Source organism: Manis pentadactyla, chromosome 8, assembly GCF_030020395.1.
Source record: "Manis pentadactyla isolate mManPen7 chromosome 8, mManPen7.hap1, whole genome shotgun sequence".
Lineage (NCBI taxonomy): Eukaryota > Metazoa > Chordata > Mammalia > Pholidota > Manidae > Manis > Manis pentadactyla.
The window spans coordinates 93,763,255-93,897,117 of NC_080026.1; the positions used below are offsets into that span (position 1 = coordinate 93,763,255).

At 50.5% G+C, this 133,863-nt stretch overlaps 1 protein-coding gene across 2 annotated transcripts; it reads left to right on the forward strand.

The window, feature by feature from the left end:
• The first annotated feature begins 30,831 nt into the window (after positions 1-30,831).
• UNC5B (unc-5 netrin receptor B) lies at positions 30,832-112,678 on the forward strand. 2 transcript variants are annotated; one of them, XM_036928711.2, is made up of 17 exons: positions 30,832-31,372; positions 91,535-91,759; positions 95,802-95,945; positions 96,380-96,483; positions 97,662-97,842; positions 98,535-98,702; positions 99,433-99,597; positions 99,809-99,841; positions 101,554-101,748; positions 102,062-102,451; positions 103,061-103,148; positions 104,002-104,170; positions 104,331-104,564; positions 106,331-106,480; positions 107,056-107,220; positions 108,066-108,247; positions 109,054-112,678. In XM_036928711.2, the coding sequence occupies exons 1-17, from the start codon at positions 31,294-31,296 to the stop codon at positions 109,217-109,219; spliced, it is 2,838 nt and encodes a 945-aa protein (XP_036784606.2). In that variant the 5' UTR covers positions 30,832-31,293; the 3' UTR covers positions 109,220-112,678. The 2 variants fall into 2 exon arrangements, with proteins under 2 accessions (XP_036784606.2, XP_036784607.2); XM_036928712.2 differs by lacking the exon at positions 99,809-99,841.
• Positions 112,679-133,863: the final 21,185 nt, after the last annotated feature.

The window sequence follows — 133,863 nt, forward strand, 5'->3', positions numbered from 1 at the left end:
AGGCCAGAAGAGTTGAGACCCAGAAGAAGCAGGACTGTGTCATCAGAGAAAACACCTTGTTCTAACACAGCAATCCCTGGTTAACGCTAAGTTGCATATTCAGAAATCCATCTACTAGAATTACTTCCTGCCCCGGCACTTAAGACAGGGTGACAAAGCTCAACAGGCCTTTTGACATGGATCAAGGCAGGCTTTCCATAGTAAAGGCAATTAAGTCCTTTGAATCTTACAAATTACTTTGGATCTTGCAAAGAAGAGCTGGACCTGGTGGCACAGGTAAGGACTCACACCATGTTCCTGCCAGGTCTGCCCACTGGCCCAATATCTGTCATTGGCCAGTCTGTTTGGCAGTGAGGACACCAACGGTGGGTCTGAATGTCTTCACAACAACTAACACCAGTGACTTTGAAGACTGGGAAAAGCAAATACAGCAAGGAAGAGCCTGGTATCAGGGTCAAGAGCAGACAGCCTTACCAGAGAGGTGGGCAAAGCAAGGAAGACTTCCCAAGACATGGTTAAAAAGATAGAACAGAAAAGTATCAGGGACCTAGAATTTCACAATGGACTTCATAGTACATTTTGTTAAGTACGTGGCTTCTACTTGCCATGGCTACTAGGATCGGTACAGTCAAATTTGTAATCTACCAGTATCTCTTTATGGAACTCCTCTGGGAAATTAGGAGACTGGGTATAGTACCTGCTCTATATCAGTAAAAATAATGCTGATCACAATTGCTAGCTTCCTCCACCAGGATGAGGTCCCGAAAGACCAAGGGGAACTGGAGGGCAGCAGCCTCCAGATGGGGGCTGTTGTGACTTGGTGGGAGGTGGCTCTTCCAGGACAGGGGCAGCCTGGTCAGCTATGGAAGCAGAGTTCAGAAGCTAGGAGAAGCAAGAACAGAATTCACACTATAACTTTGGAACAGGGCCTGCCTCCTGCCTGTAGCAACTCCCACCTCTGGGCTAGGTGTCTTCAGGAATAAAATCAGGACCTAGCAGGATCCCTGAGCTAAGGTAGGGAGTTGCTTGGCAAGAAACCCTCCCCTTTCTGCCACCATCTCTCCCTGGCTAGCAACTTACCATCTGGCGCTGCTCTGCCCCTTCTGCGTGGCAGACAAGGGCAGGCCCTGTCCTGAGAAGGCCTCTTGTGGGGTGAAGAGTGATTTGTTGGTTTCCCCATACCTCAGGTACACCCTAGGGCTCTCTTCCCTCCCACCTCAACCCCATACTCAGCACTTCCTTTGAGGACTAGGGTCTGGCTTCCCCCTAGATGCATTGCTGGAAGTAGCCACCACCCCTAAGACACTAAGTCTCTTCCTCTTTCCCCAGCCAGCCACCCAAGGTCTTCCCAGCACAGGAACTCAGACAGGCCTAGACATCCTTAGAAAGTCATTCTGCCCCCAAGACCCAGAGTCCAGGGCTGACTGAAGGCTGCACCCCACAGCCACACCCCTCCATCTTTGGGGTTCTGTCCCAGCCACACACTCCATAGTCAATAGATTGCCCTCCAGACTAAGTCACAGGTGCAGACCCAAGCTCCAGCTCCCTTTCTCCTTCCTACTTGTCAGGTGGGAACCCTGCACAGCTGTGCCCCCAGGGTTTCTCATCCCCACAGCCCTTCCACCCTGGTTGACTGAGCATCATCTTTACCCCATCTCCCCCGAGCAGGCTGCCAGGCCCCATCCAACCAGAGCATCATGGGGTGGGGTTGGGGGGCAGAGCAAAGGCAGGACCCACATTCCCTCAGGACCTGTGCCCAGGCCAGCAGCCTCCCATACTGATCCCAGGGCTCTGGCAACATCACGCTGAGGACAAACTCGTCCTCAGAGTTCCCATGGTCCTCATCCCAAGCCCGAGGCAGAGAGGCACAGCCAGCCACCCGCTCCCAGCCTGGAGCAAGCACATTGCCTGGAAAGGCAGCTTGAGCCCCTGCTGTCAGGACACCAAGTCTCACGGTCTGAGCCTTCAACCAGAACTTCATCTTCAGGCACCAGTGCGCATATATCCCCTAGGTCGTGGCTCATCCTAGAATCAGGAGTCTCTTCCAAATCCGCCAGGTATGGCTGCCTCCCAGTCCTGCAGGAGGGCTCCTTGCCCCTGGCCATGGCCCAAAGGGCTTACTGGTTTCACTCACACGATGCAGTGGGTAGAAGCGTATCTCTCAAGGCCAAGGGTCCCGCTTGAGGCAGCACCCACCTCAATCCACCTAAGGCCCTGTGCAGAGGTTTTTATAGGGTGCTGCTGCTTCTAGAACAGTTTCTCAAACTCTTTAACATACGTTAGAATCGCCTGGCAGGCTTGTTAAAATAAGATTCCTGGACCCCATTCCCAGAGTTCCTGATTCAGTAGTTCTGGGTAAGACTGGAGAATTTGCATTTCAAACATGTTTCCAGGTGGTATCAATATCGCTAGTGTGAGGCCCACCCAGACACCCACTGTTCCAGAGTTTCCAGAGATATAAAGGGACTGTGTCTCCCCCTTTAATGAAGGCACAGGTGGAGCTGTGTATATAGGAGTAGTTTTAGTGTTTGGAGGTTGATTCCTCAGGATTGGATAAAGAGAGTGACCTACCTTGGTTTTGAAGGGCTTTGGGGCCCCTGACTTCAGCAAACCCCAGGGCATACTGAAATCTCTTGGGAATGGGAAGGCTGTGCTGGACACTTGTGTCTGTCCTATTCTGAGCTTCCTGGAGCAGAGCCAGGGCAGATGGGAAAAGACAGGCTGAATGGGATGTGGGGAGTGTGGGGAGCACATTCTGAAAATTAGAGTATTTGGGGCCCAGGCCCAGTTCCTTCAGGATGCCAGTAAGTCACTTGCTGGAGTTGGACCACATCTGTTGTTACTCCAGGCAACATCTATTTTTGTGTGGTGAGCAGTGGTGGGAGGTGATGAAGATGCAGCCCTTTGCAGGGAGGAATTTGCAGCCCAGCTAGGGGAGCAACAGGAAAACAGAGGCCAATGCAGGTAGCAGTGGGGAGACCCCCTGTGGGGAAGATGGAAGTTCCCATGGCCAGGATCCTCCCCTGACCCTAAACTACTTGATGATGTAATTGGCCTACTGCTAGGCTACTGCTTCCACACCCATAGGCAATGAGCCATTTTTGACTGATTCACTATGTAAAGAGCTCTGCCCAGTGCTCTGGGCCAGAGGTAAAGACAGAGGTGGATTCCGGGCCTGCAGACTGCTGGGTGCAGACATGATCCTCGTGCTCGACCTTCTGCCAGGAGAATAAAGCTGGGTATAAACCCTTTTACCCCAAGAATGTTCCATTGCCATTTCTTAGTCTCACTGAATCCATAGTGAACTTGCCCAGAGTGAAACCCTCCAGCAAGACACCCCTCATTACCCTCTATGCTCCTTCCACCTGAAGATGGGGAAAGGCAGCCTGGTTGATGGCTGGCCTAGTCATTTTGAAGCAAGCCGCCTCTCCAGCACTGGAAAATCAGAGCACGAGCTTTTAGGGGAAAGGATGGTGCTCAAATTGTAAAGTCTTGAAAATATCCTCCCGGACCCTGTGAGGCTCATTCTGGTGCAGATTGTGGGCAATGTATTTTATTATTTATACTGAGTTTATAGTTTGCCAAGTGTCACGTGGACTAAGGTACTGCTGCCCAAGCTCCATCCCCAGACCAATGGGAGCAGGCTCTCTGGGGGCAGGACCCTGGCAGCAGGAGGTTCTCTGTGAAGAATCCTGGGTCTGCTGGTTGGAGAATCACTTGTCTAAATTAGGAGGAAAGAGTTTTCCAAAGAGACCAGTAGAGACCTGGCCATTCCAGTGGGGGAAGGTAGTACAGCGATCCTGGAAAGATTAGGGTCCCAGTGTGACTACTGAAGAAGGTGGAAAGGTGTGTTGAGCCCTGTTTTGCAAAGGTCTTTCTCGCAAAACTGAGGGATTGAGCTTTTTCTTCATTTTTTTCTACAGTGAGGAGCCATTGACGATCTCTGAGGAGGGGCATGATGTGATCACAGGGGAGCACCAGCCATAGCAGCCTTGGCTGCCTCCTGCCTCTCCATGCCCTCCTAGATTTTGTTTCTATCATGTAATAAAAAAGGAAAGAGCTTGGGCCTCAGGAGCTCACTATTAGAGGATGCACCTTTGGGAGGATATTGGTAGAGAGGCAACCCCAACCAAGAGATCAGAGGACAACAAGTGTCAGAGCCAACTCCTGCCCCTTTGCAACCCTTAAAAATTTCCTGTTTGGCCTTGAGCGAGTAGGTCATTGTCTCTGAGCCCAGTGGTCAAAGATGGCTCCCCTGCCTGACAAGGAACCCAGGAACAGTATGCAAAAGCCTGCTTTGGAAAGGTGAAAGCCAGGCCCAGAAGCGAGGTACATTTAGTATCTTTTGTTGAGTGTAGTTGGGGTAGGAGGTGCTGAGGGACCAGGGAATTGGGTGACTGGGAGAACATTTGAGCAAGATATCACTTCCTGGTAAGTCTCCAACCTGGGAGAAAGCATAAGGGTAGGTGAAGTAAACGCATCTATTTTTCATGACCCCAAGCTCAAATGTGAGAAGATGGCAGCTGAGGTGATGTGGGATAGAAAGCAGATGAAACATTGATAAGAGTGGATTCATATTGCAGGAGGGGCCAGGCCACAGGTGTGGAGGCAGGACCCAAGGCTGCTCACCCTTCCCCCAAGACAAGGCTTACCTGGAAAAATGCAATTGTACACATGGCTTTAAGGGGAACTACCTGAGAATGAGGGCTGGAGCAGGAGGTTATGATGAGGAGTTTCCTCTCAGAATTAAAGCTTCAGTTTTGCTGTGCAACCTGAACACATGATGTCACCTCTCTGGGTCTCATTAGTGCTATAATTTACCTGTGTCCTCTAATTTGGCTAGAACTCAGTCCCTTGCTTTGGTTATTAACATTTCTCTGATCGAGTTGGCATCAATATAGGATCATGTCAAGTGGTAAGTCGGATGTAAAATGAGTGATGAGAAATGAAAAAGCAACTTGAATAACTAGAATCCTTCACAGTGATCCCCTTGGCTTCCAGCCCCACTTCAGCTGACACAGGCCCCACCCTGGGCAGCCGGCCCCAGGGCAGCCCAGCCGGGCCCCTGCCCAACCCACCTGATCCTAAGTCCTGGGGTGAGTCCTGTGAGCCCTCGCTCTAGGGACTGGCTGCCCCCAGATAAAAGTTTTGTGACTGTACAGCTCACAGGTGACTGTACAGCCAGAGAGCAAGCCAGCAGCCCCATGAGAAGGCTCCTCCCCTCTATGGCCTCAGCCTCCTCCTACCCTCTGCAGCCACCCTCAATTCTACTGCTGAAAGTCTGGGAAGCACAGCCCCACCTCGGTTTTCTTTTCTTTTTTAAAAAAGGTTGCCTTATTTTAACAACTGCCATGCCCCTGTCCCCAGCCAGGACATCAGGGAAATGGAGTGGTAATTTTGAAGTTTGTCTTCTCTATATTCTTGTTCACACGATGCTTACTAGGTACCTAATATGAGCCAGCACGCCTGCATATGCCATCAGAACTGTCACAACAGCCCAGGAGGAAGGACTGGGAGTCACAGAGCTGGCTGAGCGGGATCCCGCTCCAAGCAGACTATCCCCAGAGCTGTGCTCTCCCCTGCTGGTTCTGCCGTTATCAGGGCCAAGCTCCACTATGACCTCAACATTCCCCTCTGGACAATGGGTATGGTCTGCTCTGTCCTGCCCCCACCAGGGCAGCCAGAAGGAGCTCGTGAGGCGATGACCCTGAGAACCCCCACCTCTCTGTGACTTCAACCCAGCTTTGCAGATGGGGGGCAGGCTCCTCCCCGTGGCTCCCTGACTCCTCCCACCCACGGAAATGAGTCCCACTCTAGACAACATGGAAAGCCACACGTCAGAAATCTCAAACCTACTTTGGGGCAAAAGAATGTAATGAGGGGCTGAGACTTGGATTGGGTTTGAACTGACTCTCATATTCACGGTCTTTCACTGTCTGTGTAACCTTGGGTAAGTTGTTTAACTTCTCTGAGCCTTCGTGGTTTTTTTGCTTATGTCTTTCTTCTGTCTTAGTGGGAATCATGCTACCTCATGGGGTTTTGTGAGGCTTTGGCACGATAGTGAAATAATACACTCAGCAGGTGGAAGGCTCCCTGCTAATGATAGTGTTAGCAGCAACGGCTTGCCATAAACAGAATGTGGCCGTAGAGAGGTTGACTTATACTATACCTAGAAGGCCTAATTACCAAAGACCAGAAGATCCCTGAGTCCTGGTGGTCTCACCTGTGAGGGGCTGCCAAAGAGTAACCTAAGGGCTGTGGCTTGCAGACCCTGGTGAAGCCTGAGTGGGTAGTGCTACCCTCTCCTTTACTTCTAGGGGGCATCCCCAAGCCCTTTCCTCTGCTACCCACCTGACTTGTGACAACTGCTGAAGGCCAAGCCCTGAGACTCTGCCACCCCATCTGGAGCTGTGGAATATTTCTATACTCTTTGTAGCTCTGAGGAGCTTCATCAACCATCAAGCCCAGCATTCCTGTCGTATAGATGGGCTATGAGACTCAGAGAAGTCACATGATGCGCATAACCAGACAGGGCCGGGACCAGACCCAAGCTCCCTGACTCCCATTCCAAAGCTCCTTCAGTTGCTCTGCACTGGCTAGTGTTGACTTTTTCTTGGAAAAACACAGAGAAAGCAAGCCTTCTTTAGGCCAGACTAGTGGCTGGAGCCAGAATTAGCCCAAATGATGGATTTGTTTTGCCAGTATCCCTTCTGTCAATATTTTTAATTTTAACCCACATTTAAAAATCAGGATGTTTTTCATAAAATCCACATTCCCATTTCCCCTTGGTAGGTTAGTGAACATGATAACACTAGACCTTGTATCCACTTGGCATCATTTGCTGTTGCCAAGTAGTAGTCACCTATTTTAGAAAAAATGTGCATCTCCAATTCTCCACAATCCCTACCAGTCCCCACAGCCTAGCACCCAGCTAGCTGCGTTCACTGTGTATTACCTGCCTGTCCCCTACAGAAAGCCCTTTGAGAACAGGGTCTGTGTGTTCCTGTGTTATCACCCCCTTTCTAGCCAGCCCTCAAATTGGCCCAAGTGCTACCAGAATGGCAATAATGACCACCCTCAGACAAGCATCCTGTCCATCTTGGCTTATAAAATGCTTCGCCAGCTTTCCAAAGCAGTATCATATCTACTTCCCAAACCACCGTGAAGTGTGGTAGGAAGTGGGAGAGTGGTATCAGCAGCCCCACTCTACAGGCAAGGAAACCAGTGATCAAGTGGTGCAGCATTAGAACTAAATAAACTGGTAGCTGCTCCCTAGGGTGGGCTTTGGGGGTACCCCCTGTCTAATTGAATATTAGAATTTAGAGGTAGGTCTTGCCTAAAGGGGTCTGCGCCTGGCCTGGAAGTATGATTTGGAGGAGGCAGGTCTGTAAGGTGGGCAGAGCTGTCCTCCCAGCCTGACACCTTCCCTTCCCAGCCTGGCCAGCTTGGCTCTTCTCTTGAGCCACCAAGAAGTCCTGTTGAGGGAGGAATGGTGAGCAGGCTCAGGGCCAGGACCCAGCCCCGCATGCATTAGGAGTAGCACAATTGTGCAGAGAGCTGTAGGACATTATTGCCTGTGCATTATTGATAGTTATTGTACCCTGTACTGAGAGAATAGAGAGGCAGGGGCTGCAGCCTGGGCTGAGGGGAGGGGGCTGGGGCCAGAACATGCAAAGTGCCTGCCGGGGTGAGGTGAGATGGGTTTGGACAGAGGACACAGGTCTGGGGCAGGTAAACCTGTGTTCACCCCAGGCAGGAGAGTAAGGCAAGCGTTTCTCTCTTTCCCTTGCTACTCCTCAATTTTTCCTCAGCTTCCCCTTTCCTACGTGCCGTCCTCTCTTCCTACCTCCTACCTCCCCACCCCTTCTCCTCCTGTCCCTCCTTCTCCTCCTTCCCTCTGAGCTGAAAGAAGACCTCTGGTGGACTGGTGACATCCACAAGGGGCCACAAGGACCAGTTCCAAGTGCCAGATGCCCAAGGGCTGGGATCATGGTGTCCTGAGAGGGGAATGCTAGGAGACAGACCTTTGGATGGGGTGGAAATTTTAGTCCTGTTAAGCCAAGTTAAGTCTGAGAAAATTGTCAGTTACTGGTGGAGGTGGATAGGGGTTCATTATCATAACGAGGGCTAACACCTGGTGGGCACCTCTTCTGTGCCAGCAGCTGTAGGCAGGTTCACTTGTCCCACAGCACTGCTAGGAGGGAGGTACAGAGGGATTAAGGCACTTGTCCCAGGTCATACAGCTAGGGAGCGGCAGAACAGGTAGTTGGGACAAGCCTGCGTTCCTAACCATTGCCCTAGATATGAGTGGCTATCCTTCAATGGGGAGATTAGGAAGGGTTTTATTTGCATTCTGTGCTTATCTCTATTTTCCAAATTTTCCACAATGAATATGCATTGCTTTTGTAATCAGAAAAAGTACACAAGACAAATTACATTTTTAATAGCATTTTCCCTCCTCCCAAGGCCCTAGATCCCTTTAACCTATCTGCTCCCCACCCCTAGCAGCCCCTGCCTCCCTCTGCAAGCAGGAGGGACAAGGAGGAAGGCAGCCGACCCCACACAGGCTCCCTGCTGCAGACAGGAGGGCCTGTCAACGTGGTGCCGCCTCCTCCGTCGCCCTAGCCCAAGTCCAGAGCTGTGAGCACAGGCATTGGGTGTGCAGCTCCTTCTGACCTCTTGGCCAGGCCTGGCAGCTTCTCCTTTGGCTCCTCAAGGCCTGGGGGCCAGCTCCAAGCCACCCTCACCTCAGCTCTCTCAGCCCGCAGCAGCTGGCCCCAGGCCAGGCTGTGCAAGGGACTCGCCATTCCCAGCCCTTTGCATGCCTCCAGGAGCACCATCTCCCATCTCTTACACGAAGCTCCTGGGGCTAGTTAGTGTCCCCAGCCTCCGACTGCAGGGACCCTGCTTTACCTCCATCCTCACAGCTCCAGGTAAAAGATTCTCCTGTGCCTCAGCTCCTGGCTCTCCCCCTGGGAAAACTGGAAGGAGTCCAGGAGCGAGCCAGAGTCCAAAAAAGAGCTAAAGCACGTGATGAGGACAGCGCCTCAGGAGGAAGACTGGGGCTGCTGCCTCTCTGCACATGATGCCTACCCACCTTCCAAGCAGTGGACTGAAAGCCCTGTGCATCCACACTCCCATGCGGCCTCCAGCCGCCCCCAAAACTTACAACACCCAGTAATGAGGCTGGTGGCAGGATGGCAGGCTTACTGGCCTACATGGCCTTGAAGCCTCTCTTGTGTTTACACACACAAATATACACCCCACACCTGGAAACAACTCAAGTGTCCATTGATGGATGAACAAATTATGATGCATGCATTCTACAGAACACCATGTAGGTGCTGAAAAGAATGATGTAGATCTTTATGTGTTGCCCTTGAATAATGTCAATGTGATGATGTTAAGTGGAAAAGCAAGTTGCACCCCATATAAAGCATACACCCATTTTTGTTTTTAAAAATAGATATTTTCTATGTTGACATAAATGGACATGTCTGTATGATCTGAGGATTTGATTGAGACGTGTACCCTGAAACTGTTAACCGAGGTTAAGAGGTTACTCATCTGCAGTGGCTGGGTAAGGGCAGGTCAGGAGGAAATGAACACATCTTGTTTTACATAATCCCCACAAAAAAGAAGTGATGACATTATGGGGTATTTTTTCCTACCCAGAACAAATAAAATCTTAAAATGAACCAAATTTGGTGGGCACATTTGTGCCTCCAGACTCAAGCAACAACCGGCAATCCCAGTGGCTAGAGAATAACTGCCCTAGTGCCCTGCCCTGGAGCAGTGAGCTGTGCACACCCTTGGCAACTACTGGCCAGGTGTCTCTGGGCTCTGGGAAGGACTGTCCTGAGCCCTGGGAAGATTCAACCATTCATTCAACAATCATGTCATGTGCCCCTCCCACCCTGGATCTTTCCATCACATTTCTACCCTATGGCCTAAAGGATCCACAGTGAAGAGAGGAGCCTCTGGCCTACTCATAGGAGACTAAGTCCTTGCCTGCTTTCAAGTTTTCAAGCCCCTGATGTGTGCCAGGCATTATTCTAGGTGCCTCCATTGCTCCATCTTGGCATGGTTCTGTAACTGTTCTCTAGGAGGAAGGATAGGATGGCTATCGGAACAGCCAGGGATGTGGTAGACTTGTCCAGTTTGGAAATGCACTTGTAATGTATCTATTGTTTTTGCAATGCCTACTGCAGAAAGTTAGGTTGGAAGAGATCTGGGCTGGCAGGAGCCACAGAAGACAGAGGAGAGTGTGGGTGTCACTGAAAGGGCTGGAGACACTGATCCATTCAATGTCTGTTGCTCATAGGCCAGAATGAGGGAAAAAGTCTTCCAAGAGGAAGACACTGAGGGACAGAGGGAGCTGGTCCTTCTTTTGATGGGGAATTGACAGGAGAGGAGCTTTGGGGCCCGTATGATGCAAAGCACTGAAGGTAGCAAATCCCCTCTGGATTGCAGATGGCGTCTATATGGAATATGCCCCAGGGCATGGCTGAGCAAATGCTCCAGGTGTTATTGGAGGTAGCCACTGGTGTGTGCTGAATTTGGCAAGCCCACCCTGCTGTCCTCTCAGAGGTCACGATCTTTAAATAAAGAGGAGATCCCATTGGGCAGATGGAAAAATTGAGGCCCAGATATGTTGCTTTGTCCAGTTTAGTGTCAGGACAAGGACTGTCCTGGGGTAACTACCCTGTCCTCTCTAGGTGAGCCTCGGTGCTTCATTTGACCCTCCACTCTGAGTTACTCCTCTCCTGGCTCCTGAGTTCAGCCTTCTGAAGAAGGGGAGCAAGGCTGTGAGGTCCATCTCCCTCCCACAGGCTAGGCCTGGAAAGCCCCAGAGGAGGGGTCATGAGGGCACCAGCACTAGGCCTTAGAGCATCATGGCTGTATCTGCCTCCCTGCATGCCTGACCCAGCTCCAGGAGGACCAGAGAGAAGGGGGTTAGGAAGAGATCTGGGAAAAGGGAAGGACAAGTTTTGGTCCCAGCTCTGCTGCCAACTTCCCTGCTGTCAACGTGTTGACAGAGGGCCCTCACCAGCTGTAGGGACAGGAAATGACAGACCACAGTGAGTCCAGTCTGTCATGGTGGTGTGCTCTGACACCCCCTGCTGGTGGGGGTGAATGAGGTGGCGTCTGGGGAAGGGGGCAGGACTTAGAGGTGTGGACAGGAGGAGAGGGCATTTGGGGAGTGACTTTTGTGAAGGGACAGAAAGGCAGGTAACCGGGTGCCTTCAGGAGAGGCTGAAGGGAAGAGGAGCTTTGCCATAAACCTGGAGACAAAATTCACAATGGTAGTCGATGTCTGTGCTGTCCGGTGCAATAGCCACTGGCTACTGAGCACTTGAAATGCGGCTGGAGTGACTAAGGAACTGAAATTTCAGTTTTATTTTTTAATCTTGATTTGTTTAAAGCATTAAAGATTTTTCATTAGTTTATATTTAAAAACTGATTCTTGATTCACTTACTGGAAAACTTTTTAGCATGTTTAGAACAACATGGGTACTTTACTGCTGTAAATGTTATGAAATTTAAACTCTGATCAATTATTTCTGATGAAAATACAGCATCCAAATTGAGATGTGCTTTAAATGCAAAATACACACCAGATTTTGATGACTTAGTATTTTTTAAAATGTAATAATTATTAATAATTTTTGTTTTGATTACATGTTGAAATAATAATATGTTGGGTATATTGAGTTAAATAAAATATATCAAAATTAATTCCATTGATTTCTTCCTACTTTTCCTAACGTAGCTGCTAGAAAAATAAACTAATGTGTGACTTTTGTTCTATTTCAACTTGACAGAGCTGAAGGTCTTGAATGCTGGCCTAAATTTAGCATTAAAATATCCATTATCCAGTAAGTAGCTTAGATGTGAGTGGCCCTGGGAAGCCTTCCTTGGTCCCGTGGAGTGAGTAGGACCCCTTCTGTGTGCTTCCAGGGTGTTCATCTCAACATTTTTAAAAAGTACCATAATTCTAAGGCTTCCAAAGTGTATTTTTTCGAGATGTCTAGAGATTGTGACTGCAGTACGTGAGCTAGGGCTCTGTTTCTAGGCTCTGGTGCATGCCCCACCACCACCCTGAGCTGTCAACAGGCCCTGTGCCCTGAGAGTCCTAAATTCAGCCAGGCATGAAAAGTAGGTATCAACTACCCTACTGGCCTTCCTGCCTGTCACCTAATTGCAGTGCAGACAGGCGCAAGGCAGGTGTCATCAGCCCAGGCCTCTGCGGGTTTCCTGTGGCTGAGTGCTGGCAGGGGTTCCCGGGGGGAGTATATCATGATGCACGTCAGACCTGTCAGCTCTAATGCTATGATAGGGACATCCAGGCAGTGAAAGATGACCCCAGTTCCTGCCTGGAAATATCTGGGCTTGGGTCCCCAGTATGCAAGGCCCACCCAGGCGCCTGGCCGGCCAGACACTTGCTAGCTCAGCAGGGATTAGCCCGAAGGGAGAGGAGCCTGGGGCATGTCCTCCCCAGGCAAGGGAGGAACCAGGTCAACTTGCCTGTCCTGTTACGTTTCTTTCTGTCCCTCATTTCTCTGGATTCTTTTCATGGGGCAGGTTTTCATTCAGTCCTTGAAATCACCTTTTACCTGATCCTTGTCACAGGGAGAGAATCTAGAGACCAAATTCTGGACAAGGCAGTTTCTGCAAGGCTGCAGTGCTAGCCTGGAATTGCTGTGTGGGCCTGTGAGTCACTTTGCTTCAATGTGCCTATCTCAAGGGGGAAGATTCTCTCTAATCCCCTCCATGTCCCACAGCTGATTTCGATCAGACCTTTATGGAGGGAAGGCAAGCTGGGAAGAAGTCCTGCAGTGCAAGCACACAGAGGTGGGAGGGCCCAGCCTGGGCCCGGCTCCTTTGCAAATTGAGGTGCTAAGTGAAGGCTACAAATATCCTGCTCCCCATTTTTTCCCATTTCTTCAAAGACTCACTCTGAACACTTTAGCACCTTGCCTACATCTCTATACAGAAATAGGCCCATTTTATTCATTTATTTGGTCAACAAACATCGATTTCATACTTAATATGAAAAATGAATAAACATTTTTCCAAAGAAGACATAGAAATTGCCAACAGGTGCATGAAAAAGTGTTTAACATTACTAATCAACAGGGAGTGCAAATCACAACTATCCCCTGGTAGAATGGCTATTATCAAAGACAAGAGATAACAAGTGTTGAGGAGGATGTAAAGAAAAGGGAAATTTTGTACTGTTTGTGGCAATGTAAATTGGTACAGCCATATGGAAAGCAGTGTTGGAAAGTCCTCAAAAAATTAAAACTAGAATTACTGTATAATCCAGCAAAACCTCTGGGTATTTATCCAAAAGAAATGAAAACACTAACTTGTAAAGTTTTATGCACCCCTTTGTTCACTGCAGCCCTATGCATACTAGCCAAGATATGGAAACAACCTAAATGTGCATCAATGGATAAATGAATTTTAAAAATGTGATTCACATATGTGTGTGTGTGTGTGTGTGTATATATATACACAATGGAATGTTATTCAGTCACGAGAAAGAAATGCAAATCCTTCCATTTGTAGCAACTTGGATGAACCATAAGGGCATTATGCTAAGTGAAATAAGTTAGAGAAAGACATATACTACATGATATCACTTATATGGGGAGTCTAAAAAAGCTAAACTCATAGAAACAGAGTATAGTGGGGGTTACTAGGGGCTTTGGGGTGGGGGAAATGGGCAGATGTTAGTTAAAGGGAACAAACTTGCAGTTACAAGATTAATAATTTCTAGGGATCTAATGTACAGTTAATAACACTGTATTCTATGCTTGAAAGTTGCTAAGATAGTAGATTTTAATGTTCTCACCACAAGAAAAGAAATGGTAATTATGTGACATGATGGAGGTGGGAATCATTTTGCAACGCAGAAGTGTATCAAATCATCAGGTTGTACAACCTAAATTTACACAAAGTCATGTCATTAAGGTCTCAATAAAGCTGGAAAACAAAACTGTAGTTTCTAGCCAGTACAATTAGGCAAGTAAAAGAAACGAAAGGCAACCAAATTGGCAAGGAATAAATAAAACTGTCTTTATTTGTAAAAACATGATGGTCTATATAAAAAAATCTGAATGACTCTATTTAAAAAAACTGCAACAACTAATTGGTGAGTTTAGCAAGGTTGCAGGATATAAGATCAATATAATTTAAAAAATCAGTTGTATTTTTGTACACTGGCAATGAACAATTATAAACTGAAATTTTAAAAAATACCATGTACAACAGCATAAAAACATGAAATACTTAGGGATGAATCTAATAAAAGATATAAAACACATGAACATTGAAAACTACAAAATACTGCCAAGAGAAATTAAAGCTGTAATTAAATTAAGTTAAAGATGTAATATTGTTACAAGATATCAATCCCCACAAAATTAGTATGTAGATTCAATGCAATCCTAATCAAAATCCCAGCATGTTTTTTAATTGAAATTCACAAGCTGACTTAAAAATGTATACAGAAATACAAAGCACTTAGAAGAGTCAAAACTACTTTGAAAAAAAAGAACAAAGTTGGAGAGCTAACTACCTGATTTCAAGATTTATAATAAAGTTAGGGCAATCAAAACAGTGTGGTATTGATGTAAAGATAGACAAATAGCTTAAAATGGAACAGAATGAAGAATCCAGAAGTAAATCCACATATAGATGGAAAACTGATTTTTTTACTGGGGTGCAAAGGCAGTTCAGAGGACACAAGGTATGGTCCTAGAAAAATTGGGTACCCATGTACAAAAAAAGAAGAAAGAAAAATGATCTTGGATCCCTACCTTGTGCATGTACAAAAAAGTAACTCAAAATGAATCACAGACCTAAATGTAAATCTTAAACTATAAAAATTCTAGAAGAAAACATACAAAAAAGTCTTTGTAAAAATGGGTTTCTTAGATATACCACCAAAAAGTACAATCCATAAAAAAATTAGTAAGTTGGACTTCATCAAAATGAAAAACTACTGCTCTTTAATAGACAAGCCACACACTGGGAAAAATCTCTTCAAAGTATATATCTGATAAAAGACTCATATCTAGTATATATAATCTCAACAATAAGAAAATAAATAATCATCCCAGAAACTAACAGAAGATTTAAACAGATACTTCATTAAAGAAGGTATACAAATGGCAAGTGCATGAAAAGACATTCAACATCATTAGTTACTAGGGAAATGCAAATTAAAACTACAATGACGTATTACTACATACCTATTAAAATGGCTAAAATTAAGAAGACTAACCATACCAAATATTGGCAAGAATGTGGAAAAATGGGAACTCTCATGCAGTACTGGTGGGAATGTAAAATAGTACAAACACTTTGGGAAACAGTTTGTCAACATCTTTAAGTTCACAATGATTAATTTGACAGATTTGTTTGCCTTTTATTGCTCAAATGTAACTACATTTTCTACTCACAATATTGTGCTGTAACATGTAGACCAAGTATAACCATGTAAGAAAAACATTGTTGCTACATTAATATCAGGCAAAGTAGTCTTTGAAATGAAGTGTTACCAGCAATAAAGAGGGACTTTGCATCATGATAAATGGTCAATTCATCAAGAAGATACGATGTTCTTAAATGTCTATGTTCTTAATAATGGAGTTTCAAGATACATGAAGCAAATATTCACACAATTAAAGGAAGAAGTAGAAAAACTATATTGAAAATGTAAACATATATTCAACACCATTCTTTCAGTATTTGATAGAATAAGTCGATTTAAAAATGTGTAAGGGTATAGATTAGAACACAACTATCGATTTGAAACATATTACATTTAACAATTAGAGAATATACATTATTTACATATACACACAGAACATTCATCAAGATATTTTCTGTGATATATTGTTATTATTATTATAGATATTATATATATGTTCATCCAGAAAACAAATTCTAATAAATTTTAAAGGGTTGAAGTCATGAAAAGTTTGTTCTGAGACCACACTTGGATAAATTAAATATCAAGAACAGAAAGGTATCTGGAAAATACCGTATGTTTGGAAATTAAATAGCACACTTCTAAATAATTCATGGGTCAAACAATAATCCCATGGGAAATTAGACAATATTTTGAACCAAATGGAATTGATTTGAGATCTTTTCCTCATTTCCAGTAGGTATTCAGTGTTTCAAATTTCCCTCTCAGCACTGCTTAAGCTGCATCTCACAAATTTTGATATGTTGTATTTTCATTATAATTTAGTTCCAAGTGTTTTTTAAATTTCTTTTGAGACTTCCTGATTGACCTATGGTCAATTTATTTAATTTCCAAGTGTTAGGAAATTTTCCTTCTCTCTCTCTGTAGTTGATTTTCAGTTTGATTCCATTGCAGTCAGAGGACAGAATCTTTATGATTTCAATTCTCTTGATACGGTATATGTTTGTGGATTTTTCATGAGCTCTTGGAAGAATGCATATTCTACTGTTTTGGTTGGGGTATTTTATAAATACCTATTAGATCCTGTTGGTTTAATGGTATTGTTCAGTTCTTCTATATTTTTTCTGATTTTCTGTCTAGTCGTTCTACCAGTTGCTGAGAAAGGGGTGTTAAAGTCACAAACTATAATGGCAGATTCTATTGCTGTTTCTCCTTTCAGTTTTGTCAGTTTTGGATTCATATATTTCAAAGCTCTATTGTGTGGCCACACACACATTTAGGATTTCTGTATCTTCCTGGTGTACTTTACCTTTTATCCATATTTGATGTCCTCTTTGTCTATGGTAATTTCTTTGCTCTGAAGTCCACTTTACCTTATAGTATAACCACTCTATTTTCATAAAATTAAGGTTTGCACAGTCTATTTATCCGTTTTTACTTTCAAACTTCCTGTATTGCTATATGTGAAGTGAGTTCTTGTAGATACCATATAATTAGGCAATTTTATTTTATCCATTGTACCAATTTGTCTTTTAATGGATATTCTTAGATTATTTACATTTAAAGTAATCATTGATATATTATGGCTCCTATCTGCCATTTTGTTATCTCTTCATTCATTTTGTTTCCTGTTCCTTTGTTTCTCTGTTTAACTCCCTCTTTGTAGGTTACATGAATAAACTAAATGAAATTGAAAACAAAACTCAAAATTTATGTGATGCAACTAAAGTGCTGCTAAACAGAAAGTATAGCTTTAAATACTTACAGATAGGAATAAAAACTTAATGTGAAGGATCCAAGCATCCACATTAAAGAGTAAGAAAAAGAAGGGCAAATTCCATAGTAAGTAGAAGGAAAGAATTAACAGAGTGGAAAACAATAATATAGAACATAGCAGAAAAATTCATCAATGACAAATTTGGTCATTTGAAAAGATTGATGAAACTGGTAACTCCTTAGCTTGTTTGAACCAGAGAAAAAGAGAGAGCAAGAGAAACTCAAATTACCTATGTATGTCAAAAACAAAAGAGGACATCCTAAAACCACACACAAATAAATATGACAACTTAGAGGAAATGGATAAATTCCAACAAAGCACAACTTACAAAAACTGGCCCAAGGAGAAACGGAAAGTATTAATAGGATTAATATTATTCTTCTGTTAAAGAACTGAATGAATAATTAAAAACTTTCAACAAAGAAAACACTAGTTCCAAGTGGCTTCCTGTCAAACATGTGAAGAGGAAATAATACCAGTGTTTCACAAACTCTTTTCAAAACTAGAAAAGGAGGAAATATGTCTCTATTCCTTTCACAATACCAGCATGAACCTACACCAAAACCTCACAAAAATATTACCAAAATGTAAAGAATCCACTCCAAAACTACTAGATCTAATATCTGAATTCAGCAAAGTTGTGGGATACAAAATTAATACACAGAAATCTTTTGCATTCCTATACACTAACGATGAAGCAGCAGAAAGAGAAATCAGGAAAACAATTCCATTCACAATTGCATCAAAAAGAATAAAATACTTAGGAATAAACCTAACCAAGGAAGTGAGAGACCTATACCCTGAAAACTATGGGACACTCTTAAGAGAAATTAAAGAGGACATTAATAAATGGAAATTCATCCCATGCTCTTGGCAAGGAAGAATTAATATTGTCAAAATGGCCATCCTGCTTAAAGCAATCTACAGATTCAAAGCAATCCCTATTAAAATACCTACAGCATTTTTCAATGAACTAGAGGAAATAGTTCTAAAATTCACATGGAAGGACAAAAGACCCCAAATAGCCAGAGCAATCCTAAGAAGGAAGAATAAAGCAGGGGGAATTATGCTCCCTGACTTCAAGCTCTACTACAAAGCCACAGTAATCAAGACAATTTGGTACTGGCACAAGAACAGACCCATAGACCAGTGGAACAGAATAAAGAGCCCAGATATAAACCCAACCATGTATGGTCAATTAATATATGATAAAGGAACCATGGATATACAATGGGGAAATGACAGCCTCTTCAACAGCTGGTGTTGGCAAAACTGGACAGGTACATGTAAGAGAACGAAACTGGATTATTGTCTAACCCCATACACAAAAGTAAACTCAAAATGGATCAAAGACCTGAATGCAAGTCATGAAACCATAAAACTCTTAGAAAAAAATATAGGCAGAAAATGAGCAACTTCTTCATGAACACATCTCCCTGGGCAAGAGAAACAAAAGCAAAAATGAACAAGTGGGTCTATATCAAATTAAAAAGCTTCTGTACAGCAAAGGATATCATCAGGAGAACAAAAAGACATCCTACAGTATGGGAGAATATATTCATACATGACATATCCGATAAGGGGTTGACATCCAAATTATATCAAGAGCTCACACACATCAACAAACAAAAAGCAAATAAGCCAATTAAAAAATGGACAGAGGAGCTGAAACAGACACTTCTCCAAAGAAGAAATTCAGATGGCCAACAGGCACACAAAAAGATGCTCCACATTGCTAATCATCAGAGAAATGCAAATCAAAACCACAAAGAGATATCACCTCACACCAGTTAGTATGGCCAACATCCAAAAGACAAACAACAACAAATGTTGGCGAGCTTGTGGAGAAAGGGGAACCCTCCTACACTGCTGGTGGGAATGTAAAGTAGTTCAACTATTATGGAAAGCAGTATGGAGGTTCCTCAAAAAACTAAAAATAGAAATACCATTTGACCCAGGAATTCCACTCCTAGGAATTTATCCTAAGAATGCAGGAACCCAGTTTCAAAAAGACTTATGCACCCCTATATTTATCACAGCACTATTTACAATAGCCAAGAAATGGAAGCAACCTAAGTGTCCATCAGTAGATGAATGGATAAAGAAGATGTGGTACATATACACAATGGAATATTATTCAGCCATAAGAAGAAAACAAATCCTACCATTTGCAACAACATGGATGGAGCTAGAGAGTATTAAGCTCAGTGAAATAGGCTAGGAAGAGAAAGACAAGTATCAAATGATTTCACTCATCTGTGGAGTATAAGAACAAATAAAAAACTGAAGGAACAAAACAGCAGACTCACAGAACCCAAGAATGGACTAACAGTTACCAAAGGGAAAGGGACTGGGGAGGATGGGTGGGAAGGGAGGGATAAGGGGAAAAAAGGGCATTATGATTAGCACACATAATGTAGTGGGGGGTGGTACATGGGAAACGCAGTATATACAGAGAAGACAAGTAATGATTCTATAGCATCTTACTACACTGATGGACAGTGACTGTAATGGGGTATGTGGGGGGGGGACTTGATAATAGGGGGAGTCTAGTAACCATAATGTTGTTCAAGTAATTGTACATTAATGATACCAAAAAAAAAATTGCCGAAATGAAACCATAGACCAACATCCCTCTGAACATTGGTGTAAACATCCTTAATGAAAGATTAACAAATTGTATTCACAAGTATATTGAAAGGATAATACATCATGACTAAGTGTGGTTTATCCCAGGAATGAAAGGCTGGGTTCACACTTGAAAATGAATCAATGTCATGCATCACATTAACAGAAGAAAGAAGAAAATATTATGATCGTCTCCATAGGTGCAGAAAAGCATTTGACAAAATCCAATGTACATTCATGATACTTAAAAAAAAACACTCAGCAAAGTAGGAATAGAATAGAAAGGGATTCGCTCAATACAGTAACAGTTACAGTTAACATCAGATTAATGGTGAAATATGAATGCTTTGTACCTAAGATCCACAACATGTGGAGGATGTCCTTTCTCACCACTTCTATTCAACACTGTACTGGAGATTTTAGCCATTACAATAGGGCAAGAGAAATAAATACAATTCATAACAGTTGGAATGGAATGAGTAAAATGCTTTCATTCACAGATGATATGTTTGTGTATGTCCAGCGTCCAAAGGAATTGGGAATAAAACAACTAGAACTAATTAGTGAATTTAGTAAGTCACAGAATACAAGGTTGTTATACAAAATGAATTGTATTTTTATACAATTAGGAAATGAGATAAAAACATTTTAGTAGCATAAAAACCTAAAAGATATATCGGAATAAATTTAATAAAAATGTACAAAGCCTCTACATCAAAATTTATGAAATTATGCTAAAAGAAATTAAGAAAATGGAGACATCTGCGTATTTGTGGATTGGATAATTCACTATTAAGATTAATTCTCCTCAAATTGGTCTATACATTCAGTGCCATCTTATCAAAATCCCAACGGATTTTTTTTTTTATGGAAACTAACAAGCTGATTTGAAAGGTAATGGAAATGCTAATGATCTAGAAGAGCCAAAATAATGTTGAAGAAAATGAACAAGGTTGGAAGATTTACAGATTAACTATAAACCTATAGTAATAAAGATGGTATGGTATTGGGCAAGGATAGATAAATAGATCAATGAAACAGAACAGAGGATCCAGAGATAGATCCACACTGACACAGTCCATTGATTTTAATAATGGGGCCAAAGCAATTCAGTGGGGGAAAGGAAAATCATTCCAAAAAAATAGTGATGGAACAACTGAATAGCGATATGGGAGAAAAAAAATAAGCCTTGACCTCTACCTCACACTATGCATTAAAAGTAATTAGAAACGGATAATGGACTCAAACATAAAGATTAATCACAAAAAAACTTCTGGAAAGAAACAAGAGAATATCTTTATGACACAAAATGCAATAATCATAAAAACATTTAAAGAATTGAGCTTCTATCCAAATTTAAACTGTTGGCTCTTTGAAATACACTGTTAATAAAATGTAAATGCAAACTGCAGAGTGGGAGAAAATACAACACATATATCTGACAAAGGATGTGTATTCAGAATGTTTAACAAACTCCTACAAATCAATAATAAAAAGGCAAACATCCCAATCAAAATTGGGCAATAGGCTTGAACAAAACCTTCCCAAAAGAAGACAGACAAATGGCTAAAACACACATGAAAAGACAAACAGCTCACTAGTCATCAAGGAAGTGCCAGTCACAACTAAACTGAGATACTGCTTTACACCCCAGCTGACATGAAGAAGAATGACAATATCAAATGTTGGCAAGGATATGAAACAACTAGAACCCTCATACATTGAAAGTGGGAGTATAAAATGTTCAACAACTTGGGAAAGCAGTTCTCTATAAAATTAAACATATACTTACCTCATCACCCAGCAATTTCACTTCTATTTACTGCAGAGAAATGAAAACATATATCTACACACACACACAATTTTGTTCAAAAATATTTATATTGGAGTAAAATAGGGAAATAATCCACATGTCCATTGTAAAAGAATGGATAAACAAAGTACAGTGTGTTCAAATAATTTATACTATTCACTAATAACAAGAAAGGGACTTACATGCCCACAACAACCTGGAATGAGTCTCAGTCATTATGGAACTAAAGCAGCCAGCCACAGAAGACTATGTATTATTTGATTCCAAGTATGTGATATTCAGGAATTAACAAAACTAAATCTGTAGAGTGAGGACTGAAGGGAAGAAGCACAAGAGAATTTTCTGAGATGATGGAAATGTTCATATCTTGATTAGGATCCTGGTTACTAGATGTTTTCATTTGTCAAATGTCACGGAATTTACACTTAAGATCTCTGCATTTTGCTGTATGTAAATTTCACTTTAATCAGTTTTTTAAAAGAGAGAGAGAAGAGGAAGCACTGGGCAGGAATATGCATGTACTAGCTCTTGAACCTTCCTTTCCTCGACTTTGACATTGTCCACCCCTGGGCTCTCCTGGTTCTAGCAGGCAACACTAAATAGGTGACATCAGTCTAAATCCTAATTTCTGCATAGGTCCTTGGGTAACAATTTTCAGCACAGCAATCACTGGAATTTTTTATACTTGTCTTAGTTTGGAGCAGAAGTTTTCACGTGTTTGAAAATCTCTCACCATACAGTTTACCAAACTACTTGGAAGAAAAGGTATAATTCTTGAAAAATTTAGCCATGTTAACAGAGAACATGCAAACATATTCACACTGACAGCCTTGAGTCCTGTTTAAAAGCAATTATAGAGTCACCAGGCACAGCAGATCTAGACTCTCCCAGTGAAAGCTAAACAGGTCCAAATTCATAATTCAGGGTGGAAACAATTTTATAGCAAAAGAGTGGAACGAAGAGAAATCTAAATATTCAGAAGCAAATGAGTTGACTGCTGATTTACAAGAAAGAGCAGATTGCCCATAGGGCCCTTCATCACCCCCCCCCCCACACACACACACACTCTGCTTTGCTATTAGGTTTCCTTCCTCCTTTGCCTCTTCCTCCAATTAGGATCCTTGATGCTGATGCATTCAGTTCACAACCAGAGGACCTCCTTTTCTTCCTGCTCTTGTGGAAAGCATGTATGAACTGCCTCAAGAATACTGTCCACTGAAGGATTTCATTGGTGTTTATCCTGAAAATACTAGTGAGTTATCTTTAGTGTTGACTCAGTCTTCAAAAAACCCTGCTCCTGAAAATCCAGAACCACAACAAGAAACATGGTCATTGTTGTCTCTCTTCCAAATTAATTTTGAATCATCTCTCATTTCTAGTTTAAGGAATTGCTATAACATAAGTGATTATATGTTTGCCCAAATGAAAATTTTACGGAGTTTAATGATCAAGATAGCATTTTGTAAATAAGTTGATTTAAATATTAATATCAGTGAGTGAATTATTTACATTATCTTGTACTCTCTAGAGAGTATAAATATTGTGTTTAATCTGATTAACAGTTCATTATTACATGAGCAATGCTAGAAGCATCACATGAACAATTCTGAAATTGGACCTATTTGAAACAACAAAAGGCATTTTTATATGCCAAGTGCTGTATTATTATATTTTTAATAAAAATGTGAAGAGCCTTGATGTTTTTATCAGAAAAATAACTTGAAATATGGACCCTGACTATGTGTTTACTAACAGATAAAGCCAGATAGAATTCTGATGTTGCTTTAAGGCCATAAAATAGGGCCTTTGTTAAAGAACACTAAAGCTAGAGATCTAAAGTCAGAACAACTTCTTAAATGATATTTCCTATTATTTTAAGTATTAAAAAAAAAAACCCCTATGGAATTCATGATGAGGTGCTATTTATACTATATTTCTTATTAAACAATAACTGCCAGGATATCTAGTCTTTTTAGTCCTAAATCAATCAGTAAATCTCAACATTTCATCCAATAATTTTGCCATAGAAAAGTCATATTAAAAATTGAAATTCACAAGTAATTTCACAGATCTTCCAAGGCTTTTTTCCCTGATAAACCATATTTTCTTAAAGTAAAACCTATTTGCAATTCTGTTAAATCTAGTAATTATTTGTGTTTCACTATAGTATTTAGGATGTGAAATGCCATTTCTTCCACTGATTGTACTATATACCAGAGGCACATAAAACAGAGTAAGAAATTCTGTGTGCTGGGGGTGCTGCTGAGCCCAGTGGGGTAGAGCAGCTCTCCGTAGGAAGGTGGGTGATCTGGAGAGAGGGAGGTGTTGGCTAAATACAAGTTGTGTTCTCATGACATAATTGGAAAGTAACTTCTGAAAGTACAACTTTTGTGACAAAAAAAAATGAGCTGTTAAAAAAAGGAAATTGTAGATAATTTAATTGGGAAAATGGGTGATTGACGGAGACCATTTCCCTAACACACTACATCGTTTATGTGCTAGTACTTTGACTTTTTTAAAACTTTACTTCCACATTTTTTAATATGACGCGTGTTTATTTTTAATTTAGAATGCTATGTGTACAGAAAGTATGTAGCCAAATCAATCAGATCAAACCATTTTACCTGGAGTTTGGTACTGGTTTTTACTTCTCTGATTCTGTATAAGAAAAATAAATACAGTTGAATTTCCAAAAAAAAAAGAAGAAAAATAACTTGATGTTTTACCCGAATACATTTAAATTGGTATGTTTGAAACAATAGAGTACAAGGAAGTTTTAAAAGTCTATCTTGCTATTTTAATAGAGTCCCTGTTAAACTGTACTCTCTCCTCTTCCTCTTACCCCTACCTAGATAATTCCCCACTCACAATGCCCGACAGGATCTGGAAGAGGCTGGTAGTGTGGACTGGTCACAAGAGTGCAGGTATAAAGTTCAGAGTCAATACTTACTAGCTGTCTCTTCTCTCTGGGACCCTAAGTTTCCATGTCAATGGGTCCATGATTAACACTTACCTCCAAAAACAATAGGAATGAACAATGGGAAACTGAATTCAGAGAGGCAGTCCCTTGCATGTGGTAGATGTGCAGGCTCTGAAACCAGTGCCTGGGTTTGAATCTGGCCTCTGCCTCTAGCTAAGTGGGGAAACCTGAGTCACAGTTTTCCCATTTTTAAATAGGGGATAATCGCAGCATCCACTTCAGAGGTTATCATGGAGACTGAAGGAGCTAATCCACGCGGCACTCTTGGCACAGTGTTATTTTTTAAGTTGATGACCACGCCTATAAGCACTGGTCAATCTTGAATTCACAGCTGAGGGCTGGGAGGTCTACAGGCACGTCTAAGCCACCACATCCAAACCCAAACCTCCGCCTTCTCTCCACCTTCTCCTTCTTATTTTACTATTTCTCATGTTGCGATCCCACCTTCCCCTGCATGGCTCCCAGCCCCTCTTCTGTCCCCAGTCCCCAAGTACCCACTCTCAGTGAGGCACGAAGTCCTGAGATTCCTTTTCCCTCCCATAGTCCCCAGGCACGCACCTGCAGCCCTGGGCCAGAGTCTCCTTGCCTCCCTGGCTTCCTCCCCCTGGGCTGTCCTCCTCTGTCTGGCCGGACACCCCAGCCTGAAACACGCTCCCACGGCTCAGCTCCCATGAGGCTTTTCTCCAGTTCGGTCACCCGTGACTCCCCATTTCCTACAGTATCAGTCTCTCGCACAGCAGCCTGTGCCCTCACTGGGATATTGTGCCTCCTGCCTTCTTTGCCATTTTGTCTCCTGGTGGAAGAAGGAAAAGTTCTGCATACCCCCTGACCACACCATCCGTATTCCTGACCCTGTGCTCTTCTCACACTGTTCCCTCTGTCGGGTATGCGACCCTCTTCCTTGGTTATGGTTTCCTTCTCACCTGTGGGACTGGCCCCCAGCATCCCTCTTCAGAGCCCATAGGCCCCCTCAGGCAGGACCAAGGCGTGGCAGCCACAGTCAGGGCATGTCCCAGCCAGACAGCCCACCTGCCTGTTCTCTGTCCTGTAAGCAGGACAGCTACCTAATATGTGCAACCCAGTACATTATTTTGAATAGAACCCTTGTTAAAAAAAAAAATTAAGAATTTCAAGATGGACAAATCTCAGTTGAGGGATATTCTACAAAACACCTGACCAAGAATCCTTAAAAATGTCAGGATCATCAAATACAAAGAAAGTCTGAGAAACTGTCACAGCCAAGAGAAGCCTTTGGAGCATGATAGCTGTGTATAATGTGGTGTCCTGGGTGGGATCCTGAAACAGAGAAAGAATGTTAGGTAAAACTGAAGAATTCTGAGTGAACTCAAGTTCATACCAATATATCAATATTGGTTCATTAGTTGTAGCAAATATACCATGCTAATGTAAGATATTAATACTAGGGAAAACTGGGTAAGGGGTACATGGGAATTTTCTGTATATATTTACAATTTTTCTGGAAATCTAAAAAGCTGCTCTAAAGCAAAAGTTTATTTTTTAAAAAGTGAAAACAACAATAACAAAAGGATTTTGAGAAGGCAACAGCAGAGAAAATGAGCAAATTGTCCAAGACAGAGCCAGGATTTGAATCCCAATCTGCCTGACCTTGCGGATTTTGTGAGTAACTGTTTAGACTGTTTGAACACCAGAGAGAAGGTCCACTTCTGGGGGCAAGAAAAAGACGTGTGTGGGGTGGGGGGTGGGAGGACGAAGGTTGTCAACAAAGCTAGTAGAGCTTACGAGCCCAAGCTTGATGACCCAGGCCATACAATGCATGATTCTGTTTACAGGAAATGCCCAGGATAGAAAAATCCACAGAGACAAGAAAGTAGATTGGTGATTGCCGGGGACTGTGTGAGGGGAGAACTGGGAGTGACTGCTTAATGGTATGGGATTTCTTTTTGGGGTGATGAAAATGTTATTGAATTAAATAACGGTGATGGCTGCACAACATCATGAATGTACTGAAAAACAGTGAATTGTACACCTTAAATGGGTAATTTTATATTATATAAATTTTATTTCAATTGAAAAGAAAAGAGTACAAGCTTGAGATCCATTTTGTCTGTATTTAAATCTCCACTGCAGGGTTCACTAGCTGCTATGTGACCTTGGGCAAGTTACCTCTCTGTGCCTCAGTCCCCTCGTTTGATAAAATAGGGGGGTAATAGCACCTATCTCATATTGTCGGCATATGAAGTACTCAGGACAGTACCTGGCACAAAGAAAGCACCCAACATTAGCTGTAATAATATTACTACAAAGAGATGATAAACTATCAAGGACTTCAACCTTAGGTGCCTTCCTCCCCAGGGTCCAGGTATTTGGGGACCCATCCAGTCCAGGATTATAAAGACTTATGAATTTATCACCAAATCTCCCCACCCAAGATGCTGCAAGTTGAGTCATGGAGAGCCCCCCTCCACCTGACATTCCGGGGCTGAGACCCACTCCTGGTGGGGGCCGCCAAAACCCCGGGACGCTGCTCTCGCCCAGACACATCGCCTTAGGATGGAGACTGGAGCAGCCGCCTGGGTGGTGTGAGCTGCAGCGCGCCGCCTAGTGGCCCCTGAGAGCACATCGGTACTGCTTGCAATGGGAGGTGCCCACCCAACGCCACCAGCCACGCCTGCAGGGAACTCTTACTGCTGCTTTAAAATCATCATCATTGTAAAATTGGTAGCTTGTATTCAGCCAGGTTAGGGGCTTTCTATATTCTTTCTAGTCCTACCAGGTAGTTCCTGTTCCTATTTTACAATTGAGGAAACCAATGCTTGATTAAGTCTCAGCAGCCAGACTAAAGTTTCCCTGCAGGAAAGAGCAGTTCAAGCCTAGTCATCTATCAGCTCAATCCAGATTCCAGAATTCTGTCTCCAACACACTGTTCAGGTTTGGGAGAAATGCGGATAGCCTGTGAAAGCGATTGCAGCCCCTACTAAGGGTCAGAACTGGCTCTGGGAATGATTTCAAAGCAGCTCTGTCTCGCAAAGGCTGCCCCTCCTCCAGCCTCAGCACCCCCAGGCTCCCAGGAAATGGAGGGGAGGTAGAAACCTCCTTCAAGGGCTCCTTTGCAAGCCTGTAGGCCCTCTGCCCAGTAACTGCTCTTTCTGCAGCCTCATTGATATATCCACTCAGCCAATATTGATTGTAGGACTACTACATCCCGGACTCTGTGTTAGGTGGGAGATACATATAATGGTTAACAAGGAAGAGGGGTCCTGCCTCCAAGCAGCTCACAACCTCATCCTGTTTCTTTCTCAAAGGACCCCTTTGCTGTGAGTCCATTGGCACTGGGTTTGGGAACACCCTGGTAAATCTTAATCCAACTACTCTAGTAAGTCATCCCAGGGCCTGGGCCTTGCCCATTCTTCACCAACTGAGGGAAAGGTGTGGGCTCAGGGCAAAAGGACTTCCTTCGAAGCCCTATCACTATCCCTGCCAAGGGCCGGCCCTGGGAGATGTGCCCACCTCAGCAGTGGGTGGCTTAGCTGCAGGAGGCTGAGGCAGGGACACTGGACCAGCATGGGAGGGGATGCAGGGGAGTTCTGGAGGGATCCCCACTGCGGTTAGTCCTCCATCTTGATGCTGAAGTCCTGGAGGGAAGTCAGGGCCCAGGACCTTCCATGGGCACATTTCAAGAGTTGTAAGAGTTTTAGGCTGGAGTGGGAAGTGGGGCAGGGACCTGCAGGAGAGGGGAAAATAACCACTCTCCTTTCAATTGCCCCTGCCAATCCTCCTTTCCCTCCAGCCAGGGATTTAAAAAATCATGAAACCTGACACTTGGACTAGAAGTATCTGTCTAGTGTAACTAACTACTGCCTGAATAGCAAAGTCCTGAGGACTGGGAGTTTTGTTAAAAATCTCCATGATCCCACTGCCTTCTGACTGAGAGAGAGAGAGATGCATGTGGTCCCTGCATGCCATGTTTCTGCTGAGATCTCCGCTGTGATAAACAGCATAGTGTCCTTGATTATGTGCCCACAACCAGGGAATGACAGTCAGATGTGGGTCTTGGTACCTGTGTCCTATATATTTCTTGATGGTAGTTAAGAATCTAAATATCTATTTATCTTTAGTGTCACCTGCCTAAAAGTGTATCTGTGCGTTTAAATGTATGTGCCTGGGTATGTGTTTGTGTCTGTGCAAGGTAGATGTGTATGCTTCTTTCAGTCCTGTCTTAAGCATGCAGTTTTCCTTGCAGTTGGGTACCTATTTGTATGTGTTCCTAGGAGGGTCATTTTGCACCTGTTTGTCTTTGCTGTCTGTATACTTGTGTGTACCTTTGTAGGTGTGTATCAGTGAGGTGTGCCTGCAACTGTGTCTAGGTTGTGTGTATGTATGTGTGCCTGTAGCTATGTGGATGGGTGGAGCTGGCTGGGTGTGATCAACTACTGACTTTTTCACCCACTGACATTGCCTGAGCTGTCCTGAGCCAAGCTAAAAATAACTCACCTACCTTTGCTCGCAGAGACCTTGCCCATTTAGCCAAAGTTCTTCCTAGGGAGTCTCACTCAACCCATATCCTCCCACCTGATCCTCAGGGCAGAGCTAGAGAGTGTTGGGGAGGTGGACTACCTGCATGTTTCCCCAGGTGCTCCAGATGCCTACCTGTGGGGGGAGTATGTGTGGAGGAGGGAATTGGGCAGTCCTTGTTGCTTCTCTGCCCCTGCCAGGACCCCTTCCAGTCTACAAGTCTGGCCCCCAAGTCCTCTCTCCTCCAGTCAAGAAAGCATCCTTGGGGATACTTGGCCCTATACAAGACCAAACCCAGCTGGCTCCTGGGCCTGGCTGGACCAATGTCTGACTTCCTTCACCCCTTCCTGAAGTAGCCCACTGCATCTGTATTTAAGGAGTGATTCTAGAGACCAGCTCTGGAAAAATCCCAAGTAGTGAACCAACCAGGCCTAGGAAGAAGAGGCATTCCTGCTGACTGCCAACCCTTTCTCACCTGCCAGCCCACCCCAGAGTGGGTGTGGTGGATGCAGACTCTCAAGCTCAGAGGGTTTCTTTCCAATCCCATCTTCCCTGCCCCTTTCACTCATTCACTCAAAGCTATGTGATCTTAGGCAAATGACTGTACATCTCTGTGCTCCATTCCTTCGTCTATTAATGGGGATACAAATGGTACTTACCTTAGAACATTGTTGTAAGGATTAACTGAGGTGATGCCTATAAAGTGCTTAACCCTATTCCTGACACACAGGAGGTCTTTCCCAGTGTTAGCTGATCTACCCCTTCTGACATCTCTGGGTTCAATCTCAAGACACAGTCCATTCCCCAAACTTCACCCAGCCCCATATGCCCCTTGGCCCACCTTTTGGTAGCCAGGACTTTCCCCCAGGAATAAGACTGGCTGGGAGGGGAAATCTTGGGAAAATAAATTACTGACTTTGTGCTGTAGTGTCCATACATATTTTTTTATTTCAGTTCTACATTCCCTTATGAAATGGTTATTATCTTCTCCATTTTACAGATGATGATGAAGGGAGCATCAGAATGGTTAAGTAACTCAACCAAGGTCACAGAGCAGGTAAAAGGAAGAGCCTAAATTTACACTGAGCCAAAATGGCTGCTTTCTCCCCTCTACCTCATTGTGGCTGGGGTGGAGGCGCGGGGGCAGGACGGGCAGGGTTTTACATCCTAGGACTTGAATGCTGGAGGAGGTCAGAGGGTCTTGTAACAGACAAGTAGGGCCAACCAGGATGCTCCAAATCTATACCCAAGTTCACGTAGCTGTAAACCCCAGCTTAACCAGGACTTCAGCATTTAAGATTTGCTCATTAGGGAGCCTTTTTGGGAAAGACCCCCACATGCAGAAGACATAGAACAGTAATAAAGACCAGGGAGCCAAAAGTGAGAGTCCTGAGTTTCATCAGAGGAGAAAACTGACACAGCTAAGTCAAAGGAGAGAACAAAAATACGTTTCCTTAGTTTTTGGAACCGAATATTGGTTAGACTCCTCTTCCAGTTACGATCCAGCCGCCGGGTTTTCCAAAGCTCAGTGCCCGGCGTCTCTCGAGGTCTCCCCTGAAGGGCCCCTAGCTCGGTGAGGCCGCGCGGAGGTGGCTGTCGGTTCCCCCCCTCTGGGCCCCCCGTCGGCTCCGCCCTCGCCTGCGCAGGCCCCGCCTAGGCCGCGCGCTCCCCTTTACTCGTAGACTCACTAAGGCTAGAGAGCGGCGGCGCTCGGCAGTGTGCCTGGCGGCTGAGGCCGGCGAGGGTGCCGGACCCGCAGACAGCTGCGGGGCACAGAGAGGCGCACTCCTGGGTTGGGACTGAGCGGTGCAAGCCTCTGAGAGAGCCGCTGAGCGCACTCGCTTTCGGTCGCTCAACTTCGGAACCAGGGCGCGGGAGCCCGGGGAGCGCTCGGAACCGCGGAGCCGAAGTAGCGCGGAGAGGGGCGCGCCGGAGCCTGTCTCGAGAGCAGGCGCCGGACGCCCATCACGCTCCGAGTTCCGGGCAGCCCTCTGCGCAGCGTGGCTGCCGCTGCCCCCACGGAGGGCACGGGCTGGCGCGGTCGGGCACCAGTGAAGACGAAGAGGAGGCGGCGGCGGCGGCGTCGACGGCGGCGGCGAGGCTGGGGCCAGGGAGAGAGCCCCGGGGGAGAGGCGCCCGAGCCCGGCCGCGGGAGCATGTGGGCCAGGAGCGGAGCGCGGGGCGCGTTGCTGCTGGCACTGCTGCTCTGCTGGGACCCAATGCTGAGCCAAGCAGGTAGGGAGCTTTCGTGCTTGGGGGTGAGGGGAGGGGGTGCTGGCGAGGGGACTCCTGCGCCTCACTCTGATCTAAAGTTGAGGTGATCTGTCGCCGCGTCGGTGCGCGCAGTTAAAGCAGCAGGAGCGCCCAAGTTAGAAGGTAGATTTCCCTGCTCCACGAAGGTGGGCGATGGTGAAGCCACCTCGCTGTGGACCCAGGCCAGGAGGTTCTGAGTAAGCCGGAAGTCTCCTGCTCCCGCCTGGAAGAGTAGCTAATTTTTCTTGGAATGAGTGTCCAAGTCGGGATCTGCGCCTCTCGGAGGACCCGCCTCCAGGGTAACCCTGGCTCCCCGCGCGCCCGACGCGGGCGCCGAAAAACAAACCCTCGCTGCTCTTGCCAGGTATACCCTCGCTCTCTTGCAACTTCCCAGTCCGGTTCCGGCTCGCCCAGGCTCTTATGCGCTACACAGACCCGAATCCACAGACTATATTAGAAAGCGAGAGAGCCGCGGGGCTAGGGGAAGCGCGGATCTGCTCCACCAGCCGGAGGAAGCCGGCTTGAAGGGCTTTGGCTGTTGAAGGGGGAAGGGCTGAATCATGCACGTACTGCTTTCCCCGAGATCTTGAGATCCGCAGGTCTGGAACGATTTTCTTCCCCTGGGTGTTGGTGTGTGTGTTGGAGGAGAGTGGGAGAGTACGTACTGATTCTGCCGAGTTTCCTTTTAAATGGGTCACTGACATTCTCCATCGTCCGGGGAGCAGACAAGGTGCGCTCGCTTGGGTACAGCTCCTACTCTGGACCCAGAAAGATGTCTTAGAGGGGTTGGTGGGCTCCTAAAACAAAGTCCCTACACCCCCTCCTTGGCCGTGGATGTGTACACGTCTTTTTCGTATGTAGCTGGGCCCGGCGTCGCTGACCGGGCCGCATCTTCTCGGGAAGCCGGTGAACGCATGGGAGCCAACCTCTCTTTGGTGCCCAAGCAGGTGGGCTGGCCGCGGCCGCCGAGCGAATCCGCTCTTGAAGCTGGGAGAGGGTGGAGGGGGCTGGGTGGGGAACTTCCTGTACCGAATCCTCTGAGCTGAGGCTGAGTGGAGCAGGTAAACTGGTGCAGAAAGTGGACCAGATGACGTAGCCCTACCCCCTCCACCTTCCGCTGGGATGTTGGCATCCACCCCCCTCTAGGCCCCCACCCGCCTTGGCCAAAAATTTCTAACTCTGGAATTAATGGTTCCCACGGACCAGGAGTGAGGGCTTGGTTTTAGCACATCCTCCCCTTTTTTTTCCAGCCCTGTGTTGTAAAGTTACAACACAATCATTTGATCCAAGTTAATTATGATTTGGGCAGACTCTGGTATTTAAAGCAGCGTTTTGAAGTTGGAAGGTAATGATGGGGGAGGGGCAGGCTGCTGAATGATCAGCCTTGTTTTAAAGAGTTCGGTTGGTTGTGGGAGGTGTTGGCCTGTAGTGCTGGTTTCTGGTTTGAGGATGTTTGAGGGAAAGTGATTGAAGGGTGGATGAAGTCTCTGTAAATAGTACATGGGCAGGGTTGGGTCTTGGGAAGCTGTTTTTTTACAAGGGCAATGGGATTAGGAATATATCCTGAGGTTCCTGGGAGTGAGGGTCACTGGAGTGGGCAGGAGGAAGACAAGACCAGTTGGCCTAGAGAGCTCTCTGGAGCTGGGGAAGCTGGGGGTGGCCTGCCTTTCCTGCTTAACAAAGCATCCAGCCTCCACCTTCCCCAGAGGAAACCTCAGGCCTAGGGCTTTGATGGATTGGGCATGAATGGTACCCAGCCAGAAATGGCTTCTAATACTGGGCTTTGATTTCTCACTAGTGAGCAGAACCAGTGTTGAAATTGTGTTCATTTCTTAGCATGGCAGGGGCTGCCTGCCCACCAGCCTGGAGAGGGGCCAGTTGGTGAGGTCGGCTTGCAGACTTCCCTTTGCCCAGAATGCGCCGCCTTAGAAATCTTCTTTCAGGAGGGACAACATGCCCCTTCCTCCTACACACCCTTTTCCTCTACTGCCAGGAACGCAGAGCATCTTTCAGAGTGTTCTTTGGGTCTTCCCAGTGGATCCCACATGAGTCCCATTTCACTGGTGGGGAAAACCAAGGCCAGAGTGTTGGCTTCCCTCAAATCTTGCCTTCACTTGACTGTAGATTGCAAACTTGTTTGCAGGGCTCCTGCGCAATAGCCAGCCTGATTCAGGTCATGTTGAAGTTCTCCTTGGCCCCATCCATCCCTCTGCCATGAGGCTCATGTCAAGCTGAGGCAGAAAAGGCTGCCTCTACTGGTGTTGGGGGTGGGGGTTTTTCCTTGGGAATGTCCAAGCTCCCCTCAAGTGGCAGCACCTTCCTCCTTTCCTCTACTCCCATCCCCAGTGAATATGGGGATGAACTCCCTTTAGAGCACTGAGAATTTTTAAGCCGTGAAGTTTTCAAACCCAAAACCATAAAACCTCAGATCCTTAGATGTCAGCAAGTGACTGACCCAGAGAGACCACTTCAAAAGCCCAGGCTGGCCCTGGGAATCTCCTCCAACCCCACCTCTCAGCCTTTCCTGGAGCTTTTAATGAATCTTTCCTTGGCCTCTGGCTGGGATGGTTGAGAAGGAACCAAGGTGTCATGATAACACTTCTTTTTATGGTACAATTAAAATCCGTTTTCTTAGTGTCTCTGCTGTGAGTGTGTGTGTGTGGTGTGGTGGCCCATCCATGTCTTCCTCTGCACTATAACGAACACCATCTCACTTAAACAAATGGAAAATCAAGAGTGTCTTAATGGGTTTTCTCATTAAAGTGAAAATACCACTGCAGGGGAGGAATTTCATATGTAATTTCTCTCCTTCCTCTTCTCCCCTCTCCCATCCTAAACTGGGAATTCTGTAGGACAAAACAATTCTTCTCTTTCCCAGCCCACATTTAACTGCTGAAGCTTTGGTACAGGCCCTGGCTTGCCCGAGGTTACACTGGGACTCAAGGATAGAGCTGGGATTTGAACTCAGACCTCACAAACCTTAGTCTAGTAGTCATTCTGGTTCCTTCATGCTACCTGGGCTGCAAAACCTGCCAGCATGGGCCTGGGACTACGATTCTGAAATCAAGGTACCACTGAAGAGGGCAGGCAGCTAGAGGTAAAATTCGTTTGGTGGCTGGACTAGACAAGGACTTCTGGCAGCATAGGGAAAAGAAGTTGAGTTGGGAGCACAGGCCCAAGAGAAGTGGAACAGGGCTGAGCTAAAGGTCAGAGGTGAGAGCTCTTGAGCCCAGGTAAGTGCCCAAAGGTGACTCCACCTCTGGTGCCGATCTTCTCAGCCACTGCCCTGATCTGCCCCAGGTAAGATAAATCACAGGCCAAGTTCACTTGGGTTGCTCCACATTAGCGCCTGACTGCCCTGCACCCTTTATGTATTTGGGGTTGGGATGTGTTTATACTTTTTATTTTGAAGCTTTGGGGGCCTGTCTCCTCCTCCTAGTTCACTTTGTTGAGTTTCTCCTGGATAGAAGGTTCCGTGACCCTGTTTCTGGCGGTCGGGCCTAAGATGAGGTCTGCTTCTCACCTGCCTTTACTCTCCTTATCTGTGTCTTTTTCTAAAGGGGTGTGGGCTGCCTAGGACGTTGGGGATGATGCTGGAGGACCTGGACCCCTTGCATTCCAAGTGCTGATAGAGCAAGTTCAGTGATTCTGAATGGCCTGTTCTGGGGCCTCCCTTCCCCCGGGCCTGCTGGCTAAACGTGTGGTCTTTTGAGCCTGTGAGCTGGGGCTCGAGTGGAAAGGAGACACTTGGGAGCCCACTGAGGCCTGTGGGAAAGGGAGGAGAGGCAGGGTGAGAGGCTGGTACTGGGGCTTGCCCTGCTGGGGCAGGGGCTGGGGAGCCTGGGCAGGATGTGGCCCCCCTACACACACACTGGGGGGTTGTGGCCACTGGGCAGCTGGGGCCTGTGCTGTCGCTTCTGGCCGTCTCCCCGCCGCCTCCTCCTCCTCCTCCTCCTCCTCCTCCTCCTCCTCACCAGTTTCCTAAACAAATGGAGTCATTAAAGCTGTGAAGGCAAAATGAAACCAAATAAGTGCGTTCTGTGCTCTGCTTTTCCTTTTTTTAAAAGGAAAATTTAAATACTGTAATTAGAAAAATACAAGGGAGGGCAGTTTCAGGAGGGTCCAGGGAATCCGTGCACTCCACCCTTTTGATTTGCTTCCGAAGTTGGGGCTGAGGCACCCCCCCACCCCCAGCCCCCTGTGGGCCTCCTCCCGGTCGGGTGCCACAGGGACGCCTGGAGCCGGGTTTTTTGGGAGACGTCTGGTGGCCCTGGCTGGCCTTGGCTCCTCGCCGTGAGTCGGGCCGACTCGGACTCCCGCCCCAGCCGCCGCGCCCCCGCTGGGCAGGCCAGCCCCGGAGCGCCAAGCCACAGGTCCCCGCCGCGCCCCTTCCTCCCCTATCCTGGGCTTCGGCGATGCTCACCGCAGCGAAAACATTTGCTGAAGTGCAGGCATAAACCAGCCGCCTCCCCGCTCTCCGCGGCCCCCTACCCCTTTTGTTTCCTCTTGCTTCTCCCAAGCGCTGGGTTGCTGGAAGCTCCCGAGTTTACCCCTGCAGACCAAGCGGCCTGATTAGCATCCGCACAGCTCGCGGGTGGATTCGGCGCTGCCGCCCTGGCCGCGCGGTTACCTAGGGGCTGCGCGCACCTCTGTGCCGCCTGCTCCTCCCCGTGCCTCCCCTCCCGAGCTAAATCAGTCTGCGGGAGCCCCCGGAGCTCTAACGCCACCGCCTAGCCTCTCTCCTCACCTCCCAGAATGGGCTGCCTCCAGCGCCTCAACTTCCAAACCTCTGCACGCTCATTTCTCAAGGAAGGCAGGCTGTGGGTGTGAGTGTGTATAAGGATTTGGCGGGGGGTGATGGGGTGAGAATGCATATTGAGGAAGTAGGTGGAGGTGGTAGTGTGCAGTGGGAGGTGAGGTAGGCATGGTGTTGCATTGGGGTGTTAGGTGCGTGGAGGTGAAGTGTGCAGGAGGGATAGATGTGTGTGTGTTCTGTGTACAGACATGTGTGATGTGGGTGGCTATGTGTGTTTGTGTGTGTGTGCAATGTGCATATGGGCACAGCTGAACAGTGTTTGTGTATAAACAGGTATGTGTAGTGTGGGGACAGTGAGTCACCACCAGGCCTGGGAAGCTCTCTCAGTTGTATTCTGTTAGGGGTGCCTCTTCTGGATGGGACTCAGGCCATTTACCCTTTAGCACTAAGGAGACCTCATTTTGTGCTGTGCTGGGGGCTGTGAGCAGGATTTGATCCAAGTACCAGGTTCCAGAATTGGAAGGGCAGAGGCCAAGCGGCTTGCCTGAGGTTGGGTCCTGCTGCTCTAGAGGGAGGAAGGTTGGCCATAGATAGGCCCTAAAGCCAGCCCAGGAGCTTGGGGATTGCCCCCAGAAGGACAGAGGTCTGAGTCCTGGGGTCTCCCGCAGTCAACTCCCAGCTTACCCAGAGCCATGGGAGGGCCTGTGGCTTGGATCTGCTGTCTGATATGGGTCAGGCTTTGGCCATCCAGGGACAATGCGACCTCCTCTGGAATGTGCTGGAGGAGAGGCAGGCAGAGCTCAGGTGGAGTGTACCATAAGCAGGCATGGCTGGGCCTGGGGCTCTCAGGGGAAGCAACTGAAAGAGGGGACATGAGCACACACAGCCACACTCATGAGCCCTGGGCTCTGCTGTCCTTACTGTCTCCTTAGTCTCAAAGGGCCCTCTGCCTACTTCTGCCTGTACTGAGGACTGCCATCCTTAACTCTAGTATAAGATGTGCCATTGACAAGCAGGAAGACCTATAGGAAAATGATGGCCTCACCAATGTGCATATTGCTTTACAGCTTATAAAATCCTCCTGAAGGTGGGACCTCACTTGGTCCTTATAAGAACCCCCACTGGAGAAGAGGTGCCCCCTTAGAAGAAGCAGACTTGGGACCCAGGCCAGAGTAGCCCTGGCCCTAGCCCTCAAGATGGTCATTGTGCAGAATGCTGATGTCCACTCCAACTGTTAAATGACATTCAGAGAGTCTTGGATGCCAAGTGAAGGCAGTGACAGTGTAGCAGGGAAGAGCACAGCAGAGAATAAATGTTCTAAGCCTTGGGGCTTCCTGGAGGGGATGATGTGAGCCAGACATTGACTCTTTTTCAAGTCTTTCTGAGAGCATATTCTCAAGTGAAGGCAGAATGGGGGCTGGCTAGTGGGGGCCCATGGGCAGGGTTACTTGGCCCCAGACTTCTCCCACTCTCAGGAAATTGGCCCTGCCAGCATCTGCTTAGCTTCCATCTTGGGCGAGCCCAGTCCTTGGTGAGGCACCCCCTGGCCATATTTCCACCCCTAAGCCTCTCTGAAGGGGTGTGCCTTGGGTAGGCCAGGAACAGGGGTGGGGGCTTGAGAGGAAAAGATTTTGTATTCTTTGATTCTCTCTCCATGGCTCTTGAAGGTAGAGTGAGCCCAAAAAATACTTTTTAAGCACTGCTAGGGATTATGTTGGGGTTGGGTGCATGGGGAGGTGTACTTCTCTGCCTTCTGCCATGCCCCGCCAGATGACCCTGAGCAGGTTAGAAGGGAAGGACAGAGACTCAGGCCAGCCCCTCCCATGAGCCAGTCAGAGGGGTACGGGTACAGCTTATGTCATCCCCACTCCAGGAGGCCCCAACCCCTCCACACATCCCTCCTCACAGAGGCCCCTCCCCAGGGCCTCAGCAGCAGGTCCAGAGGGTGCAAGGCATGGCCAACTGGAATTTTAAAGAGGTTAACATAGCCTCCCAGCATTACCACTTAAAACTCTGTGGTCTTGGCAGCCCACCTAACTGCTGTGCCTCAGTTTCCTCATTTGTAAAACGGGGATAATATTGCCATCACAGGGTCATATGACTTGATGGATGATAAAGCACTTAGCACAGTGCCTGGCACACATTGGGCACTCAGGCACAGCCTCCTCAGGAGGGACCCCTGTGATGCCAGTGACGTCTTCCTTCAAGGGAGGGGCTGCAGAGGAGAAAGTGAGGAGGCTCAGGGCCTGAAGGCCCAGCAGCTCTGGGCCTGGGAGTCAGGACCCTCTAGTTTCTGCCCTTCCCCTGCTGTGTGACATTGGGCAACTGCCTTTCCTTTTCTGGGTTCTGGTTGTTCTCCCCATTTCTAAGTTTGGGGTAAGGGAAAGGTGGAAGGGTGATCTTTGAGGGCTGTATTTTTTGTCCAGTTCCATCTGAAAAGGCCCAGGAGCCAGCAAGAGATAGAGGTAACCAAGCCCCAGAAGCACTTGTGTTTACAGAGGCCCCTCCAGAAAGTCAATATATCGACTGGAATGCCCTTGTGAGCATTATGCAGCCCTGGGTCTCTCTCTCTCTCTCTCTCTCTCTGAAACCATAAATCACCCTCTGGGACCTTGGTCTCTTTTTCCTGTTCCGTAAGCATCTCCTGCCTCTGGGGCCAAGGGCCCCAGATGCCAATCAGGGCCCAGGAGGCAGCGAAGGACCTACCAACAGAAGCAGCCTGGGTGTGTGAGAGAAGAGGTGCTTGCTCCCCCTGCTCCCTGCCACCCTCACCAAGGTTCAAGGGAGTCCTGTGGAGGGCGTGATAGGAACAGACTGCCCCATCCTGGCCATCCCATTCACTGTCTCATTCCTGTAGAGTGGAGGGTGGCTAATCCCGGGGGGTGAGGAATGAGGAAGCCTATCCCCACATCGAGTGTTAGAACATTGGCCCAGCCCTAAAACTTGGTGCATTCACTCAACCTGAGCAAGTATTGGGCAGTGGAGTCAGAAGTGGGCAAAGGACAGGCCTGAGCTTGAATTGATTTGTGTGGCTTCTTAAAGCATGAACCATGCATCAGGCCTGTGATGCAAGGGTGCAAGATGGTATGACCAAGAGGAGCCCACTCAAAGAAGAGCCAGGATCTGTGTGTGCTGAGAGGGAATCTGGTACAGTGCTGTGCAGTCAGACTGCTTGGGTTCAAATCCTGGCTGGGGCACTGTCTGGCTGGGTATTTTAGAGCAAGTTCTATCCTCTCTGAACTTTAGTTTCTTTATCTGTGAAATGGGAGTGCTAATAGCACCAATTCTTCAGATTATTGTGGGGATGAGTGAGGTAATGCATACAAGTACTATGCACATTCTAAAGTGTTCCTAACATTCACTGTCATCATCAGCATCATTATTAGTGCCAGGTATTGGGTGGTATGACAGGAAATGCCTAAGTGGTGAAGAGAAGGCTCCAGTGGGCCTGGGTGGCTGGTCAGGGAAAGCTTCCTGGAGGAGGGAAGGATATTGCTTGCTCGGCCTTTGAAGGATGAGCAGAGTTGGGTAAATGGAGAGGACATTCCTGCTAGGGGATGCGTGTGTGAAGCTGTGGGGTGGGACTGTCTGGCACATTCACACAGGAAACAAATTCCAAATTCAGCCACTGACTTGTATCTGCTCATCTGGTAGAACAAGAATTCTGGGGTACAGGGGTTCCTTAGTCCAGTGGAAAGAGCCAAGACTTTAGAATTAAAAGGATTCAAATCTTACTGAGTGCCTGGGCCAGATGGCTCAGTCTCTCTGGACCTGAGCATCCCCACCTGTGAGTTGCCTTCACTGGGTGGAGACATGATGTGCGATAGTACACCCAGGTTCCACTGATCTCCATTGCCTCCTTCCTTTCGGCCTCTCCCCTACCCCCAACCTGGCTGACCCCTGACTGGGGCTGGGCCCTGCTTCTCTCCCTGTAATTTCTGGGCTGGAAAGCAAGGTACCCAATCCCTGGTAGCAGCCTCTAGGTTGACAGTGGAGCCAGGGAGAGGGGCAGGACAAGGGAAGCCACATTTTCTGGTGCCCACCTGGGCCTGGTGGATACCAGGAGGCATCACCAAGGCCTGGGAGGAACATCTTCTGCTGAGATCACCCAGGAACCTGCACCCCCCAGAGGCCCCAAGTGGCGTCTAGAGACATTACCAGAGTCAGGAGACAGAGCTGAAGGAAAGCAGCTCTGTAATGCGATCAGAAGCGCCTGCCTGGCCAGCCTGAGGCCTGAGCACCCATCCAAGATGCAGAGCTTACAAGAAATGGAGTCAGAAATTCCAGGAACGTTGTTCTGACCCCCTCCCCCATCCCACCTTTGGTCATTCTGTGACACAGCAGGGCAGAGTGACGTTTGGAGACAGGGAGCAGTGGCCTGGGGTGAGGTGTGTTGTATGGGGCCGCTCACCCCCTTCCCTTTCCTTGTCTCTGAGCCAGGGCCCTGGGGACAGGGAGGTAGGTCAGTGGGTGGATGTAGGATGGGGCTTAAACAACAGGAGAGCAGCTGTGACACTAGTGACTAGAGAGAATGGGTCTGAGTTTGCTTACTCGTGTCCCTGGCACCCAGCACAGTTGCTGGTACACAGAGCGTGCCAGATAAACACTTGTAGAATGGGTGAATGAACAACGCAGGGTCAGGCCTTACTTTTCCCAGTGGTTGTTGTGATTCAGTCCCTGCTGTGCTTTGGATTTGCTGCTGGGGATGAGTAACCAAAGAATTAGAAGATCCTCATCACTTTGCTTAGAGCCTCCCCTTCCTCTTTGCCCATCCCTTTCTCTCCTGCTTTCTGTCTTTGAGCATTTACTATGTACCAAGCACAGTGGAAGTCAGAGGCCCTAGGTAGGAAAGTGTATTCACTGAATCTAGTGGAGCCACAAAGAATTAACCAAGTACCACAGTCAAGTGTCCTCAGCCTTTTTTGTGTGGAAAAAATAGACTAGCAGACATTTCCTGGGCTGGTAAATTATGTACTTATCTGCAAGGTGGCCTTCACCAGGCATGGCGGCCTAAGCCCTTTTAAAATGTTTCTTTCCTACTTGCATTTCCAAACGCCTTAATTGTTCCCCTCAATCTTGCCTTCTAGTGGCTCAAGAGAATGTCTATTACATAGATGCCTTGCTCTGAGACCTGGGAGCAGGTATGGGCTGAGAGGGCATTTCTGAAGGCCCATCAGTGGGCAGACTGACTGCAGGCCTCAGAACTCCACAGCAGCTGCCACCAGCTTCTTGGTCGGAGCTTAGTTTGGCACAGGGGAGCAGTTTTGGTTGCAGGGTCTAGCTGAGCCACACTCTCCCTGGCACTGCAAACAGTACCAAAGTTCAGGGAGCATTCCTGGTCGATTAAGCACCCCCAGACCCTTAGCCAAGCCAGTAGTAGGCCTGGCCCAGCTACCACCCTTACAACTGGGCTCCCTGCCAGGAGCCCCTACCATAGGCTGATCTGGAGTTCCTGCCTGGCAGCCCAAGACAGCCAAGGCTGCTGGGTACAGTGACCTCTGGTGCAAATCTGATCTGGCCATATGTTTTCTTGCTAGTGCACCCCACTTATGTATATGTGTGCACACATGTACACACACATACACACACACATTTACAGAAGAAACCATAGCAGAAAGAGCCCTGAACTGAGGACTGGGAAAACAGGTTTCTAATCCCAGTTACACAGCTAATCTGCTGTGTGGCGTTGAGGTGGTAGTCCCTTACCCTCTCTGGGCTTCAATGCCCTCATCTGTCCAAATCGGAAACTATGTTCAACTCCTGGCTCTGGCACTAACTATATATAGTTCCTGGAGCCTGCATCTCCTCATTGTAAAATGGGCCCTGATTGGTTTTGGGGAGATACAGCATGGTCAGTAAAGGTGAGTTTTCTTTTCTTTACCCAGGAGGAAATCAGCCTGCAAATTGCTGCTTACACCCCTTGTTTCTTTCTGATACTCCCCTTGCGACATGGGAACTATAAGACGTAAGGTTCAGGATGGCCCACAGAGTAACTTGGGAATCCGTCGTGGGGTTACAGCAAGGAGAGAAGCCTGCATGCTCATACACATTAGGAAAGAACACTGGACTAGGGGTCTGGAAGCTTCAGCTCTAAGGCTGGCTCTGTCTTTGTGTGATGGGTAAATCACTCACCCTCTCTGAGCCTCAGTTTCCCCATCAGCAAAAGGAATAAGAGAAGCTGAGTGCCAGGTAGGCCCAAGGGAGCAAATACCTGGAGAGGTGCTTTGGAAACTGTTCTCCAAACCCCAGGAGCCACTGCTCTGAGGAGGCGGGCAGAGCAGGGTCTGGTGCAGGGACCATGCCTGCAGTTCAACCTGAGAACTGTTTACCGTGGGGCAGGGAGGGGAGGGTGCCTGGGCCCTTGTCCTGGGCTGGATCCTCCTGCTGGGGCAGAAGGGGGGCTGCTGCTCCTGGTGGCCTGGCTGGCCACAGCTATTGAGCTAGATGAAAGAGTTTGGGTGGCGTCCCATCCCTCGCCATGTTCCGTACCACAGAGCAGAGGAGGCTGGGGTGCCACGTCAGGGGAGTTTAGCATCAGTGCTGCCGGTGCATCCGAGCCAGCATACCATCTGCTGTGCCTACCAGGGTTACATAATCCCTCTGCTGGCCATCGCTTCTAGGAACACGGGACAGGCAGGACCCACAGAGAGTGCAGGTTAGGTTTTCTTCTCTGCACTTTATTCCCTCACAGCGCACACCTCCCTGAGCTAGTCTTCATTATCCAAGTTGCTCCTACACCATCTGGAGCCTGAGACATAGATGCCAAGACAGAGAAAGACTGAGGTTGGATAAAGATGTGGCAGGCCTTAGGAACTGCCTGCTGCCTGGCCTTGCAGACTTGGGGCGGCCCACAGACTGCTTGCTGACAGCGCACCTGGCTGGTGGCCCTCACCAGCCCCTCCCACCGTTCCTCTGCCGAGTTCTGATCAGGTGGGTTGAGGAGGGCAGCTTTAGCTTCTGGGAAGTAGGGACAGACTCTCCCCCAGTTCCTACAGAGATGGTTCCCGTCCAACAGCTTATCAAATAGTGAACATTTTTAATATGCCTAAATAATAGCCAAATAATGCTGGCTAATATATTAGTGAGATCCAGGATCAATGTATTGAGATCAATGAGTGAGAGCCAATGTATTAGTGAGATCCAGGATCAAATCCTGTCTCTTCTATTTGCTACCTGTGTCATGTTGGTCAGGCTACGTCAGCATTGTTAATCTCAGTTTTCTCATCTCTGAAATGGGAGTAATAAAGCCTGCTTCACATACCTATCTTGAGGATTAAATCAGATAATGCATGTAGAGGGCAGAGAAAGTGTTCAGTAAATGGTAGCTGTTATCATTGGTATCCAATTCCATTCTCTTTTTTTGTCATAAGGAAATAATAATGACCAAATCTAATTTTTTCTAGGAATGCAAGGTTGGTTTAAAATTAATCCATTAATAACATGCCAAATTAATATATATCATATAAATGAGTCTGTGGAAACAAAATCATGATTATGTCTTTAAACACTCAAAAACCTTGGTCAAAATGTAATACCCTTTCATGGTATAAACACTCAAGAAAATAGGAATTAAGGATACTTTTTATCATGATTAAATAAACATATACCCTAGTCCTAAAGCCAGTATCTTATCTTCTGGAAGCGCTGAAGTCCTTTCTATCATGATGAGTAATAAAGCATGGGTACCCACCATCTCCTGTACTATTCAACGCACTGCTAGAAGTATTAGCCAATGTGATTAAATAAGAGAAATCAATTAGAGGTGTAAGAATGGGTAAAGAAGAAATAAAACTCCCTACCAGATATTAAAACACACTATAACACCTCTATAATTAAAGCAGTGTGGTATGGATGCATGAGATGACAGACCAGGCAAAGATAATAGAAAGCCCCAAATTAGACCCAAATGCCTATGGAAGTATAATATATGGCAAAGATGGCATTTTGAATCACCTGGATAAAAACAGACTTTTAAATAAAGGGTTCTGGGACAACTGGGGAGCCATTCAGAAAAAGATAAAATTATATTCAGATTTTACACCATATAGAAAAATAACTCCAAATTGATTAGAGATCTAAGTGTAAACAGTGATACCATATGAGTACTAGATGAAAACTTGAGTGAATTCGTCTTTAATGTTGGGGTAGGGAATGGCTTTCTAACTGACTCAAAAATCTAGAGGCAATAAAATAAAAAATTGATCATTTTTATTACATAAGTATTTAAACATTTTTCGACAATAAAGCATCCTAAAGAAAGTCAAAAGACCAAATATCTGACAAACTGGGAGAAAATGTTCATGACATATACAAGGAAATAATAATAATAAATAAATTAGCATAAAGTGCTAATACCTAAGACACTTCTAAAATATTGAGGGACAAAGGGCCAAAAACCTGACTTTAAAAATGTGGAAAAAAAGGCATGAACAGTTCACAAAATGAGATTTAATAGTGACCCTGAAACACGAAAAAATGTTAAAACTCATTCATAATTAGAAAAATGCAAATTAAAACAACTCTGAGATATCACTTCTCATTTGTAAGACTGGACAAAATTAAAAACTATGACCACACATTCTGTTGGGAAGCTTGGGAAATACTTGTGGACAGAACTGGTGGAAATGTAAATTGGTACAATCCTTCAGATAGATAATTTGGCAATACTTAACAAAAGTATGTATACACTTTATTTTTTGGCCCAACAATCTTCTCCTGGAAATCTTCCTTTAAGAAACACCTTTATCAGTACAAAAAAACATATGCACACAGTGATTCAGTGTAGCATTGTTTGTAACTGCAAAATACTAGAAGCAACTTGAATGCTCTGAAAGAGATGTTGAATAAACTATGGTTCAGCCACACTCTGGAGTGTTAGGCAGCTATGAAAAAATGATGAGACTCTCCACAAACTGGTATGGAGTGATTCCCAGGATATACTGACAAGGAAAAGAAGTAAAGCACAGAATAGTATCTATAGGATGTGACTGTTCATGTAAGAAAGAAGTGGATATTAGGATCAGGCCAGGTGCAGACCTCTCTTCACATTCTCTTCTAAAGGCCTTTTGAATATGTTCTATTTCCTCCCTGGATGATCCACACTCCACTTACAGATCTACACACGGGGGGACAGGGTTCCTTGTGCTGCCCCCAGGGAACACGGAGAGGGCAGGACCCACAGGTGCCATCTCTGCCATGGCTTGAACGTTCGCTCCTGGTTCATGTGGTCCTGAGCACATGCCTTCAGCTCTCCTAGGGCTCAGTTTTCTCCTCCATAAAATGAGGAATAACAAGTCCTACACCATTCACCTCTCAGAGAGGAGGTGGGGTGGGGCCAGCATCACAATTAGTTCATGTGTATGCAAAGGGCTTTGTGGGATATGATGTTATTTTTTATTTACCTACAGGGTCTGCAGGCTGCTCCTTGGGCCTCATATCTTAAGTCTCAGATCCTCTTTTGCCAGTCCCTTGCCACACACACACACACACACACACAGGCCCCCCTCCATTTTACACAGAGCCGTGGAAGATGCTGAAGTGGCCTGTTGGTCTGCTGTCCCCTTGACCTGGGAGGGTCCCATCCATACACACTCCATTTGTATGCCAGGCATTTTACAGGCCCTCTGAGCCTCCCTCCCACTCAGCCTGCTCTGGTGGCCCATGTTGGCCAGTTTGCACACAGTGTCTCATTTAGTCCTGGTAATAACTCAAGGAGTTTGGTCTTTCCCAGGACCAAAATGTGGCTCAGAGAAATTCAGTGACCCATCCCAGTCTCTCAGCTTTTATGTCAGAGCCTACTGTAGATGTGACCCTAATCTCTGGACCCCAAATTCAGTGCTTCCTCCAGGAGCCCACTGTGTCCACTCTCCAGGGCCAGACCATGTCTGGTCCCCTGTGTACCTCCCTGGATTTCCCAGTGAATGCTGGCTGTTCAGCATTGGCTTGTGGAGTGGTTGCATGGTGAGTGAACAGAAGAAAAGAGCCTCCACCAGTGTGATTCTGGTCTCAGTAAGGAAATGCTGATAGAAGATGGTCAGAACTGGGCTTTTCCCAAAGGCCTGTCCCAGCCAGTTCACTCGGCTCTTCTCAGTCTGTGCCATTTTAAGAGTTGGTCTGAGCAGGTGTGAGTTCACGTGGGCACATGGGGAGGAATATTAGCAGCCCCATGGGCACCTCAGAGCCCTGCAGGGGCTTGTCTGCACACTGCTGGCTCCTGAAGTTGCAGTGGTCTCGGGGGAAGGGGCCCAGCCAGCCTCAACCTCCACAGAGAGGGAGGGGGCCCTGGGCAGGCAGTGGAGGGCATGATTGCTGGAAGGTCATGCTCCGAGCCCTGCCAACTCTGCTTACTAGCCAGTGAGTCGTTTATTACGCCCTTGACAGCATCCTCCTCTGCCCCCACCCTGATGAGCAAGAGCAAGCCAGTGGCCACTTTCAGTGTCCTGTCCACAGACTGACCCAGTGACCCAGCTTGCTTCTCCTGGGTGATTCAGATGCACACCTTTTATTAAAGACAGCTAGCTGCCTTATCTCAGTCCATTCTACCCTCTCTACCACACCAGGCCTCTGACCCTGGGTACCTGGGCCACCTGCCCTCTCCCCAGAATATGTCATACTCTTCCCATGGATGCTCACAATGGGTAGACAGCTAGGACCAGCCTTCCCCATAAGGGAAATTCCAAATCCCACTAAATTTAAAATTCCACTGCCTTATCTGGCACCATTCTGTCTGGCCTTTGATGGGCTTCCCATTGTGGGAGGAAGGACCTCCCTACCCTCAGATTATGGGGGGTACCCATTCTTTCCAACCACCCAAGCTCCCCTGGGTGTGTCACGGGCTTTTACCATGGCTGGTACACACAGGTTGTTTATACAGAGAACAACATGCAGTAGGGAATTTGCGGGAGGAGGAAGGGTGGACAGTGGGCCTGACAGCAGCAGGCAAGCTTCATAGTGGAGTCATTGTCCCATTTAACCCTTTCAGAGCCGAGATGCTACACCAAAGCAAATGACTACCTCTTCTGAGCCTCAGTTTTCCCATTTATTAACTGAGGGGGTTGGACTCGTGAATTCTGAGGTCCCTTGCAGCTTTTAGTTATACATTTTATAAAATCCCTTTAGCGCAGCAGCCTATAGAATTTCCTGAGGGCCAAAGAGGGCAATTGTTAACCCAACTGGCCTTTTCCCAGCATGTCCTGTCTAGCCAGGACTCCGTAAACAGAGAGGTTGACAAGAGTATGGGCTCTGCAGCTGACAGGTGTCTGCAGTCCTCATGGCAGGTGAGCATACCTTTATACGGAGTGCTCTGCCCACTGAACTTGACGTGGCTGGCTCCTTCTGTCATCCAGCTCTCTACCCAGTTGCCCCTTTCCTGATCGCCCTGCCCCTTTTACTTTTCTATCATGTGTTACTATCTGGAATTATTATTTGTGTATGTACTTACATGCTTGCTGGTCTATCTATTATCTGTCATCCCACAAGAATGTAAAGCCCATGAGGGCAGGCCATGTCACTCACCAGTTAGGTACCCCCAAAGCCTGGAACAGCGTCTGGCACAGAATGGGCCTTCAATAAATGTGTCCTTAGTGAATTAGTTATATATCAGAATCCCCTAGAGTTTTTCAAAATTTGCATGCCTGTCTTTCACCTGTAGCAGTTCTGGTTTAGGAAGCCTGGGCATATGAATTTTGACAAAGCATCCTGGGTGGCTCAGATGCACACCTTTTATAAAAAGGAGACACTCATGGTGGTTTTCAACCTTGGCTGAACAGTGGAATCACCTCTGCTTGGGTTGCACCCAAAGATTCTGACTTAATTGGTTTTAGCGTCTGGCCTGAGAATTGGGAGATTTAACAATAACCCAGGAGGTTCTGTTGTGCTGCTGAAGTAAAGGGCTCCAGGGGCCGATCATCTCCAAGACCTCTCTGGTCCAAAGTTCTGTCATTCTTGGAAAGCCCTGCAAGGTTAAGCCACTCTTTGTTCCATGTGGCAAAGCCTCTATGACCCTTGTACGTGATCAAGAGCATACCTAGGACCCTGTGGCCCCTCTCCAATAACTTCCCAGGAATGCCTGGTGGCTCTGCACACAGCTCAGAACCTCCTTTTCCTGGCAAGAGGGCTGAGCTGTGTTGGAACCTGTCTCTTCCCCTCCCCTGATAGCACACAGTTTTAAATAAGATCTTCATTTACCAGAAGTTCACACCACAGCTTATGTGTTATATGAGAAGCAGCAATCCTGTGCTCATGGGGGAAATGCTCTGAGACACGACCAGGGGGCTGGAGGAGAAGCGATTGCAGGGGGGTTGCAGGAGGAAGGAGGAACCGACGGAATCCGAGCTGGCGCCCTGCCCTAGCCCTGGCAGTGCCATGCTCCTCTTGGCTCGGCACGTGGTGTGTGGGGGCGGTGTCACCCTTCTGTGAGCTGATCTCACGGCTGCTGGAAGGTTTGGAACTGGGTGGGAAAGTGATGTCAATACCAGCTCTGCCGACAGCAGCCCAAGTGCTGCCCCAGGTCATTTCCATGTCTTCCATGCTGTTCTGTTGGTCTATTGGTGGCTTTGCGCCCTTGCTGGCTGGGATAAAGAAGGGATTTGGTGGCTGTGGACAGACATCCCTCCCCACTCCCACCATCCTGTGTTACTTATTACCATCTCTGCCCATGCAGCCTCTGAATCAATAAACAAATTCCAGTTGTATAGGGCTTTGCAGTTTTCATGCCGTCCTCCCAACCAGTCCATGTGGGGGGTATGATTCCTTTGCTTGTGTGGAGGAAGAAACTGAGGCTCGGGGGTTTTGAGTACCTTGTAAAAGACTCCCGTGGCAAAGCTTCGACCTTTGGTCGGGATTTCTGCCCGCTCTGCCTTCACCTGGCGTGGGCTGGAGGGCAGCCTGCTGTCGCATCTCTCAGTGTGGTCTGCGGTATTGGGTGGCCTGAAAGCTGGGATATCAGGGATCAAGGACCAGTGTCCTGTGACCTTGAGAAAGGCTGCTTCTCTCTCTGGGCCACAGTTTCCCCAAAGGTAAACCGAAAGAGTCGGATGAGGTGGCCTTTTGGGAAGGTACACCTTTAATGTTTTCAAGCGTGCCTGGCAGTGAGGAAACAGGGAGGAGGGGGTCCTATGGAAGCGTTGTCACAGCGTCCGTGGTACAAGGCCAATGTGCATGTAATAAATATTGAACCAACAGATGCTAAACCGCATCCCCAGCCTCTGAATAAATAAAAAGTTGCCCAGAATAACAGCCGGAAAATGCTGGGCTCCAGCCAGCTCTCACCTTCGCCCCTCCCACTGGCTATGCCTTTGTGCCGCCTCCTCCTGACCCCTCCCATCCCCCCTCCCGACCCTGTCTGTCCTTCACTCCAGCCTCAAAAACAGGCGCTGTCCCAGACTGGCTTTAGTTCCTGGCTCTGTAGACCACCCCCCACCCAGCTGCCACAGCCACTAATGAGGACCAGGCAGCCCCTGCAGATGACAGCTGGGGGACAGGCCGGCCAGACCCTCAGGGGTTGGGGGTGGGGCTCCGGAGAGCATGCCTTTAATCCCCAGTGCCAGCCATAAGTTTTTCCCTCTTTGTGGGATACTCACTGGCATTTCCAGTCCCTTTCCTGGAAGATGAACTAGTCCAATTCCAGCATGAGGTCACCCACTCTGATTGCTCCTGGCTGAGGCCACCAGGAAATGAGGACCAGGGTCTGATTAGGTGTTCCGGGGTGCTCCAGGACACATGGGTCACACTTAGTTTGGTGTTCTTTGATGTGTGTATGAGTGTGTGTTTTTTGTGTCTTGTTACAGTTCAAGTTTTTCAGGGGCAGAGACCCAACTGTTAGGTCAAGCGTGAAGTCACAGAATGTTAGAGCGGAAAAGACATCTCTCTCAATTTATAGGCAAGGAAACCGAGGCCCCAGGTAGGGGTGGGATAGTGAGGACACTTGCCCGGGGTCACATACACATAGCCAGAAAGTGGCAGAGCCTGGATTTGAACCCACTTCTGGGGCCTGTAACCCCCACTGACAGTGCCCTTCCCCAGAGGAGAAGTCTGGAAGAAGGTTCCTTACTCTTACCCTTGGCATATGGGCCACTCTGGGAAAACAGTGCCCCATTAGAACAACTGCTTTCTGATCTGTGAAATGGACCACTGCTGTATTGTGGGGTTTCCCTGGAAGTGTGGGGGCCAGTCCCAAGAAATGAGATCCCTTACGGCCTTCCTTTGGACTCCCAAGATGTGTGAGAACCAGCAGGGAGCCCTGTTGGAATGGGAGGCTCAGAGTACCAGGCAGAACACTCCCTCCCTTTCCATTTACACAAACAGTATCTCCGTGGAGGATCCCAGTAGTTTGGACAATAGGCAGTGAGGGTTTTAATCCCCATTCTACAGGTGAGGGTTCCAAGCAAGACTGGCCAAGGACTTGGCCAGGTCTCATGGCTGAGACAGTGGCCTTGCCAGTTCGGGTCTGGGCGCCCTGCTGCCTTGTTGGGAACTTGGTGGCCTCACCTCCACCCCTCCTCCCCTTTCTCTTGTGGGGGTCCCAGGGCCTGGCTGGACATGTGGGGCCGGAGAGCTGGGCTGGAGACGGGAAGATTCGGTATCTAGAGCCCCTCCTTCCCATTGGTCCTCAGGCTCCACTGGCCCAGAATAGACCATCCTGTCCCCCACCCTCCCCAGCGCCCTGGGCAGGTCCCCTCCTCCCCTCCCTGGCTGCAAATGCAGGGCCTGTGTTTCAGGCCATGCTGCCACTGCCTCTGACATTCCGTCCCAGAAGATAAGGATCCTGTCTGGCGCCTGAGTGCTTTTTTTCCTCCTTCTTTCCAAATCTGTTCCTTGATTATCTGCAGACAGCCCCTCACTAGGGGGGCCACTGAGGAGGGGACCCAGACCACAGAGAAAGACAGGAGGGGTGGCCACCAGAAGGCCTGTGCCTATCAATAGGCCCTTTGGGCCAGACCTCTCTCATGCCCCTCACCCATCTGGGGGCTTGATGATCCTTTACTAAGAGCCCCCACTGTAGCCTGAGCTCCTACGTTGGCACAGAGCTGAGGTTTCTCTGGGTGGACTGACCCACTTGAGGGGCAGACTGGGGGCTGTGCCAGAGTGGGCCAGCATGGGGACAGAGGGTGGGGGTCACTTCCGTGGTCAGCGTTCCTCAGCATTTGGGCCTGGACAGTGCCCAGAGGGGATGTGGTGGAGCTGCAGCCAGCCAGACAGCCACATCCTGTGGGAGATGCTGGCCCTTCCCAGGCCAGACAGGCCCGAGGATACTTGGGGACAGGGGAAGGAGGGTGCTAGAGGGCTCCCAGAGGGACTGACTGGTCTCAAAGGATGGCCAGGGATGGCATGGCCTCCTGACCTCAGCCTGACAAGGAGGGGCAGTTCCCCACCACATGGGCCTAGGACCTTGCACCATCAAAAAACCCAGCCTTAAGAGTGCCAGGGCTGCCCCTAGAGAGCAACAGGTCACATTCAGGAAGACGGGCTTAAATGTACAAACAGGGAAAAGGGTTTAAATGTACAGACAGGGAGACTGTTTTCAAGCAAAAAGGGATCATACCCATCTCACCCACTGCCAGCTCAGATACTCTTCCATCTTACTGGGTTAGGAGTCTGTGTCATGGGCCCCAGTGCCTTGGACCTGGGAGCATTAGATTTGGGACCATGCTTTACCGCTAACATGCTGTGTGATCGTGGGCCAGTTTCTTTCCCTCTCTGGTCCTTACACTCAAACTGTAAACTAGGGAGGCAGCCTGTATGGGATGAGGACGTACAGCCTTCTCTGGCTAGGAGGGAACAGGGGAGACTAGCCCAAAAACACCACCTTTCCAAGCCTTATCAAACTTCCCAGTGCAATCTTGAAGATTATATGAGATGTTGGAGTTGATACCCTGGCTTGGAATAGCTGCCCTATAAATATGAGTGTGTCTAGCTGTTAGTGGTTCAGACTAAAGACCCCAGGACTGCAAAGCCTGCAGCAAGAGCCCAGGCTGTGAAGTGTCAGAAGGCTGAGGCTCAGCTGGTTTCCTCCATGAGTATTTGCTTGTGAAAGCTTTGGAAAAGGTCTTATACCTTCCCTGCCCCCAGCCTCCGCTTGCCATCTCCTCCCCCACCCCCTAAAACCATCTAGGGGGAGGGAAGCAATGCAAGATCATTTTTTATGGCTTCCTGGCCCCGGAGCCAGAGGGCTGAGGATCGGGTAGTGTGGGCTGAATTCCTGAGCCTCCCGTCCGGAGCCTTCAGCTCATAAATATGAAGCCCGGGGCTGGGAGTTGCTGGCTGTTAAGCTGTCAGCACAGCGCCCACTTAGAAAGTCGTAAAGCATTTCTCGGAGCTCCTGGGAGCTGGGCCCAGGGCTGTCCCACCCCACCGGGAGGGCGATGGCCTCCTTGCTCTGCCCCTGCCCCTATTGAGACTCCAGTGCTTCCTCCCTGAGCCCACCATTAGCTGTGCCTTGGTTTCTGCTCTGTGCAAAGGGGGTCTGCTGTGCTCCTCCTGGCAGGGGGTAGATCGGGAAGCCCGGGCTCCAGGGCCCCCGGAGTTCTTTGAGGAGGCCTCCTGAGTCCGTAGAGGGCTCCTGCTCCTGGGTCTCTCCTCCTGAGATCAGTGAAGCCCCATCATTTCTAATTCCCTTTTCTCTGCCTAGCCCAGGGATACCCAGAACCTGCCCCAAGGAGCTTCCAGAGTTGTGAGGGAGAGGAAATGGATGCCTGTGAAGAAAGAGCTCATGGTTTCTCTAGCTCAGAGGAGGAGGGGTCTCCGTGGCATGGAGGAAGGTGGGGATGGGTGGGCAATGGGCCTGCCTCGGGTAGAGGACAGCTAGGAGCCCAGGGGAGGTGGGGAGTGGCAGGGGCCAAGGAGCCAGGACCTGGACTGTGAAAAACACTGAGCTTTGTCCCCAAGGACCCCTCTTTCCTGGCCGCCAAGTCTCATGCTTATATAGACAAGCTTTGGCAACAGAAAGGCTTCGAATGCCACCTTTCCCACTCCTTAGCCATGTGACCCTAGACAAGTTACTTATCCCATCTGAGACTCATCTTCTGCCCCATCACATCCATCTTCATCAAATTTAAGTGAGATTTTTGCAGAGAGGGGAATAATGCTCAGTGGTGTGGGGCCTTTGGAGGCTGAAAGCCTGGATTCAAAACTCAGTTTTTGTATCTTTCAGACAATGTGACTTTGGGTGATTATTTCCCCTCCCAAGGCCTCAGTTCTGCCATCTGTAAAATGGGGGTGAGAGTAGTGAGGGTTTTTACGTAGTTAGCTATTCTTACATAAAGTGCATGTATATCGCCTGCTATTATTATGTGAAGTGCGCATACAGGCCTGGCGCAGAGTAGCCGCCAGTAAAATTTGCACTGGGAGCCTCCCGCTTCCATCCTCATCCTGTCACCTTTATAGGGTTGGGAAGGGACAGCTTGATTGGGAGCAGGAATGGCCTTTACCCGGCCTCCTTAATCTTTTTTCTGTCTTGAGAAACGTTTTAATGCATACCTTAAGGCAAGTAAAAACAATAAAACACCATCCAGTCCATTTTCCTCATTTGTGCAGTTGGTTGGGTGGAGGGAGGAGGGGTGGTAACCTGAGCTGGGAAGGATGAGTAAGGTGGGGAGAGGCCCCAGTCAGGCAGGTAAGTGGGGGACGTGGGGCCTCCTCCGTCCTCCCACTGCTGGGTAGAAAGGGAGGCGGCTGCCACTGCACACCTTCCTCTGCTTCACCACAAGGAACCTGCCACAGGCAGAAATCGGGAGCCCGTGGGAAACTAAATAGATGGGAGTGTGATCATTAAAAGTCAGCTCTGGTGGCCCACACCCCAGGTGGAAAGCCTGCTTCCTGTTTGAAATAACCAGTCTCCTGGTGATTTGGAGCCCCAAGGAGGGCCTGCTCACAGGACTCAGGGGTTAAATTGTTCTGGAGAGTGCCTGCTACAACTGAAGGGGTTGTGGAAGCTGACCAGGCTTGGTCATGGTCTAGGGAGGCAGCACTGCTCGTGAGCCACTTCCCCAGAGTTGTTCTTGTCTTCCCTGGGCTCCTAGTGACCCCAGGCTTTGTGGTCCACACTCAGTCTTGTCCTCTATCCTCCCCACTTGCCTTGACCTTGCTGGGCACAGGAGGCCTCTGTTCCATGCTGCCCATTCCCCTCCCCATTGCCTCTCCAGCCTCCTGCTGGGCCTCCTTCAGCTCAGACTCAGAAACTGAGGCCTCATGTCTCCTTGCTTAATTCCCTGTCCTTGGTGGAGGTGGGGGAGAGGGTGAGTTCAGATTTGAGTGGCCTGTCTTCCAGCTACCCTAAACCCACCCTCTGTCCCCTGGGGTGCTTGTGATCCAGGAGAGGTTGATTTATCACCCCCCTCACCTTGTAAACACCTAGGAGTCCTGGGTTTACAAGGCAGTGGATGACTGGGGGTAGTGGGTTGGGTTTTAGAAGCAGCCCTGGGAAGGGGAAACAGCTTCCATATTGTAAGGTCATCAGCGGCACCCCCTTCTCCCCCAGCCTAGAAATGGAGAAGTTTCTGGGCTAGCAGGAGGCCCAGGCACAGGGAAGGAGTGAGGCTGAAAGGAGCCGTCTCATTTGCAGGGCCGGTAGAACCAGGGACGGCTGGGCAGCAGGCGGTGTGCTCGCCGTCCTCCCGAGCAGTTAGGAGCTCTAAATGTGCGTCTGGGCAGATCGCTTCACCTTATGGCCCCTTGTCATCCTTACCCACAGTTCCTACCTCATGGAGGCTGTGAGGGTCAGTTGGCAGATCCCTGAGAAGTACTCAGCCCAGGGCTGGTTCCTCAGAGGTGCTCAGAAGAGCCGTCCCTCTCCCAGTGCTGTTAGTATCTGGTGCTAAGATGGACCGGGCCTTGCTGAGATAGCCAACAACCCCACTTCCACCCTGCTGCAGAGCGTTCCCTGGCTGGGCAGCAGGCAGCAGGCTCCTGGGCCCTGGTAACAGCCAGTAGTAGAGGGTTCCTGGGTGAGCCAGATTTCTCCGGGTCTGCTTTACAGAGTTCTCTCCTGTTCCTTCATGTGCGCTCTATTCGTGTAAACCCCCAGGCCTGCCCTCAGGGAGCTGCTCACTCCCTGACAGAGACCAGCTTTGGACCCCTGGACCAATAAACAGGTATCCTATGTGGGATGCTTGGAGGTAGGAAAGGCTGGACTCTGGGGGCCTCAGACAGGTGCAAGAGGGGTCTGAGCCAGCCTCTCCTACCTGTCCCCACCTACTGTCCCCCTAGAAGCTCTACCCCCAAAAGATCCCCAGAGATTATGAACCACACTTCTCATGTGTCAACCTCAGCTCCTCACTAAAAAGTGGCACTGTTACTCTCCTGCCGTGCGGTCTGCCCTACTTTTGAAAGACTTGGATAGCTGTTGGTCAAGCCTAAATCTGCCTCCTCTGGCTTCCACCGGCTGGCCCTGGGCCAGCCCCTTGCCACTAAGGACATAACAGTTCCTCTGCTGACGTAACCTCCTGAGCTTTATTTCCCCTTCCCCCCAGGACCCCAATATCCCTAGGAAGGAAGGAAGGCTACTGGGGCTGGTCGTCCCAGCCATGGGTGTGCTGTGACCTGCCTCTGGTAGGCGCTGGCACGGGCACAGGGCCAGGAGAGTAGGCATAGGTGAGAAGGCCTGGGAGGTCTAGTCTCCATCCCACCCCCTGTCTCTGCTCCCTCAGACTCTGGCCTCCCACGGGGCACATGTAATCGCTTCCTGTTAGGGTTATGGCTAAGCAAAGGCCAGCAGCAATGATTTCCTCCATGCTGCCAGACGCTTGCCTCTTCCCTGACCAAGGCAGACACCCACACCTCTCCTGCCCCCCCTTACCCACCCCCCATTACCCCTCCACCAGGCAATCTCATTTCTAAGAAACCAGGGCCAGGGATGGGGGGAGGGCAGGGGAAAGCAGCAGGCATATTTGATATATCTGGCTCTCCTCTGTCTAGCCTGGAAACATCTGTGGTTGAGAAACCAGAAGTTTCTGTTGACAGCCCTTAGAAGTTAGAGGAGTACCAGGCCCCAAGGACCAAATCAGACTCTGTCAGGGATTCCTGCCCGGAGGGGAGTTCAGAATGGCCTGCTAAGCTTCTTTTCGTTTAACAGCCTGGAAGTCCATGATTCTATGTTTTATTTATTTATTTTTTCTCTGGAGTCTAAGAGTCTTTCTAAGAGTCCCACATCTTCCATGTATGCCAGGAGCTGTTCCAAGCACTCTACTTGTATCAACCCTATTAATTGCAAAAGCCTCCTTAGGCAAGAACTCTAATCCCATCTTCCAGAGAAGCCCAGTAAGCAGCTGAGGTTTCACTCTCTGGCAGCCTGCCTCCAGACCCCACACTGTCGTCACTGCCCGGCTGCCGTCTCCTCCACTGTGCCTGGATGCCTTCTGCAGCTCTCAGAGCCTGTATCTCAAGGTTTAGTTAACTGTGATTGACTTCAGCTAGAGGAGAGGTTGCCCAGGCATATCCAGGAAGCCTGGTGGGTCCCAGATGCCCCAGGGGCCCGCTAGAGAGACTCTAACTGTGTGGCTGCAGCAGGAGACCCACACAGACATCCTAGACATGGCTTGTTGCAAAGCCATTTCCCATGTCTGTGCTGCAGCTCAGCCCTCTGGGGTCAGAGAACCAGCTTGTACCATAGAACCTGATGGCTGACTATGCCCAAGGTTAGCGCTGGCTCTGGTGGCCCTGATCTGCTCGGGGAATGGGCCAGAGGCCATAGTGAGCACGTGAGCCTAGGGCCACGAGCTGCCCTTGGGAATGGCCTTGCTGTCCTACCTCCCACCCCCCACCAAGCTCTGCCCAGGTAACTCTGTTTTATCTGAGTAGGGGGAGGGCAGGGAGGGAGGGGAAATGTGCTTATCGGGCATATCTTGCTTGTCCCTGGGAGCATGGGCTGGGCTTGAACAATAATAGTAGTAACTGGCACCAGGACAGAAGGCCCGTCTTCTCCTTGGCCTAGCACCTCCCCAGGAGATCTCTATCTTTAAATCACAAGCTGTCGGAGCTGGAAGGAGCCTGCCATTACCATTGCCCAAGTTGGGGCCCAGAGCCTCTAAGTGCTGCCCAAGGACGCAAGATCATAATGGTGCTCCTGGGCCATTAGAGAGGGTTAACACCAGGTTGATCTTAATAGTAAACTTCTCACAATAAGAATAATAGTGCGGGCTGCTGCCCTGTTATCCTGTACATCACCTCTGATGACATACATCCCGGAGTGGATGTGGGGCTGGCCTGGAGTCATGGAGCAAGGAGGTAAGAATTGCCCGGGAGTTCCTAGCTCCTAGAGAAATGGTCACCCTGAGCCTGGTACTCCACAAGACTGCAGAGAGCCCAGCCATGCTTATCTGCTTTGCTGAGGCCTGAGGCCCTACTTTCTGAGCTGATCACAGAACTGTGGAGTAGAGAGGGTAGGTGGGGAGCAGAGCAGGGAAGAAGGGCAGGGTTCAGTTGGCCAGTTTGCATGGGCCCCCTTCTGCCTCCCTTCCTGTGCAGCGTCCCCTGACCAGGCCTCAGGCACTGCTCTCAGTGCTCATCCCCCATGCACTCGGTCCATCCTGCCATGGGGGAGATGATGCCCAGGGCGCCCACCACAAGGAGGCCAGAGAGTAGTGAGATTCACGGGAGGTGCTGTGAGGACCCTGAGGGAGTTCAGCCAAAAGGAGGCAGCGCACTGAGGGATAGGAGAGACTGCCTCGGGCCCCTGTGTGCACAGTGCCTTCTTCATCTGCTTCCTGCAGCATCCAGTCAGATTCCAGCCCTCTGAGGGTGATAGACAGACACAGTGAGTGGGCACCAAGCTTCCGGCAGGAATGCTTTGTAGCGGGAATGTGGTGAGCCTCCCATTCAGGCTGTCCTATAGCTACTGTCCCCTGTGAAACCCAGCTGCCCCCTGCAGAGGGTTGGGGCTCTAGCCTGGCAGGTCAAGAGTACCTGCTGCCCCCTCATGCCACACATGGTCTCTGCAGACACCATGGTTGGAGCTCTTTGTCAGGGGCCCCCAGCATCTCACACACACCTGTGTAGGAGGCAGCTGGATGAGGGAGAGCTGGGCCATGTGTGTGACCCAGTCTGTCCTGGGCTTGGCCCTGACAGCAGCAGAGAGTGGCTGGTACCGTGGACCACCTGATGAGGACCCAGCCCTTCCACTGATGAGTCTAAGGGCCATCTTTGGGGCCAAGCAGAAAGAGCCTGGGCTCAGGTTTGGGTTTTCCATCTGTGCAGGGATCCATCACATCCTCCCCTGGCTCGTGGAGCTCCCTGCAGCAATGGGGATGCTCTCCACCTGTGCTGTCCCGTATGGTAGCACTAGCTGCATGTGGCTCTAGGGCACTGGAAATATGGCTGCACAACTAAGGAACTGAATTTTTTCATTTTAATTAATTAAAGATCAAACAGCCACACATGGCTAGTGGCAGTGGTTGGATAGCACAGCTCTGAAGGTTCTGGAAAGATGCCATCCATCCTATGTCCAGCACAGTGGAGGCACTCAGGCATGGTGAGTCCCCTTCCCTGCTCCCCAGAGGGCCTCTTCACAGACCACCCCCACCCCCCTTCAGTGGCCAAAGCAGGACCACAGAGTCCAGGGTGGAATGGGAGGCTCTTTGTTACAGCTACAGTAACAGTGATCACATATGGTGGCAACTGCTTTTAAAATCTCTTTTGTGCCTTGTAATCTTTGTTGAGTGCTAACCAAACACCAGACAGCAAGAGATCACCAAGGCCCAGAGAGGTAAAGCAACTAGCCTGAGGTCACACAGCTAGTGCGCCACAGCACCAGGATGTGTACAGGGGTTGTCTGTCTCCAGAGTCTGTGCCCTTTTCACAACCCCATGTCACTCCATTTTATTTACTTTCCATCTATTCTGCTGTGGCAAATACTGGGGCAGGCTTTCTTGGGGACACAGAATGCACAATGCAAGGTCCTGCCCTTCAAGTCTCCTTCATGCATCACTCCCTGTACAGACATGGTAAAGGCTGCCCCAGGGCCCAGTCAGCAGGAGTCTCTGAGCCCCAGCCTCCACAGAGTGTGACAGGTCCATCCCTGCAGCCTGAGCTAAAGCCTGCCAGGAGAGAGTGGCTCCAAGCCCTGGGACCACTCAGGCATTTATGGCTGCAGTCTAAACCGGGATGCTGAGGTTTGAATCATAATCTCCTCAAATGAGACCCAGCACCCAGCAGTTTTCTAGGACTGCAGAAGGCTTGCAGGATCAATTGGATGAATATTTACTAGTGTTCTCTTTCTGGTGAGCCAGGCAGGAGAATCACGTCTCATTTTTCAGAGGAGGAAACTGAGACCTAGAGGAGCCTCAAGACTCACCATAGATCTTGCTTGCCCTGCTCAGGGCAGAGCAGGCCGACTCCCTGCTCTCCTGAAGTCTGCTCCAGGGCTCTCTACCTCCTGTAGCTGCTCTTCTAGGATAACCAGAGAGCAGGTGGAAGGAAAACACTCAGCTTGCGTACTCAGAGAGGCGAGTCATAAATATAACATCCAAGAGGAGGGAGGAGGGAAGGCGGATGCTGAGAGCAAGGATGTCCGCTTCTGAGCGTTCTCCGGCCCCGCTGTGAGCAAGGATCCTGCCAGGTCACTGGGACTGCACTGTGTATATGTGCATGTGTGTGCGTGCATGTGTGTTCCGAGTTTTTGCGGCGGGGGCAGTGCATGCTGGCGTGGCAGTGTGCGTCTGTGCGTGATCACAGCACCCAGACCGTCTCTGAGCTCTCTCTGGCCCTCCCCAAGCCGCTTCCTAGCTCTCAGGCAGCCAGATGTCTCCCAGATGTTTCTCACTTCCTGCCTGGCTCCGTGCAGTGCGTGTGTGTGTTTATTTTGGACAGCCCACTAAATAATAACCATTTTAAGAAAAGCTTTTCATAACCCCGTTCCCACGAGGAGTCAGAGTTCAGGAAATAATCCCAACTCTATTCACTATTGTCCCCAGACTCTCTTCTCTCTGACCTTTACTCCCCCCACCCATGGGGACCACTTTTGAAAAGATTTCTTTTTAGTCTATATGACATGTCCTCACTCCATGACGCTGGTTCCATGGGAAGCTAGGGCTGGGTGTTTTTGAAGAGTTGGGTGAAGCTGTTGCTCAGAGTAGGGAACCCTTTACTAGAGCTTTGCTACTCAAAGTGTGGTCCTGTAGCCAGCATCACCTGGGAGCTTGTTAGAAATTAAAGTCTCAGCACTACCTAAGACCTCCTGAATCAGTCTACATTTCAACAAGATTCCACGTGATTCATACCTACTTCAGGTTTGAGCAGTGCTGGTCTGGGCCCAGCTCTGCCTTGCTGATGGGGAAATGGGGGCTGATAGTGGGGGTGGAGAGTCCTGCCATCAGGCCTTCCTTACAGAACCCAGGTAGGGTCTGGTGGTATAGACTGAGAGGCCCTGAGTACCCCAGTGTTTGGAGGCTGAACTGCCTGTCTGGGTGGACTGGGGAAAGAGGCAGCCCAGCTATCCCCTGTGGGGGAAACCAAGGGGATGGACTTGTCCTGGGAATGTCATTCCAGCCAGTAGGGCAGCAGGCTAGGTGCTACAGCAGCCTGACCATGCAGCATGGTAAAGAGATTTGGGCCAGACACTGCCATTTGCTTCTTGGGTTCCTGTTAGTCCCTGCCTGCCCCCAGCAGCCCTCTGGAGATTGCTCTGGCCCTCTCCATCCCCAGGTGGCCTGGGCTCTCAGGTGGGGGTGCCACAGAGTTTGCATTCTCTTGTCCCCATGTAACCTGGCTTGTGGTCTAGCCTTCTATGAGAACAGAGCAAATAATGTTGGATCTCTCCCATGGGGACCTGGGGAGCCTGGGGCTATGCCTGCTTCCTAAACCCCTATGCATGCCCAGTGCTTATATTCCCCCTTCCCTCTGTCTGTCAGCATGGGTTTGTGGAAAGCTTGGCATGCCTGGCTCAGGGTGAAGATGGTAGATGCCCTGAGAGGCTCGAGGCTTGACCTTAGGCAGCTGGTGGCTTAACTGGGGAAACAACACTCTCACCTTTGGAAGGTTAAGGAAAAATCAGCCCAGTGCAGGAGGCCACCAGCTGGCAAAGGTTGCCCCTCAAGCAAGGACAGAGCTGACCCAAGTCCTTCACAAACAAGATGGGGTTGTGGGGAGGCGGGGCTGCAGGCTGGACCAGGAGAGATTCTGAGGGGAGGGTGGAGACGTGGAGGTCCTGGCAAGGTGGAGACCCCAGGGTGAGAGGATCCCAGAGGTTCCTTCTAGAGGGATGCTCTGGGACCCCAAGCCCAGGGGAAGGCAAGGTCCTATCGGGGGTCAGATGGTAGGGAGGTGGGGCTGAGGCAGGGAGTGCCCGGTGGGCACTCTGAGCTCCTTCAGTGCAGAAGGTGAGGCAGGCACGGGTCAGAGTAGGTACACATTAAGTACTTTTTCATCAGTATTCAGTGAATGAATGACTAGGTGAGTGACTGGATGGAGGGGGAAGAGAGGGAGGGAGGGAGGGAAGGAAAGACAGAAGGAGGGAAGGATGAGAGAATGACCATAATCCTAACAGTCTGTATTTGTCAGACTCTTTGACACCCACCACCCTTTAGCTCCCATACTTGTCCCTGAGGGATATAAAGCCACGAGTATTTCCCCGTAGGATAGATACGATTAAGACTCAGATCCAGAGAGGGGCAGCCGGCGGTCAGCAGTCTCCCACGAAGAGTGCCTCTCTGCCACCCCACTTTCCTTGCGCTCCCCGCAGTGGGGAGGGCTTGGCGCCACATCATCCACACCCCCTTGCCCATGTGTGACCAGGGACCCACCCTGTGGGCTGTCTGGGACCCGTCTGATCCCACCCCTACTGCCTGGAGAATGCCAGCGCCAGCAGCGGCTCAGCCTCCAGTCTTCCCCCAGATTCCAGGGCAGACCAAATGAGGAAGTCGGTGGCCCTAAGTGTCCGCCGGAGGCGTGTCCAGGCCCAGCAGGGTTGTCCGGGAAGCTCATCCCTGATCACTTATTGGGCACCAGCTGTTTGGCAGTGATTCCTTCAGACAATAAGGATAGTAAAGATTGTTTCCTGGTGCAAAGGTGCTGACAGTCGCACAGGGGTGGCAGCAGCGTAGGTGGTGGGGTGAACATCCCCAGCACATCAGGGAAGGCTTCTTGGAGCAGGTGTTGTTGGAGCTGGGCCTAAAGGGAAGGTCAGGACACATGGGGAAGGCAGTTCCCCCTGGCCAGCCCCTCTAGCAGTCCCTTGCCACCCCACCCCAGCTACATGCCAGAGTGGAGGGGTGAATCAGCACGCCTGGCTTGTTGCTTTCTCATCCATTCAGGGCTCCACTCTTGGACAAGCTCCAGATACTACCCATACCTCACCCTCTATGAGCTCCCACACCTGGCTCTCTGCACTAACCTGATACCCCCTCCTCAGCCCAGCAGAGCTGTTTCAGGGCCTAGGGGCCTAGGACTGGGCCTTCCTCCCCTCTGTGCCCCTCAGCCCCGGGCCCTGGCGAGGATGTGAGCAATGACCGTATTCCCCAAACTGGAATCTGTGCATGGTTGGGCGTTCTGTGTTGTAGGGGTGTGTGAGAAACCAGGGAGCAAGTTCCATAGACATCAGACAGAGGGCCTCAGGGAAGATATGCTTCCTTTGGTTTGCCCTGGGGTCTGGTGCCAGGGGAAATAAGGCTCCCTAGTTATTTGAGGTCTTCCTAGTGTCCTGGAGACCCCTGTAGAGGCCTCAGGGGAAAGGAGAGAGGGCAGGAATGCCTCCTGCCTCGCACTAGCTGCCGACTCCCTCTTGTATGCTCTGCCTTCCTCCTCTAGGTAATAAAGGGTGGACTCTGATCCCCCAAAGCTTCTTTTCTAGCATGGCCTTGCCCAGCGTGTGATATCTCAGGGAAGGAGATGCCAGCTTTGCCCTGGGGACCTATCTGAGGGCCCAGGGCTCCTGGCCCAGCTTTTGTTTCCTAGTGAACTCCCTGTCCACTCCCCTGCCCCCGCTGGCAGTCAGCCTTGCCTCTGGACTCAGCAGCTTACCCCAGCAGGAGAGCAGGAATGCCCCGGGAGGCTAAGTCACCAGAGGAAGGAGGAGGGAGGGAGAGAGGCAGGCAGTAAGACAGAGCCCAGAGCAAGGAGTCGTGGAGCAGGAGGCAGCCCTCCCCTCCCTGGGTTCCCCCTGGGGCCTGCACATCCTCACCCCCACCCAGGCAGAATGGGCCTCCTTCTTCCCCTGAGTTGGCAATTTCTTCTCTGAGTGTTAAACTCAGCTCTTCCTTTTTTCCCATTCCTGACTGTGCCTGTTAAATAATTTAAATATTTCAGCCTAAAGGGCTTCAATTATCCTTTAATTTACATTAGTAATTTATATATTAGGCAGAATGGACACATGTTTAGTTTAACAGCCCCCAGTAGACCAGCTAGTATCCGCTGCATTCATTCTTAAGAATCTCATCATTTTCTTTTGCAGCCCAAGGTCTTTGTTGTAAAAGTGGCTCCTATACATGCACATTTACACAGACCTATGCACATGTTCGTGTGTGTACATAGAGATAGCTAAACTCACAGTGAACATTGACAGGTACCCACTTACATGCATGTGCACTGAGGCAGAGGATATGGGTCTCCTCTCTCTCTCCTCCTGTCTCACAAAAAGTTGGAGAGTTCATCCGCCATTGACCAGCAGTCTCCACTCCCACCTGTACACCCTTCCATATCCCTTCGGGCAGTGGTGCACACAATATGTTCATATTTGAATCAGTTGGCCAGGTGGTCCCAAACATAGCTCCCTCTGGCAAAGCGGCCTTTGGGCCCCAGATGGCATGCGGGTAGGCCATTCAACGTCCTATTTTTTTTGTCTATTTTTTTGCTGCCCCACGGGGTGCCTGACTGACCCCAGAGTTGAATGCACACATGAGAACATGATCGAGGCCACATCTCTAGCACATTCATGCCACAGGCTGGCACCAGCTTCAGACCCTTCCTGGGTATCTCAGGCATGCTGCCCACCCAGCCTTGGCACCAGAGCCTTGCAGCCTGGGCCCCAGCAGCCTGAGCTTCTGCCCTGACATGGCCAGGCTGCCAAGGGGAATCCATTTGGGATTGCCAGCTCCCAGCTGCCCCTCACACCTTGGCCCAGCTGCCCCACTGCCAGCTTGCAAGGGCTTGGGGCTCCCCAGGGGGTGGGGACAGTAGTGACAGAGAGCAGTGTTTCTCTGTGTGAGTGTATGTTTCCGAGCTCAATGTCAGCTGAGAGGGGCCTCTTGCCTTATGGGAGTGTACCTTGTAGCTCTGTGCTGAGACCATGCTTTCCAGGCAAGGGTCTTTGGATCCCAAGCTGTCCCTGAGGATGTGGCTTCCCACTGTCATCCCAGCTCCAGGAGATCCCCCTAGCCTGATTCCTGGCCCCTCCCACCATGTCCCCTCATCCCTCCTCCACAGCCCCCAAAGCACCGGGTGGCCAGGAGGCAGTGCGGACATCTAGTTGGTGGGGCGGCCATCACACAGTGGCTGCCAAAGGTCAGGCCACAGGACAGAGTTCTTAGAGGGTCCCTTATAAAGGTCCCTTGAGGGGTACTGGCCACATATCCCAGTGCCTGTGGGGCCTTCTGGAGCTCAGGTTTCTTTCTTCCCACTGTGGCACTCAGGCTGTGGCTCTGCTGCCTAGGTTTGGGTGGGGATGTGGTTCTCTTCCCTGAGCACATGTTGAAGCTCAGGAGAACAGCCCAAGGGTGCAAGGTGGAAAATGTGGGCCACAGGTGCCCACCTCCCTGCCCTATTAGGGTACTACCATGGCCCAGGCACCTTACCATTCCTGAGCAGGGCAGGGGCACTGGGAGCCTGCAGTACCCCTGCTGGGCCTAGGCTTCCTGACTGCTGAAGGCCTCTCACCATGTGGGCACCCCAGCATGCCTTTAATGAGGAGCAGTGCCAGGAGCCGGAGATCAGAGTCCCTTTTACCTGGTGCCCAAGGGTGACCCTGCCCCTCTAGCTCTTCTGCTGGATCCAAACAGCAGGCTCCCTGCTTGGCTGGCATGCTCTCAGGCCCTCCGGGAACCCCCAGCATTGCCCCTCTCCCACCCTGGCCTCCCTCTCTGCATTATCCATCTCATCTGGCTTGGGTGTCAGGTGCTTCCTCAAGTCCCAGTTTAATTCCTGCTTCTCCCAGGAAGTCTCCCCTGATAACTCTCCAGGCATGTATAGCCTGTACCTCAAAATCTACGGCAGTAGTGGCAAAAACAGGTCATTCCAGGTGGTGATTTGAAAGCCTGAGGGTGACTCCCTGGTGTGTTATGTTGAGAATTCTGGGGCCGTGTCTGGTCTCACTTGTAAAGGTAAGCACCAGTAATGTCTGCTCTAGGCATGGGATTGAAATGCGGTGGCCCTCGTGCCAGGTATTTACCAACACAGATCCATGGCTAAATCACAAATTCTCATTATTGCTCTCTAGTGACTTCACAAAGGGTTACCACCCTCTGACTCCCACCATCCCAAAGTACATGATAATTTTTCTAATGAGCAGAGCAATTTCTCTATCTCCCAGATTCTAACATGGGTCTAGATACACAGTAGAAGCTGAAGAGGGGAATACAGCATGCTGAAGGTGGGAGGAACTCTAGAGACCATCAAGTGCAGAGGTGGCAAATAGGTTTCCTCTTGCCTACCAACTCCGGACAAGCATTATTGACTTGCAGGAGTTGTGCTGATTCTGAGACTAAGATCAGGCTCAGTCAGAAAGAGTGCTATAATCGATTAGTGATGTCTGTCATGGGCTCAGCGGTGGAAGCATCCATACCTTGATATTGTGTCTGTTTTCTTTCTGCCTTCCAAATATATTGATATGGAATCTAGGATCCAGAGAGAGGTAACATTGTCAGAGGTCACTCCATTCCTTGTTTGAATGATTAGAGAATCCTAGCTCCTGCAGGAGAGTCAAGGGAAGAAAGGCAGGCATTTTTCCAGCACATGGTCACACATTTTCCCTTGGACTTATGTATCACACTCTCAAGCACATGCACCCAATACATACATACACGCATATAGCTAAACACATACAAACACACACACACACTTGGCTTTGCCTTCTCCCCTGGCAAATGTCCTTTCTCAGCTGGCCAGTGGGACGCAGAGACAGCTCAAGGAAGCCTGATGATGTGTGTGTCTGAGGCTGGTCCCTGTGACTGCCATCTTGGTAAGTCTTTGTGCAGTTTTTAAACCTTTAAACTTTTACCTTTTGCCCTTTAATACTGTAGGTGGTTGGTGTGATAGAAACACTCCGTAAATGGCATTTAAACATTTAAAGGCAGATTGGATTTTCTTCTGGCAGCTCCCCTAGACTTCAGACTCACAGGCCACAGAGCACACTTCCCCCTCTGCAAGAGTGATTTTCCATTTGCCCCATGATGGGAAATGAGAATCCATCATGTGCTCTTGTGTTGGAAAGGTGGCCTGCACTTTAATAAGTTTGCTTTTAAATTCTGCCTATCAAGATTGTTTTGTTCAGACCCTTAGACAAAGTGATTACAGTTGTCGAGTGCATACAGTCCCTACGAAGACCCTGAGCTCTGTCCCTATATGAACCCCTGCCACACAGTCAGTACTGGGCAGATAAAGGAAGGAATAAATCAAGAGCTCACTTCTGTCCTGTGAGAATCTGATAGCTGCACACTGGAGCTCAGGTGGGGAAGAGGTAGAGATACCCACTTTTCCTTGAATTCTTTTTCCTTTGGAAAAAATAAAACCACAGGCTGGTGCTATATGTTTCAAGCCAGTTATTTCATTATTTCATACTGACCTTACTTTCCCTAAAAAAAAAAAGTGACTTGAGATTGGGTTAAAAAAAGTATCACATGTATTACAATATTTTTCCAAGTGTCTGTACTTTTACAAGTTGGGGGAGATAGTTAACAGTTTCTTCAACAGTATCTGAATCTTGAGTTTTTCCTTTCTGGGTCTAGTGCCCTCAGAGTTGCTCACTCACTGTGCTGTGTGACTATAGGTTGGTCTCTTGTTCTCTCTGGGCTTCCATTTTTCATCCCTCAAATGGGACAGCTTTGGGCCTGGGTCAGCAGAAGGCATGCTAGCACACCCAGCTAGGCAGCTCCTTTTGTGGCTGCCAGTGGGGCAGGCTGGGCCTGCTGCCTACCTGGGGCCCAGCTGCGGTGAGGCTGATGACAGCAACCTCACCCCCTCAGCCTCACCCACTTCTGTTTATAGGGAGAATTCATCTCTTTCCAGTCACATAGTCACCCTATGAAGGTGGTACTTGCATCCATTGTACAAAAGAGGAAACCAGGGCTCCAAGAGATTGCTAATAATAACAGCCACTAGCCAGGTTTTCAGCTTTTATTATGTGCCAGGCACTGTGCTGAGCTTGTATAAATTGCGCCCACTTAATCCTCAGAACAATGCTAGGTAGGCTTCATCTCTTGCATTTTCGAGCAGAGGGAACAGGCTCAGAGAGGTGAAGTGACTTGCCCAAGGCCAGACACCTTCATGGAGCCCTGCCTCCGGAGTCCGTGACCATTGGGCAGTATGAAGGCATCGGAAGCATTACAGTGCATTCCAGAGAGGAGGGAAGATGTGACTGGGAGCCCCAGAGATGGCCAGGCCTGAGTCAGACCCTGGAATTCTGTTCTCCCCGAGGGAGCGGAGGGCAGGTGGGAAAGAGAGGTGGGAGTCAGGGAGGGAGGGGTTCCTGGACAGCCCAAGAGGCAGGAGGAGCGCAGGCAGAGCACAAGTCAAGGGTCCCAGGGTCTAAGGACATCTTCCCGTCCCTCGTTAACTCTTAGCCCCTTTGCAACCCAGAGCTCTAACTACCCCCTCCATCAGTGTGGGCTCTGGGTCTGTGCCCTCTGCCCCCCACACTTACTCACTGTAGACTCCAGCCTCAAGAGCCCCAAAGGCCCAGCCCATCCCCAGCACTGGGTAAAAGTGCCACCTCACCCAGCACAGCCATACTAGCTACCCCACTGCACAAGGCCACATGTAGACAGTTCCTGGAGTTCAGGGGTCCTGCCCTTCCCCCAACACCATGCCCTAGAGATCCTGACAGAGGAGCTTCCCAGGAATGAGGTTTTCCTTCCACCACCTCCCTTTCCATTGCCCAGGAAATACCTGCAGCATGTGGGTGGGTTTGCAGGGAAGGCAAGGGTGGCAGATGTCAGGAGTGGCAATCTGATGTTGGGAGTGGCACCATTTTGGTCCAGGTTACTGTAATGGGTTTGGGGCGTGTGTGTGCATGCGCACACCGAGCCCACTCAATCTCTGGACATCCTGGGGCTTTGCCTCCCTCTGGGGCCCTGCTAAGCTCTTTGGCAGCATTTCCAGGGTGTCAGAAGCTGCGGGCTGCCAAGGGGGGAAGAGCAGGGGAGTTGGGCAGGACCATGAGCACTCTCCGCAGGGACTCCCCCCTCCACAGCCTGCAGGCGAGAGCTGAGCACCCTTGCGGTGTGGGGATACCCAGGAGGCCAGAGCAGCTGGCTCAGCAATGTCTCCCAGGAGGTGTTCAGGGAGCACCTATCCCAGGTGGGGAGTCACAGCTTGGGAGGGGTTCTCGAGAACCTGCTCCATGCATATGCTTCCTGCTCACGATATCATGTCAGTGTACAGACTAGCAATGCACTCCCCGATTCAGCAGATGGAAGACTGATGCCTAGAGAGGACAGAAATTTGCTCAAGGTCATGTTGAGTTAGTAGTATGGTTGGGACTAGATGCCAAGGTTTCTGACTCTTGGTTCAGTGCTCTTTCCACTATAGCAGGTGGTTATGCAAATTAATGTAAAGGGCATGCAGATGTCCATTGCTGTCTACACCTAGTGTGGGGGTACCTATTCTAGAGAATCTGATGGGGACTTCGCTTCGCAGACTGTCAGATCCCATCAGGCCCATGGAGACCTCTTAAGCATACGCTGTGAACAGGCTATGGTGCAAGTAGGCTCTGGGACTGGGCACCTGGAGTCATGCTGCTGTTGGGGCGGGGGCACTGACGCCGCCAGGAAACAGCCAGAGGAAGCCTCCAGGATGGGCCCCCAGAGTCTGCAGAAGTGCGTGGGCCCAGCACAGGGAAGTTTTCTCACGCATCCTGGGAAGGCAGCTCACTCTCCCCAGGCCCCCTGGGTCCCCATCAGTAAGGCAGCCTGAATGGAGAGGCTGGGTTGGGGAGATTTATTTCCTGGCTTTGGAACCAGCCATTCTCCCTGCCCCCCACCTTCTTCCTGGCCAGAGAACAATGGGTCATCCCCAGAGAGGCCTTCCTGGAGCAACAGGTGCACACAACAGGGTGTATGGCCACCAGCCCCCACAGACTCCCAGCCCTGAGGCTGTTACACTCTTGGTGAGCCTGGACTGATCAGTCTGCCTCGGAACAGCAGCCTGAGGGTCACGTGCTAGAATCCCTGGTACCCTTCGAAAGACCACGGGGCTCTGGTCCTATCTCCAATCCCTTTGGTCCAAGAAGCATTTCTTTGTTTATACAGTTCAGATAATGTTGCCATATTGCCCCAAACAATGGGAAACAAACGTCTGAAAAATAATCAGTCATAATCCCACCATGCAGACCCAACCACTACTTACATAATAGTATGTTTCCTTTCAGGCTCAGGCCCAGGTTTGATTTATGGTGTAATCAAAGTAAAATTTTCATTTTATGATCTGGTCTGCTCATTAAACATGATTCCATGAACCTTTTCTTGTGTGATTACATAGACTTGATGTTTAACATTCTTAATACCTGAAAATCATCCACACTGGCATATGCTTTCATTTACTCAATCAGTTCCTCCATTCTTGGGACTCTTGCCCTGGTAAATAACACTGCAGTGAACATGCACACAGCATGGTTGAGCTCCTTAAGAGAGCTTCCCAGAAGGGGAATTCTAGGTGAGAGGACACGTGCTCCTTGATACATGTGTGGTCGTACTGCTTTGTGGATTGGGAGCAAAGTTATCCCCAAGTTGTCATAAAGCCCCAGCAGATGTACGTGGCCCAGGAGATTGTAAAAAGTTTTTCCCAGTCATCACAGACTTTTAGACTTCACCCGGTGCCCCGAATTATGGGGGAAGGGAGTGTGAATTGAAGATAAAAGTTGCTCAGGGCTCTCACTTTCAGTCCCTAACTTAGAAACACCGGAGGGTTGTATAGGGGGACCCTTGGGACCTGCTTAGCTGAGGGGGCCACTGCTTGTTGGTAATTAGCGCCGTGCATCTGCAGGTAAGAGCTGGAAGGGGCGGAAGCCCTTTGAAGCAATTTGCTTCTTTAATATCACCCCTGTGATCTCATTTAATTTTCTCAACCAAACCTTGTTCACTGAGGATGCCAACACTCCGTGCCTTACCAGCTCAGGCTGAGTCCTCATCAGTCCTCACCCTTCCCAGGCAGCAGGGCTGACTCCAGAAGCTTGGCTGATGTTTGTTTCACCTGTGGCAGTTTCCATCCCACGCTGAAGAGCTATCCAGCCACAAAAGGGAAGAGTATGGGTTAAAGGATGTGGCTTTAAACACAGGCAAGCAGGCCATCACTTCTTCAGCCCCGCCAGGGGAAATGCAAGCAACCATTTACTGAGTCAAACTCTGTGGCATTTACTGAGTCGTATACTCTGTGGCATTGTTGGGGTGGAAACCGAGGAGGAGGGGTGGTCTCAGGGAGTCTTGCCATCAAGTCTGTGGGGTTGGTATGTGATCACCCCATTTTACAAACCAGGAAACTGAGCCTCTGAGCCTCAGTGACTTGCCAAGCTCACTACCATATTCCCTACTTTTGAGTGATCACCAGGTGACACTCCCTAGGGAACTGGGGTGCTGCTGCCACAAGGTCAGAACCCAGCGGTGCCAGGGCGACTGCTCTGTGCCTCTGCACCCTTGTGCCGCTGCCCCTCACACTGCCACCCCAACCCTGGCTCCTCCAGAAAGGGAGACTCTGCTGAGCCAGCAGGGCTCCCAGGCTGTCAGCAGCCAGGCTGGGAGAGAGAGCCACGGAGATTTATGGCCACCTCGTGCCCCAGCACCCTGCCAGGGCCCGGTGTACTTACTGACTGATGGAACCCCAGCTGAGAGGGAAGTGATTCTGTCAGGAGCTGGCTCCAGTGACAGGGGCAACCACCACTGCCTCGGGGTGAGGACTGGGTAGGGAACAGAGGGAACTCAGGCAGAGGCCAGAGGCAGAGGCACATTGAAGGCTCTGGGAAAACAGATGTTGCCCAGACTCAGAGTTGCAGAGGGTGGTACCACCTGGCAGCCCAGTCCCTGGACTGGCTTCTCCAGGGTCCCAGTAGGGAGCTGAGCAGTGAGCCAGGAGCCCAAAGTCCCAGCTGCCCAGTAGCACACCAGCCTGAACATTTGGTATAGGTTTTGGTATTCATAGAACATTAGAACTTCTCACCTAACCCCTCATTGACAGATGGACAAGCAGGGGCCCAGAGAGGGTCAGGGACTTGTCTCAGGTCACACAGCAGTTCATTGCGGAGCTGCAACAGGAACCCAGGTCCCCTGCCTCCCTGAGATGTCACAAGAACGCTCCAGCCAGTGCGGTGCCTAGAGGCGTGGAGAGGAAGGCCATGAAGAAGGCCGAGAGTGTGAGAGTGGGGGGACAGTCAGGGATTAAAGAAGGGACCTGAGGAGAATTGGGACAGCCCCAGTGGCAGAAGGGAAAGGGGGTCCAGCAGCCAGTGTAAATCATCCTGGCAGGGGCAGGTGTAGGGTGAACCTTGGAAAGCCATACCCCAATGGCTCCCCACTGTTAATTAGCAGGGACTCTCAAGGTGCATTGCAAGCACTGAGGGGTAAGCAGGAGAAGAGTCAGTGGCACCCCCAGATCTCCCCTTGCCCTGTCCACTGACCTCATGGTGGGAAGAGAAGAGCCCGAGGGTCAAACCCCAGCTTTGCCACCAGCTCAGCCAGTCCTGCCACTCACCCCTCCTGAGCCTTTGTTTCCTTATCTGTTAAATGGGACATTCTGCCCACCTACCAAAGAGATAGTAAGTTGGTGAGTTTGTGCTGAGAGGAAGCCTAAGTGGAGAGGAGGTGCTGGCCTCAGGTCAGGTGTCTGAGCACCCTGGTGCCTCCCTTGGACCCCCCAGGCCAGTCACATAGATAGCTGGTGTCTCAGTGATGTGTCTATGAAATGGGCAGAAGAAAGACCCCCTCTCCAGGCCCCCAGCTCCCTCCTGGTGCCTGGTGGGAAGGCACCTGGCTGGGTGGTGAGCTCCCGCCTCCTCACACCAGGTGCTGCACAGAGGTGCCGTGTGGGTTGCAAGGGCCCAGCAGCCATCAGGCCCAAAGCCAGGACGGAGACAACAACTGCACCTGTTGCAGGGCAGAGATGAGGCTCTGTCCCCTCCTGGGAACTGGGGCAGGCTGTGGCCAGGCGTTGGAGAAACTCTGCCAGGTCACCCAGCCTCGGTGGCTTCCACAGACACGTGGTGTGCTTGCTCTGCACCAAAACTTTCATATGTGCGATCTGTTGGAGTTAGGGGAGTGTCCTAGCACACCCACTTTACAGACAGGAAAACAGAGGCCCAGAGATGGAAGCTACATGCCCAGGGATAGCACTGCTCTAGCTGGGAATTGTTGAGAGCTTACTTGAGCCAGGCACTGACCAAGTATTCCACACAATGATTGCACTGTCCTCCCAGTCACCCTCTATACCAGGGACTCTTTAATAGCACCGCTTTACAGGTGAAGAAGCCACAGCACAGAGCAGTAAAGTCACCTGCCTCAAATTGCACAGCTGTTGGTGCGGAGATTCTCTCCTGGGTGTGTCAGGCTCTTTCCACGGAAAGCAGGGGTCCTCCTGCTCCTGGTGAGACGTGGGGTGCCCTCAGCTCCTGGCAGGGCTCCCACCTCTCCATCTAGGCTAGAGGAACCCATGGATTGCTTCATGCAGGTCTCTGACCACCCTCTGGCTAAAGCCAGGATGGGAGGAGAGGGCTTACAGACCTGGGGATTCTTGGGTGAAGCCTGAATGATCTCAAACACTTTTCCTTCTTGAGCATCCAGAGACCACTGCATGTCCCTCCAAACTCACCCCATGGCCCTGCCAGGACGCCTGGCCTCTCCCTGAGCTATATGGAGGGTCTGGCTTTCCTCTTGCCCTTTCTAGAACCCTCCACTCCCAAACTCCAAGAGCAGCAGGACTTGCCCTGTACTTGGAGACGATCCTTTTAGAGGAAGAAGGAGGTCCGGAGAAGGGAAGGGACTTACCTAAGGTCACACAGCTTGGGGCATCCCAAGGAACCTTTTTGGAGTTCCCTTAGAGAAAAGGCAGGAGGAACCAAGGGTGGCCTTTGCTCAACGGCTCTCACCCATTCTCCTCTGCCCCAGGGTCACCCAGGTAACACCTGTCCCCACCCTACGCCAGCATTGCCTTTTCTTTTGGGGTTGATGCTTAGCTGGCAGAGGATTCACCTAACAGATAAATCCTTTCCCCCAGAGAAGTAAGCCTCCAGAGCCTGTGTTCCCCTTCCCTGTCCAAAGACCCTTCAGTCACCTCCCTGTCCAGGAGGCAGGGCAGATAACAGGTGATTGGTTGAGCCTCCAGGTGGGCAGCTGGGATAGCAATGGCCCAGCCTTGCTTCATGGGCAGGTGGAGGGAGAATAGGTGTAGTTGTTCATTAGAAAAATAATAACTACTCCTACACTTGGACAGCGCTTTACAGGTTATAAAGCACTTTCGCACCTATAAGAAGAATATACTGTTCACTCCACCCAAAAGTAAAGAAACTGATACTCAGAAGGCTGGTTTGCCCAGGGTCACACAGACAATTAATACAGGCAGGACTGGAACCTAAACCAGGTTCAGCATGAGTCTCCTGAGCAGCCCAGCCAGACGCTGTGATGATCATTTTCACATAAGTGACTCTGTTTACCTGAACAACAGGCCTGAGGGATTCGTATGGATCTCCCTATTTTATAGAGGAGGAACTTAGGGTACAGGGGAGACCTGTGGGCACAGTGCCTTGGCCATAGCTGAGCTCAGCCAGGTCAGTGGGCCTGGGCCTCTGCCCCTGTCCTGACATTTGAGGGCCACGGCCCTGCATAACTCCAGCCCTGCCCATCTTGGATGTGGAAGCACTGTCCTCTCTGTGGGGCAGGGGTGGGGGGGTGGGGGGTACTCCTGGAACACCACAGTTTGGGTTTAAGCCAAAACCTCTAGGAGACAAGCCTTTGTCATTGTCCCTCTGGTGGAAAGAGGTGGGGGCACACAGGGTCAGGGGTGGAGGCTCTGGTGCCCCCTCCCTCTCATGGCCCAGCATGGGGGCAGCCACTGCTCCTCTCCTCTGGTCCAGAGGGAGGCCTTTCTGCTTTTGCCAGCTGTCTCCAGCATGCCGTTTCCATGCCTGAGATCCAGAAACCATACCTGTGAGACACCCAGTGTTCCTTTCCAGGGGCCCCACTATGGGGCTTAGCAAGGGTGCTCAGGGACTTCCCCACCCACAACCCAGGGCAGGAGGTGGAAGCAAGAGAGAGCCTGGCCTGGGAGTTTAGAGGCCTATGATGGCACTGGGTGTGGCCTATAATCCTGCTGGCAGGCTGCTTTGTTCCCTAATTAAAGTGTCCTTTTGAAAATGCCTTCCAGTCCAGTACCGGCACTGTTGGATGAGACAGGAACCTCCCAGAATCTTAGTGGCTTTCGCACCTTCCTGAGAGAGCCTATAAGCTCAGGATCATTGGGTCATCCTGGTGAGGCTGGGGGGTCATGTTAAAGTGAGGGCCTCAGGAGTGTGCCTGTCTTGTCATGACTGCTGTCCTCCCAGACCCACCTCTCTCCCACACCCCGTACTGAGGGCAACAGGCCATCCTTTTCCAAGAGCTTAGGAAGCCTGGATCAAAGGCACTATTGAAGAGGCTTGTCAGAGCAGGGATGCCAGAGGCAGAAGAACAAGGGGGAGGTAACCAGAAGACTGAGTCACCGTGGACCAATTGTGGTGAGTGGGCAGCGGGTGGCTGGAGCCAGCTTTGGGGCTGGGAGGACAGCCCAGCCAAGAGGCCTAGGAAGGGGCGTACAGGCAGCTCAGGGCTGTGCAGTTGCTGCTGCTGCACAGGGACACATCTACCCAGCCGGGAGCAAGCCTGTTCCCCCTCAATCCCTTATGAAAGCTGCCTTCTGGTCACGGCAGCAGACCAGCCGGCTGGGTCAGTACTGCATGCCTCGGGGCAGTCTTGAGTCTTTCCCACACAGGAAGTCCAGAGTTGACAGAGCTGGGCTGAGGGTTATGGTGGGAGTGGCATGGTTGGCATCAATGGAGGCCAGTCATTAAGGAGTAAGAGCTACTCCATTACTGGGGCTGGTTACCCCAACTCTCTGGGCCCCGTTGTCCAATTATGTAAGTGAGGGTAAGTGGAGACTGAGCAGATCAGAGGTGGTGGAATATTTTCTTCCTTGCTTGATTGGCATGGCTGAATGTAATCCTGTGCTAAGGAGTCTGAGGCCCTGTCCAGGTCTGCCATGATTGACGATTGATTAGTGATGTCTGTCATAGCCTTCGCATGGGCCAGGCTGGTGTTTATTTGCTGCTGAACTAGATTTTCTCTATAGCCCTTGCACATTCTAATATCCCAACATTCCTGGGGTGATAAGGCCTCCCACGTCCTGGCTCTGCCTCTGGATCCTAAGATGCCTGTGGAAATTGGAGTCTCCATTTCTCCATTTCTAAAAGGTAAAGAAAAACTCAGCTAGACCTCTCAGGCCTAAACTTGAAAAAAACATTATTCTTAGGATTCCTGGAGCCCTTGTTTGTGCTCAGTCCTGTGCTGAGTAGAGTGAGGGGTCAAAAGTGTATACCTATATACTCTAGAACTTTCTATGTGGGTCTGACTCAAGCCCTGGGTTTTCCCTTTTACTGACTGTGTGATTTGGAGAAAGTTAGTTAAGCGCTGACTCTCTGTTAGTAAAACAGGAGTGATGGTACCTCTGCCCATGAAATAGAGCCCATGAGCCCAGGCCTGACACAGAACGCTCAGCCCCGGGGTGGGGCTGCTGATAAAAAGAATGGGCAGAGCAGCCTCAGCTGGTTTCTCTGCCTGATCCTGGATGGGAATTTTGATGAGGGTGGGGCCAGGGGAGGTGTGAGGACAGTTTCAAGCAGCACTGCCCTGGACTTTCTGCTCTCCTTAGCTCTCCACTCTCCTCTCCCGAAACCACAGCCCCAGCCTGAGCTGGCTTCTCTGAAGACTCCCCAGTCCCTCCCTCTAACCAGCCCCATAAAAAGGGAGTGGGGCAGGAGGGAGTCCGGCTACAGACTTTATAATTTGGCTTGGCTTGGAGGAGGCTCCTGTTCGTTTTAACCAGGCTGTAATTATTGCTGGCACCCAACACCCCTCATTATCGGGGCCTGGAAGGAGGGTTCTAATTATAGCATGCTGGGTCCCGGCTGGAGTGGTGGGGTGCCGGGCAGAGCTAGGGGCTTTGAGCCCAGCAAACAGCCCTCTGGGGTGGGGCCACCCTGGACCATGGGTGCCTTTGTCGAAGGCCCCTCATTTCTCTGGCTTCCAGAACCATCCATGGGAAGAGTAGGGCTCCGGTCAGTTGAGGCCTCCTCCTCAGGGAGAAAAGGACCCAGAGGTGCCCAGGAGGTTCATCCATTCATGCAAGAAGCATTTACTAAGCATCTATCATGTACCAAGCTGGCACTGGGAGTCAGCAGGGGATACGCACCATGTCATCCAGCCAGGGATGGTGTTCAGGCAGAAAGTGACAGTTAGGCCATCCTGCTGCTGAAAATACCTGACCATGTCCACACTGGCTGGCGAATAGCCACCATCCCAAGTCTTGAGTGCCCTGTAGTTCCAGTGCCTCCCCTGAAGCCCCTCCCCCAGCTTCACTTCATGCCACAGTGGCTCCCAGACCCTGTCCAGAGCCCACACAGGTGGTTGAATGTTGTGATTTCATTGTGCCTCTGCCCTCTGGCGTCCCAGGACCAGCCATTAAACAAAGAAATATGCAAATGAGTGTATAATTTTTTAAAAGTAAAGAAATACCAGAGGAAGAGCTGGGGCCCCATTAGAAGGGGTGCAGTCAGAGCCAGGCTCTATGAGGAGGTGGCCTTTAAGGTGAGACCTGAAGACAGAGGGATTCAGCCAGGTGAGGGGAGGCGGGGTGGTAGGGCAGCATTCCAGATGTCTGTACCAGAGGCCAAGAGAATGGGAGGCGTGCAGTCTGAGATCTACACTCTGAGGTGTCCCCATGCTGGGTGGAAGCATAGACAGCAGTGGAATTTCTCCTGCTGACTGTAGTCCAGGCCTGGCTCTGCCAGAGTGCTGCATGATCTTAGGCCAGGCACAGCCTCTCTGGGCCTTGGCTTCCTCATCTGTCCACAGGGAAGCCCCTCAGGCCACAAGTCCTCTCTCTCTGCCCCCACCCCTGAGGATTTGAGGAGACTGGGACCAGAAAATCCTACTTAAATGCCACATTTTGGGACACCCAGGCTGTGTGAAGCAAGGGCCTGCAGCTGGGATGGGGGTGGGGGCCTCAAGAGCTTGGGCTGAGAGCTCCAGGCTGTCCCATCCCCTTCACTGAGTTATTAAGAGCCACCCGGAAGCAGACACAAAGAGAATTGTCCTGAGCTGGAGTCAGCCCCTAGCCCCCCAGCTGAGAACAATCCGGGAGGAAAACCAAAGCCATTTGTCCAGCACAGAGTGCGGCAGTGACGGCGGCTGGGAAAATGCCGAGTATTTCTTAGCTAAAATTAGCCACCTACTAAACCTTTACATCAAGGGCAACCTGAAGCCTCTATTGTTTGGAACTTAGGATCCCGGGGGATGTGGGGGCAGGAGTCGCAGCAGAAGCAAGTGACTGTCCCCTTTCCCAGGGGCTGGACTAGCCAAGGCCAAGCCCATCCTTGAACCTTGAGCCAGTGAGGAAGAGCAGGCCAAGGGACACATGGACAGACAGGGAGAGGGAATCTGGCTGCCCAAACCCACCAAGTATGTGTGACTGGCACAATCCTTGGTCCCAATAGAAACATTCTCTCTTCAGTTACCCTGATTGTACCTGGGCTAAGCTTGGGGTTCTAGAAAGAAGCACAGGAAACATAAGTAAGAAAATAACTCTTCATCCTTTCCGGAGGAAGCAGCCAGGGTGGGCACCTGTCTACTCACAGTAGACAGTTCCCACCACTGGTGTCCCACACCTGGCTTAGAATCTTTACTCTGCCACTTAGTGATTGTGTGATTTGTACAACTTACTTATCTCCCTGAGCAACTTCAGGCAAACAATGGAGGTAGTAGATATTATACCCCAACAGGGTTGTTGAAAGATAATATAGATGATGCAGATAGTAACAATGGTAATAGTAAAACTAACATAGCTTATGCTCAGTTAGCCCTTGTGATGTGCCAGGCATTGCTCTGAGCAATTTGTGTGTATAATGTGTTTAATCCTTGCTAGAAGTATTATTGATTCCCATTTTGCAGAAAAGGAAACTGAGGCCCAGAGAGGCTACATAATTTGCAAAAATGCAGGTGCTGATAATGCTATCATTATCATTATTAGGACACACTGGAACCTGATTGAAGCTAAGGTGGCTGGCACCATGCTGCCATGTAATTCCTTTAGTTCTTTCTGAAAGGTATCCAGCTGAATCAGTGGATCAGTGGCGGCCCTGGGAACTTGTTAGAAATGCACCATCTCAAGTCCTACCCTGCACCAGATCTACTGAGTGAGACCCTGGGGATGGAGAAGAAGGACCCCAGAACACTGGGTGTACCAAGCGTCCAATGATCCTGTGCATACTGCAGTTTGAGAATTACTGGCAAAGAAGTTAAGGAGTATGGGCTTCGAGTCAGGGAGATCCAGGTTCAAGTGCTGACGACCCTATTCTGTGACCTTGGGCAAATTATTTAACCTCTCTGCGTCTCAGTTTCCTTACCTACAAACAGAATCATAAGAAGAGTACCTACCTTGGAAGTTGCTGGGAGGGTTCAATTAGATGATGTATGCCAAGGGCTCTGTGCAGTGCCTGGAAGCAGGTTAGCCTGTAAACAATTGCTGCTGCCAGTTACCCATATGGCCTGCTAGGACTCAAGGCCGTACTAAAGGAAAAGATGGGTCTTTGTGGCTGTGAATCTCAGGTGAGTGCAGCTCCCCCTGCAAAGCAACCTAGCAGAACAGAGGGCCTATTAGAAGAGGTAACCCCACTCTCCCCAGGCTGAGGCTGGGGTTGGCTGAGACGGAGGTCTCCTTCCCACCTGGCTGATTCTCTGCTTTCAGGAATCTTCAACTTCAACGAAAGAAACACAGAAACTATGAGAGGCTCTTTTCTCCTTGCTTTTCTCAAGGAAAGAGCAAAGGGTGTCTCCAGGGAATCCAGCTTTGAGAATTATAGTCTGGAGAAAGGGCGATCCCAGCCCATGGGGTCAGGGTGCACGCAGGCGGGCTTGCAATCCCAGGATGCATCTGGCTCTTGTCCTGCCACCTGCATGTTTTCAGTAGCCCCTTGGAGGCCTCTGAGGCCCCTTGGGGAGGAGCCATGCACTCCTCTGCCTTCCTCCCTGAGGGGGAGCTTCTGGGGCCAGGCCGGGCAAAGAGCACAGCTGCCCAGCTGATGGAAGTCCCAGGCTCCTGGTGAGAGCCCCCGCAACTGTCCCCAGGTCCCCTGAGCCATCCATATGCTTTTGTATTATGTTGCACTTTCACACCTCTGGCCTCAGAAGTTGTGCCCGTTTTATAGATACGCAAGCCAAGGCCCCACATGGTGAGGCAGCTGGCCTCGAGTCACCCAGTGAGCTGGTAGTCAGCCCAGGACTCTTCTAGTGTTTTCCTTCCATGGAGCCGCACTTCCATCCTTTCTCTTTCCCTCTCTCAGAGTTCCTTATCCCCCTCAAGAAATCTGTGGAAGACAGTGACAAATTGAGTGTGTTTTTTACCAGGCCCAGAGACATGGGACCACATCCCTGAAGTGACATGGTACGAGCTGGGGTTGACCCAGGTCATGCTTACTCCCGTGTGTGTGCTCTTCTTCATGCCATTTTTCAGGCTCTTTCCTCCCTTCTGCCTTCTCTGGGGCCCAGTGCCCCTTCCTGGAGAAGGACCCTCTTACTGTGCACATGGCTGCGCCTGCGCTCGTACCCTTCCTCTGGCTCTAGCTTGGAGGCCTGGGTGAACAGGCAGCGCCCTGAGCCAAGGAGGCCCAGCGATTACATCAGCAGGTGCAAACAAGCAGGCAGGAGCAGGGCCAGGCATCCCATGTGGCCCCACTTGAGTCTTTCATTGCCTCCTTCCAGCTTGCATCAGCCTTTTGCAGCTCTGTATCATCACGGAGTGGGCCTGGGCAGCGGCTGGGAGGCTGGGGCAGGGTGGGGCACCTGGCCAGCACCTTGAACCAGGAGAAAACCCCAGAGCTGTTGGTCAGGATTCCAGCCAGTAGCCCCCAGGAAGGCACATCCACCGTTTCTTACTGCAAAGAGCACAGAGCTGCCCAGATGGCAAAATAGTTTCATGCTTCTGACTGTGATATTCCCAACAACATCAAGGGGTGAAGCAAGTAAATATGGCCCCATTTACCAGAAGGGTAGATTAAGGCCCAGAGGAAAGTGACTTACCCAGGGTGCTCATAAATCAATGACAGCACCGGTGTGTTTTAGCCCAAAAAATAGAAGGGATTATAGGAGCCAGGAGATTGAGAAAGCCCGACAGTAGTCAAGGTAGAAGTAGTCAAAGCCTGCTTCCTGGAAGTGGGCTGACTCCTTGACTGAGAAGAAGGGAGCTATGGGCAAAGCTATAGATTTATTTTTTCACTGATGGTGGGTCAGGAGCAGAGGGACTATCACATGACCGTGGGATAGGCTGGAGGCAGACAGAGCAGGAGTCTGAGAGTCAAAGTGTCTGCATCCTTAACTTGAATCTTTGCTGTGAGCTTGGGATTGAAGCTTGGTCATTGTTCTCCAGGCCCTACCTTACCATGGTCAAGGAATGGTTAGTGGAGGAGTGGATGATTGGGGGTGAGTCCCTGCCCACACCCTGCCTCCCTTGAGGTGTACCTGAGCAGCCATCTAGGCCTTCCCCATCGCCAGTACCACCTGTCTCCCCATACCTCCACTGCCAACAACTCCCCCAAGCTCAGGGTCAGGGTCTTCCCACTGTTGGAACCAGAGAGAGGCAAGGGCAGGAGCCTGGGGCTGAGTGCCAGGATGCCCACATTCCAGTCCTAGCTTTGCTTCCAACCTCCTGTGTGACCTGAGACCAGTTATGCCCCACCGCTGGTCCCCAGGGATTTCCTGGGAGCCTGAGTCTAAAAGGTCTGCCTTTCCTGGGGCCCATGGGACCTTAGCCCAGTCCTGGCCTTGTGGAAGAGGCAGAGCAGGAGTGCCGATGAAGGCCAGGTATGATGGTCACCTTCCACCCTTGCCCCCAGGTCCTGAGCAGGAAACCAAGAAAATTCCAGGTTCAGAAAAGTACAAGGAGAAGCTGACAGCAGTAGGCAAGGTTCACAGCAGTTTTTCTACTTTGCATTGTGTTAGCAGTTGTCTCCCCACTGAGACGACAGGTTGGTTGTTCAGCCCTAGAGCATGACACTGGGAAGGGGAGGGGGGCAGGAATTTGTGCCTCAGGGCACCCTAAGAACAGGCTTGACCCTGGACTTCCCAGGGTGGCATGGAGATAGCTCACCTGGAGGGGTAGCAGGGATGTAACCACTGCCCTGTCAGGCAGCCCATGGGCCAGAGGCTCTACTCATGGGTGTTTTGACTTTCCCAGGAGACAGGAACAGGACACTGGATGTCTCTTTGCCCAGCACCCTAATGTGCAAAGCCAACCTGATGTCATTGCCCAGTCGTTCCTTGCCCCAGCTCTGCATCCTATGTTCCCTCCAGTGACCTGGGATATCATGCCAGGGGCAGTCAGCACACTGGCCTGCACCCGTCTGACGTGTGTGACTGCTGAGAAAGATGCCTGGTGCATTTTGCTTGTGATTTAAAAGTCCTCAGTGAACAGCCTTGAAAGGAAAACAGGATATGCAGCTATATATGGTGAGACCTCATTAAGCAACAAAGTAGGTGTGCGTCTAAAAACATCAGAGAAGACCAAGGTCCAATGTTAATTCTGGTAAACTGGGAATGAGAATGAGTGATTTTTATTTCTATCTTTATTTTTTCCTGAATTGTAGTCAGAAAGGCAAAGAAAAAAAAGTGTTTTCATTAGAAGGAAAAGAAGAGTTTTTAAAGTAAATTCGCCTTTCCTCCTCTGGAAACCTAGAGCCCAGTTTCTCTTACTGGCTCTGCTGCTTGGGTGCTCTGTGATCTCAGGCCAGGCCGCACCCTGTCTGGTCTCTATCCTAGAGGACAGTGATTATGGTTTCTAAAGTTCCATCAGTTGGTGACATCCTGCAGGATGAGGTTTCCAAGAGACTGGCTCCCGTGGCCCAGGTCAGCCCAGCCGGTACCCCCCGCCTCTGGCTGCTCCCTGCCACCCTGGGTGTTTCCAGAGAGGCTGGGTGGCACAGCTGCACAAAGTCCTGCCTCCCCAGTAGGCCCAGCTAAGCAAGCAAATAGGACTTCAGGCTCCCAAGGAGCTTGCCTTCCAGAGAGCGGACCTGTCCAGGCACAGACAGCAATCACAGGAAGAAGGTAATTCCAGAGAGAGGAGCACTGTTGAGGAAAAAACCAAAAACCAAACAACAGGGCAATATGGAGATATCATTGGGGAGGGTAGAGGATGATAAATTTACTTTGGGTGGTCAGGGAAGGCCTCACTGGGGAGATGGCAGCTGGCACTTGAGTTGAGATCTCAACGACAGAGTCAGCCGTGAAAATATAGGGAGATGGGGAAGCACATGCCTTCCTGAAGGAGAGAACAGTGAAGGCCCTGAGGTGGAGGTAAGCAAGGCCTGCTCAAGAGGCAAGAACGTGGCTTACTGGGGTGGCTTGGAGCACAGTGAATGATGGGTGAGCATCTGAAGTCTAAAGGTTAGTGGGGGTCACGACTTCATTCCTGGTGCAAATGAAGCCATTGGAGGGTGTAAGCAGAGGAGGGATTTTTATTTTGCAAAATTGCTCCAGCTGCTATGAGGAGAGTGGATTTGAGGAGGCAAGAGGGGAAGCAGGGTGGGACATGGGCTTGGAGATCGCAGGAGGTGGTGATGGGGGATTGTGTGATTTGAGGCACGTCTTGAAGGCTTACCTGGCAGTGTCCAGGTCCATCAGCATCAGGAGCTGGATGCCAGGGAGGGAAAGGGAGGCCTCTCTGACCTGAGCAACCAGGTGTTTGCTGGAATCTGAAACTGCAATTCAAACTCACCCCACCCCAATTGTGAGTAGGGGTGAGATGAATAAATAAAACAGCAGGTCTGGGTCACTCTCCTTGCCTTAGAGGGTTTCCATAAGCAGCCCCAAAAAGAGGAGCTACTCTCCCAGCCTGGTTGGGGCTGAGTATCAGGGAAGGTGGTTGTGGATTGTGGCCTTGGGTGGAGAATGGTGGGTCTGTTGGTGTGAGCGTGCATGTCTGAGTGTGGTGCCTGTGGGCTGCACCAGGTTAGCAGCAGGCCCCTCCCAGCTGGCATGGATCTGTTTGGCTGGGTCATCCACAACACGTCTGGGACTTGTCAGGCCCACAGAAGAATGAAGGCCAAGTGCTGGGGTGAGGAAGCTGAGACCCTCTTTCGCTCCAGCAAGCTAGTCAATTCTAGAGAGAATTCATTTGCTCATCTGCAAAATAGGCAGAAAAATAGCTGCTCCCTGCTGATCCCTCAGGGTGGCATTGTGGGCCAAAAGGTGCCTGTGGGTTAATGGGAAGAGCCTTGGGTTTCTTGGTAGCCAGAAGCCTGAGCATATATTTTCACTTGAGACTCAGTTTCCTCTTCTGTAAAATGGAATGCCTGCTCTGCAGGGTTGTTGTATTGATGGTGTTGTTATCACACTGTGTGCTGTATAAATGGTTACTATTTGGAGTGTGATGGATGAGTGGGCTTTGACAAAGCTCCTTGTCTGGGAGAGGAAGGAGAAGCAGAATGCCCCTCCTCAGGTCCTGGCCTCTAGGCATAGTGACACTCTGGACCTGGGGCTTGGAAGAACCAAAAAATAACCCTAGAGGGACTGGAGCCCAGGCCCAACAGAGCCCAGTGGCTGGAGGAAGAGCCCCAAGGAGGGTCTGGGCCTGTGGGTGTGGAATGCAGCCTCCTCAGGCACCACTGAGAGTCTGAAGGTTGACCAGTGACTCAGTAACCATAGTGTCCCCCCTACTTTGTAAGTAGTGTGGCTTCCTATAAAAATGGAGCCTGTGTCCTCCCTGGGACCTCAACACCAGCCTCCCATCAGCTCCTTCACTTGTCCCTGAGTCCTTCCAGGGGAGAGATTTCTCAGGGTCAGGCAGACTGAAAGCTCCTCCTGCAGCTGGCCATCCTGGTGAGGCCACTTCCTGTGGCCAGCACAGGAAGTGATGTCCTGGGCATGAGCAGGTCTGCAGAGGGTGTGGGAAAGGGACCTGCAAGGGACCTCCTTTGTTAGGAATAACCTGGCGTTCCCCAGGCCCGCCAGCCCCCATTTGTCATCAGTAATGGCCATTGAAACTGGCACTGAGGGGGGCCTCAGCCTGAACCCCACAGCCGCCAGGAGCCAGGGCCAGATGGAAGAAGGGCTTTGTGTCCAGGGAGGGGTCCTTCCAAGGGGGAGTTTGTGTGTTTTTAAAACATAATAACAAGTGGGCTTCTCTCCCCCCACTTTCCCCACTCCCCACTGAGCACATCAGCCTCACAGTGAATGGGAGAGATTTTCCATGCAGTGGGAGGTCAAGTCTGGCGAGAATTAGCCAGTGTCCAGGGGCTAGAGAAAGACTGTGATTGCTGATGATAAATGTGCCCAGTATGGGGTGTTTCTCTCTCCCTCACCTCCCACCTGCCCCCCTTCTCCCCTCCCATTCCACCCCTCAGTGTGGGCACTGCCTCACACCAGCCAGCCCTGGAGACATACAGCCCCACTTAGCTACAGATGCCCACCTGCTAGTGCCAAGCCCAGGGGTCCCTCACCTGGGGACAAAAACCAGTGGGCTGGGGTATTGAGGCCCTCCCTACCAAACCACCACAGCCTGCTGCTGAGGTCTTCGCCCTGGGCAACAGGGCTGACCAGAGCAGGACTGGGCTGAGATGGACGTGGTGAGTTTCCATCCGATGCTCAGGAAACACAGAATCCAAGCCTTTACCTACATCCTTGCCATGGCTGACCCATCTCCCCTGCTCAGCCCCAAATTAGAAAAGGCTCTGGTCCAGCTTGGCCGTTAATATGCTGTGTGATGTTGCACGAGTCACTTTCTCTCTCTGAGCTGGTAGAATGCAGGGCTCCAGGCCCCTCTGAATGTAGACACTGTGGTTCTGGCTTGCTGGGGCTCAGGTGTCAGTAGACCAAGGAATCTGCCAGTGTGTGGTTTGGGGGCTCCCCACCCACAGCTCAGCCAGAGAAAGGTTCCTGCCTGGTGCCTCTCCCTCATGCATGGGAACTACCCAGTTAATAGAGCATCTACATGTGTTTTCTCACCTGAAACTTGCAATAACTCAAAAGTGATAGGGCAGCACCTATTTATCCCCTTTTTACAGATGTGGCAACTGAGGCTCTGAGATTTAAAACAACCTTCCAAAGGTCTCAGTGGCAGAGTGAGGATTTGGACCAGGTCTGCTGCGCGCAGGCCAGCCCATGCAGCTAAAGTCCATCCAGCCTGGGCTTAAGGGAAGCAAAGCCCTCTGACTCCCCCAGCAAGTGGTGCCAGGCTCCCATTCAGGAGCTTCTGAATGCTGTAGTTTTAGCCTCTCCCTCTTCTCAAGGTACTCTGGGAAATACAGTGTCTTCGCCTTTGTTCTGAAGCCACTACCTTCACCTCTAAGGCTCCTGGCTCCTGCTTATTCTAGTGACTTAGATTCTTAAACAAGCCTGTGGCCTCAACCTCCTCCTCAGCGGGGCCTGCTGCCTTCCAGGAGGGAGCCGGTGTCTGCACATCGGGCACTGCCCAGCCCAACCTCTGGGAAGGAGCAGGCAGCCAGGATAGGTCCTGCTGTTGGGTGGAGACAGGGCTCAGGCTCCTGCTTTGTCCTACAAGCACCAGGTACCCTTCTGGACACTCTAGGGGACACCAGGAAGGGTGTGCTATGCTCCCTGCCCTTCAGGAGCAGCCGCCAAAACTGCTAAGGGAGGCTTCCAGCTGCTGGAAGCAGGGAGGTGCCCACCAGAGCTGACCCTATGTTTTTTAAGTGGGTTGTGAGCAAAATGGAACTTGTCCTTGAGGAAGGCAGGTTGGCAGCAAGGGGATGCACAATTGTGTGTTGTAAATATTTGAAAGAAAGATGAGAAGGCCAGGGAGGTGGGCTGCAAGCTGTAGAGACTGGGGGGCTGTCATGGGAAAGAGGAAGAGGACTGTTTCTTGTAACCTCAGAGGTTAAAATTATAGCAATGGCTGGAGCCACAGAGAAGAAATCTCAGTTGAAAGTAAGGAAGACTTTTCTGTTAGGTCCATCCAAAGGAGAATCTCATGGAGAAAGGCAGCGGTGAGCTCCCTGTCCCTGCAAGGATGTGAGTCAAGATTGGATAAGGACTCGATAGGGGCTGTTGTATGAGACGGCCCTTGAAGTAACCTCTAGCCCTGTGAGTCGTGCATCCAAGTGAGACCAGCTGCAGGAGAGCTCACACAGGCAGGGATAGGTCAGTGAGAAGCCTGGGTTTGAGTGTCGCCTATAGGAGGTCCCACCCAGAGGCACTGATGGTCATTTTGATCTGGGGCCTGGGCTGAATGGGCTAGGACGTGGTTGGGAGGGCCCAGCAGCAAATAGTTCCTCCTCCTGCCTCCCTGGGCTCCCCTGACCCTGTGACTTAGGACTACAATATATGCTGGGTCTTTGAGCCAGGAGTAACCATGGCAAGAATGCTGCATGAAGAGAACATGTTTTCAGTAGGACACTGCCATGCATTAACAGATTCCCCATAAGGCATCTTCAAATTGCAAAGTTAGAACCAGAGTAGGTCTGGAGAGCTTGACCTAACCAGTCCCTGATTTTACAGATGGGGCTCTGGGGCCTGAGACAAAGGCCTCACTGGCAGTGCCAGTCCCCAGCTGGGGTGCAAACCCAGGGCTCCTGACTTCAATGGCTGTTCTGTTCCTGTGTTGTGACCACCTGTGGTTATGTCTGTCCAGGGGTGTGTCCTCTTTCACACCTTCATTTTGGGATAGCTCAACCCTTTGTTCATGCAGCTTTAAAGGCAGGTTGCATTTTCACAACTATAGATCCAAACAAATTCTGCTATTAGAAAAAACACACTTCATGTGGGAATTTTCCTGCCAGCAGGAAATCCAGATCTGGCCTGGCAGAGGCAAGGTCTCCTCCTGGGGGTGGGGGGACTCTTCTTAGGTGTTTTATTCTCCTCTGCAAAGTTGGAGCTGTTGGGAGAGCTGGAGTAAAGCCAGGCTGCAGGAAAGAGGTGACAGAGATAGGACTGCAAGCCCAGCTTCCTCCCACTGATTAGGTGACCTCAGGCAAATCCCTTGATGCCCTGTGTCTTCCTTTGTAAAATGGGAAGATAATGCCCACCTTGGGGATTATGAGGAGTAAATTAGGAGAAATAGTTGAAGCACCTGACACATAGTGGACACAATGCCAATTCCCAGTCCAGAAGGCAGATGCAGGTGTCTGCCTGTCCGGATTTGCTCTCTAGCTCTGCTACCTACTAGCTTTGTAGCCTTGTGCCAGTTGCTTAAATTATCTTGGTCTCAGTTTCCTCATGTGTGGGATAATAATAGTCCCTAACTTACAGGGTGGTGGTTCCCAAATCTTGTGCCAAGGCACCCCAGGGCGCTGCAGCAAATTCACAGGGGTAGTGCTCTCAGGTGTTTTTGATCTTCAAGGAAGCATAGCAGTACTGGACAGCTGCCACACAGCAGCTCAAGGCAGCTCACAGTTTCAACATGATATCCCACTGCCTTCCTTTAGGTGGCATCATTACCTTTGCAAAGTGGAGACTGGCATTTGGAACCCTGAGACAGACAGTGAGGGCGACAGTTGCGGCTCTTTACACACACACGCACGCACGCACGCACGCACACACACACACACACTCTCTCTCTCTCTCTCTCTCTCTCTCTCTCTCTCTCTCGACTGGCATTTGGAACCCTGGGACAGAGAGGGCAACATGTCCGACAGTTGCAGCCCTTTACACACACACACACACACTCTCTCTCTCTCTCTCTCTCTCTCAACAGAACCTCTTTTGGCCTTGGGGTAAAAATTACTGAGATACTAACAACCAAAACAGTTTGGGAACTCTCTCTGGGGTTGTAGAGCTCAGTGAGTTCACATGAAACACACCCTGACAGCATCTGGCAGAGTAAGCACCCAGGACCCCTGAGACTCTGTTTGTCTCCCTCCAAGCTGGCCTCCACAGTGCAGGCTCAGGTGGACCCTCCCTCAGCCAGAGCCACAGAGACGGGGAAGTGTGCACTGGTTAGGGCAGGGGCCAACTAGGCGGCTCTCTGGGCCTGGGCCCTGCATGCCTTTATTTACTTTGCATTCACAGAACACCGACTGCACGCGGACCACCATATTGTCTCCTGGTGGTCCGTCTGGAGAGGAATCTCAGGTCAGCCCTTAGTTCTTCTTGTCTCCTGGCAGCATCTGCCTCCTAGGCACCTGGGTGGTAGGGATATTGGCAAGGGGGCAATAGTTACATTGAGAACCACCTGGCACTGCCATGGTGGAGAGGCCCTGGTGGGGATGCCCAGCCATGTTCCTGCTAAGGCCGAAGATGAATCTTTATGCCAGGGCTGAGAGGAGGGGAGGGTGGGGGCCATGGGGCTGCCAGACTAGGGCCTGCTGCACTAATGGATATCTGATATTTACTTTCCTCAGTCTTGTCCATGCCTGCTTTATAAATGAGCTGCATTAGTGTTATATAACAAAGTCATAAATACAGCCCGCAGTGCTGCGAAGAGCCAAGGTGGTCATCACCTGTGGGCCGGGGGCCAGGGACCGGGTGGTTACAGGGTAGAGCTTGTGTGCAGCTGTGCCCACAGGCTCCTGGTGCCCTCTTTCATGGCTGCCCGCCCTGGAGGGAGGCCCCATCCCCCATTTCACAGATGAGGTGCCTGAGGCTGAAGCTGGAGCCCTGCCTCACACCTCTCAGGCCTGACACTGAAGCAGGATGCTGGGGGCTTGCAGGGTGGGCATGGAGCATGGCAGGTTCTCTGTGGCCCACATGCCCTCTTGACTCCACCCAGCTCTCAGGCCCCTGGGAGAGGAGGCTACAGCTCTGGACCCTGTGTCATCTCACCATCAGTCGTCCAAGCTCCCAGACCCTAGGGGCTGCTAACTTACCTACAGAGAAGGCGTCTTCCTGCCTGGCGCAGGGAAGCAGGTGTGGGGGATCTCTGGCATCCTCGATGCTGTTCCCAGTTCAGCTGCCCACTAGCCAGGTTGGCCTGGGGTCAGTCACTTGCCCCGTTTGGATGGCTTTCAAACAAGAAGGATAGTCCCAGCCTTGCTGGCCTTTGGTGAGCGAGCCCCTGTGACTGTGGAGTCCTGGCTAGTGTCAGTGTCTGTTGGGGTCCTTGCGTGTGGGGGCACTCGGTGTGCTAGAGCTGCTCCAGTGGTAGGCCTTGCGGTCCTGGGCAGCGCCTGAACACTGAAGTCTGTTTCCTTGGTTCAAACCTTGGTTCTGCCTCTTGCTAGCTGTATGTCCCAGACAAGTTGCTTGGCATCCTCACCAGGACCTCTCCACCATGCCAGTGCCAGATGCTTCTCAATATAACTATTGCCCCCTTGCCAATTTCTCTGAGCCTCAGTTCCCTCATCTATGAACTGGGTAACAATATAACATACTTTACAAGGTTGTTGCAAGAACTAGGTGAATTAGCTATGTAAAGTACTAGAACATAGCACCTGATGGGAAGTAAGCATCAGTTGCTACTTTGATGCAGCAGTTTTGCCTACTATGTGCTAGACCCTCCTGGACCCTCATAAGTGTTTATTTCTTGCGATCCTCAAAGCACCCCAGCAAGAACATGTCACTCATCAGAGGTGAAGTAACACGGCCGGAGTTAAGGGGCTCTCCCTGGATCACACAGAGCAGGCTGGAGAGAGCCAGATTCATGCCCTTCTTGCCGGCTTCCCCTTCCCTCACACTGCTGTCTCTCTCTCACACACACATACACCACCCCAGCCAGAGTCTGGAGCCAATGGCAGCCACGATTTCTCCATGCTCCTGAAGCCCCCCAGCCTTGCCAGATCTCCTGGTCCACAAAGAGCACAGCTTGGGCATGTCAGGCATGTTTTGTTCATTCTTGGAGAACCGGGTGTCTCCTTGGCCCCTGGGGACTCCAAGGGCTGAGTGTCCCCCTTCCTGGACTGGGGAACAAGTGCATGATCTCAGGGATAACCTGGGCCTCACAAGATCCCAGCCCCACTTGAGGAACCACAGAGCTGGGATGGTGATAGGGCCATGGCTGGTTGCCAAAAGGGCTGGGCAGACATGGGCACCCCTGCAGCTTAATTCGTTGTTTCCCCTGGAGCAGTTAGCAGAGGAGGAAAAGCCCCCCACAGCTTGTCCCCAGCCACCTGATTGTTTGGCACTTGGCAGTTGGAAAGTCAATTTTCCTAAGTGGATTGTAAAGCAGCAGCCTGGCTGTGCTGGTTTGCCCGTCCTGTGCTGGCGGCCACCCCTCTCCCTTCCTGTTTGTCTCACCTCCTGAGGTGCTGTTCTTTCCAGGGAGGGAGGCAGGCCAGAGTTTCCATTTGGCCTGTTTGTGGGAGGAGGTTGCTGCAGGCACAGCCTCACTGCTTTCCCAGCCTCCTAGGTTTCCTTGTCAGTTTTGCAGCAGAGAGGCAGATTCATAGCCACATACCAGAGGAGGGGAAGCCTGTGGGTGGAGGTTGTTGGAACGGTGGTCCCCCTCCATGCTGCCACCTGCCTCAGGCTTCCTGGAAGAGAAGGCCTCCAGGGGGCAGAGCACCAGGGAGCCAGGCCTGGCACGGCCACCCCACCTCACCCCATCCCACACCCCTGTGGGTCCTGGCTCGCCTCCCCACTCCCATCAGCCTGGCTGGCTGGGGCAGCAAAGGGCAGCTGTGGCTTCAGGGCAGAGCTGCCCTGGTTTGAGCTATAGCCTCAGCCCCATTTCCAGCCCTTCATGTACTGTGGCATCACCATGGGAAACTGGAGGGAGGCCTGGTAGGGCCAGTGCAGGGGACACCGGGTAGGGCGGGAGGGGTGTCCTTGCCCTGACAGATTGCCCCACCTCCCCGGGCCAAGCTGACTTCTCCATCTGTAAAGAAGTAGAATCATGTTGCATCGTATCGCTGGACGGCAGCAAAGTGCAGCCTCTTAAAACCAGGGCAGGATGGGGAAACTGAGGCCCCAGGAGTACCAGACCTCGCCCAGGTCTCAGAGGGCGCCTCCAGGTCTCCTGCTGCCCTCCCTTCCACCTCCCCCTGCCCCTTCTCTGTGCCATGAGCCCCAGGGAGTGAGGGGTGCTCCAGAGCCTCCCAGCCTGCAGCCTCACGGAACCCTCCTTCCTTCCCTCCGCAGGCACCGATGCAGGCAGCGAGGTGCTCCCCGACTCCTACCCATCGGCGCCGGCCGAGCCACTGCCCCACTTCCTCCTGGAGCCACAGGATGCCTACATCGTGAAGAACAAGCCTGTGGAACTGCGCTGCCATGCCTTCCCCGCCACGCAGATCTACTTCAAGTGTAACGGCGAGTGGGTCAGCCAGAACGACCACGTCACACATGAGGGCCTGGACGACGCCACCGGTGAGCCCTCCCGCCTTGCCGGGCCCCAGGGCCCCAGGGCACCCAGGGCCCAGAGGTGCCAAGAACACTGATCCTTGGCCTGCCTCCATCCTGAGCTCCTTGTGAGGCTTCACCCAGCCATGGCGCCCCTCTGCGCCTCACTTTCCCTTCTGGGGAATCACCCCAGGGGCTGGCCACACATCCCAGTCTGACTTCGGGGAACCGAATGAAGCGGCGCCAAATCCCTTGCTGAGAGCTCATTCCCTTTTCCACTGTCTTTGCATCTTCTGCCTGTATCAGGTGGGCCGACAGTCTCCCGCCCCTGCCCTGGCTCCTGCTGTGCCCTGTTTAACAAAGAGGGGCCGGCCTCTGGCTCAAAGCCCTGGCACCCCAGGACCAAACCAGAACCCAGACCGTCGTTAGTGTCACAGGTCCTCTCCGTGCCAAGTGATACTGCTTCCATCTGCAATAATGATACATCATTTCCTTCCTAGAAATCCATTGTTCTAGGATTTTTAAAAGTTAATGATACTGAGTAAATAACCACAGACATAGTGCTAGGATGTAACCCAGAACCTAAGGGAGAATGGAGAGTGGTTCAAGCGCAGGGACCCGGGAGGAAGCCTAAAGCCCCTTCCTTCTGAGATGGGGTCGGGGGCAGAACCCCCACCCCGATAGGAGCCCTGGGCTCATCACGTCTCCCAGAGTGTCCTCAAGGCTACGTGAGGGACCCCTCTGTCCCCAGGCCCCTCGGGAGCAGAAGGCCTTCCCCAGGCTCAGGCCAGGGAGGGGAGCCACCCGCGGCTGGGCACTTGCAGGCAACCAGAGCCCGCTGGGGCTTCGGGTTTGTTTTTACCATCTTTCTCGATCCTTTTCCTTCTCCTCCTTTTCCAGACTTTCTTTCCTGCTGTCTCTCCTGCCTCTCCCTTTCACCTGTCTCTTTTTGTCTTCTTTGTTCTTCTGTCCTTCTGTCCTCCCCCTCTGTCTCACTCTCTCTGTCTTTCCTTGACATCCTCTCTCTCTTTCTTTCTCCCTCCTTCATCTCCTGTTTTTCTGTGGAAAGCTCACAGATTTCAGCACCACCCAGGCATGAAACTACACCCCAGAAGGTATTTAATGCCCCTCAGCCATGTGCACTGAAGGCCACTAACTTTAAAATGGGAAGTTTTAGTTTAGTTTATATTTTATCAAAGCAGAGTTTATATTTCATGAAATGTTAAAATTATTTTAAATACTAGATTTGGAGTCTCATTCTCACCCAAAATATGAAAATAAAAATAGAAAGGTTTAAAAGGAAAAATAAACCATACCCCAGTGGCCTTGATTCTCTCACTGTGTGACCCTGGGAAGTCACTCAGCCTCTCTGAGCCACAGTTCCTCACTTTGTAACCTGGGATGTTAACAGAAGGTCCTGTGAGGATGGAACAGGGTGGTACCTGCAGAGTATCGAGCACGGTGCCAGGACCCAGTAGGTCCTTAGTAAGTCCTGGTTCCCTTCATCTTCTTTCTGGCTTTTTCTTGGCCTCTTTACTCTCGAAACCTATCCTTACTTCTCTGTACCCCTGAGCCACTCTGGCCTGTATCAGAAGTCAGCTGAGGGGTCCAGACAGAGCAAAAGAGCAGTGTACCCTGCTGGGGCCCCTCACAGACTGTGCAATTAACAGTAATAGTAACAGCATGGCTTAGTGCCCTGCTACCAGGCATATAAGCCCTGCTAGCCCTAAAAATTGGGGCACTGTTGTCCCCACAGAGCTCTAACAAGGGCAAGACACAAAGAATGGACAGTGGTCCTGTGGGCCACTCCCTTGGCAGCAGTGTGGCTGGTTCTACCCGAGCCTGCCCACACCCACCCCTAGCCCTCCCTGGCATTCTCTAAGGCCCTGGGAACACAGAGGAGGACAGCTGGGGGCCAGGGGGAAGCAGGATGAGCCTCCCCACCAGCTCATGCCAGGTCAGGGCAGGCAGCCCAGCTCTGCGTGCCCCGGCCCAGGCACCGCCTGCCAGTTGGCCACCATGCCAGTGGTGGTGGTAGGGGGCGTCCTTGGTGCCGGGGCCCAAGTCAGGGAGACCGAAGGCCCCTGTTCTCCTCTCTCTGCCTGCTTGTGACCATTGCCAGATGTTGAGCCTTGATGGGCAATGGTTTCTTTGACCACATGTTGGATGCTGGTGCAGCCTGGATGGATGACCCACTCCTGAGGGGGTCATCCTTCCAGGCTCACAGTCTGGTGAGCAAGGGGCAGGGGCCTCACTGCCCTGCCATGGGCTGTACCAGCACTGATTGTCACACCAGCACTCCAGGCAGCCACTGTGTTGGGCAGAACTGCCCCCAGAAGCAGCTCTTTCCCTCCTGGTGCTCCCCGATGGCAACCCCAACCCCCTCCCGTTAGATCCTTGGCCAAAAGGAGGGGGTTCTCCTCACTGTCTGGATGCCCAGGGCAAGGGCCCCTTCCCTTCACGATGCAGAAGAGTTGTGGCAATGAATTCATTGGGAGAAATCCAGAGAGGTGTCATGCACTAGGGGACAGAGCTCTAACAAGGGCAAGACGCCAGGTAGCTGCTCTCAGCTCTGCTGGCAACTTGGTATGGGACTTTTTGGGCCTGCCACCTACCCTCTCTGGGCCTCAACTTCTCCAAATGTAAAAGGAAGGGGCTGGATAAGGTCCAAATAACCTGCCATGGTAGATTTGTGTCCAGTCTGGGCTGAATGCTATAGTGGACTAATTGCCATGATTATTTATTTAGAGTTTACTATGATGAGGGAAGTGAGGCTCAGAGAGGCTAAGTAACTTAACAAAGGTCACACAACTGGGGAGTAACAGTGGAGCCAGGAGTCAAACCTGTCCAGCCATCTAGCCCTACACTTACCCACCATGTCACAGTACTGCAATGTGTACAGTCCACAGTCCTGCCCTCAGGGACCCTCAGAACCCATGTGCAGGCTGGGACACATCATGGCAAAGAGTGGCAGCTTTAGGAATTCTAAGACAGGGCACAGGCAGGGAGAGCTTCCTGGAGGAGGAAGCCTCAGTCTTCCCGCAAGCTTTAGGGAGGCACTTCAAATGGGAATTCGAATCTAGCAGGGTACACTCCTTCCTGGGAATAGAAAGCTTTGTCAAGGGTTGGCAGAAGAGTGAGTGATCCCCTCTGGGTAGGCTAGTAGATGGAGTCATCCAGGGAGGCCCCTAGGCCCCAGCAGGGAGGTGTGGAGAGCTCAGGGGACTCCCAGGAAGAGGAGTCTACCCCCAACTACAGACCCTTGGCTGCTGCACCTTGACCAGGGAGAGGCAGCATACATCTCCAGATTTTGTTGAGCCCCTTTCCTGTGCCAGGCCCTGGGCCACAGCAGTAAACAGGGCAAAGCCCCACCTCATTCTTCTGTAGTAGAGAGACAGCACCTGAACACGTCAGGAGATAATACCATTCCAGGTAAAGGTCAGTGCGCTGGGGAAGCCAGGTGGGGCAGGCAGTGATAGCTGCACGGCCCAGCGGCCAGTGCAGTAGTTGGAGTGCCACGTGGTGCCTGGAGAAAGTTCTCTGAGGTACTTTGAGGGCCAGAGTTGGGGCTTCCTTCCAGAAGTGAGGCCCAGCCCAAAGCTGATGGTGACTGGGAGTCCATGGGGCACAGACGGGAGGCAGGGGACTGGATGTGCAAAAGCTCTGGCTAGACGGAGTGGGGGACAGGACGGACTGGAAGAAGCCCAGTGAGGTCACAGTGGGTAGATTGGGCAGCACCTGATGGTCACGTAGAGGATCTGCGTGTGGGAGGATTATGCTGTGGGTACTAGAGACATAAGCAGGGGAGTGACATGCCATATGTGCATTTTGAAGAGCGCACACTGGCTCCAGGGTGTAACGTGGGTCGGACTGGGCAGAGGGCTTGTGTTAGCCATTGTACTTTCCAGGTGAGGTATTGGTGGCCTGGGCCAGGGTGCAGGCAGAAGAGATTAATTAGAAAATACATAGAAATGAGAGGCACTTGGCAGGAGAAAGAGGTCACGGGGCTGTGTCCTGTGCCTCACATCCTCAGACCTGCCTGCTGATGGCATCTCCCTCCTTCTCCCAGGCCTGCGGGTACGAGAGGTACAGATTGAAGTGTCACGGCAGCAGGTAGAGGAGCTGTTTGGGCTGGAGGATTACTGGTGCCAGTGTGTGGCCTGGAGCTCCGCAGGTACCACCAAGAGTCGTCGGGCCTATGTCCGCATCGCATGTAAGCCGCCCTGACACCCCCACCCCATTTCATCCCTTTCCCCATGGAACATCTGTGGGGGCATCCATGGCTAAAGATGCCCACCTCAGAGACATTGGGCACATGGTTGTCAGCTCAGAAGAGGGCTTCTAGGACCTGGGCCACCTCCAGCCCCAGGATTTCTCATGGCCTTTTTCACCTACTTCTGTATAAGGAAGCTGCCATCTTCCTCCTCATCCTGGGCCACCATGTGATTAGTCAGGGAGGGAAGGAACCATTATCCCAACTCCTCCTGGTGAGGCCCCCACTTTGGAGAAGAGGAAGTTCCCCAGGTAAAGCCCGGGGGTCCCCAAGAGCATTCCCTTGGTGTGTGCCGCCACCTAGTGTCGAGAGTGGGGCACTTCAGGCTTCCGCTCTGCCCGGCTGCCTGGTGGTGACCCTCGCCCTTCTCCCAGACCTGCGCAAGAACTTCGATCAGGAGCCTCTGGGCAAGGAAGTGCCCCTGGACCATGAGGTTCTCCTACAATGTCGCCCTCCAGAGGGGGTGCCGGTGGCTGAGGTGAGTGGGGACAAGGGGAGCACTGGGCATGGCAGCGACGCTGTTTGCCAGTGGCCACAAGGCCTTAGCCTCCTAGAGTCCTCCCATTTCACAAAGGGGAATATTGGGGCTGGAGGCAGAGAAGGGAACTGCCACCTCTGTGGAACTTAGCACACACCTGACCCCAGCTGGATCCTCTGCAGATGTAACCCCGTGGGGTGGGGCAGAACTGGGGCAAGAACCCCCAGGGCTTCCTGGATAGGCCCCAGGCTCAGTGTCCTGCCAGGGAGGTAACTATGGCTGTACAGACCATCTCCTGCTGCCCTACTAGAACCCAGGGCCCAGGCTTTATAGATGCCAACGGGTCTTAAAGTGCGTACGTCTGGGTGTGTACTCACCTCACAAGGCCTTTGCATCTCTGGACAGTGCCCACCTGCCCCCTCACCTTCCTTGCTGTGTTCCAGACACACTCCCTCTCTCCCATGCCTTGCACTGGTGGTCCAGGAGGTAGAGCAGGGCACAAGGGAACAGTAGAACAGTGGCTGGGGAAGATGGAACTCTGCATTTCCAGGTCAGGATCAGCCCTGTCGGACCCCAGGACCTTCTCTCATCACCTAGCCTCCCCTCAGCCCATGCCCTCATCTGGAGAATGGACTCACACTTACATCCTATGTGATAGCTACCACTCACTGGACTCCCACATGGGCTGGGCACCCATGTATGGCTGGGAAAATAGCCCTGGGAGGGGAGAAGCAGTCACTCCAGGTGACTCAGCTAATAAGTGGCAGAGCTGGGATTTGAACCCAAGTCTGCCAGGCTGGGGATCATGTTCTTAATTACCTGCCAGGTCTCTCACGCTGGCTGAGGAAGTCAGTTTGAAGAGTTAGTGATGAAGGCATGTACTGCTAGCTAATATTTCTTTATGTCCTGTGGGCCAGGCACTTGTTCCATGCTTTTCTTGTACTAACCCATTGAGTCTGCAGGTAAATGCCATTAAATTCTGTTGTAAGACTGGTGAAATTGAGACCGAGTGTGGGCTGCCCAGCTGCTGGTTGTCGTCTTAACCACTTTGTTCTGTAGTGTCAAGTAGTGTTTGGCCCATGGAGGTCCCACCTCCCTGCTGCACCACTGTGGGTGGACATAGAGAGATGCAGGGGAGCAGGCACTGGGCCTTCATGCCCCCAACCCTGTTCCTGCAGGTGGAATGGCTCAAGAACGAAGATGTTATCGACCCCACCCAGGACACCAACTTCCTGCTCACCATTGACCACAACCTCATCATCCGCCAGGCCCGCTTGTCGGATACAGCCAACTACACGTGTGTGGCCAAGAACATTGTGGCGAAGCGCCGCAGCACCACCGCCACAGTTATTGTCTATGGTGCGCCCGAGTGGGCAGGAGGCATGGCTGAGGGGGAGGGGAGGGAGAGAGCCTGGGGCTGCCCAGCCCACCTGACCCCACCCCAGGGGCCCTGATGAACAGGTGGGGAGGATGAGGGGAGCTGCCTTCACCAAGGACTCACAGCAAAGCTAGTGGTCAAGTCAGGCACTCCTCCTGGGTCCCAGGCCAGGAGCACTCGCCCCTTCTCAGGCCCTTTGCCTGTCTCTAAAGGAGAAGACCCAGTTCTCGGAGTCAGAGCTGAGCAGGGCCCAGTCAGTATCCCCATACCCAAGGCTGCTGTCCAGACCTGTAGGCTGTTCCTTCCTATCTCCTACTGTCTGCTTGGGAGGGAGGCAAAGAGCCACAGCTGAGATGCCACTATTGTTATAGAAAGAGCCCTGTACTGGGTTCCAGTCCTGGGTTCCCCATCACTCACGGGTGGCTCTGGGTAAGTGTAAGCCCTCTCTGGATTTTCATTTGCTATGTAAAACAGGGTGAGGAATATCCAATAACCCCCAGGCTCCCCTCTGGCATTGCCCACTGGTATGAGTTCCCAGCCCTGCAGGCAGGAGGGGTCCAACTAGGAAGGTCCACTGATTAGCGCAGGGGCCTTGTCAGGGGTGGGGCTGGGGCTCGGGAGGCCCACAGGGCGAAGAGCCAGCCCAACCAGGAGATGCCTACTTCCCCTGCAGTGAACGGGGGCTGGTCCAGCTGGGCAGAGTGGTCTCCGTGCTCTAACCGCTGTGGCCGTGGCTGGCAGAAGCGCACACGGACCTGCACCAACCCCGCTCCACTCAATGGCGGCGCCTTCTGTGAGGGGCAGGCCTTCCAGAAGACCGCCTGCACCACTGTGTGCCCAGGTAAGGCCAAGGGCCAGGTGGCACCCTACCCATGCCCAGCCCCACCCAGCTGTGCTGAGGTGTCTGCCAGTCAGGGCATCTATTCTCTCCCCATCATAGAGAGCAGAAGGTGCTTGTCCCAGGGCCCAAGCAAGCTGACCTCTGACTTGTTCTTCCCTGGGCTGCTAGAGAGGCAGAGGCAGAGGCTCTTAGCTGCAGTCTGAGGGGTGGGTTCTTCTGCCCTCCCAGCCAGTGGTTCTCAGTGTCACCCGCAGGCCAGCACCCCAGAGCTGTGAGAGTCAGAGAACCTCGGCCACCACCCCTAATTCTGGAGCAGTGCTTTTCTCTCTTTGTCCTTGTTGTACTGTGTCCCCATTTGCCTGTCTGTCCTTGCATGTCTGGCTGTGTTCTCTCTCTTTGGTTAAGTGTTTGTGTGAGCCCTGTGCTGTGTCTTCCCTGGGTGTGTCCTTGTGTGTACATTTGTGCATTGGGCTGGGTCTATGTGAGTGACCATCTGTGCTGATCTGTGTTCTCTTGGCCCACCTGGCTGGGTGCACTGGCATGGGCTGCATGGATGTGGTGTGGATTTCTCAGTATGGCCTGTGTGTCTTCGGTTTTTCTTTCCCTGCCTCAGGGTGTGTGTATGTACGGGGGGTGAGAGGGGGTACATTGCTATGTTCTGCCCACGTGACTGTATGCATGTGTCTGTGCACATGTGTGTTCCTATGTACCATGTGCTGTGCTCCTGCAGTCGATGGGGCATGGACGGAGTGGAGCAAGTGGTCAGCCTGCAGCACTGAGTGTGCCCACTGGCGCAGCCGCGAGTGCATGGCGCCCCCACCCCAGAACGGAGGCCGAGACTGCAGCGGGACTCTGCTTGACTCCAAGAACTGCACCGATGGGCTGTGCATGCAAAGTGAGTCCTTGGGAAGGTGGGCCCGGGGGTGGGTGCTCTGGAGCTGGATAAGAGACACCCCCAGTGCACCCCTGGCCTCAGTGCCAGGCTGCAATGGAGTCCTGCCCACCCACCACCTCCATCATCTCATCTTTGAATTTCCCCATCATCGTCTCTACCACCCTTTCCCTGCTGCCGATGTCATTGTCTTTCCCTTTATTTCCCTCGACAGATAAGAAAACTCTAAGTGACCCCAAAAGCCACCGTAAGTCCCATTTCATGGCTGTCCTCTTTCCTCTGGGGGGATCCCTTGGTTCTCCTTAGCTGTCATTTCCAGGGTGTGGGGTGAAGGGCAGGGTAAGGGACAGGGAAAGGGAGAGGTAAAAGTGCCCCCCAAGCAACCCTCCCTGGGGCTTCCCGGCATCTGACGCTGCATGTGTCACAGGCTCCCATGTGCAGACAGCAGACCCTCGGCTAACAGAAAAGCTCTGGGACAGCAGGCTGACCCTCCCGTTACGGGAGAAGAAACTGTTTCCCAGATGGAAGAGGAGACTTGTCCAAGGATCCAGCCAGGGAGGGGCTTGTCCTCCAGCCCTCAGGGGCTGTGCTCTGCTGCCCAGCAATAATACTAGAGCAGTAAAGCTACTTGGGCAGATTGGCCTGTGGTAATTAAACCTCAATTTCCAAATACTTTTGGAATCATAAAAATCAGCAATGAGACTTTCCATCCAGCTCACGGGGGGCCAGGCTGGTAACTGATTAGACATAGTAAATCAGAAGGCATGTGGTGCCCAGTGGTTAGTGAGAACATCAGGAGGCAGAGCCCAGCCCTGAGGGCCTCCTCTGCCACTCTCCTGGGTGCGGGGGTCCTCTGGGAGCCCAGGAGTGAGGGCTACTGGGATGAGAAGGGGGCAGGTAGGGGCTGGAAGTGGGCAGGCACCAGGTCTGAGAGCCATGCCTGGCCTGCCTACACAGGGGGGATGCAGGCAGGTTTGGGAGGAGTCCAGGCGGGGAAGGCAGGCCACCTCTCAGGGCCCCCAGGGAGGGAGAGGGTGGACGGGTGCTTCCTGGAGTTCCCAAAGCAAACCAGGGGAAGAGCGGCCACCTGGGCTCCGCCTGTGCTGTCCCTGTAGCAGCCACCAACCATGCCTGGTATTTAAGGTTATACTAACCTAGTTAAATTAAATACATTTTAAAACACTTCCTCAGCCACACCAGCCACATCTTAGTTGTTCAGTAGCCACACGTGGCTAGTGGCTCTTGTGAGGGTAGCATAGACATAGAATGTCCATCACTATAGAACAGGCAATGGAGTCCTGCCCACCCCCCACCCATGTTCTGGTGGACAGGCACTTCAGACCCTGTCTCCTGACCCCGACACCTTCCTGTGTGGCCGTGAGGAGTTGTTTCCAGCTGTACAGAGCTGCTGTCCTCCAGCCTGCCTGGGAAGGAGTGCAGCCGTGGGTGTCCTCCCTGAGCAGCTTCCAGGCCCTCCCCCTGCTCACCTCTTCTCTCCCCATTGCTCTGCATCTCATTCCCTGGCTCCTGCCTCCACCTGCCACCCTCAACACAGAATGGAAGATGAGCTCAGACTGACCTGCTCACAGGGATTTCTGGGAGCCGGGATCTTAAGTCCTGGGAGATTGCTGTGGCTGCAGATGGTGCTCTTGGTGTCTGCAAACCGTGTCCTCAGTGACCCTGAGCCACAGCCTGTCTGCTCCTCAGCACTGAGCAATGAGTCACCTCTTCAGAGTGACCAGTCACTTTGCCTGTCCTTGCCACCCTGGGGCAGAAGCAGAGCAGACGTTTTGAGACCACTTCCCTTCTAGAGATGGTGTGAGAAAGTCTCAGGTTCGCCTGAGGTTGCCAGCTGGCTGTGGTGGGTTTGGCCTGGAACCCAGTACAGTGCCAGTCTGGCCTGGGCCCAGGGCCTGGGTCTCCGCCCTCGCCCCTCACACAGCCCTCCTATCCCTGCAGTCCTGGAGGCCTCAGGGGACGTGGCACTGTATGCGGGCCTGGTGGTGGCCATCTTCGTGGTGGTGGCCGTCCTCCTGGTGGTGGGGGTGGTGGTTTATCGCCGCAACTGCCGCGACCTGGACACCGACATCACCGACTCCTCAGCCGCCCTCACCGGCGGCTTCCACCCGGTCAACTTCAAGACCGCGAGGCCCAGTAAGCCCCTGGGAACACCTGGGGTGACGGGTTTGGGCAGGGTACCCAGAGGGGCGGGGGCTCCGAACTCCCTCCTGAGGATTTCTAGAGTTTGCCCTAAAGAGAACTGCATGAGTATGGACTGGAGGGGTACAGAGAAGGAAAGGGGTGACCAGGTTGGCGAGTCCCCAAAGCGTCCTGCTGTGGGTAGCAGTGGGGCCTTCTGCAGCGGGACATTGAGGGGGATTTTGCAGCGGAAGGCCCCCGGCAGGAGCAGAGGGGGTACTGGGCCAGTGAGGCATGGCTGGGAATGACAAAAGCCCAACCTCCACAGACCACCCACAGCTCCTGCACCCGTCTGTGCCTCCGGACCTCACAGCCAGCGCCGGCATCTACCGTGGGCCCATGTACGCCCTGCAGGACTCGGCCGACAAGATCCCCATGACCAACTCACCGCTGCTGGACCCCCTACCCAGCCTCAAGATCAAGGTGTACAGCTCCAGCACCACCGGCCCTGGACCAGGCCTGCCAGATGGGGCTGACCTGCTGGGGGTCCTGCCACCCGGCACCTACCCCGGTGATTTCCCCCGGGACGCCCACTTCCTGCACCTGCGCAGTGCCAGCCTCGGCTCCCAGCAGCCCCTGGGCCTGCCCCGTGACCCAGGGAGCAGTGTCAGTGGCACCTTTGGCTGCCTGGGTGGGAGGCTCAGCATCCCTGGAACAGGTGGGCCACCTCTTTGTTTGCCTGTCTTCCTGGCCTCAGCATGCCCCCTCTGGATAGCCCCAACTCCCACCCAACAGAAGAGAAGGATTCCCTCATGCAATTTTGCCAGTGGGGAAAGTGAGGCCCAGGGTTAAGAAGTGACTGTAAAATAAAAGACCTGGGGTCCAGGCCTGCCTCTGCCTCACTAGGGCAGGGGAACGTTAGACCAACCACTCCCTACTCTTCAGTCTCTTCGTCTGTTATGTGGGAGGGGTTATCCCTGTATAGTTCAACTAACCTAGAGTGCCTTCAAAAAGGCAGGACTGCCCATCTCAGGCTGCAAAGCCAGCAGTTGAGACTTCGCCAGTGTCACACACTGAGCAAGGGCTGGAGCTGGTGCTGGTACTTTAGACTAGGTCTTCACCCCATCTCCATACCTCATGGCAATGCCAGAAGCCCCTGTGTTACCAAACAAGCTTGCTGCAGGCAGTGGCCTGGGCAACTTGTACCCAGTCCACAGACATCTCCCTGCCCTAAGCTGGAAGCCACCCCGCACACCCTGTCCCCTGTTCTAAGCTGCTAGACTTAGACTCTTCCAGCCCCACCATGCTGACCTTCCTCTCCTTTTAGGGGTCAGCCTGCTGGTGCCCAACGGAGCCATCCCCCAGGGCAAGTTCTATGAGATGTACCTCCTAATCAACAAAGCAGAAAACACCCTGTGAGTAGAGACCCCAACCCTGACCTGGGCTGTCCGCCTCCCTCTTCTCTCTCCTTGCTGCCCACCCTCCTTGGGCTCACATATCACCATCTCCCCTTCTAAGCCTGCCCCTGAGGCCAGAGGTAGCACTCCAATGAAAATACATTGACAGATCTTATTATGTCCACATTTAGAACATACAACACCAGCACAACAAGTCATAAAACTGAAAAGCAGTTGGCAAACTGGCTACAGTATGACAAAGAGCTAACTATCAGTCCTCAGTATGGAAAGACCAATAAGAAAAATTGAGCATCTCAGCACAAAAATGAGCAAAGATTATGAACAAGTGACTCACATACACATACCCATACACACACACACACACACACACAATGACCAATAGTTCATGAGAAAGCGTTCAACCTAATTTTGTCAAGGAAATAGTAATTCAAGCAGCCATGAGATATTGGGAGGTTTTTCGTTTCATAAATTTGCAGAATTTTTTCAGATGATAATACCTTCATGCTGGTAAGAGCATGGGCACACAGCCCTCCATGGCATGCTCGTGCATAGATTGGTATCAGCTTTCCAGGGGGCATTTTTGCAACACCTATCAAAAATGGTCCCAGTGCAGAAACTTTGAAAATGGGAGCAAAGATTTGGGTGTGAGAATGTCGCAGTGTAATAGCAAAAATCTAGAAACTGTCTCAAGGCCTATGCCATTTTTTCTGCCTTTCCCTAACCCCTGACTTCTGGGAGCCCCAGGGAGGGGAGCCCTGCCTCAGAAGCTGGGGCAGAGTGGGAGCCCATTACCACTCTGGGCCCTTGCTGAGCTTCCAGCCTCCCCTCACTGCCTCCTTCCTGCCCCCAGCCCACTTTCGGAAGGGACCCAGACAGTATTGAGCCCTTCAGTGACCTGTGGGCCCACGGGCCTCCTGCTGTGCCGCCCTGTCATCCTCACGGTGCCCCACTGTGCTGAAGTTAGTGCTGGTGACTGGATCTTCCAGCTCAAGACCCAGGCCCACCAGGGCCACTGGGAGGTGAGGGGCCAAGGCCGGGGGTCCAGGTCCACTGCCCGAAACTCCCCTGGGAGGCATGGGGCGCTGCGAGAAAGCCCCTTTCCTCCTGGTCCTACCTGGGTGGACCCCTTCAGGGCCTGAGCTGTGACCTGTCTGCCTCACATCTGCCATCACCCTGCAGGAAGTGGTGACCCTGGATGAGGAGACCCTGAACACCCCCTGCTACTGCCAGCTGGAGGCCAGGTCCTGCCACATTCTGTTGGACCAGCTGGGCACCTATGTGTTCCTGGGTGAGTCCTACTCCCGCTCAGCTATCAAGCGTCTCCAGCTGGCCATCTTCGCCCCTGCCCTCTGCACCTCCCTGGAGTACAGCCTCAGGGTCTACTGCCTGGAGGACACGCCTGCAGCTCTGAAGGTAAGGCCAGGCTACAGGTACCCACACAACACTGTGGGTGCATCACCTGGCTGGCCATCTGCTTGGTATCTTTCAGTATCCTCATCTCCAGAGTCATGGTACCTTCCAGACACTTCTTCACTACCATCAGCCTCATTCAGTCATTCATTCATTCCTCAAACATCAAAGTGGCATCAACCATCCAGATACAGAGAAGAATTGGGTACCATTCTGTTCTCACCAAGCTCCAGGGTAGACAGATCCCCGGAGATCACTGACAGAGGGCTGAGGGAGCACCAGACTGCCTCCGGAGGGACTTGCTGGGCCTGGGTTGTTGGGGAGGGGGTCTAGGAAGTCTTTGCAGCAGAGCTGACCTTAGACCTCTGCTCCAAAGGATAAGTAGTTGTTCCAGGCAGAGAAGGGAGAAGGACATTCCAAGAGACAGAGCAGCTTAGGCAAAGGCAGGTGTGTTGTTTCGTGTGACCAAAGCATGCAGGGTGTGTGAGTGTGTGAGGGAGGTAGAATGGGGCTGGAGAGACAGGCAGGACTCAGCTTCCCAAACAGTCTAGGGGGCCATGAAAAGGAATGGAACCTATCCAGTGGACAGGAGCATAAACCTGATGGATGCCTGTTCACAGGTGCTCTTTCTGGCTACACTGTGGGGATGGGTAGACATGATCTAGAGAGGCCAACTGGGAAGATGCAGCTGGATTCTGTGCGTAGTTGGTAGCATAGACTCAACTAGTGACTGATGGGAGTGGCGGGGGAGAGAGGAGGGATCAGGACTTACAGCCAGTCTCCTAGTGTGTGCAAAACAATGGACAGAGCCCCTAAATGAGGGAGGGCCATGACAGGGGCCGAATGGCTTGCGGCGGGGAGGAGGGAGGGTGAAGGGATCCAATTTGAGCACTAACCTGAGGACAGCAGGTGTGGAGTCTCAGAGTCCCTCCTTAGTCTCCCCCCAGTTCCCAGGACCTCAAGTCTCCACCTAAAACTGGAAAAGCTTGACCCCCAACCCCTTTTAAACCCCTCTCCCTTCTCTATACTTCCAACCCCTCCCTGGCAAGCCCAGTGGTCCTTTCCTGTAGTTCCATGCCTCCTCCTACCCATGGCCTGTGGTCTCTTCTAGCAACTTTGTTTCCCAGTCTCATGTGTCTCAAACTCCAGGTTGCTGGACTGATGCAACATAAATGAAATGGCCTCAGAGGAGAGACAGTGTCTCCTGTTGGGACCAGACTGGCCTGAAATTCCAGGAGGCCCATAATGGGTTGGAGGCTCCTGGGAAATGCTCTTGCAACCTAGATCTCTTGTTCTGGGGCATTGGCTAAGGTCCAGCTTTGGTCAGAGAATGGAGTGAAGGTCAAGAGAGAAGTTGTCACATTTTGGCTTGATGGCATTCTTCGTTTATTTAATCCTTGCCATCCGTCCATCCATCCATCCATCTATCCATCCATCCCCCATCTATCACTTATCTTTCCTTTCATCGCTCCTATTTATATACCCATCCATTTGTATCTATATCTGTACATCCATCTGTCAGTCTTTCTACTTATCTATTTTTTCACTCATGCACCCATTTCTCAGTCCATCCATCCATCTATCCACACTGTAAAGCTTGAACACTTAAGAAATGCCTAGCCCTGTGCTCTGATGGGTCCTTGCCCTCAGCGTTACAGCCTGGTTCCCTCTACCCACACATATCCCAAACCCCTAAGCCTGCAGCAAGAAAGGGCCCATTGGCCGAGTGTGATGCGTACCCCCTTCTCGTTCTGCCGCCCCACCCACAGGAGGTGCTGGAGCTGGAGCAGACCCTGGGCGGCTACCTAGTGGAAGAGCCAAAGCCCCTGCTGTTTAAGGACAGTTACCATAACCTGCGCCTCTCCCTCCATGATATCCCCCACGCCCACTGGAGGAGCAAGCTGCTGGCCAAGTACCAGGTGAGGCCGGGCCAAAGGAGGGCAAGGGATAGAGCTGGGGAGGGGACACATTTGGGGATCTGCCCAGGGAAGACCAGTCCCCCCTCCCATGCCCAGGTCCTGCAGACTTTCTCCCCACAACCCTCCATGCCTCTCTCTCACCCCACTCTCCACTTTCCCAGGCATGTCCCCACATTTGGGGCCACTGACAGCCACACACACACACACACTCCCACACAAAAGTATCTATACATATCATCTGCAAAGGGCCATCTCAGAGCATTCGTGCCTGGCAAACTGTCCAAACTAATCCCCCATGGCAACATCCCTCCACCTCACTCACACCACTGAGCCCACAAGGCTTCCCAGCCCCAGACACACACACACACACACACACATGTACATGCACGCACACGCACACACACACACACTCACGCACTCAGATTTGTGTTTCTCTCCCCAACATTCAACCTTTTCCAGCCGAAGGGCCCTTGACCAGATTGGCTTCCTCTGCCCTTCTGGATGGAAAGTCCTGACCTCATTACCTGCCAGGAGAGCCCCTTCCATCTGTCTTGTCTGCTTATTCTGTGATCCAGGAGATCCCCTTCTGTCACATTTGGAGTGGCGGCCAGAAGGCCCTGCACTGCACCTTCACCCTGGAGAGGCACAGCCTGGCCTCCACAGAGCTCACCTGCAAGGTCTGCGTGCGGCAGGTAGAAGGGGAAGGCCAGATATTCCAGCTGCACACCATGCTGGCAGAGGTGAGGGCTGGGGGACAGACACCCTGCGGGGCTGGGGGATGCAGCATGCAGACCCACAATGTCCCCCTCATCTGGGTAAAAATGCCATCTCCCATAAAGACATGTGCCTCTCACCTCCCAAGTCTGAGCTGGGACTTGGTTCCTTTTTGCTAACATCTGCCACGGATAGAGTGCCAGTCCTGGGCTTGGCCTTTACCTGGCAACGTAGATGGTCTCACTAAATCTTCCCCACCACCAGGGAGACAGATATAACGATTCCCACCTGGGAAATGAGAAAATAAGTTTTAGGGAGGGGAAGTGTCATCGACCTTGTATCAGGTCAATGCTTGGCCCAAGCCTGCGGCTCTCCACCCCTATAAATCCATATTGAGGTTTACAAAATCCAGGCTGCTCCAGGGGACACTACTGGACTCTCCTTGCAGTGCAGTGTAAAGAGCACTGGGTATAGGTCTAGACCCAGCTCTGCCACTAACTTGGCATGTGACTGTGGGCAAGTCACTTCCCCTTTCTAGACTTCATTTCCCACATGTGTGAAATGGGTTCATGTGGATTGGACTAGCTGAGGTTCCTGGTGGCTTCATAATCATGAGACTGCATCAGCAATAGACTGGGGCAATCCATTAGCATGGTGCCCCCACAGGGCTGGTAGGTTGCCATGCAGCCCTGGCCCTTGGGAGCTGACCTTCCAGGGCAGGAGGACTCTGACGGGGCAGCTGGAGCCTGCCCAGAGAGTAGGGAGTGACTGGAGCCTCCCTGAGTTCAGTCCCTAGGCAGAAGGGGCAGATTGCAAAGCCATGTACAAGGGAGCCTTCTGCCTCTCTCACCCATGCCCCCTATCCTTCCAGACACCTGCTGGCTCCCTGGATGCCCTCTGCTCTGCCCCCAGCAGCACTGTCACCACCCAGCTGGGACCCTATGCCTTCAAGATCCCACTGTCTATCCGCCAGAAGATATGCAACAGCCTGGATGCCCCCAACTCTCGGGGCAATGACTGGCGGCTATTGGCGCAGAAGCTCTCCATGGATCGGTGAGTGCCGCGCCCAGACCACAGCCTGCCCCCACCTCCCTTTGTCCCTAAGGAGCAGGCGGGGCAGGCAGCTTAACAGTCTAAGACAAGAGCCCACCATTTGCTGTAGATCAGGAGCTCAGGCTGGGGTATGCTAATTCTGAGAACTCATTCCCTGAGAGGCATCTTGCTCAGGTGTTTGCCTGAGAATCAGATAAAGCCAGCTAAGTGTGATCACCATCAGCACCCCACCCCATGCCCGGGAGAGAACAGGTGTTCTGGAAATGCTTGCTTAGTAACAGAATACATCCTGGTGTCAAAAATCTTCTGGAGAACTTAAAATGCTGCATAAAAATAATGGCAGTAATAATCATTATCATTATGTTATGCTTATGAGAAACCATTTAATAAACCTGCATAGAGCAGCCCTCGTGTGTAAGATGCCTGCTGAAAACTGGAGGGGTTTACAAGGGTGTCTAAGGCTTTGTTCCTGCTCCCAGGACGGTGCATGGCAGGATCAGGCAGAGAGCAGATGTGGGAGGGAGACAGTGCAGTGCTAGGCGTGGATGGACTTTCCTGGGGCCTATCTTTCAGCAATAATAATAACAATGACAATGAATGATGAGTAAGTTTCCATTTTAGAGATGAGGAAACCGAGGCTCAGAGAGGGGCAGTGGGTGACCCAGGGCTACGCAGCCTGCAAGCTGATCCAGGACTGTAGGATCCCAGAGCCCACAGTCTCACACCTCCTGGCGCTCCCTCCACCCCCAGGCTCCTGGCAGGTGCTGAGCATTTGATGAGCCCAGCATCCTCCTTCCTTCCCCCAGGTACCTGAACTACTTCGCCACCAAAGCAAGCCCCACAGGTGTGATCCTGGACCTCTGGGAAGCTCTGCAGCAGGATGACGGGGACCTCAACAGCCTGGCGAGTGCCTTGGAGGAGATGGGCAGGAGTGAGGTGCTGGTGGCCGTAGCCACTGATGGGGACTGCTGAGCTGCTCCAGAGCCGGGCCTGGTAGGGGCTGCCAGGGCGTGGATGCAGGGAGGCTCAGGGAAGCCTCCCGTGGGGCAGGTCGGCCTCCATTGCCCCCAGCTTGCAGCCTGAGTCACCCGCTCCTCTTCCCCTTGCCCCACCCACCTACCACGATCAGCCTTAGGAATCCATGTACTCTGTTGTCAGGGGTACCGAGTGTTCATTCTCCATCCCCTGCTGTCTCTCCTGGCCTCAGGCCTCCACATGCGGGAGCCCGGGTGGAGCTGAGGCCTTCAAGGGCAGGTGGGAAGAAATGAGGTGGCCACCCGGCCCGGGACCTCTGGGTTTGTTTTAGCTATGCTCTTCATCTCCTTGCTCTTTGATTTCTCCTCCTCCCCAAGTCCTCTATTCACACCATTTTCCTCTTTGAAGAGTCAGGTACAATTCAGACAAACTGCTTTCTCCTGTCCAAAAACAAAAAGGAAAAAGAAAGAAAGAAAAAGAAAGCTTCAGACTGCTAGTAAGGCTCAAAGAAGAAAAAAAACACAAAAACCACAAGGGAAAACAAAAAACCCAGTTTCTTAGGAAACGCAAATGATTTATTATCCAGATATTTGGATAAGTCCTTTTTAAGAAAAAATAATGAAAATGAAAAACAACACAAAAAAATAGAAAACTCTTTTCTTGAGTGTGAATGAGTGTGGGCATGCTCATGCTCTGGCCAAGAGCAAGTTTGTGTGTATGTGTGTGTGTGCATCTGTGTGTGTGAGAGAGAGAGAATTGGGGAGAGAGACTAAAAAGGGAGCACTTTGCTGCTAACGAGTCCGTCTTAGGCTAAATTCTTGTGAGACCTTGGTTTCCCCTGTTATACAGGGTCAAATGGGGTTTTAGCTGTGGTGCCATGTTTCCCTCTAAAATCTTAAGCAGACACTGAATCCATGAAGTCAAGGAGCCCTGAAGTCTGGAGTGGGTTGGGTCCTGCCTTCCTCCCACAGCCCCAGGCAGATGCCCAGCAGGCTCCTCTGAGCTCCTGGGATTCCAGATGAAGAGGCCTTGGGATGGAAAACGTGGGCAGTCGAGGCCAGCCTGAGCCAGGGAGGATGTCTCCAGTGCCATGGTCTGGTGGCTTCTGGAGAAGGGGTGTGGCCCACATGGGACCCTTGCAGAGAAAGAACTGGGGGTTGAGAGTCCTGCATAGACACCTCTGTCCTTCACCCCCAGGGTGGGGCCAGCCAGGACACCGCCACCCAGCAGCCTCTAGACCACATGGGCTGGAGCAGGTTGGCATATGCCCAGAAATCCAGGATCTGCCCTTCCCCAGCCTCAGTTTCTCCTATAAAACAGAAGGGATGAGTGAGAAGGCCTCTCTAGCTACAGAAGCCTGAGCTTCTGGGCCTTGGTGTGGCTTTGAGGAATGTGTTAACGTCAGCCCTGTGGCATGGGAGGCTAGGTGGTGAGTGGCCTGACTGCTTTACATGCCCAGAGTGGAGGAGGAAGGGCGGAGGGCTATTTTCCCAGCTCTGATCTCCACAGGTGCCTCCCTCGCCCCCTCTGCTCACCCTCCCACTGTCGTCTGGGAGATCTTGAAGTAAGGTTTGGACAGGCAGGGTTGCCAGAGTGGAAGGGCGGGCCCCTCCTTACCAGCCTCCTTCAGAATGTTCCAAGGGGCCATCAGGGTCCCTTTTCGGCTGGCTGGTGATGGCTGAGAGCAGGATCTTGCAGCTGTCACGGAGGCCTCATTGAAGGCCTCCTCTCCCAGGCACTCAAGGCAGAGCGCCAGCCCCACCCCCCGCGGCTCTGGGCACCAGGCAGGACTTGCCCCAACATGTCCATGAACAGCCACTGGGACCAGCCTGGGCCTGTTCTGGCCTTCAAAAGTTTGGTCTCCTGGGAGGAAAGCAGGTTTTGAGGCTGCAGTCCCAGGCAGTATCCCCAGACTATCCTCCTGCCTTGGGGCTTATGGGGGTTCTCACGCCCTACCAGCCCCCCTGGGAGGTGGGTTGGCCAAGGGCAAACAAAGGCCTGCTCAGTTTGAGCAAGGATTCCTTCTCTCAGGGCTACTGAAAGGGCCAGGCCTGCCTCAAGGGCGGGTCCCCGAGGCTCAGACCAGGCTCCTTACCCCAGTGTGTGTGTAGACATTAGCCTCAGGCAAGGTCAGCAAGCTTTTCCTACCAAAGTTGCCTGTCGGAGACGCATAGGCCCGTGTGATAGCATGGCCACGAGGACAGCCTGACTGGTCCCTGAGGGCCTCTACTGTGGTGCTGTTGTCGTCACCAGCTCTGAGTGCCCACAGGCAGCCCAGAGTCCAAAGACCAATTCAGGCTCCAGCTTTGCCATTAAAGTGCTGTGTGGCCTCAAGCATATGGCTGCCTTCTCTGGGCCTCATCTTTTTTCTTTACCTAGAGGGCCCCGCAGCTGCTGTCTGAGGTCTTTCGGGTTCTGAAATGGTGTCATTCTAGGTTTCTGCTGGGAACCCTAGTGGGTAGAAGTTGACTGGGGTCTGCCATACCCCTCTTCCCTGCCCACCCTCTGAAGCCTGCTTGCCCAGCACCCAGGATGAGGCCAGGCCAGCCACCCAGGTGCCATTTCTAACCTAATTTCCAGAAATGGTGTACCATGGCCTGGAGCACCAAACAAATTCTGTTGGAAGGGTTCGAGCTGTCCAGCTTTATAAAAAGAAAGCCCAGAAGGGGTTTGCTGGCTCCATCCATCTGCTGAGGCTGCTCTGACTGTATCCCCACACTGCCCACCTCAGGTGGGATCAAGATTTTCCTCCTACTCAAGCCTGAGAAGCAGCCTCATATGGCCTGTGTGCCTCAAAAGTGGCAGATTGGGAGCTGCTGCAGGGCCCTTACCCAGGTGATCACGCCTCTCCCGCCTCTGGGATGTGCTTGCACGTGTGTGTGTGTGTGTCCGTGCCCTGTGTGCGGTGCCTTATCTGCAGGCACAGCAGGATGCCCCTCTAGGAACATGTCTCCAACCTTTGTGTGAGTGTGTGCCCTCCTCGGGTCCCAGGCTGGGACATCTGGAGGCTGGCGTGCCTGTTTTTGTCCTCTCTGCGTCCACAGGGTCAGTCGGTGTATACGTGCCTCTCCTCTGCCTTCTCTCACAGTGCCCAGGGGTCCTCCTGAGGGTGTGGGGGACTCCGTCTCCTGGATGATCCAGGGTCCTCTGCCCTTCCCTCAGCAACCAGGCCGCTGAGTCAGGTCCCTTAGGCCCTCTGAGGGTGGGTGACCGGGAACTTGGGTGCAGGGAGCAGCTCCTGGGGGCAAAGGGCTGGACCCCCTGCCTGGGCCATGGAGTGGTTATATGTCCCGGGGGCGTAGGGCTGCAGGGATGGCCCAATCCCACCTCTGTTTATTCTGTAAACTTCAACTTGTAAATATGTTTAGCATTCCTATTGTAACAAAATTAATTTTTATGAAATAAATTATATTTCCTAGTCTAATAAAAAAAAAATCCAGGTTGTATTCTGCTGTCTTCTTGACTGTCTATCAGAAATTAGGAATGACCTTCCTACTTTTCTCAAAATTGCACAGATTTGGGGTGGGGCCACTGTTGTCAGGGGGTGGGGGGTCACAGAGCTCTCTGAGCTAGAAATGATCAAGCTTAACTGCCTCATTTTACAGAAGGAAAAACTCACCCAGAGAGGGATAAGGACTTCGTGGTCACACAGCAAGTTGGAGCCTATGCTGGACCTGAATTCCGATCTCTGCTCCTCATTCAGTGCTCTCGGTGCATAAGCATTCGTGGAGTATGTTCAGGCATCAGTCATTCGAGCCTGCCATGGGTTAGGTGATGGGCAGGAAGGGACGACAGAGAGGAAGCTCCCAGGATCCCTGTGTCTGTGAGAATTTCTGGAGGGTGTATCCCAGCTGAGGCTGAGAGGTCAGTTCAGGGCACTCACCTGGAACATAAGAATACCACGCAGGCAGTAAGGGAAAGATGTGTGAGCTGGGATCTTGTGACTTTGGACCCAGGGCAGTCATGCATGGTTGGGCAGGTTTTGCACTGAACAAGAGTACTATATCTAAGGGCAAGAATGGTGCTATTACCACACAGATTATAGATCTGTGTATTTACTATGAGATATTTCCAGAGGATGGCAGTAAAAGCTCTTGTCCTAATAAAAGTCAATATATTGGTGTTTAATTTTCCTACACATGGAAGTGTCTTGAGGGAGCACTTTTTCCTAATTTACAGGAAGGCTGTATAAGTGGAGGTGGCTGTTTTCAGCTGGTGCCCTGGGTCCTCAGGTCTCCGTGTGTGAATTGAATCTGGTCTCAGCATTTTCCAGCATGTGTTGCCTGCCCCATGGGTGGATTCTGTGATCTCTTAAGAGGTAAAAGCACCCTCTGGTCCTATAAGGGAGAGTCACAGTATCCATCAGCACATGAAAAGCTCTGAGATGTCTTGTGTGAAGAAGTTGGTCTTGTATTGATACAGGGTGTCCCAGATGTATTTGGCCATGGAGCCCTTGTTAGCCTTTCCATGCCCTGAAGTATATCGTACCTACATTCCCCACAAGCTCTGACTTTCAGAGGCCCATGGCTCTGAGATATGCCAGGTACTGCCTGGCACTCCACCTGGGGGGATGCCACACCTGTGGACTAGGTCCTCTGGGAGTTAGTTAATGGGGGAGGTGGGATGGGCAAGGTACACTTGCACATACATGTGCACAGACCCACTGCTCAGATTGTCATAGTTCCCTGGGGACCCAGAGTACTGGGAGCCATCCCCTTTCTGTGTGTGTAGGACGGGAACGGTGTGGGTGTACCAGCCTAGTAAGGGTTGAGCAGAGTCAGGGGTGGGGCAGTTAGTTCATACCAGAACCCCCACAGGCAGGCAGCTTGGAGTCCTCCCGGCAGGAGTCAGAGGTACCCATTTAAACCCTCTCTTCCTCTGCCCACCACCCAAGCAGGAGGGCCTCTCCTTGCCTCCTGCCCCCTTGAGTTGCAAAGAGTCCTGGCCTGGGAAGCAGAAGCCCTGAGTTCTAGTTCTGTTGTGTGGGTCCCTGTCCATGAAATGTGGGCTTTAACCTGCTGCTCCGTAAGGTTCTTCTGGCTGCTGTAGTTTTGTAATTTGTGGAGGCCGGGGGTTGGGGGTAGGTCCTGGTTCTAGGCATGGGTGTGACAGGCCCGCCCCTTGGACCCTTCACTGTCAGTCCCAGGGGTGAATGAGGAAACACCGAGAGCCGGCAGAAAACAGACTGGCCCAGCCCTTGACCATGTGACTGCTCAGTGAGGTGCCCTAATGCAGTTAGTGAGGTGACAAAGAGGCACACATGCCCAGCCAGCCAGCAAGCTTCAGGCCACCAGCTGTCGCCCAGGAAGGTGGGCCCCTGGCTCCTCCTCTAGGACTATAAGAAGAGAAAATCCATTCTAACCCCAGCCGGTGCTTGAGATCAGATACAGGAAGACCTCATCCAGTGCCATTTAGCAAAATTTTCAAAACGTCTTTGCATTTTAATTCAAAATATCATATGTGCCTATGTTTAAATTTTTTTAAGGAACAAAGGAATAGGTGAAAAGTTGATGCCCCTCTCTTGTCTCACCCGCTTCCCTCCCCCACTGCCCAGGGCCATCGTCCCTCACAGAGACAGCAGTTACATTTCTTTTTTATCTTCTCAGGAAGATCTGTGCATACACAAGCATATACTTACACATGTAAATATTCAAATGTAATGGATTTGGCCCAAGAGTCTCAACCCCTCAAGGTATAAATGTGAAATAGTTTTATTTTTCCAATAATAGCTCCAAAATTCATTTTTGTCGACACAGTCTTTCCTGCTGGATAGCAGACTCCCTTAACGAGGCCTCCACGGAGGTCCCTAACTCTTCTCTCCCTTGCTGTTAAAACGATCTCATTTTGGTTGCTCAGGTTCAACCCATCCATCTTGGAAATCCAACTGCATCTTTAACTAAAGGCCTCAGAGCTGCTGGGAGAGGCCCTGGGGACTGCGGCTACCTGCTTTCTGTGCCTCCCCCTGCTCCCTCCTGTTCACAGCAGCAGCCAATCCCTCCCTGCTCCCAAGAGCAGGACACCTTCCTGCCTCCCAGCCTCCTCCCTTCTCTCTGTGGGCTGGTCGCTTCTTGCACAGGACACAGGCATTGCCCTTCAAGAACCCAGCCTCTCTGGAACTGGGTCCTGGAGAATGGAGGGGATCATTCTCAGCACGGTGCTGTTTCTATCACAATCCCTGCTCTGTATGCAACATTACAGGGACGGGGAGCTCCAGATTAGGAACTTCCAAGCCTGATTTCCCAATCACAGATTGGCAGGGTGTTGGGGGGAAGGTTCATGCTTGCTAAGCCATCCCAGTCAGCACACTGTGTCGGTCACTCCTGAGTCCCTGCTGGGCGGTATACATGGCTCTTGGAGCCCACATTGTAGAGGAGAGACAGAAACAAATGGGTGAGGGGACCGAGGAAGCTCAGGCCTCCACAATGCCTGAGGTCCAGAAACACTTTCTAGAACAACAATATTTTAGAGCACAGGGGTTGGTTTCCCTGAGACATAGTTTCTCAATTATGCATTTTGTGGGAGATGCTTTTAGGCAAAATTTTACAGAACTTTCTTTTATGGAACATCTTACGCAGAGATGCTGGTGCCCTTTTAAGTGGGTGATAGGCCCGGTGTGAAGGCAGCTGTCTGGTCTCAAGGCCCCATCTGGGTGTGTGTGTGTGATACAGGGTGTGAGTTGGTGTCCCCTCAGTGAGCCTAGCGGAGACATGGGGTAATCCAGGGCAGGGGGCACCAGTGAGCCCAATATTCCAGCAGCTGTTGGGGGTTGGCCAGCCCAGGCCTCACTGGCTTCAATCTGTGTATCCTAGTTTCTCAGCCTATGACACTTTCCCACGGAAAGGTTCTGGGATACCTGGAATTCAGTCCATAGTTATTGATCTAACCTATATATGGGCACAGCACATGGGGTGCAGAAATGAAGCAGGCCTGGGCCCGTCCCTTAAGTAGCTCACAGCAGAATAAAAAGTGAGTTCCCACAGCTGGTCAGCCAGGACCAAGAACCTAAGAATGGTACCAACAGAGCATGAGGAGCCCAGAGAAGAGGGGGTCACTCCAGCTGGCCCACCCGAAAGGTGGCGGGATCCAGGTGGTGGAGATTGGGGTGAAGGGTGAGGCCCGTGGGACCAGAAGGAGGTGGGAACTGCATGGTCACAGGTAGGGAGGCAAGAAAGCCGGTAGTGGAGAGAGCTCAGGATCAAGCTGGGGCTCTGGAAGGACAGAGGGGCTGTGCTCACCCAACTTCCCAGGCCACCCCTCCAGATTCACATGGATCTGCTTCTTGATGTTGGAGTTGCCTGTAGGCCAAGGGTCGAAAACAGTGTCTGCAGGATCCAAGTGCTCAGCCACATGAATAAGAGAAGCAGCCACGTCAACACTTCACTTGACAAAGAGATGTGCCTTCTCAGCTGTTTCTTGAACATAAGGCTGTCTCAGCATATTGCTTGCTTCCCACTTTTGTTAGCAGCATGGGTCTCTACTTGAGTGAAACAGGAGGATAAATGTTCTGTGAAATGGCCTCTCACATTTGGCCTCAGCTTAACAGGGGAGCAATAGGGAGAAGTGGAGACAGTGGTTAACTGAGACTGCACAGCCCCTGGAAGGGGCAGGCCCTCACCACTGCCTCAGACTCGTGGTAGCCAGGCAGGGGAGTGTGCCCAGGAATGCTCCATCCTCCTGCTTTCGGAAACCAGAAATCAGGACTGGGATTTGTATATGAAATCTTTCTGTTTGTAGCTGTTAGCACAATTGTTTTTAAACACTATGTAGGCCAAACAAGACCTACCTAGTATGTACTGTGGACAGGTGTTGAAGCAGGGGAGGGTCAGAGTCAGAGGCCCTCTACGGAGTGCCAAGGGGCCCCTGCCAGGGTACTGCTTTCCCCAGGTTGCACCAGAGGGAGAGTGGCACCTGCTCTAGCTCCCCTCCCACATCCCTCCATGGGACGGTGGCCTCGGCTGGCCCTCTTCCCAGGAGCCTCTCTTCTGCTGATGAAACCCAGATATTGGAAAACAGCTCTCATGGGCCACCCTGGGGCCATCTCTCCTCCATCCAAGTGCTCCCCATTCCTCCCATGGCATGGCTCAGTGTCTACATGCCCTTTTGTGCTCCCTCAGGCTCCTGGTGGCCTGTCTCTGTTTAACTCCCACAGGGGATAATGATGGTACCCATGTCACATGGTATGGGAGGCATAAAACCACCGCAAAGTGGGAGGAGAGGTTGAGCACAGGGTTGACACTGATGAGGCTCTGGAAATAGAACCTCACATTATCCATAGTCCCAGCTCAGCTGTGAGTTTGAGGGGACAAGTTTTGAGTTCTGCTTGACCTGGGTTTGAACCCAGACTCCATCATCTGCTTTCCATGTGACCTTGAATAAATTGCTTAAATCCTTGGAACCTCAGATGTTCAAACAACAAAATGGGGATGACAAGACTCTCCTGAAAGACTTAGTGTAAGGATGAAGTGAGATAACAAGTGTAAATATTAAGTGAATAAAAAGTATTAGTCCTTTTTAATTTTGTCATCATTGGCATCAATAGCAGATGCAGGGTGTCATTGGACTATTACTCTCACCTCCCTCATTCTGAGCTCTATATTTCTATTTATATACCCTAAGCTTGTTCTGCTGGGGGGAGAGGTCTGTTCCAAGATGCAGGGAAGTCAGAGTGCAAGGTGAGGAAGGAATTTATCAAAGTGAGAGTGTCAGGGAATGACAGATTAGAATAGTAAAGGAAGTTCTTTGAACTATTGCTCAGCATGGGCACATCCCCTGCTAACACCTTAAGCCAGTGTCACCTGGTGACAAGTGTCTGCTTGGATTTACACGGCGTGGGTACTGATTCCCTACCACCCCAGGATTTGGGGGCGCTGCAGAGCACTGGACTGTGTGAGATTATGTTCTGTGAAGTTCCTAGAGACAAAGAAAGGGGACTTTCAGGCAGGCCACTAAAGAGCATGACCATAAACTGCAGATCTGCCTGGGGCACCCAGGTGATGGTAATTTGCAATCCCAGATCTGAGCTCTCAGCAGCCCCTCCTTACTTATCTGAAATAGGACAGAGGGAGTGAAGGTTTAAGCTTAAATTTGGAGAATTAGAATGACAAAGACAAGTAACAAAGACAGCAGTGGAAAAGCACAGAGACAAAACTTTATAAGTTGAGCAGTGAGAAATTTATTTAAAACAAAAAGGTGCACACTAGGAGAAAGGGGAGCATGGGCTACCTCAAAGAAGAGGCGTTGAAAGATTGGGAAAAGGCTGCGCACTTAGGAAATGCGGGCAACCTCAGAGAGAGGTGCCCCTAACGGTTCAGGGACTGAGGTTTTATAGGCGGTTGAGGATTTTCAGGAAAGCGACAAAGGGCCAGGTGCGGAACTGCCAAATGGTCCCAGAATGTTCATCTTTGATAAGACATTAAGTTTCTTCTTTTAACTTAACACAAATTTTCTGCTTTGATTCCTTTCCAGGATATCAGTTTCTGTCTGGAAGCACACCAATCAAGACTGTCTGCCCTGTCTCCAAGATGGGCAGAGCCACCTTCTGTTTGATTAAAATGCAACTTTAGCTTTAAGATAGAAGTTTCCTGAATAAGCTGGGCCTTTTAGCAGGTGTTAAAGTAAATCTTACAATGGTACATGCTAACTGACACAATGAAATCATTAACTATGCTGAGATACTTTTCTTTATCTGGGGAGTATTCAAACTTCTAGGCCAAGTTGCTCCTGGCCTTCTGAGCTTTAATCGGCTAACTGGTTAACTCTTTGAGTCCCTCCTAGTGGGCTTTACTGGCCCTATTCTCTTTCTACCCCACTCATATCTATTTTCTTGCCTAACAGTTCCATTAGATGAAAATGAATAGGAGTATCTCTGTGCATTTGCAGACACCTGAGATCACAAAGCACTTTCTAATTAATCACATCCGTGGCACTCCATGTTTTCTCTTCTCATGTAGCCAGGAGAGCCATATGCCCAGAGTCAGTCCTCTCCTGACTCCCAGTCCCGCGCTCCTGTCCAGTCCCACTCTGTGGGGAACATAGCCCAGCTGCAGCCTGCCTCCCCAGCCTGCACCACCCCTGACCTAGGCACACCCAGTGGCCTTCCCCATGCACCTTCAACCGATCACCTCCTTCATGTCCACAATCAACCCCCACACTGCACCACTGGAGACGGGCAGTTCAGAGGCTCTCCCCCTGGCATTGCCAAGGGGAAAACACAGACCCAAAGACAACTGGCACCTTGCCACCTTGTTTGCACTGGAAAGAGACCAGGGACCCTCCCTGTGAGCCCTTTTTGAGGTGGCAGAGGCTATGAGTCATGTGGTGAGACCACAGCATTGTTGCATACCGGCCACAGACATGGGCCACCCTGGTTCCTGGGCCTGCCAGGTGGCCTGTCCCCAGGCCCGTCAGTAAGAAGCTCTGCCCCATTCCTAAGCAGCCTTGATACCTAGAAGGTTACTCCCTGCACTGGGGAAATGAGCCAGCGCTGGTTCAGAACATAGGCAGAGCTAAAGAGATGTCTCTGTGAGTCACCCTTCACTCAGCCCACCTTCCTGTACAGCCTCACTGCCCCCCATTTCTCAGACCCCTTGTTCTCCTGGTTCTCCTCCTGTCTCGCTGCCCATTTCCCCATCTCCTTTGCAGGCTCTCTCTTCAACTCAATCTTTGAATCTTAGAACTCTCCTCTTCCCCTCCTCCTGGTTCATCACATCCACACCACAGCTTTGACTACCACCTGTCACAGACAGCACCCCGGCCAGCCCTCACCCCTCCCTCCAGCTCTAATGCCTCCTGACATCACCCGCTGGTGCTTTGAACAGCATCCCAGGTCGGACCTGTGATCTGCTCCCAAATCTGGGCCTTTGCTGGCATTTCCTGTCCTAGAAGAGGCACTGTCATCCACCCAGGTGAGCTATTGGGACCCCAGTCATCATCCTTGCCCTCCCACCTTGTTTGGCCCTGCTGGCCTCATACCCATCTATCTACTCCATCCCAACAGCTCATTATCTTCTTCCCAAGTAAACCACCTCCTGGTTGTTCATCAGCCAGTCTTTCATTCAGCAAGCACCTGCTCTGGGCCAGGCAGTGTACAGGCCCTGAGCAGGCAAGGGAGCCTGGCACACCCTTGCTCTCCTGAGCTAGTGTAGATGAGAAGCCAGAGTCAGTGTCAGCTTGACACAGTCCTTCCAACATTAAACAATGCATCACAGCTCTAATGGTGGTGGAAGAAGACAGACAGTAAACAGACATGGGATATAAAGATACTAATGTTTACCCAGGTTTGCCCCAGGACACGAGAGTTTAGGGTATTGCTAAGATGTTACTGAAATGGTGGACCATGGGAACTAAGCTGGCTCAGGGTGGAAGGAAAGATGTGTGATGCATGGAGGGGAGACAGAGAGGTCAAGGACTGAGATCTCCAGGAGGTCCAGAACTTTCTCAAGGGAAGCAGTTGAACATAGCAAGGAGAGGTGGTTCTAGTCAGGACTTGAATTAGTGATGTGACAGCAGAGAATTATGGGTCAGCAGTTATGGATGATTTTTATCTTCCAAGATCCACGTGCCCTGCCTGGGGGTCTAGTAAGTCCCAGAAAGCAGAAAGCACAGTGGTGCTGAGCCAGCTCAGCAGTGGGAGCACAGCAATGACAAGGCAGAATCACGAGATGGCAGCATCGGCCTGAAAACCCCTTTCCTGGAGGCCTCAGCCGTCCCCGGCTGATTCCCACTGTGGGGGCTGTGTTAATATTCAGGCTCCTCCCGACGCTTAATCTCAGACCGGTCAGCAGGCTTTGGAAAAGACAAGGAGCTTGTGTGACCCCCTCCACTCCCTACCACCTTTTATGGAGCCCCTGATTGGGCTCTGGAGGCAGAAAGGCACTGATTTGAACCTTGGCTCTGCCACTTACTGGCTGTGTGACTCTGAGCAAGATACTAACCTCTCTGTACCCTAGATTCCTCATATGCAAAAATGAGGCTAACTTGAATGCCTACCTCATCAGGTTATGTACTGGACTCAAAGAGGTGGCCCCTAGGGGCTGGTGGGGGTCAGAGTGGGAGCTTTGTGAATGTTCATATCCTGGCAGCTATCAGAACTACTTACTGGGCACCTCCCCTGTGCCTCAGAGAAGGATGTAAGGTCGGTATTATCAGATCAGGGAACCCAGGCTTGACCTCCCAGGGATACGTGAACAGATCCAAGCCCAGGCCTGTCTGGTTCCAGTTCTGTCCACCATGCCAGGCCGCCTCCCCAGTAAGTCCTGGGCAGCACATCCCAGCTTCCTGGGAACGGGAGTGAGTTCCTCTGTAACAGTGAGCTGGCTTCTGTCCCCTAAGAACCTAACCACCCAGAACCTTTCAGGGCATTTCCAAGGCCAAGAGAGACAGGACGTTTTTCTCAAAGGGCTAAGAGTTGTAAAATCTCCATCCAGGGGAGAGTGCTTTGGATGTGTGAAGCTTCTCCTTCTTCGTCCTTCTTCCCCCTTCTCCACCTTCTTTTCCTTGTCCATGTCCTTCCAGAACAATGGAGATGGCAGTGGCTGTGCAGCACTTCACCATTTGCCGTTGCTGCCCCTGATGTTCTCCAACAGTGCTTGCAAGGAAGTGGTGGCTGCCACTGACTCTGCTCCGCGGCAATGCCCCACTCTCCCCATCCCACCCCAGGTACAAAGTAGGAGACCCTAAAGGCAGAAGATGCGGCCTTTCACGGGGGCACCCCATTCCTAGGCCCTTATCACAGGGGCTTGCGTGGCCTGCCCACAACCACATCAGGCTAGGGTTCAGGAACCTAACCAGTCAGTGGGCCTGTCCACACCGCCCACCGTTACCAGCCCTCCCTGGGCCTGGAATCTGTCTACCCTCAAGTCAGTTTTGTGAAAACGTGTATCTCTGTCTCCTCTCTACTTCCCCCTCTGGACCCCGGCTCCCTCTTTTCTGATAACCTGTGGGGGAGATGTTTCTATGACCTCTTCACTAAGGTGCCCTCAGGGAAGAGACTTACTCAAGGTCATTCAGCGGGTCAGAGATTCTGGCACCAGCATCCGAGCCCAAGGCCTCTGACTCCCACTCTCGTGCTCCTTCCCTGATCCCCCACAGCCTCAAACATTCCCTGGGAGGCTGAGTGTGCCCAAAGCTCTCTAACTCCTCCTGCCCCCACACTAGACACTACAGCCGCCATCTGTCTAGATCCTGGAGGAGATGAGCCCGCACAGGCCACGAAGCAGGCCAGTGGATGCATTTTCCTCCCAAGTCTTTCTGTCTTAATGATGGAGGCCATCTGGTGGGCCCTTTCTGAGACCCAGCCCTAGCAACCAGTTAGCCCTCAAGGGCGGTCACCCATGCTGTCCCTCCCTCCTCGGCCTTGCCCACCTGCTGGGTATGAAAGAAAGAGTCTTGGCCCCAGGGTCTGCCACTCCATCGCTGGCAGCTGTGTGCCCTGGGAAGCCACTTGAAACCCTTTGAGCCTTGCTTCCCTCACCTGTAAAATGGGGACAACAGCCCCATTTCACTAGATGAGGGGATAAAATGAGAGACCATTCATGAAAATACATTTTGTATTAGAGGATTTTTTCAAATGAAATGAAGACTAAAAGTAAGGCTTCAGGACCCCTCTAAAATAAACTTTCTACAACATTTGGGGTCAGGGGCTCTTCCTTGGAATTTTAACATCATTTAGGGTCTCCTAAATGGCCTCTTCCTGTAGCAAGAGCTCAGCATTTATGGCCTTATTTAACTATCCCAGTGGTCCGGAGCAGACCCTGGGTTTAGGGAGTTTAGTAATTTTTTTTTTTTTAAATAATTATTTTTTATTGAAGGGTAGTTGACGCACAGTATTACATTACATTAGTTTCAAGTGTACAACACAGTGGTAAAACATTTATATACATAATTCTAGGTTCCAGCTATCACCCTACCAAGCTGTTACAATATATTGACTATATTCCTTATGCTATACATTACATCCCGGTTACTTATTTATTTTACCATTAGAAGTCTGTCTTTTTTTTTTTTTTTTTTGTGAGGGCATCTCTCATATTTATTGATCAAATGGTTGTTAACGACAATAAAATTCTGTATAGGGGAGTCAATGCTCAATGCACAATCATTAATCCACCCCAAGCCTAATTTTCGTCAGTCTCCAATCTTCTGAGGCATAACAAACAAGTTCTTACATGGAGAACAAATTCTTACATAATGAATAAGTTACATAGTGAACAGTACAAGGGCAGTCATCACAGAAACTCTCGGTTTTGCTCATGCATTATGAACTATAAACAGTCAGTTCAAATATGAATACTCATTTGGTTTTTATACTTGATTTATATGTGGATACCACATTTCTCTCTTTATTATTATTATTTTTAATAAAATGCTGAAGTGGTAGGTAGATACAAGATAAAGGTAGAAAACATAGTTTAGTGTTGTAAGAGAGCAAATGTAGATGATCAGGTGTGTGCCTGTAGACTATGTGTTAATCCAAGCTAGACCAGGGCAATAAAACATCCACGTATGCAGAAGATTTCTCTCAGAACGGGGGGGTGAGGTTCTAAGCCTCACCTCTGTTGATCCCCAATTTCTCACCTGATGACCCCCCTGCGACTGTGCCTGTCTTAGGTTGTTCCTCCCTTGAGGAATCTTACCCGTCTCTGGCTAACCAGTCATCTTCCGGGGCCATACAGGGAAATGTGAAGTTGGTAAGTGAGAGGGAAGCCTTATTGTTTGAAAAGGTTAGCTTTTTACTTCTTTGCATATTTATGCCCTGTGGCTTCTATGCCCAGCATTTGTCTTGAGGTATCTTTACCACTTGGAAGAATTATGATACTCGGTAAATTTGATATGAGGCACGAGTTCTATTTAAGGGTTGTAATTAGGAAGGAAGAAGAAAAGCTATAGAAGTAGCAGGCGGAAGAAAACCTGGGAAGATTGATTATTTCTTTGACATATCTTCTTGTAGAGTAACTTCAGCATGTATAGGTTTTAAGCTACTACTTTAATTGCGCACACACATTAACATAATAGGAGTATAGTTACATAACCAAAGCATATCTGTAATTACCAGCCATCTCCAGTGAAACCAAGAAAACCAGTTAGGCACCTTAGGCATTTGTGAAAACTTATCTATGATATGGTGGATATTGTCCAACTGAACTTGAACAGTCTGAGAGAAATCAGACAAATTAAAACAACCCATTCCTGGGGACTGTTCACATGCCATATGTTCTTTTAACAGTAAATAGTCTGTAGTTGTAAGACTTTGGAGTGCTACAATTTGCACTTCTCCAAATTCTTGGTTGAGTTCCAACAGTATAGATCCAGTCAAATTTGTTGTTTTACTGTATGCACAGGCCAGCTTAGATATCTCCTTCCTCATTCCCATGGCAAGTCCAGGAACTGGTGGGATGAGTGCATCTACAGCTGTAGCAGTGCGTGGATCTTTGTTGGGGTTTTTTGATGATCATCTTCTGGCATGAGTCTTCCAGAGAGTGCAGATGTTGGAAGTTCTTTTTCATATCGTATCTTAGTTCATTTTCGGGGTAGCCCAATTAGGCTTTGATCCTCTGTATAAACACAAACAGACCCTTTGCCTACACTTTTATATGCCCTTTATACCCTTGTGTAGAACTCGTTGGAGGTTACCACACAGGAACTGCCCTTTTTTTTTTTTTTGCTTTGTTTTTGGTATCACTAATCTACACTTACATGACGAATATTATGTTTACTAGGCTCTCCCCTATACCAGGTCTCCCCTATAAACCCCTTTACAGTCACTGTCCATCAGCATAGCAAAATGTTGTAGAATCACTACTTGCCTTCTCTGTGTTGTATAGCCCTCCCTTTTCTCCTACCCCCCCATGCATGTTAATCTTAATACCCCCCTACTTCTCCCCCCCTTATCCCTCCCTACCCACCCATCCTCCCCAGTCCCTTTCCCTTTGGTACCTGTTAGTCCATTCTTGAGTTCTGTGATTCTGCTGCTGTTTTGTTCCTTCAGTTTTTCCTTTGTTCTTATATTCCACAGATAAGTGAAATCATTTGGTATTTCTCTTTCTCCACTTGGCTTGTTTCACTGAGCATAATACCCTCCAGCTCCATCCATGTTGCTGCAAATGATTGGATTTGCCCTTTTCTTATGGCTGAGTAGTATTCCATTGTGTATATGTACCACATCTTCTTTATCCATTCATCTATTGATGGACATTTAGGTTGCTTCCAATTCTTGGCTATTGTAAATAGTGCTGCAATAAACATAGGGGTGCATCTGTCTTTCTCAAACTTGATTGCTGCATTCTTAGGGTAAATTCCTAGGAGTGGAATTCCTGGGTCAAATGGTAAGTCTGTTTTGAGCATTTTGATGTACCTCCATACTGCTTTCCACAATGGTTGAACTAACTTACATTCCCACCAGCAGTGTAGGAGGGTTCCCCTTTCTCCACAGCCTCGCCAACATTTGTTGTTGTTTGTCTTTTGGATGGCAGCCATCCTTACTGGTGTGAGGTGATACCTCATTGTAGTTTTAATTTGCATTTCTCTGATAATTAGCGATGTGGAGCATCTTTTCATGTGTCTGTTGGCCATCTGTATTTCTTTTTTGGAGAACTGTCTGTTCAGTTCCTCTGCCCATTTTTTAATTGGGTTATTTGTTTTTTGTTTGTTGAGGCGTGTGAGCTCTTTATATATTCTGGACGTCAAGCCTTTATTGGATGTGTCATTTTCAAATATATTCTCCCATACTGTAGGGATCCTTCTTGTTCTATTGATGGTGTCTTTTGCTGTACAGAAGCTTTTCAGCTTAATATAGTCCCACTTACTCATTTTTGCTGTTGTTTTCCTTGCCCGGGGAGATATGTTCAAGAAGAGGTCACTCATGTTTATGTCTAAGAGGTTTGTGCCTATGTTTTCTTCCAAGAGTTTAATGGTTTCATGGCTTACATTCAGGTCTTTGATCCATTTTGAGTTTACTTTTGTATATGGGGTTAGACAATGGTCCAGTTTCATTCTCCTACATGTAGCTGTCCAGTTTTGCCAGCACCACCTGTTGAAGAGACTGTCATTTCGCCATTGTATGTCCATGGCTCCTTTATCAAATATTAATTGACCATATATGTCTGGGTTAATGTCTGGATTCTCTAGTCTGTTCCATTGGTCTGTGGCTCTGCTCTTGTGCCAGTACCAAATTGTCTTGATTACTATGGCTTTATAGTAGAGCTTGAAGTTGGGGAGTGAGATCCCCCCTACTTTATTCTTCTTTCTCAGGATTGCTTTGGCTATTCAGGGTCTTTGGTGTTTCCATATGAATTTTTGAATTATTTGTTCCAGTTCATTGAAGAATGTTGCTGGTAGTTTCATAGGGATTGCATCAAATCTGTATATTGCTTTGGGCAGGATGGCCATTTTGACGATATTAATTCTTCCTAGCCACGAGCATGGGATGAGTTTCCATCTGTTAGTGTCCCCTTTAATTTCTCTTAAGAGTGACTTGTAGTTTTCAGAGTATAAGTCTTTCACTTCTTTGGTTAGGTTTATTCCTAGGTATTTTATTTTTTTTGATGCAATTGTGAATGGAGTTGTTTTCCTGATTTCTCTTTCTGTTGGTTCATTGTTAGTATACAGGAAAGCCACAGATTTCTGTGTGTTGATTTTGTATCCTGCAACTTTGCTGTATTCCGATATCAGTTCTAGTAGTTTTGGGGTGGAGTCTTTAGGGTTTTTTATGTACAGTATCATGTCATCTGCAAATAGTGACAGTTTAACTTCTTCTTTACCAATCTGGATTCCTTGTATTTGTTTATTTTGTCTGATTGCCGTGGCTAGGACCTCCAGTACTATGTTAAATAACAGTGGAGAGAGTGGTCATCCCTGTCTAGTTCCCGATCTCAGAGGAAATGCTTTCAGCTTCTCGCTGTTCAATATAATGTTGGCTGTGGGTTTATCATAGATGACCTTTATTATGTTGAGGTACTTGCCCTCTATTCCCATTTTGCTGAGAGTTTTTAACATGAATGGATGTTGAACTTTGTCAAATGCTTTTTCAGCATCTATGGAGATGATCATGTGGTTTTTGTCTTTCTTTTTGTTGATGTGGTGGATGATGTTGATGGACTTTTGAATGTTGTACCATCCTTGCATCCCTGGGATGAATCCCACTTGGTCATGGTGTATGATCCTTTTGATGTATTTTTGAATTCGGTTTGCTAATATTTTGTTGAGTATTTTTGCATCTACGTTCATCAGGGATATTGGTCTGTAGTTTTCTTTTTTGGTGGTGTCTTTGCCTGGTTTTGGTATTAGGGTGATGTTAGCTTCATAGAATGAGTTTGGGAGTATCCCCTCCTCCTCTATTTTTTGGAAAACTTTAAGGAGAATGGGTATTATGTCTTCCCTGTATGTCTGATAAAATTCCGAGGTAAATCCATCTGGCCCGGGGGTTTTGTTCTTTGGTAGTTTTTTGATTACCTCTTCAATTTCGTTGCTGGCAATTGGTCTGTTTAGATTTTCTGTTTCTTCCTGGGTCAGTCTTGGAAGGTTATATTTTTCTAGGAAGTTGTCCATTTCTCCTAGGTTTCCCAGCTTGTTAGCATATAGGTTTTCATAGTATTCTCCAATAATTCTTTGCATTTCCGTGGGGTCCGTCGTGATTTTTCCTTTCTCGTTTCTGATACTGTTGATTTGTGTTGACTCTCTTTTCTTCTTAATAAGTCTGGCTAGAGGCTTATCTATTTTGTTTATTTTCTCGAAGAACCAGCTCTTGGTTTCATTGATTTTTGCTATTGTTTTATTCTTCTCAATTTTATTTATTTCTTCTCTGATCTTTATTATGTCCCTCCTTCTGCTGACCTTAGGCCTCATCTGTTCTTCTTTTTCCAATTTCGATAATTGTGACATTAGACCATTCATTTGGGATTGCTCTTCCTTTTTTAAATATGCTTGGATTGCTATATACTTTCCTCTTAAGACTGCTTTTGCTGTGTCCCACAGAAGTTGGGGCTTAGTGTTCTTGTTGTCATTTGTTTCCATATATTGCTGGATCTCCATTTTGATTTGGTCATTGATCCATTGATTATTTAGGAGCGTGTTGTTAAGCCTCCATGTGTTTGTGAGCCTCTTTGCTTTCTTTGTGCAGTTTATTTCTAGTTTTATGCCTTTGTGGTCTGAAAAGTTGGTTGGTAGGATTTCAATCTTTTGGAATTTTCTGAGGCTCTTTTTGTGGCCTAGTATGTGGTCTATTCTGGAGAATGTTCCATGTGCACTTGAGAAGAATGTATATCCCGCTGCTTTTGGATGTAGAGTTCTATAGATGTCTATTAGGTCCATCTGCTCTACTGTGTTGTTCAGTGCTTCCGTGTCCTTACTTATTTTCTGCCCGGTGGATCTATCCTTTGGGGTGAGTGGTGTGTTGAAGTCTCCTAGAATGAATGCATTGCAGTCTATATCCCCCTTTAGTTCTGTTAGTATTTGTTTCACATATGCTGGTCCTCCTGTGTTGGGTGCATATATATTTAGAATGGTTATATCCTCTTGTTTGACTGAGCCCTTTATCATTATGTAGTGTCCTTCTTTATCTCTTGTTACTTTCTTTGTTTTGAAGTCTATTTTGTCTGATATTAGTACTGCAACCCCTGCTTTCTTCTCACTGTTGTTTGCTTGAAATATGTTTTTCCATCCCTTGACTTTTAGTCTGTACATGTCTTTGGGTTTGAGGTGAGTTTCTTGTAAGCAGCATATAGATGGGTCTTGCTTTTTTATCCATTCTGTTACTCTGTGTCTTTTGATTGGTGCATTCAACCCATTAACATTTAGGGTGACTATTGAAAGATATGTACTTATTGCCATTGCAGGCTTTAAATTCGTGGTTACCAAAGGTTCAAGGTTAGCCTCTTTAGTATCTTACTGCCTAACTTAGCTCGCTTATTGAGCTGTTATATACACTGTCTGGAGATTCTTTTCTTCTCTCCCTTCTTGTTCCTCCTCCTCGATTCTTCATATGTTGGGTGTTTTGTGCTGTGCTCCTTCTAGGAGTGCTCCCATCTAGAGCAGTCCCTGTAAGATGTTCTGTAGAGTTGGTTTGTGGAAAGCAAATTCCCTCAGCTTTTGTTTGTCTGGGAATTGTTTAATCCCACCGTCATATTTGAATGATAGTCGTGCTGGATACAGTATCCTTGGTTCAAGGCCCTTCTGTTTCATTGTATTAAATATATCATGCCATTCTCTTCTGGCCTGTAGGGTTTCTGTTGAGAAATCTGACGTTAGCCTGATGGGTTTTCCTTTATAGGTGACCTTTTTCTCTCTAGCTGCCTTTAACACTCTTTCCTTGTCCTTGATCTTTGCCATTTTAATTATTATGTGTCTTGGTGTTGCCCTTCTTGGATCCTTTCTGTTGGGGGTTCTGTGTATTTCCGTGGTCTGTTCGATTACTTCCTCCCCCAGTGTGGGGAAGTTTTCAGCAATTATTTCTTCTAAGATACTTTCCATCTCTTTTCCTCTCTCTTCTTCTTCTGGGACCCCTATAATACGGATATTGTTCCTTTTAGATTGGTCACACAGTTCTCTTAATAGTGTTTCATTCCTGGAGATCCTTTTGTCTCTCTCTATGTCAGCTTCTATGCGTTCCTGTTCTCTGATTTCAATTCCATCAATGGCCTCTTGCATTCTATCCATTCTTCTTATAAACCCTTCCAGAGTTTGTTTCATTTCTGCGATCTCCTTTCTGGCATCTGTGATCTCCTTCCGGACTTCATCCCATTTCTCTTGCGTATTTCTCTGCATCTCTGTCAGCATGTTTATGATTCTTATTTTGAATTCTTTTTCAGGGAGACTGGTTAGGTCTGTCTCCTTCTCTGGTGTTGTCTCTGTGATCTTTGTCTGCCTGTAGCTTTGCCTTTTCATGGTGATAGGAATAGTCTGCAGAACTGGGACGAGTGACGGCTGGAAGGACTTCCTTTCTTGTTGGTTTGTGGCCCTCCTCTCCTGGGAGAACAGCGGCCTCTAGTGGCTTGTGCTGCGCAGCTGCACGCAGACAGGGTTTCTGCTTCCTGCCCGGCTGCTATGGAGTTAATCTCCGCTGTTGCTGTGGGCGTGGCCTGGCTCGGGCAGCTACTCCAAAATGGTGGAGTCGCGTTGGAGCAGGAGCTGCTGGGAGACTATTTATCTCCGTAAGGGGCCTCCCTGCTCCCTGCAGCCCAGGGGTTAGGGTGCCCAGAGATCCCGGATTCCCTACCTCTGGATTAAGTGACCCGCCCTGCCCCTTTAAGACTTCCAAAAAGCACCCGCCAAAACAAAACAACGACCACCAAAAAAAAAAAATTTTTAATTAAAAAAAAAAGTTTTTAATTAAAAAAAAAAAAAAAAGGTGGTTGTTCGTTTTTCTTTATTCTCCGGTGCCAGCCTCAGGCCTCTGCTCACCGGTCTTTCTGCCCTGTTTCCCTAGTATTGGGGTCCCTATCCCTTTAAGACTTCCAAAAAGCGCTCGCCAAAACAAAACAGCAAAAAAGCAAAAAAAAAAAAATGGTCGCGCGCTTTTCTTATGTCCTCTGGCGCCCAGCCTCCAGTGCCTGCTCACTGTTCTTGCTGCCCTGTTTTCCTAGTATCGAGCGCCCTGCTCTCTGGCCCGGATGGCTGGGGCTGGGTGTTCGGCAGCCCTGGGCTCCGTCTCCCTCCCGCTCTGCCTGCTCTTCTCCTGCCGGGAGCTGGGGGGAGGGGCGCTCGGCTCCCGCGGGGCCGGGGCTTGTATCTTACCCCCTTCGCGAGGCGCTGGGTTCTCTCAGGTGCGGATGTGGTCTGGATATTGTCCTGTGTCCTCTGGTCTTTATTCTAGGAAGGGTTGTCTTTGTTATATTTTCATAGATATATGCGGTTTTGGGAGGAGATTTCCGCTGCTCTACTCACGCCGCCATCTTCCGCCCCTCCGGGAGTTTAGTAATTTTAACATCATCTCTCCATTTATGAGTGTGGAGCCAAGACTCACGTGGGGGATTTCAATCCCCTTCCTCCCTTGGGCTGGAGGGGCTTTCTGACAATTTAGGGAGCAGCAATTCAGGGGAGAGGCCCTGGAACCTGGTGCATGCCTGCAGACTTTTATGATCAAGCCAGTGTTTGGGGATGCTGGTTATAAGATGTGAGCCTGGGACAGGGGATGGGGTGGACTGAGGACCTGTCCACTCCACCAAGGGCACTATGTCATGGCTGAGCCCTGGGGTGGCGCCTGCAAAGATGTGCCATTTACTGTCACAGGACTTCAGGCCCCTGAAAGTCCTCCAGGTCCCTGCTGTGAACTGGCCAGCTCTGTGGGGACCCGGGGGCCAAGCAAGCTCCTGCTTCCTCACTGGGAACCCACTCTGTTGTCCTTGCCTGCAGTGGACTGAGGGCAACGTGCGAGAGCTGAAGTGCTGACTGAGTCAGCAGTGCTTCAAGTCAAGCTCTGGGTCTCCTGAAAATATCCTCCTGGCCAAGATCCGCCTGAGTGTGGGTCCTACTCCACCTCTAGACCTTGCCTGACCACTCTGAACTTTTGAGGGCATCTGTGGTGTTCCCAGTAGGAAGCTGGCAGGGGCCCAGGAGGGAGACACTGGTAACTTCCTAGACTGGCCTGGAGCAGGAGGGACCTCCCTCCTCCCTGCCCAACCCCCACCCCATCAGGGACAGCATCTGGGGAGGTCTTCAGTCCCTGCCACAATCCCCAGCTCCAAGCCTCCCTTTGGGTGCCTTTCAGCTCCAGTAACTTGATAGAATGGCTTACAGAACTCAGGAAACACTTAACTTACTATCTTAACTTTATTATAAAGGATACAAATGAACAGGGTACAAGGTCCCAGGCAAAGGCGCTGCTGTCCCCATAGAGTTGGGATGTGTCACCTTCCCAGCAGGTGGATGTGTTTGCCAATACAGAAGTTCCCTGAAGCCCATCATTTAGGGGGTTTTATGGAGGTTCCATTATGTAGGCATGATTAGTTAACTCATAGGTCATGGGTGATGAAGTCAATCTCCAGCCCCTCTCCCCACCCAGGAAGTGGGACATGCCGAAAGTTCCAACCCTCTAATTCCAGGGCTGGTTCCTCTGGCACCACCAGCCCCCATCCAGGAGCTACCTAGGGGCCCACCAAAAGTCATCTCATTTGCATAAACTCTGGTGTGGTTAAAAGGAACTTGTTATGAATAACAAAAGACACTCCTACCACCCCTAACACTCTGGGAATTCTGAGAGTTCAGAAGCTCACATGACCAAACATGGGACAGACCAAATATATATTTCTTGTTATAGTATCACAGGGCCTGGCACACAGTAGGTCTGTTCAAAGAAGGAAGCACACTGTGTTCTGAGAGCCTTGCTGTTGCTGGGCAGCTGTGTCTGGGGAGGTCTCTCTGTGTGCTAGGTGAAGTACTAGGAGAAACCTCAGCCTGGGCGGGAGCGTTCTTGACTCTGACAGAGAAAGAATTCTGGAGCAGGTCAGACAAGCGTAGGTCAGGAAGGAACTCATTAAAGCAAGAGCAGCCGTGAATGGCAGCAGCCTTGCAGGTCACAGAGAGCAAGGGAGAGCAGAGGGAGGGAGGGGAAGTTCACCGAACTCCTGCTCTGCGTAGGGCAAATCCCTTGCCAAGTCCTAAAGCCAAGGTCACATGGCATCTACTTGAATCGTTACAGCGTGGGAATTAAGCCCCTACCACCCCAGAGTTGGGGGGAGTCGCAGAGCACTGGATGGAGTGAGATTATGTTCTGAGAACTTCCCAAAGGCAAAGGAGATTTTCAGGCAGGCTACTACAGAGCACAAGCATACAGTTGCAGTCCTGCCCAGGTCACCCAGGCGATGGGAACTTGCAAGCCCACATCAGGGATCTCAGTAGCCCTTTCCTACGTGTCTGAAGTAGGACAGAGTGAAGATTTGTGCTTAGGTCTGGAAATAGAATGAAATAGCAAAGTGACAAAGACACTTGCCACTGGAAGAGCACAGACACAAGATGCAATAAGTTGAACAGTGAGAAGGCTTTATTTACAAAGTACACACCCAAAGAAAGGGGAGTGTGGGCAACCTCAGAGAGGAGGCACACTTAAGGGCTTAGGATTCCATCTTCTAAGGCCTTTCAAGAATGGGGCAAAGGGTGGTGTGGGGGGACGTGAAGCCTTGACATGTGGCCTCATGATGTCTCTCTGGTGAGAGACATTATGTCATCATTCTCAGTCAGTCCTCTTAGATATTCTGTCAGATAAACTTAAACAAGGAATTTATTGATCCTTTTCTTCTCCAAGGTAAGGGTTACCCTCAAGCACAGGGAACGTACCAATTAGGAGCGCTCGCCCTGTCTTAACATAGGGCTGGTTGTTGGCTGATTACCAAAGAAAGTGTTAGGCATCTTACCTCCTAACTCCCTGGTTTTTAAAATCCAATCTTTGCCTTAAGATGGAGTCCCTCCTATTCTTTCTATACTGTTTATACCTTGGCATTTTTCATCACAGGCAGGAAAAGTTAATTGTGATGCTTGTCCGATGTCCCTCCCTACCCCAACACCATGAAACAGGGCCGCTGTCTCACCTTGCCCCTGGACTACCCAGCACAGCCCACCTTTGTGGTGGCATCACTGGAAAGGGGTTTTAGAACCCCAGCTTCCCCTTGGCTTCCCTAAAGCCCAGCTTTCTCATGTCTGTAAAAGGGGCATTA

What these genes read in the sequence shown, in the direction of transcription:
- UNC5B (XM_036928711.2), top strand. Translation starts at nt 31,294, where the DNA reads ATGTGGGCCAGGAGCGGAGCGCGGGGCGCGTTGCTGCTGGCACTGCTG. An exon ending in AAGTGACCCCAAAAGCCACC is followed by an intron (nt 99,842 to 101,553) that starts GTAAGTCCCATT and finishes CTATCCCTGCAG; the next exon opens with TCCTGGAGGCCTCAGGGGAC. An exon ending in TGCACACCATGCTGGCAGAG is followed by an intron (nt 107,221 to 108,065) that starts GTGAGGGCTGGG and finishes CTATCCTTCCAG; the next exon opens with ACACCTGCTGGCTCCCTGGA.